The sequence below is a fragment of the Schistocerca americana genome, chromosome 9 (assembly GCF_021461395.2).
Source record: "Schistocerca americana isolate TAMUIC-IGC-003095 chromosome 9, iqSchAmer2.1, whole genome shotgun sequence".
Classification (NCBI taxonomy): Eukaryota; Metazoa; Arthropoda; class Insecta; order Orthoptera; family Acrididae; genus Schistocerca; species Schistocerca americana.
Genome location: NC_060127.1, coordinates 222747693 through 222891871, shown reverse-complemented (window position 1 = coordinate 222891871; position 144179 = coordinate 222747693).

Below are 144179 nucleotides of genomic sequence, written 5' to 3'. Positions count from 1 at the left end.
ATACAAAAGGCACAATGCCGACATAAGTAGAAGAGGACAAACACTCTAACTTTCTATGATTTGAACCTCTCCTGTGAGTCTAGTTTTAGATTCTGATGCTTCACTTCTGGTTTACTGTATCCCTTGGACCTTCTTATCGACGATGAAACACAGTAATTGCATCCGAATTTAATACAAAAGGCACAATGCCGACTTAAGTACAAGAGGACTGACACTCTAATTTTCTATGATTTGAACCTCTCCCGTGAGTCCAGTTTTAGATTCCGATGCTTCACTTCAGGTTTACTGTATCCCTTGGACCTTTTTATTGACGATGAAACACAGAAAATGCATCCGAATTTAATACAAAAGGCACAATGCCGACTTAAGTACAAGAGTAATGACACTCTAACTTTCTATGATTTGAACCCCTCCTGTGAGTCCAGTTTTAGATTCCGATGCTTCACTTCAGGTTTACTGTATCCCTTGGACCTTCTTATTGACGATGAGACACAGAAATTGGATCCGAATTTAATACAAAAGGCACAATGGCGACTTAAGTACAAGAGGACTGACACTCTCACTTTCAATGATTTGATCCTCTCCTGTGAGTCCAGTTTCAGATTCCGATGCTTCACTTCAGGTTTACTGTATACCTTGCACCTTGTTATTGACGATGAAACACAGAAATTGCATCAGAATTAAATTCAAAAGGCACAATGCCAACTTAAGTACAAGAGGACTCACACTCTCACTTTCTATGATTTGAACCTCTCCTGGGAGTCCAGTTTCAGATTCCGATGCTTCACTTCAGGTTTACTGTATCCCTTGGACCTTCTTATTGACGATGAAACACAGAAATTGCATCGGAATTAATTTCGAAACTCACAATGACGACTTAAGTAAAAGAGGACTGACACTCGCACTTTCTATGATTTGAACCTCTCCTGTGAGTCCAGTTTTAGATTCCGATGCTTCACTTAAGGTTTGCTGTATCCCTTGGACCTTCTTATTGACGATGAAACAATGAAATTGCATCGGAATTAAATTCTAAACTCACAATGCCGACTTAAGTACAAGAGGACTGACACTATAACTTTCTATGATTTGAACTTCTCCTGTGAGTCCAGTTTTAGATTCCGATGCTTCACTTCAGGTTTACTGTATCCCTTGGACCTTCTTATTGACGATGAAACACAGAGTTTGCATCCGAATTTAATACAAAAGGCACAATGCCGACTTAACTACAAGAGGACTGACACTCTAACTTGCTATGATTTGAACCTCTCCTGTGAGTCCAGTTTTAGATTCCGATGCTTCACTTCAGGTTTACTGTATACCCTGCACCTTCTTATCGACGATGAAAGACAGAAATAGCATCGGAATTAAATTCAAAAGGCACAATGCCGACTTAAGTACAAGAGGACTGACTCTCTCACTTTCTATGATTTGAACCTCTCCTGTGAATCCAGTTTTAGATTCCGATGCTTCACTTTAGGTTTACTGTATACCTTGGACCTTCTTATTGGCGATGAAACACAGAGTTTGCATCCGAATTTAATACAAAAGGTACAATGCCGACTTAGTACAAGAGGACTGACACACTAACTTTCTATGATTTGAACCTCTCCTGTGAGTCCAGTTTAAGAATCCGATGCCTCACTTCAGGTTTACTGTATCCCTTGGACCTTCTTATTGACGATGAAACACAGAAATTGCTTCCGAATTTAATACAAAAATCACAATGACGACTTAAGTACAAGAGGACTGACACTCTCACTTTCTATGATTTGATTCTCTCCTGTGAGTCCAGTTTTAGATTCTGATGCTTCACTTCAGGTTTACTGTATCCCTTGGACCTTCTTATTGACGATGAGACACAGAAAATGCATCCGAATTTAATACAAAAGGCACAATGCCGACTTAAGTACAAGAGTAATGACACTCTAACTTTCTATGATTTGATACCCTCCTGTGAGTCCAGTTTTAGATTCCGATGCTTCACTTCAGGTTTACTGTATCCCTTGGACCTTCTTATTGACGATGAGACACAGAAATTGGATCCGAATTAAATTCAAAAGGCACAATGCCGACTTAAGTACAAGAGGACTGACACTCTCACTTTCTATGATTTGAACCTCTCCTGGGAGTCCAGTTTCAGATTCCGATGATTCACTTCAGGTTTACTGTATCCCTTGGACCTTCTTATTGACGATGAAACACAGAAATTGCATCGAAATTAATTTCGAAACTCACAATGCCGACTTAAGTATTAGAGGACTGACACTCGCACTTTCTATGATTTGAACCTCTCCTGTGAGTCCAGTTTTAGATTGCGATGCTTCACTTAAGGTTTGCTGTATCCCTTGGACCTTCTTATTGACGATGAAACAATGAAATTGCATCGGAATTAAATTCTAAACTCACAATGCCGACTTAAGCAAAAGAGGACTGACACTCTCACTTTCTATGATTTGAACCACTCCTGTGAGCCCAGTTTTAGATTCCGATGCTTAACTTCAGGTTTACAGTATCACTTAGACCTACTTATTGACAATAAACACAGAAATTGCATCGGAATTAAATCAAAAATCACAATGCCGACTTAAGTACAAGAGGACTGACACTATAACTTTCTATGATCTGAACCTCTCCTGTGAGTCCAGTTTTAGATTCCGATGCTTCACTTCAGGTTTACTGTATCTCTTGGACCTTCTTATTGACGATGAAACACAGAAATTGCATCTGAATTAATTTCGAAACTCACAATGCCGACTTAAGTATTAGAGGACTGACACTCGCACTTTCTATGATTTGAACCTCTCCTGTGAGTCCAGTTTAAGAATCCGATGCCTCACTTCAGGTTTACTGTATCCCTTGGACCTTCTTATTGACGATGAAACACAGAAATTGCTTCCGAATTTAATACAAAAATCACAATGACGACTTCAGTACAAGAGGACTGACACTCTCACTTTCTATGATTTGAACATCTCCTGTGAATCCAGTTTTAGATTCCGATGCTCCACTTCAGGTTTACTGTAACACTTGGACCTTCTTATTGACGATGAAACACAGAGTTTGCATCCGAATTTAATACAAAAGGCACAATGCCGACTTAAGTACAAGAGTAATGACACTCTAACTTTCTATGATTTGAACCCCTCCTGTGAGTCCAGTTTTAGATTCCGATGCTTCACTTCAGGTTTACTGTATCCCTTGGACCTTCTTATTGACGATGAGACACAGACATTGGATCCGAATTTAATACAAAAGGCACAATGGCGACTTAATTAGAAGAGGACTGTCACTCTCACTTTCAATGATTTGATCCTCTCCTGTGAGTCCAGTTTTAGATTCCGATGCTACACTTCAGGTTTACTGCATCCCTTGGACCTTCTTATTGACGATGAAACACAGAAATTGCATCGGAATTAAATTCGAAACTCACAATGCCGACTTAAGTAAAAGAGGACTGACACCCGCACCTTCTATGATTTGAACCTCTCCTGTGAGTCCAGTTTTAGATTCCGATGCTTCACTTCAGGTTTGCTGTATCCCTTGGACCTTCTTATTGACGATCAAACAAAGAAATTGCATCGGAATTAAATTCGAAACTCACAATGCCGACTTAAGCAAAAGAGGACTGACACTCTCGCTTTCTATGATTTGAACCACTCCTGTGAGCCCAGTTTTAGATTCCGATGCTTAACTTCAGGTTTACTGTATCACTTAGAACTACTTATTGACAATGAAACACAGAAATTGCATCGGAATTAAATTCAAAAATCACAATGCCGACTTAAGTACAAGAGGACTGACACTATAACTTTCTATGATTTGAACCTCTCCTGTGAGTCCAGTTTTAGAATCCGATGCTTCACTTCAGGTTTACTGTATCCCTTGGTCCTTCTTACTGACGATGAAACACAGAGTTTGCATCCGAATATAGTACAAAAGGCACATTGCCGACTTAAGTACAAGAGGACTGACTCTCTAACTTTCTATGATTTGAACCTCTCCTGTGAGTCCAGTTTTAGATTCCGATGCTTCACTTCAGGTTTACTGTATACCCTGCACCTTCTTATTGACGATGAAAGACAGATATTGCATCGGAATTAAATTCAAAAGGCACAATGCCGACTTAAGTACAAGAGGACTGACACTCTCACTTTCTATGATTTGAACCTCTCCTGTGAATCCAGTTTTAGATTCCGATGCTTCACTTTAGGTTTACTGTATCCCTTGGACCTTCTTATTGGCGATGAAACACAGAGTTTGCATCCGAATTTAATACAAAAGGTACAATGCCGACTTAAGTACAAGAGGACTGACACACTAACTTTCTATGATTTGAACCTTTCCTGTGACTCCAGTTTAAGAATCCGATGCCTCACTTCAGGTTTACTGTATCCCTTTTACCTTCTTATTGACGATGAAACACAGAAATTCCTTCCGAATTTATTACAAAAATCACAATGACGACTTAAGTACAAGAGGACTGACACTCTCACTTTCTATGATTTGAACCTCTCCTGTGAGTCCAGTTTTAGATTCCGATGCTTCACTTCAGGTTTACTGTATACCTTGCACCTTCTTATTGACGATGAAAGACAGAAATTGCATCCAAATTTAATACAAATGCCACAATGCCGACTTAAGTACAAGAGGACTGACACCCCCACTTTCTATGATGTGAACATTTCCTGTGAGTCCAGTTTTAGATTCCGATGCTTCACTTCAGGTTTACTGTATACCCTGCACCTTCTTATCGACGATGAAAGACAGAAATAGCATCGGAATTAAATTCAAAAGGCACAATGCCGACTTAAGTACAAGAGGACTGACACTCTCACTTTCTATGATTTGAACCTCTCTTGTGAATCCAGTTTTAGATTCCGATGCTTCACTTTAGGTTTACTGTATACCTTGGACCTTCTTATTGGCGATGAAACACAGAGTTTGCATCCGAATTTAATACAAAAGGTACAATGCCGACTTAGTACAAGAGGACTGACACACTAACTTTCTATGATTTGAACCTCTGCTGTGAGTCCAGTTTAAGAATCCGATGCCTCACTTCAGGTTTACTGTATCCCTTGGACCTTCTTATTGACGATGAAACACAGAAATTGCTTCCGAATTTAATACAAAAATCACAATGACGACTTAAGTACAAGAGGACTGACACTCTCACTTTCTATGATTTGATTCTCTCCTGTGAGTCCAGTTTTAGATTCTGATGCTTCACTTCAGGTTTACTGTATCCCTTGGACCTTCTTATTGACGATGAAACACAGAGTTTGCATCCGAATTTAATACAAAAGGTACAATGCCGACTTAAGTACAAGAGGACTGACACACTAACCTTCTATGATTTGAACCTCTCCTGGAGTCCAGTTTAAGAATCCGATGCTTCACTTCAAGTTTACTGTATCCCTTGGACCTTCTTATTGACGATGAAACACAGAAAATGCATCCGAATTTAATACAAAAGGCACAATGCCGACTTAAGTAAAAGAGTAATGACACTCTAACTTTCTATGATTTGAACCCCTCCTGTGAGTCCAGATTTAGATTCCGATGCTTCACTTCAGGTTTACTGTATCCCTTGGACCTTCTTATTGACGATGAGACACAGAAATTGGATCCGAATTTAATACAAAAGGCACAATGGCGACTTAAGTACAAGAGGACTGACACTCTCACTTTCAATGATTTGATCCTCTCCTGTGAGTAAAGTTTCAGATTCCGATGCTTCACTTCAGGTTTACTGTATACCTTGCACCTTGTTATTGACGATGAACCACAAAAATTGCATCGGAATTAAATTCAAAAGGCACAATGCCGACTTAAGTACAAGAGGACTGACACTCTCACTTTCTATGATTTGAACCTCTCCTGGGAGTCCAGTTTCAGATTCCGATGCTTCACTTCAGGTTTACTGTATCCCTTGGACCTTCTTATTGACGATGAAACACAGAAATTGCATCGGAATTAATTTCGAAACTCACAATGCCGACTTAAGTATTAGAGGACTGACACTCGCACTTTCTATGATTTGAACCTCTCCTGTGAGTCCAGTTTTAGATTGCGATGCTTCACTTAAGGTTTGCTGTATCCCTTGGACCTTCTTATTGACGATGAAACAATGAAATTGCATCGGAATTAAATTCTAAACTCACAATGCCGACTTAAGCAAAAGAGGACTGACACTCTCACTTTCTATGATTTGAACCACTCCTGTGAGCCCAGTTTTAGATTCCGATGCTTAACTTCAGGTTTACAGTATCACTTAGACCTACTTATTGACAATGAAACACAGAAATTGCATCGGAATTAAATTCAAAAATCACAATGCCGACTTAAGTACAAGAGGACTGACACTATAACTTTCTATGATCTGAACCTCTCCTGTGAGTCCAGTTTTAGATTCCGATGCTTCACTTCAGGTTTACTGTATCCCTTGGACCTTCTTATTGACGATGAAACACAGAAATTGCATCGGAATTAATTTCGAAACTCACAATGCCGACTTAAGTATTAGAGGACTGACACTCGCACTTTCTATGATTTGAACCTCTCCTGTGAGTCCAGTTTAAGAATCCGATGCCTCACTTCAGGTTTACTGTATCCCTTGGACCTTCTTATTGACGATGAAACACAGAAATTACTTCCGAATTTAATACAAAAATCACAATGACGACTTAAGTACAAGAGGACTGACACTCTCACTTTCTATGATTTGAACCTCTCCTGTGAATCCAGTTTTAGATTCCGATGCTCCACTTCAGGTTTACTGTAACACTTGGACCTTATTATTGACGATGAAACACAGAGTTTGCATCCGAATTTAATACAAAAGGCACAATGCCGACTTAAGTACAAGAGTAATGACACTCTAACTTTCTATGATTTGAACCCCTCCTGTGAGTCCAGTTTTAGATTCCGATGCTTCACTTCAGGTTTACTGTATCCCTTGGACCTTCTTATTGACGATGAGACACAGAAATTGGATCCGAATTTAATACAAAAGGCACAATGGCGACTTAATTAGAAGAGGACTGACACTCTCACTTTCAATGATTTGATCCTCTCCTGTGAGTCCAGTTTCAGATTCCGATGCTTCACTTCAGGTTTACTGTATACCTTGCACCTTGTTATTGACGATGAAACACAGAAATTGCATCGGAATTAAATTCAAAAGGCACAATGCCGACTTAAGTTCAAGAGGACTGACACTCTCACTTTCTATTATTTGAACCTCTCCTGGGAGTCCAGTTTTAGATTCCGATGTTACACTTCAGGTTTACTGCATCCCTTGGACCTTCTTATTGACGATGAAACACAGAAATTGCATCGGAATTAAATTCGAAACTCACAATGCCGACTTAAGTAAAAGAGGACTGACACCCGCACTTTCTATGATTTGAACCTCTCCTGTGAGTCCAGTTTTAGATTCCGATGCTTCACTTCAGGTTTGCTGTATCCCTTGTACCTTTTTATTGACGATCAAACAAAGAAATTGCATCGGAATTAAATTCGAAACTCACAATGCCGACTTAAGCAAAAGAGGACTGACACTCTCGCTTTCTATGATGTGAACCACTCCTGTGAGCCCAGTTTTAGATTCCGATGCTTAACTTCAGGTTTACTGTATCACTTAGAACTACTTATTGACAATGAAACACAGAAATTGCATCGGAATTAAATTCAAAAATCACAATGCCGACTTAAGTACAAGAGGACTGACACTATAACTTTCTATGATTTGAACCTCTCCTGTGAGTCCAGTTTTAGATTCCGATGCTTCACTTCAGGTTTACTGTATCCCTTGGACCTTCTTACTGACGATGAAACACAGAGTTTGCATCCGAATATAGTACAAAAGGCACAATGCCGACTTAAGTACAAGAGGACTGACTCTCTAACTTTCTATGATTTGAAACTCTCCTGTGAGTCCAGTTTTAGATTCCGATGCTTCACTCTAGGTTTACTGTATACCCTGCACCTTCTTATTGACGATGAAAGACAAAAATTGCATCGGAATTAAATTCAAAAGGCACAATGCCGACTTAAGTACAAGAGGACTGACACTCTCACTTTCTATGATTTGAACCTCTCCTGTGAATCCAGTTTTAGATTCCGATGCTTCACTTTAGGTTTACTGTATCCCTTGGACCTTCTTATTGGCGATGAAACACAGAGTTTGCATCCGAATTTAATACAAAAGGTACAATGCCGACTTAAGTACAAGAGGACTGACACACTAACTTTCTATGATTTGAACCTCTCCTGTGACTCCAGTTTAAGAATCCGATGCCTCACTTCAGGTTTACTGTATCCCTTGGACCTTCTTATTGACGATGAAACACAGAAATTCCTTCCGAATTTAATACAAAAATCACAATGACGACTTAAGTACAAGAGGACTGACACTCTCACTTTCTATGATTTGAACCTCTCCTGTGAGTCCAGTTTTAGATTCCGATGCTTCACTTCAGGTTTACTGTATACCTTGCACCTTCTTATTGACGATGAAACACAGAAATTGCATCCAAATTTAATACAAATGCCACAATGCCGACTTAAGTACAAGAGGACTGACACCCCCACTTTCTATGATGTGAACATTTCCTGTGAGTCCAGTTTTAGAATCCGATGCTTCAGTTTAGGTTTACTGTATCCCTTGGACCTTCTTATTGACGATGAAACACTAACATTGCACCTGAATTTAATACAAATGGCACAATGCCAACTTAAGTACAAGAGGACTGACACTTTCCCTTTCTATGATTTGAGCCTCTCCTGTGAGTCCAGTTTTAGATTCCGATGCTCCACTTCAGGTCTAGTGTATCCCTTGGACCTTCGTATTGACGATGAAACACAGAAATTGCATCGGAATTAAATTCGAAACTCACAATGCCGACTTAAGTAAAAGAGGACTGACACTCTCACTTTCTATGATTTGAACCTCTCCTGTGAGTCTAGTTTTAGATTCCGATGCTTCACTACAGGTTTACTGTATCCCTTGGACCTTCTTATTGACGATGAGACACAGAAATTGGATCCGAATTTAATACAAAAGGCACAATGGCGACTTAAGTACAAGAGGACTGACACTCTCACTTTCAATGATTAGATCCTCTCCTGTGAGTCCAGTTTCAGATTCCGATGCTTGGCTTCAGGTTTACTGTATACCTTGCACCTTGTTATTGACGATGAAACACAGAAATTGCATCGGAATTAAATTCAAAAGGCACAATGCCGACTTAAGTACAAGAGGGCTGACACTCTCACTTTCTATGATTTGAACCTCTCCTGGGAGTCCAGTTTTAGATTCCGATGCTTCACTTCAGGTTCACTGTATCCCTGGGACCTTCTTATTGACAATGAAACACAGAAATTGCATCGGAATTAAATTCAAAAATCACAATGCCGACTTAAGTACAAGAGGACTGACACTATAACTTTCTATGATTTGAACCTCTCCTGTGAGTCCAGTTTTAGATTCCGATGCTTCACTTCAGGTTTACTGTATCAGTTGGACCTTCTTATTGACGATGAAACACAGAGTTTGCATCCGAATTTAATACAAAAGGCACAATGCCGACTTAACTACAAGAGGACTGACACTCTAACTTTCTATGATTTGAACCCTTCCTGTGAGTCCAGTTTTAGATTCCGATGCTTCACTTCAGGTTTACTGTATTCCCTGCACCTTCTTATCGACGATGAAAGACAGAAATTGCATCGGAATTAAATTCAAAAGGCACAATGCCGTCTTAAGTACAAGAGGACTGACACTCTCACTTTCTATGATTTGAACCTCTTCTGTGAATCCAGTTTTAGATTCCGATGCTTCACTTTAGGTTTACTGTATCCCTTGGACCTTCTTATTGGCTATGAAACACAGAGTTTGCATCCGAATTTAATACAAAAGGTACAATGCCGACTTAAGTACAAGAGGACTGACACTCTCACTTTCTATGATTTGAACTACTCCTGTGAGTCCAGTTTTAGATTCTGATGCTTCACTTCAGGTTTACTGTATCCCTTGGACCTTCTTATTGACGATGAAACTCAGAGTTTGCATCCGAATTTAATACAAAAGGTACAATGCCTACTCAAGTACAAGAGGACTGACACACTAACTTTCTATGATTTGAACCTCTCCTGTGAGTCCAGTTTAGGAATCCGATGCTTCACTTCAGGTTTACTGTATCCCTTGGACCTTCTTAATGACGATGAAACACAGAAATTGCATCCGAATTTAATACAAAAGGCACAATACCGACATAAGTACAAGAGGAGTGACACTCTAACTTTCAATGATTTGAATCTCTCCTGTGAGTCCAGTTTTAGATTCCGATGTTTCACTTCAGGTTTACTGTATCCCTTGGACCTTCTTATTGACTAGGAAACACAGGAATTGCATCCGAAATTAATACAAATAGCACAATGCCGACTTAAGTACAAGAGGACTGACACTCTCTCTTTCTATGATTTGAACCACCCTGTGAGTCCGGTTTTGAAATTCCGATGCTTCAATCCAGGTTTACTGTATACCTTGCACCTTCTTATTGACGATGAAACACAGAAATTGCATCGGAATTAAATTCAAAAATCACAATGCCGACTTAAGTACAAGAGGACTGACACTATAACTTTCTATGATTTGAACCTCTCCTGTGAGTCCAGTTTTAGATTCCGATGCTTCACTTCAGGTTTACTGTATCCCTTGGACCTTCTTATTGACGATGAAACACAGAGTTTGCATCCGAATTTAATACAAAAGGCACAATGCCGACTTAACTACAAGAGGACTGACACTCTAACTTTCTATGATTTGAACCTCTCCTGTGAGTCCAGTTTAAGAATCCGATGCCTCACTTCAGGTTTACTGTATCCCTTGGACCTTCTTATTGACGATGAAACACAGAAATTGCTTCCGAATTTAATACAAAAATCACAATGACGACTTAAGTACAAGAGGACTGACACTCTCACTTTCTATGATTTGAACCTCTCCTGTGGGTCCAGTTTTAGATTCTGATGCTTCACTTCAGGTTTACTGTATCCCTTGGACCTTCTTATTGACGATGAAACTCGGAGTTTGCATCCGAATTTAATACAAAAGGTACAATGCCTACTTAAGTACAAGAGGACTGACACACTAACTTTCTATGATTTGAACCTCTCCTGTGAGTCCAGTTTAGGAATCCGATGCTTCACTTCAGGTTTACTGTATCCCTTGGACCTTCTTAATGACGATGAAACACAGAAATTGCATCCGAATTTAATACAAAAGGCACAATACCGACATAAGTACAAGAGGAGTGACACTCTAACTTTCAATGATTTGAATCTCTCCTGTGAGTCCAGTTTTAGATTCCGATGTTTTACTTCAGGTTTACTGTATCCCTTGGACCTTCTTATTGACTAGGAAACACAGGAATTGCATCCGAATTTAATACAAATAGCACAATGCCGACTTAAGTACAAGAGGACTGACACTCTCTCTTTCTATGATTTGAACCACCCTGTGAGTCCGGTTTTGAAATTCCGATGCTTCAATCCAGGTTTACTGTATACTTTGCACCTTCTTATTGACGATGAAACATAGAAATTGCATCGGAATTTAATACAAAAGGCACAATGCCGACTTAAGTAGAAGAGGACAAACACTCTAACTTTCTATGATTTGAACCTCTCCTGTGAGTCTAGTTTTAGATTCTGATGCTTCGCTTCTGGTTTACTGTATCCCTTGGACCTTCTTATCGACGATGAAACACAGTAATTGCATCCGAATTTAATACAAAAGGCACAATGCCGACTTAAGTACAAGAGGACTGACACTCTAACTTTCTATGATTTGAACCTCTCCCGTGAGTCCAGTTTTAGTTTCCGATGCTTCACTTCAGGTTTACTGTATCCCTTGGACCTTCTTATTGACGATGAAACACAGAAAATGCATCCGAATTTAATACAAAAGGCACAATGCCGCCTTAAGTACAAGAGGACTCACACTCTCACTTTCTATGATTTGAACCTCTCCTGGGAGTCCAGTTTCAGATTCCGATGCTTCACTTCAGGTTTACTGTATCCCTTGGACCTTCTTATTGACGATGAAACAATGAAATTGCATCGGAATTAAATTCTAAACTCACAATGCCGACTTAAGCAAAAGAGGACTGACACTCTCACTTACTATGATTTGAACCACTCCTGTGAGCCCAGTTTTAGATTCCGATGCTTAACTTCAGGTTTACAGTATCACTTAGACCTAATTATTGACAATGAAACACAGAAATTGCATCGGAATTAAATTCAAAAATCACAATGCCGACTTAAGTACAAGAGGACTGACACTATAACTTTCTATGATTTGAACCTCTCATGTGAGTCCAGTTTTAGATTCCGATGCTTCACTTCAGGTTTACTGTATCCCTTGGACCTTCTTATTGACGATGAAACACAGAGTTTGCATCCGAATTTAATACAAAAGGCACAATGCCGACTTAACTACAAGAGGACTGACACTCTAACTTGCTATGATTAAGAACCTCTCCTGTGAGTCCAGTTTTAGATTCCGATGCTTCACTTCAGGTTTACTGCATACCCTGCACCTTCTTATCGACGATGAAAGACAGAAATAGCATCGGAATTAAATTCAAAAGGCACAATGCCGACTTAAGTACAATGGGACTGACACTCTCACTTTCTATGATTTGAACCTCTCCTGTGAATCCAGTTTTAGATTCCGATGCTTCACTTTAGGTTTACTGTATACCTTGGACCTTCTTATTGGCGATGAAACACAGAGTTTGCATCCGAATTTAATACAAAAGGTACAATGCCGACTTAGTACAAGAGGACTGACACACTAAATTTCTATGATTTGAACCTCTCCTGTGAGTCCAGTTTAAGAATCCGATGCTTCACTTCAGGTTTACTGTATCCCTTGGACCTTCTTATTGACGATGAAACACAGAAATTGCTTCCGAATTTAATACAAAAATCACAATGACGACTTAAGTACAAGAGGACTGACACTCTCACTATCTATGATTTGAACCTCTCCTGTGAGCCCAGTTTTAGATTCTGATGCTTCACTTCAGGTTTACTGTATCCCTTGGACCTTCTTATTGACGATGAAACACAGAGTTTGCATCCGAATTTAATACAAAAGGTACAATGCCGACTTAAGTACAAGAGGACTGACACACTTACTTTCTATGATTTGAACCTCTCCTGTGAGTCCAGTTTAAGAATCCGATGCTTCACTTCAGGTTTACTGTATCCCTTGGACCTTCTTAATGACGATGAAACACAGAAATTGCATCCGAATTTAATACAAAAGGCACAATGGCGACTTAAGTACAAGAGGACTGACACTCTCTCTTTCTATGATTTGAACCTCTCCTGTGAGTCCAGTTTTAGATTCTGATTCTTCACTTCAGGTTTACTGTATCCCTTGGACCTTCTTATTGACGATAAAACACAGAAATTGGATCCGAATTTAATACAAAAGGCACAATGGCGACTTAAGTACAAGAGGACTGACACTCTCACTTTCAATGATTTGATCCTCTCCTGTGAGTCCAGTTTCAGATTCCGATGCTTCGCTTCAGGTTTACTGTATACCTTGCACCTTGTTATTGACGATGAAACACAGAAATTGCATCGGAATTAAATTCAAAAGGCACAATGCCGACTTAAGTACAAGAGGACTGACACTCTCACTTTCTATGATATGAACGTCTCCTGGGAGTCCAGTTTTAGATTCTGATGCTTCACTTCAGGTTCACTGTATCCCTTGGACCTTCTTATTGACGATGAAACACAGATATTGCATCGGAATGAATTTCGAAACTCACAATGCCGACTTAAGTAAAAGAGGACTGACACTCGCACTTTCTATGATTTGAACCTCTCCTGTGAGTCCAGTTTTAGATTCCGATGCTTCACTTCAGGTTTGCTGTATCCCTTGGACCTTCTTATTGACGATGAAACAAAGAAATTGCATCGGAATTAAATTCTAAACTCACAATGCCGACTTAAGCAAAAGAAGACTGACACTCTCACTGTCTATGATTTGAACCACTCCTGTGAGCCCAGTTTTAGATTCTGATGCTTAACTTTAGGTTTACAGGATCACTTAGACCTACTTATTGACAATGAAACACAGAAATTGCATCGGAATTAAATTCAAAAATCACAATGCCGACTTAAGTACAAGAGGACTGACATTATAACTTTCTATTATTTGAACCTCTCCTGTGAGTCCAGTTTTAGATTCCGATGCTTCACTTCAGGTTTACTGTATCCCTTGGACCTTCTTATTGACGATGAAACACAGAGTTTGCATCCGAATTTAATACAAAAGGCACAATGCCGACTTAACTACAAGAGGACTGACACTCTAACTTTCTATGATTTGACCCTCTCCTGTGAGTCCAGTTTTAGATTCCGATTTTTCACTTCAGGTTTACTGTATACCCTGCACCTACTTGTCGACGATGAAAGACAGAAATTGCATCGGAATTAAATTCAAAAGGCACAATGCCGACTTAAGTACAAGAGGACTGACACTCTCACTTTCTATGATTTGAACCTCTTCTGTGAATCCAGTTTTAGATTCCGATGCTTCACTTTAGGTTTACTGTATCCCTTGGACCTTCTTATTGGCGATGAAACACAGAGTTTGCATCCGAATTTAATACAAAAGGTACAATGCCGACTTAAGTACAAGAGGACTGACACACTAACTTTCTATGATTTGAACCTCTCCTGTGAGTCCAGTTTAAGAATCCGATGCCTCACTTCAGGTTTACTGTATCCCTTGGACCTTCTTATTGACGATGAAACACAGAAATTGCTTCCGAATTTAATACAAAAATCACAATGACGACTTAAGTACAAGAGGACTGACACTCTCACTTTCTATGATTTGAAACTCTCCTGTGAGTCCAGTTTTAGATTCTGATGCTTCACTTCAGGTTTACTGTATCCCTTGGACCTTCTTATTGACAATGAAACACAGAGTTTGCATCCGAATTTAATACAAAAGGTACAATGCCGACATAAGTACAAGAGGACTGACACACTAACTTTCTATGATTTGAACCTCTCCTGTGATTCCAGTTTAAGAATCCGATGCTTCACTTCAGGTTTACTGAACCCCTTGGACCTTCTTAATGACGATGAAACACAGGAATTGCATCCGAATTTAATACAAAAGGCACAATGGCGACTTAAGTACAAGAGGACTGACACTCTCTCTTTCTATGATTTGAACCTCTCCTGTGAGTCCAGTTTTAGATTCCGATGCTTCACTTCAGGTTTACTGTATGCCTTGGACCTTCTTATTGACGATGAAACACAGAAATTTCATCCGAATTTAATACAAAAGTCACAATGCCGACTTAAGTAAAAGAGGACTGACACTCTAACTTTCTATGATTTGAACCTCTCCTACAAGTCCAGATTTAGATTCCGATGCTTCACTTCAGGTTTACTGTATACCTTGGACCTTCTTATTGACGATAAAACACAGAAATTGCATCCGAATTTAATACAAAAGGCACAATACCGACATAAGTACAAGAGGAGTGACACTCTAACTTTCTATGATATGAATCTCTCCTGTGAGTCCAGTTTTAGATTCCGATGTTTCACTTCAGGTTTACTGTATCCCTTGGACCTTCTTATTGACGATGAGACACAGAAATTGGATCCGAATTTAATACAAAAGGCACAATGTCGACTTAAGTACAAGAGGACTGACACTCTCACTTTCAATGATTTGATCCTCTCCTGTGAGTACAGTTTCAGATTCCGATGCTTCACTTCAGGTTTACTGTATACCTTGCACCTTGTTATTGACGATGAAACACAGAAATTGCATCGGAATTAAATTCAAAAGGCACAATGCCGACTTAAGTACAAGAGGACTGACACTCTCACTTTCTATGATTTGAACCTCTCCTGGGAGTCCAGTTTCAGATTCCGATGCTTCACTTCAGGTTTACTGTATCCCTTGGACCTTCTTATTGACGATGAAACACAGAAATTGCTTCCGAATTAATTTCGAAACTCACAATGCCGACTTAAGTAAAAGGGGACTGACACTATAACTTTCTATGATTTGAACCTCTCCTGTGAGTCCAGTTTTAGATTCCGATTCTTCACTTCAGGTTTACTGTATCCCTTGGACCTTCTTATTAACGATGAAACACAGAGTTTGCATCCGAATTTAATACAAAAGGCACAATGCCGACTTAACTACAAGAGGACTGACACTCTAACTTTCTATGATTTGAACCTCTCCTGTGAGTCCAGTTTTAGATTCCGATGCTTCACTTCAGGTTTACTGTATCCCTTGGACCTTCTTATTGACGATGAAACACAGAGTTTGCATCCGAATTTAATACAAAAGGTACAATGCCGACTTAAGTACAAGAGGACTGACACACTTACTTTCTATGATTTGAACCTCTCCTGTGAGTCCAGTTTAAGAATCCGATGCTTCACTTCAGGTTTACTGTATCCCTTGGACCTTCTTAATGACGATGAAACACAGAAATTGCATCCGAATTTAATACAAAAGGCACAATGGCGACTTAAGTACAAGAGGACTGACACTCTCTCTTTCTATGATTTGAACCTCTCCTGTGAGTCCAGTTTTAGATTCTGATTCTTCACTTCAGGTTTACTGTATCCCTTGGACCTTCTTATTGACGATGAAACACAGAAATTGGATCCGAATTTAATACAAAAGGCACAATGGCGACTTAAGTACAAGAGGACTGACACTCTCACTTTCAATGATTTGATCCTCTCCTGTGAGTCCAGTTTCAGATTCCGATGCTTCGCTTCAGGTTTACTGTATACCTTGCACCTTGTTATTGACGATGAAACACAGAAATTGCATCGGAATTAAATTCAAAAGGCACAATGCCGACTTAAGTACAAGAGGACTGACACTCTCACTTTCTATGATATGAACGTCTCCTGGGAGTCCAGTTTTAGATTCTAATGCTTCACTTCAGGTTCACTGTATCCCTTGGACCTTCGTATTGACGATGAAACACAGATATTGCATCGGAATGAATTTCGAAACTCACAATGCCGACTTAAGTAAAAGAGGACTGACACTCGCACTTTCTATGATTTGAACCTCTCCTGTGAGTCCAGTTTTAGATTCCGATGCTTCACTTCAGGTTTGCTGTATCCCTTGGACCTTCTTATTGACGATGAAACAAAGAAATTGCATCGGAATTAAATTCTAAACTCACAATGCCGACTTAAGCAAAAGAAGACTGACACTCTCACTTTCTATGATTTGAACCACTCCTGTGAGCCCAGTTTTAGATTCTGATGCTTAACTTTAGGTTTACAGGATCACTTAGACCTACTTATTGACAATGAAACACAGAAATTGCATCGGAATTAAATTCAAAAATCACAATGCCGACTTAAGTACAAGAGGACTGACATTATAACTTTCTATTATTTGAACCTCTCCTGTGAGTCCAGTTTTAGATTCCGATGCTTCACTTCAGGTTTACTGTATCCCTTGGACCTTCTTATTGACGATGAAACACAGAGTTTGCATCCGAATTTAATACAAAAGGCACAATGCCGACTTAACTACAAGAGGACTGACACTCTAACTTTCTATGATTTGACCCTCTCCTGTGAGTCCAGTTTTAGATTCCGATTTTTCACTTCAGGTTTACTGTATACCCTGCACCTACTTGTCGACGATGAAAGACAGAAATTGCATCGGAATTAAATTCAAAAGGCACAATGCCGACTTAAGTACAAGAGGACTGACACTCTCACTTTCTATGATTTGAACCTCTTCTGTGAATCCAGTTTTAGATTCCGATGCTTCACTTTAGGTTTACTGTATCCCTTGGACCTTCTTATTGGCGATGAAACACAGAGTTTGCATCCGAATTTAATACAAAAGGTACAATGCCGACTTAAGTACAAGAGGACTGACACACTAACTTTCTATGATTTGAACCTCTCCTGTGAGTCCAGTTTAAGAATCCGATGCCTCACTTCAGGTTTACTGTATCCCTTGGACCTTCTTATTGACGATGAAACACAGAAATTGCTTCCGAATTTAATACAAAAATCACAATGACGACTTAAGTACAAGAGGACTGACACTCTCACTTTCTATGATTTGAAACTCTCCTGTGAGTCCAGTTTTAGATTCTGATGCTTCACTTCAGGTTTACTGTATCCCTTGGACCTTCTTATTGACAATGAAACACAGAGTTTGCATCCGAATTTAATACAAAAGGTACAATGCCGACATAAGTACAAGAGGACTGACACACTAACTTTCTATGATTTGAACCTCTCCTGTGATTCCAGTTTAAGAATCCGATGCTTCACTTCAGGTTTACTGAACCCCTTGGACCTTCTTAATGACGATGAAACACAGGAATTGCATCCGAATTTAATACAAAAGGCACAATGGCGACTTAAGTACAAGAGGACTGACACTCTCTCTTTCTATGATTTGAACCTCTCCTGTGAGTCCAGTTTTAGATTCTGATGCTTCACTTCAGGTTTACTGTATGCCTTGGACCTTCTTATTGACGATGAAACACAGAAATTTCATCCGAATTTAATACAAAAGTCACAATGCCGACTTAAGTAAAAGAGGACTGACACTCTAACTTTCTATGATTTGAACCTCTCCTACAAGTCCAGATTTAGATTCCGATGCTTCACTTCAGGTTTACTGTATACCTTGGACCTTCTTATTGACGATAAAACGCAGAAATTGCATCCGAATTTAATACAAAAGGCACAATACCGACATAAGTACAAGAGGAGTGACACTCTAACTTTCTATGATATGAATCTCTCCTGTGAGTCCAGTTTTAGATTCCGATGTTTCACTTCAGGTTTACTGTATCCCTTGGACCTTCTTATTGACGATGAGACACAGAAATTGGATCCGAATTTAATACAAAAGGCACAATGTCGACTTAAGTACAAGAGGACTGACACTCTCACTTTCAATGATTTGATCCTCTCCTGTGAGTACAGTTTCAGATTCCGATGCTTCACTTCAGGTTTACTGTATACCTTGCACCTTGTTATTGACGATGAAACACAGAAATTGCATCGGAATTAAATTCAAAAGGCACAATGCCGACTTAAGTACAAGAGGACTGACACTCTCACTTTCTATGATTTGAACCTCTCCTGGGAGTCCAGTTTCAGATTCCGATGCTTCACTTCAGGTTTACTGTATCCCTTGGACCTTCTTATTGACGATGAAACACAGAAATTGCTTCCGAATTAATTTCGAAACTCACAATGCCGACTTAAGTAAAAGAGGACTGACACTATAACTTTCTATGATTTGAACCTCTCCTGTGAGTCCAGTTTTAGATTCCGATTCTTCACTTCAGGTTTACTGTATCCCTTGGACCTTCTTATTAACGATGAAACACAGAGTTTGCATCCGAATTTAATACAAAAGGCACAATGCCGACATAACTACAAGAGGACTGACACTCTAACTTTCTATGATTTGAACCTCTCCTGTGAGTCCAGTTTTAGATTCCGATGCTTCACTTCAGGTTTACTGTATACCCTGCACCTTCTTATCGACGATGAAGACAGAAATAGCATCGGAATTAATTTCAAAAGGCACATTGCCGACTTAAGTACAAGAGGACTGACACTCTCACTTTCTATGATTTGAACCTCTCCTGTGAATCCAGTTTTAGATTCCGATGCTTCACTTTAGGTTTACTGTATCCCTTGGACCTTCTTATTGGCGATGAAACACAGAGTTTGCATCCGAATTTAATACAAAAGGTACAATGCCGACTTAGTACAAGGGTACTGACACACTAACTTTCTATGATTTGAACCTCTCCTGTGAGTCCAGTTTAAGAATCCGATGCCTCACTTCAGGTTTACTGTATCCCTTGGACCTTCTTATTGACGATGAAACACAGAAATTGCTTCCGAATTTAATACAAAAATCACAATGCCGACTTAAGTACAAGAGGACTGACACACTAACTTTCTATGATTTGAACCTCTCCCGTGAGTCCAGTTTAAGAATCCGATGCTTCACTTCAGGTTTACTGTATCCCTTGGACCTTCTTAATGACGATGAAACACAGAAATTGCATCCGAATTTAATACAAAAGGCACAATGGCGACTTAAGTACAAGAGGACTGACACTATCTCTTTCTATGATTTGAACCTCTCCTGTGAGTCCAGTTTTAGATTCTGATGCTTCACTTTAGGTTTACTGTATCCCTTGGACCTTCTTATTGGCGATGAAACACACAGTTTGCATCGGAATTAAATTCAAAAGGCACAATGCCGACTTAAGTACAAGAGGACTGACACTCTCACTTTCTAAGATATGAACGTCTCCTGGGAGTCCAGTTTTAGATTCCGATGCTTCACTTCAGGTTCACTGTATCCCTTGGACCTTCTTATTGACGATGAAACACAGATATTGCATCGGAATGAATTTCGAAACTCACAATGCCGACTTAAGTAAAAGAGGACTGACACTCGCACTTTCTATGATTTGAACCTCTCCTGTGAGTCCAGTTTTAGATTCCGATGCTTCACTTCAGGTTTGCTGTATCCCTTGGACCTTCTTATTGACGATGAAACAAAGAAATTGCATCGGAATTAAATTCTAAACTCACAATGCCGACTTAAGCAAAAGAGGACTGACACTCTCACTTTCTATGATTTGAACCACTCCTGTGAGCCCAGTTTTAGATTCTGATGCTTACCTTCAGGTTTACAGGATCACTTAGACCTACTTATTGACAATGAAACACAGAAATTGCATCGGAATTAAATTCAAAAATCACAATGCCGAGTTAAGTACAAGAGGACTGACACTATAACTTTCTATTATTTGAACCTCTCCTGTGAGTCCTGTTTTAGATTCCGATGCTTCACTTCAGGTTTACTGTATCCCTTGGACCTTCTTATTGACGATGAAACACAGAGCTTGCATCCGAATTTAATACAAAAGGCACAATGCCGACTTAACTACAAGAGGACTGACACTCTAACTTTCTATGATTTGACCCTCTCCTGTGAGTCCAGTTTTAGATTCCGATTTTTCACTTCAGGTTTACTGTATACCCTGCACCTTCTTGTCGACGATGAAAGACAGAAATTGCATCGGAATTAAATTCAAAAGGCACAATGCCGACTTAAGTACAAGAGGACTGACACTCTCACTTTCTATGATTTGAACCTCTCCTGTGAATCCAGTTTTAGATTCCGATGCTTCACTTTAGGTTTACTGTATCCCTTGGACCTTCTTATTGGCGATGAAACACAGAGTTTGCATCCGAATTTAATACAAAAGGTACAATGCCGACTTAAGGGGATACGGAATCGGATTTTGGGTTAAAAAATCGAATTTTTTTTTATTGGCGTATTATATTCTGCCATGTTTCCTCTTTAAAATGACGTATCATACATAGCTCTACTACAATTATAACTATTTTATTTTTATATATTTGTGAGATCGGGTATTGCGCTTTAGTTATACACGTCTCTCGTGGCTGACCATGAACTTTTTGGCAGTACCTTTAAAGTGACATGAATTCAAATATCCCGGTTTCCAGCGACTATTTATACACTAGTTGCCCGAAAATGTTTCTCTCTGGTTTCCTCAAGTTACTCTTTGACTTTGTGGTGGGACTGTTTTGTAAACAGTGTGATATAAGAAAGTAGTTGTTGTTGAGTTATTTCGTATTTAGTGCTTCATTTTTCGCAGTGAAAATGCCTAGAGCTAAAGCAAAAGTATTTAAAAAGCGTGTGAACTGGCAAAAGAAAAGAAATAATGATTCATTAGCAAAGCAAAGCAGTTCATCATCATCACTGTTGGAAAATGTGAATCCGCTTATTACTGATTTGCCGAACGAACTTACACCAAATGAAAACAGTGCTTCTCATAAAAAACTAAGAGATTTGGAAGAGAAATATAATTTACTTGATAGAGGGAATGAAGTTTTTGAACTCATTGATACGAATATATTGTGTGAAGCTCTTGAAAACAGTTTGTGCTGCAAAAAATGTCATGGAAACGTTTCTCTGAAAGTAGAATCCCATGTTGGCCTGGCTGCCCAGTTTAATTTAATATGCAGTGTTTGTAAATACAGCTGTAAGTTTCCAAGTTCGGTTTCAGTAACTGTAAATAATGGATACAAGAAAACTGAACTTTATAGTGTAAATATTAGGTTAGTTTATGGATTGCGAGCAATTGGTAAGGGCAAAGCAGCTGGTGATATGCTATGTGGTGTTCTAAATCTTCCAAGTGCACCTTCAAAGTTTGAAGCTTACAATTATGTACTAGGATCTGCAGTTGAAGATGTAGCACAGAAGTCAATGCAGGTTGCTGTGGAAGAAGCAGTGGAAGAAAATGACGGCAGTCGTGACCTCACAGTGGCGTTTGATGGCACGTGGCAGAAAAGGGGCCACACCTCCAACAATGGTGTTGTAACAGCAACTAGTGTTGATACTGGCAAGGTTATTGATGTTGCAATAATGTCTAAATACTGTAGGTGCACAGGCAGACTGAAAAATGAACACAGTGATGACTGTATTGCTAATTATTATGGTGGTAGTGGTGGCATGGAGGTTGCTGGGGTGAAGAAAATTTTTCATCGTTCTTCACAGTGGTATAATGTTCGCTATGTCAAATATCTGGGAGATGGTGACTCTAAAGCATTCAAAGAAGTTTTGGAAAGCAAACCATATGGGAACAGTGTAAATATAAGCAAACTTGAATGTATAGGACATGTGCAGAAGAGAATGGGTGCCAGGCTGAGAAGGTTAAAATCAGTTATGAAAGGGAAAAAAGTAGATGATGGGAAAACCTTGGATGGCAGAGGAAGATTGACTGATTCCATAATAGACCACATTCAGAACTGCTATGGCCTTGCAATCAGGCAAAATACAGGCAATCTTGAAGAAATGAGGAGAGCTATATGGGCTTTATATTTCCACACCGCATCCACGGATGAGCATCCACAACATGGTTTGTGCCCCAAAGGTGAAAACAGCTGGTGTAAATACAATAGGGGACTAACAACAGGAGAGAAATACATTCACCACCACAGTCTACCATCAGCAATCATGGCAGAAATAAAGCCCATTTTCAGAGATCTGGCTGACAGAAGTCTTCTGATGAAATGTCTTCACGGAAAAACGCAGAACCCCAACGAGTGCTTGAATAGTGTGATATGGCATCGTCTCCCAAAAACAGTGTTTGTCGGAATTAATACACTACATTTTGGTGTGTATGATGCTGTGGCAACCTTCAATCTTGGAAATATAACTAAATGCCAGGTCCTTCAAAAGTTGGGTATGTGTGTTGGTTCCCGTACGGTACGTGCTATGTTCTTTTTAGATCAGCACAGACTAAGGCATGCTGATAATATAATCAAGACATTAGTGAAAAAAGCAAGACAGGTGCAGAGGGGTGCCAAAAGAAGACTTGAAGATGATTATGAAGACTGAAGGGGGTATTAGCTACGGATCAGGAATGTTTTAATCTTCTTTCTCCGTTTCCCGTAAGTTTACTTTTTACTTCATCTAGGAACATTATCTCAGGTACTGGTCAACCTAGAAGTCTGAAATTTTTATGACGTATTGACATAGGTCCCTATTACATACTGAAACAACGATTTTTTAATTACTTGATTTACAAAAGACTTAGGGGTGATAGTCTAGTAAAAAGCGATGGAAAAAATTTACTTAAAAATAAATGTACAATATCTCTGTAAGAAAATACTTTGACTATAAACTGTTGTTTCAGTATTGTTGTAACATATGAATGCACATACAGTAAAATTTTTACCTCTCTGTCTCCAGTAGTTTGTGAGAAAATGTTCCCTATAGTAGGCATATATTAACATTGCGGGGATAGGTGATTCCGTATCCCCTTAAGTACAAGAGGACTGACACACTAACTTTCTATGATTTGAACCTCTCCTGTGAGTCCAGTTTAAGAATCCGATGCCTCACTTCAGGTTTACTGTATCCCTTGGACCTTCTTATTGACGATGAAACACAGAAATTGCTTCCGAATTTAATACAAAAATCACAATGACGACTTAAGTACAAGAGGACTGACACTCTCACTTTCTATGATTTGAAACTCTCCTGTGAGTCCAGTTTTAGATTCTGATGCTTCACTTCAGGTTTACTGTATCCCTTGGACCTTCTTATTGACGATGAAACACAGAGTTTGCATCCGAATTTAATACAAAAGGTACAATGCCGACTTAAGTACAAGAGGACTGACACACTAACTTTCTATGATTTGAACCTCTCCTGTGATTCCAGTTTAAGAATCCGATGCTTCACTTCAGGTTTACTGAACCCCTTGGACCTTCTTAATGACGATGAAACACAGGAATTGCATCCGAATTTAATACAAAAGGCACAATGGCGACTTAAGTACAAGAGGACTGACACTCTCTCTTTCTATGATTTGAACCTCTCCTGTGAGTCCAGTTTTAGATTCTGATGCTTCACTTCAGGTTTACTGTATCCCTTGGACCTTCTTATTGACGATGAAACACAGAAATTTCATCCGAATTTAATACAAAAGTCACAATGCCGACTTAAGTAAAAGAGGACTGACACTCTAACTTTCTATGATTTGAACCTCTCCTACAAGTCCAGATTTAGATTCCGATGCTTCACTTCAGGTTTACTGTATACCTTGGACCTTCTTATTGACAATAAAACACAGAAATTGCATCCGAATTTAATGCAAAAGGCACAATACCGACATCAGTACAAGAGGAGTGACACTCCAACTTTCTATGATATGAATCTCTCCTGTGAGTCCAGTTTTAGATTCCGATGTTTCACTTCAGGTTTACTGTATCCCTTGGACCTTCTTATTGACTAGGAAACACAGGAATTGCATCCGAATTTAACACAAATAGCACAATGCCGACTTAAGTACAAGAGGACTGACACTCTCTCTTTCTAAGATTTGAACCTCCCCTGTGAGTCCAGTTTTAAATTCCGATGCTTCACTCTAGGTTTACTGTATACCTTGCACCTTCTTATTGACGATGAAACATAGAAATTGCGTCGGAATTTAATACAAAAGGCACAATGCCGACTTAAGTAAAAGAGGACAAACACTCTAACTTTCTATGATTTGAACCTCTCCTGTGAGTCTAGTTTTAGATTCTGATGCTTCACTTCAGGTTTACTGTATCCCTTGGACCTTCTTATCGATGATCAAACACAGTAATTGCATCCGAATTAAATACAAAAGCACAATGTCGACTTAAGTACAAGAGGACTGACACACTAACTTTCTATGATTTGAACCTCTCCCGTGAGTCCAGTTTTAGATTCCGATGCTTCACTTCAGGTTTACTGTATCCCTTGGACCTTCTTATTGACGATGAAACACAGAAAATGCATCCGAATTTAATACAAAAGGCACAATGCCGACTAAAGTACAAGAGTAATGACACTCTAACTTTCTATGATTTGAACCCCTCCTGTGAGTCCAGTTTTAGATTCCGATGCTTCACTTCAGGTTTACTGTATCCCTTGGACCTTCTTATTGACGATGAGACACAGAAATTGGATCCGAATTTAATACAAAAGGCACAATGGCGACTTAAGTACAAGAGGACTGACACTCTCACTTTCAATGATTTGATCCTCTCCTGTGAGTACAGTTTCAGATTCCGATGCTTCACTTCAGGTTTACTGTATACCTTGCACCTTGTTATTGACGATGAAACACAGAAATTGCATCGGAATTAAATTCAAAAGGCACAATGCCGACTTAAGTACAAGAGGACTGACACTCTCACTTTCTATGATTTGAACCTCTCCTGGGAGTCCAGTTTCAGATTCCGATGCTTCACTTCAGGTTTACTGTATCCCTTGGACCTTCTTATTGACGAAGAAACACAGAAATTGCATCCGAATTAATTTCGAAACTCACAATGCCGACTTAAGTAAAAGAGGACTGACACTATAACTTTCTATGATTTGAACCTCTCCTGTGAGTCCAGTTTTAGATTCGGATTCTTCACTTCAGGTTTACTGTATCCCTTGGACCTTCTTATTAACGATGAAACACACAGTTTGCATCGAATTTAATACAAAAGGCACAATGCCGACTTAACTACAAGAGGACTGACACTCTAACTTTCTATGATTTGAACCTCTCCTGTGAGTCCAGTTTTAGATTCCGATGCTTCACTTCAGGTTTACTGTATACCCTGCACCTTCTTATCGACGATGAAAGACAAAAATAGCATCGGATTTAAATTCAAAAGGCACATTCCCGACTTAAGTACAAGAGGACTGACACTCTCACTTTCTATGATTTGAACCTCTCCTGTGAATCCAGTTTTAGATTCCGATGCTTCACTTTAGGTTTACTGTATCCCTTGGACCTTCTTATTGGCGATGAAACACAGAGTTTGCATCCGAATTTAATACAAAAGGTACAATGCCGACTTAGTACAAGGGGACTGACACACTAACTTTCTATGATTTGAACCTCTCCTGTGAGTCCAGTTTAAGAATCCGATGCCTCACTTCAGGTTTACTGTATCCCTTGGACCTTCTTATTGACGATGAAACACAGAAATTGCTTCCGAATTTAATACAAAAATCACAATGCCGACTTAAGTACAAGAGGACTGACACACTAACTTTCTATGATTTGAACCTCTCCCGTGAGTCCAGTTTAAGAATCCGATGCTTCACTTCAGGTTTACTGTATCCCTTGGACCTTCTTAATGACGATGAAACACAGAAATTGCATCCGAATTTAATACAAAAGGCACAATGGCGACTTAAGTACAAGAGGACTGACACTATCTCTTTCTATGATTTGAACCTCTCCTGTGAGTCCAGTTTTAGATTCTGATGCTTCACTTTAGGTTTACTGTATCCCTTGGACCTTCTTATTGACGATGAAACACAGAAATTTCATCCGAATTTAATACAAAAGGCACAATGCCGACTTAAGTAAAAGAGGACAAACACTCTAACTTTCTATGATTTGAACCTCTCCTGTGAGTCTAGTTTTAGATTCTGATGCTTCACTTCAGGTTTACTGTATCCCTTGGACCTTCTTATCGACGATGAAACACAGAAATTGCATCCGAAATTAATACAAAAGGCACAATGCCGACTTAAGTACAAGAGGACTGACACTCTAACTTTCTATGATTTGAACCTCTCCCGTGAGTCCAGTTTTAGATTCCGATGCTTCATTTCTGGTTTACTATATCCATTGGACCTTCTTATTGACGATGAAACACAGAAATTGCATCCGAATTTAATACAAATGCCACATTGCCGACTTAAGTACAAGAGGACTGACACTGTCACTTTCTACGATTTGAACCTTTCCTGTGAGTCCAGTTTTAGATTCTGATGCTTCACTTCAGGTTTACTGTATCCCTTGGACCTTCTTATTGACGATGAAACACAGAAAATGCACCCGAATTTAATACAAATGGCACAATACCGACATAACTACAAGAGGACTGACACTCTCACTATCTATGAATTGAACCCCTCCTTTGCGTCCAGTTTAAGATTCCGATGCTTCACTTCAGGTTTACTGTATCCCTTGGACCTTCTTATTGACGATGAAACACAGAAATTGGATCCGAATTTAATACAAAAGGCACAATGGCGACTTAAGTACAAGAGGACTGACACTCTCACTTTCAATGATTTGAACCTTTCCTGTGAATCTAGTTTCAGATTCCGATGCTTCACTTCAGGTTTACTGTATACTTTGCACCTTCTTATTGACGATGAAACACAGAAATTCCATCGGAATTAAATTCAAAAGCCACAATGCCGACTTAAGTACAAGAGGACTGACACTCTCACTTTCTATGATTTGAACCTCTCCTGTTAGTCCAGTTTTAGATTCCGAAGCTTCACTTCAGGTTTACTGTATCCCTTGGACCTTCTCATTGACGATGAAACACAGAAATTGCATCCGAATTTAATACAAAAATCACAATGGCGACTTAAGTACAAGAGGACTGACACTCTCACTTTCTATGATTTGAACCTCTCCTGTGAGTCCAGTTTTAGATTCTGATGCTTCACTTCAGGTTTACTGTATCCCTTGGACCTTCTTATTGACGATGGAACGCAGAGTTTGCATCCGAATTTAATACAAAAGGTACAATGCCGACTTAAGTACAAGAGGACTGACACATTAACTTTCTATGATTTGAACCTCTCCTGTGAGTCCAGTATTAGATTCTGATGCTTCACTTCAGGTTTACTGTATCCCTTGGACCTTCTTATAAACGATGAAACACAGAAATTTCATCCGAATTTAATACAAAAGCCACAATGCCGACTTAAGTAAAAGAGGACTGACTTTCTAACTTTCTATGATTTGAACCTCTCCTGTTAGTCCAGTTTTAGATTCCGAAGCTTCACTTCAGGTTTACTGTATCCCTTGGACCTTCTCATTGACGATGAAACACAGAAATTGCATCCGAATTTAATACAAAAATCACAATGGCGACTTAAGTACAAGAGGACTGACACTCTCTCTTTCTATGATTTGAACCTCTCCTGTGAGTCCGGTTTTAAATTCCGATGCTTCACTCCAGGTTTACTGTATACCTTGCACTTTCTTATTGACGACGAAACATAGGAATTGCATCGGAATTTAATACAAAAGGCACAATGCCGACATAAGTACAAGAGGACTGACACTCTCACTTTCAATGATTTAAACCTTTCCTGTGAGTCCAGTTTCAGATTCCGATGCTTCACTTCAGGTTTACTGTATACCTTGCACCTTCTTATTGACGATGAAACACAGAAATTGCATCGGAATTAAATTCAAAAGGCACAATGCCGACATAAGTACAAGGGGACTGACACTCTCATTTTCTATGATTTGAACCTCTCCTGTGAGTCCAGTTTAAGATTCCAAAGCTTCACTTCAGGTTTACTGTATCCCTTGGACCTTCTTATTGACGATGAAACACAGTGTTTGCATTCGAATTTAATACAAAAGGTTCAATGCCGACTTAAGTACAAGAGGGCTGACACTCCAACATGCTATGATTTGAAACTCTCCTGTGATTCCAGTTTTAGATTCCGATGCTTCACTTCAGGTTTACTGTATCCCTTGGACCTTCTTATTGACGATGAAACACACAAATTGCATCCGAATTTAATACAAAAATCACAATGGCGACTTAAGTACAAGAGGACTGACACTCTCACTTTCTATGATTTGAAACTCTTCTAGAAGTCCAGTGTTAGATTCCGATGCATCACTTCAGGTTTATTGTATCCCTTGGACCTTCTTATTGACGATGAAACACAGAAATTGCATCCGAATTTAATACAAATGCCACAATGCCGACTTAAGTACAAGAGGACTGACACTCTCACTTTCTATGATTTGAACCTCTCCTGTGAGTCCAGTTTTAGATTCAGATGCTTCACTTTAGGATTACTGTATACCTTGCACCTTCTTATTGACGATGAAACACAGAAATTGCATCCGAATGTAATACAAAGGGCACAATGCCAACTTAAGTACAAGAGGACTGACATTCTAACTTTCTATGATTTGCTCCTATCCTGTGAGTCCAGTTTTAGATTCCGATGCTTCACTTCAGGTTTACTGTATCCCTTGGACATTCTTATTGACGATGAAACACAGAAATTGCATCCGAATGTAATACAAATGGCACAATACCGACTTATGTACAAGAGGAGTGACACTCTAACTTTCTATGATTTGAACCTATCCTGTGAGTCCAGTTTTAGATTCCGATGCTTCACTTCAGGTTTACTGTATCCCTTGGAATTTCTTGTGGACGATGAAACACAGAAATTGCATCCGAATGTAATACAAATGGCACAATACCGACTTAAGTACAAGAGGACTGACACTCTCACTTTCTATGATTTGAACCTCTCCTGTGAGTCTAGTTTTAGATTCCGATGCTTCACTTCAGGTTTCCTGTATCCCTTGGACCTTCTTATTGACGATGAAACAAAGAAATTGCATCGGAATTAAATTCGAAACTCACAATGCCGACTTAAGTAAAAGAGGACTGACACTCTCACTTTCTATGATTTGAACCACTCCTGTGAGCCCAGTTTTAGATTCTGATTCTTAACTTCAGGTTTACTGTATCACTTAGACCTACATATTGACAATGAAACACAGAAATTGCATCGGAATTAAATTCAAAAATCACAATGCCGACTTAAGTACAAGAGGACTGACACTATAACTTACTATGATTTGAACCTCTCCTGTGAGTCCAGTTTTAGATTCCGATGCTTCACTTCAGGTTTACTGTATCCCTTGGACCTTCTTATTGACGATGAAACACAGAGTTTGCATCCGAATTTAATACAAAAGGCACAATGCCGACTTAAGTACAAGAGGACTGACACTCTAACTTTCTATGATTCGAACCTCTCCTGTGAGTCCAGTTTAAGAATCCGATGCCTCACTTCAGGTTTACTGTATCCCTTGGACCTTCTTATTGACGATGAAACACAGAGTTTGAATCCGAATTTAATACAAAAGGTACAATGCCGACTTAAGTACAAGAGGACTGACACACTAACCTTCTATGTTTTGAACCTCTGCTGTGAGTCCAGTTTAAGAATCCGATGCTTCACTTCAGGTTTACTGTATCCCTTGGACCTTCTTAATGACGATGAAACACAGAAATTGCATCCGAATTTAATACAAAAGGCACAATGGCGACTTAAGTACAAGAGGACTGACACTCTCTCTTTCTATGATTTGAACCTCTCCTGTGAGTCCAGTTTTAGATTCTGATGCTTCACTTCAGGTTTACTGTATCCCTTGGACCTCCTTATTGACGATGAAACACAGAAATTTCATCCGAATTTAATACAAAAAGCACAATGCCGACTTAAGTAAAAGAGGACTGACACTCTAACTTTCTATGATTTGAACCTCTCCTACAAGTCCAGTTTTAGATTCCGATGCTTCACTTCAGGTTTACTGTATACTTTGGACCTTCTTATTGACGATGAAACACAGAAAATGCACCCGAATTTAGTACAAATGGCACAATACCGACTTCAGTACAAGAGGACTGACACTCTCACTATCTATGATTTGAACCCCTTCTGTGCGTCCAGTTATAGATTCCGATGCTTCACTTCACGTTTACTGTATGCCTTGGACCTTCTTATTGACGATGAAACACAGATATTGGATCCGAATTTAATACAAAAGGCACAATGTCGACTTAAGTACAAGAGGACTGACTTTCTAACTTTCTATGATTTGAACCTCTCCTGCAAGTCCAGTTTTAGATTCCGATGCTTCACTTCAGGTTTACTGTATAACTTGGACCTTCTTATTGACGATAAAACACAGAAATTGCATCCGAACTTAATACAAAAGGCACAATACCGACTTAAGTACAAGAGGAGTGACACTCTAACTTTCTATGATTTGAATCTCTCCTGTGAGTCCAGTTTTAGATTCCGATGTTTCACTTCAGGTTTACAGTATCCCTTGGACCTTCTTATTGACTATGAAACACAGGAATTGCATACGAATTTAATACAAATAGCACAATGCCGACTTAAGTACAAGAGGACTGACACTCTAACTTTCAATGATTTGAACCTTTCCTGTGAGTCCAGTTTCAGATTCCGATGCTTCACTTCAGGTTTCCTGTATACCTTGCACCTTCTTATTGACGATGAAACACAGAAATTGCATCGGAATTAAATTCAAGACGCACAATGCCGACTTAAGTACAAGGGGACTGACACTCTCACTTTCTATGATTTGAACCTCTCCTGTGAGTCCAGTTTTAGTTTCCGAAGCTTCACTTCAGGTTTACAGTATCCCTTGGACCTTCTTATTGACGATGAAACACAGTGTTTGCATCCGAATTTAATACAAAAGGTTCATTGCCGACTTAAGTACAAGAGGGCTGACACTCCAACATTCTATGATTTGAAACTCTCCTGTGAGTCCAGTTTTAGATTCCGATGCTTCACTACAGGTTTACTGTATCCCTTGGACCTTCTTATTGACGATGAAACACAGAAATTGCATCCGAATTTAATGCAAAAATCACAATGGCGACTTAAGTACAAGAGGACTGACACTCTCACTTTCTATGATTTGAAGCTCTTCTGTGAGTCCAGTGTTAGATTCCGATGCATCACTTCAGGTTTACTGTATCCCTTGGACTTTCTTATTGACGATGAAACACAGAAATTGCATCCGAATGTAATACAAATGACACAATACCGACTTAAGTACAAGAGGACTGACACTCTCTCTTTCTATGATTTGAACCTCCCCTGTGAGTCCGGTTTTAAATTCCGATGCTTCACTCCAGGTTTACTGTATACCTTGCACCTTCTTATTGACGATGAAACATAGAAATTGCATCGGAATTTAATACAAAAGGCACAATGCCGACTTAAGTACAAGGGGACTGACACTCTCACTTTCTATGATTTGAACCTCTCCTGTGAGTCCAGTTTTAGTTTCCGAAGCTTCACTTCAGGTTTACAGTACCCCTTGGACCTTCTTATTGACGATGAAACACAGTGTTTGCATCCGAATTTAATACAAAAGGTTCATTGCCGACTTAAGTACAAGAGGGCTGACACTCCAACATTCTATGATTTGAAACTCTCCTGTGAGTCCAGTTTTAGATTCCGATGCTTCACTACAGGTTTACTGTATCCCTTGGACCTTCTTATTGACGATGAAACACAGAAATTGCATCCGAATTTAATGCAAAAATCACAATGGCGACTTAAGTACAAGAGGACTGACACTCTCACTTTCTATGATTTGAAGCTCTTCTGTGAGTCCAGTGTTAGATTCCGATGCATCACTTCAGGTTTACTGTATCCCTTGGACTTTCTTATTGACGATGAAACACAGAAATTGCATCCGAATGTAATACAAATGACACAATACCGACTTAAGTACAAGAGGACTGACACTCTCTCTTTCTATGATTTGAACCTCCCCTGTGAGTCCGGTTTTAAATTCCGATGCTTCACTCCAGGTTTACTGTATACCTTGCACCTTCTTATTGACGATGAAACATAGAAATTGCATCGGAATTTAATACAAAAGGCACAATGCCGACTTAAGTAAAAGAGGACAAACACTATAACTTTCTATGATTCGAACCTCTCCTGTGAGTCTAGTTTTAGATTCTGATGCTTCACTACAGGTTTACTGTATCCCTTGGACCTTCTTATTGACGATGAAACACAGAAATTGCATCCGAATTTAATACAAAAGGCACAATGCCAACTTAAGTACAAGAGGACTGACACTCTAACTTTCAATGATTTGAACCTCTCCCGTGAGTCCAGTTTTAGATTCCGATGCTTCACTTCAGGTTTACTATATCCATTGGATCTTCTTATTGACGATGAAACACAGAAATTGCATCCGATTTTAATACAAATGCCACATTGCCGACTTAAGTACAAGAGGACTGACACTGTCACTTTCTATGATTTGAACCTTTCCTGTGAGTCCAGTTTTAGATTCTGATGCTTCACTTCAGGTTTACTGTATCCCTTGGACCTTCTTATTGACGATGAAACACAGAAAATGCACCCGAATTTAATACAAATGGCACAATACCGACTTAAGTACAAGAGGACTGACACTCTTACTATCTATGATTTGAACCCCTCCTGTGCGTCCAGTTTCAGATTCCGATGCCTCACTTCAGGTTTACTGTATCCCTTGGACCTTCTTATTGACGATGAAACACAGAAATTGGATCCGAATTTAATACAAAAGGCTCAATGGCGACTTAAGTACAAGAGGACTGACACTCTCACTTTCTATGATTTGAACCTTTCATGTGAGTCTAGTTTCAGATTCCGATGCTTCACTTCAGGTTTACTGTATACCTTGCTCCTTCTTATTAACGATGAAACACATAAATTGCATCGGAATTAAATTCAAAAGGCACAATGCCGAATTAAGTACAAGAGGACTGACACTCTCACTTTCTAAGATTTGAACCTCTTCTGTGAGTCCAGTTTTAGATTCCGATGCTTCACTTCAGGTTTACTGTATCCCTTGGACCTTGTTATTGACGATGAAACACAGTGTTTGCATCCGAATTTAACACAAAAGGTTCAATGCCGACTTAAGTACAAGAGGACTGACACTCTAACTTTCTATGATTTGAACCTCTCCTGTGAGTCCAGTTTTAGATTCCGATGCTTCACTACAGGTTTACTGTATCCCTTGGACCTTCTTATTGACGATGAAACACAGAGTTTGCATCCGAATTTAATACAAAAGGCACAATGCCGACTTAAGTACAAGAGGACTGACACTCTAACTTTCTATGATTCGAACCTCTCCTGTGAGTCCAGTTTAAGAATCCGATGCCTCACTTCAGGTTTACTGTATCCCTTGGACCTTCTTATTGACGATGAAACACAGAGTTTGAATCCGAATTTAATACAAAAGGTACAATGCCGACTTAAGTACAAGAGGACTGACACACTAACTTTCTATGTTTTGAACCTCTGCTGTGAGTCCAGTTTAAGAATCCGATGCTTCACTTCAGGTTTACTGTATCCCTTGGACCTTCTTAATGACGATGAAACACAGAAATTGCATCCGAATTTAATACAAAAGGCACAATGGCGACTTAAGTACAAGAGGACTGACACTCTCTCTTTCTATGATTTGAACCTCTCCTGTGAGTCCAGTTTTAGATTCTGATGCTTCACTTCAGGTTTACTGTATCCCTTGGACCTCCTTATTGACGATGAAACACAGAAATTTCATCCGAATTTAATACAAAAAACACAATGCCGACTTAAGTAAAAGAGGACTGACACTCTAACTTTCTATGATTTGAACCTCACCTACAAGTCCAGTTTTAGATTCCGATGCTTCACTTCAGGTTTACTGTATACTTTGGACCTTCTTATTGACGATGAAACACAGAAAATGCACCCGAATTTAGTACAAATGGCACAATACCGACTTCAGTACAAGAGGACTGACACTCTCACTATCTATGATTTGAACCCCTTCTGTGCGTCCAGTTATAGATTCCGATGCTTCACTTCACGTTTACTGTATGCCTTGGACCTTCTTATTGACGATGAAACACAGATATTGGATCCGAATTTAATACAAAAGGCACAATGTCGACTTAAGTACAAGAGGACTGACTTTCTAACTTTCTATGATTTGAACCTCTCCTGCAAGTCCAGTTTTAGATTCTGATGCTTCACTTCAGGTTTACTGTATAACTTGGACCTTCTTATTGACGATAAAACACAGAAATTGCATCCGAACTTAATACAAAAGGCACAATACCGACTTAAGTACAAGAGGAGTGACACTCTAACTTTTTATGATTTGAATCTCTCCTGTGAGTCCAGTTTTAGATTCCGATGTTTCACTTCAGGTTTACAGTATCCCTTGGACCTTCTTATTGACTATGAAACACAGGAATTGCATACGAATTTAATACAAATAGCACAATGCCGACTTAAGTACAAGAGGACTGACACTCTAACTTTCAATGATTTGAACCTTTCCTGTGAGTCCAGTTTCAGATTCCGATGCTTCACTTCAGGTTTCCTGTATACCTTGCACCTTCTTATTGACGATGAAACACAGAAATTGCATCGGAATTAAATTCAAGACGCACAATGCCGACTTAAGTACAAGGGGACTGACACTCTCACTTTCTATGATTTGAACCTCTCCTGTGAGTCCAGTTTTAGTTTCCGAAGCTTCACTTCAGGTTTACAGTATCCCTTGGACCTTCTTATTGACGATGAAACACAGTGTTTGCATCCGAAATTAATACAAAAGGTTCATTGCCGACTTAAGTACAAGAGGGCTGACACTCCAACATTCTATGATTTGAAACTCTCCTGTGAGTCCAGTTTTAGATTCCGATGCTTCACTACAGGTTTACTGTATCCCTTGGACCTTCTTATTGACGATGAAACACAGAAATTGCATCCGAATTTAATGCAAAAATCACAATGGCGACTTAAGTACAAGAGGACTGACACTCTCACTTTCTATGAATTGAAGCTCTTCTGTGAGTCCAGTGTTAGATTCCGATGCATCACTTCAGGTTTACTGTATCCCTTGGACTTTCTTATTGACGATGAAACACAGAAATTGCATCCGAATGTAATACAAGTGACACAATACCGACTTAAGTACAAGAGGACTGACACTCTCTCTTTCTATGATTTGAACCTCCCCTGTGAGTCCGGTTTTAAATTCCGATGCTTCACTCCAGGTTTACTGTATACCTTGCACCTTCTTATTGACGATGAAACATAGAAATTGCATCGGAATTTAATACAAAAGGCGCAATGCCGACTTAAGTAAAAGAGGACAAACACTATAACTTTCTATGATTTGAACCTCTCCTGTGAGTCTAGTTTTAGATTCTGATGCTTCACTACAGGTTTACTGTATCCCTTGGACCTTCTTATTGACGATGAAACACAGAAATTGCATCCGAATTTAATACAAAAGGCACAATGCCAACTTAAGTACAAGAGGACTGACACTCTAACTTTCAATGATTTGAACCTCTCCCGTGAGTCCAGTTTTAGATTCCGATGCTTCACTTCAGGTTTACTATATCCATTGGATCTTCTTATTGACGATGAAACACAGAAATTGCATCCGATTTTAATACAAATGCCACATTGCCGACTTAAGTACAAGAGGACTGACACTGTCACTTTCTATGATTTGAACCTTTCCTGTGAGTCCAGTTTTAGATTCTGATGCTTCACTTCAGGTTTACTGTATCCCTTGGACCTTCTTATTGACGATGAAACACAGAAAATGCACCCGAATTTAATACAAATGGCACAATACCGACTTAAGTACAAGAGGACTGACACTCTTACTATCTATGATTTGAACCCCTCCTGTGCGTCCAGTTTCAGATTCCGATGCCTCACTTCAGGTTTACTGTATCCCTTGGACCTTCTTATTGACGATGAAACACAGAAATTGGATCCGAATTTAATACAAAAGGCTCAATGGCGACTTAAGTACAAGAGGACTGACACTCTCACTTTCTATGATTTGAACCTTTCATGTGAGTCTAGTTTCAGATTCCGATGCTTCACTTCAGGTTTACTGTATACCTTGCTCCTTCTTATTAACGATGAAACACATAAATTGCATCGGAATTAAATTCAAAAGGCACAATGCCGAATTAAGTACAAGAGGACTGACACTCTCACTTTCTAAGATTTGAACCTCTTCTGTGAGTCCAGTTTTAGATTCCGATGCTTCACTTCAGGTTTACTGTATCCCTTGGACCTTGTTATTGACGATGAAACACAGTGTTTGCATCCGAATTTAACACAAAAGGTTCAATGCCGACTTAAGTACAAGAGGACTGACACTCTAACTTTCTATGATTTGAACCTCTCCTGTGAGTCCAGTTTTAGATTCCGATGCTTCACTACAGGTTTACTGTATCCCTTGGACCTTCTTATTGACGATGAAACACAGAAATTGCATCCGAATTTAATACAAAAATCACAATGGCGACTTAAGTACAAGAGGAGTGACACTCTAACTTTCTATGATTTGAATCTCTCCTGTGAGTCCAGTTTTAGATTCCGATGCTTCACTTCAAGTTTACTGTATCGCTTGGACCTTCTTATTGACTATGAAACACAGGAATTGCATCCGAATTTGATACAAATAGCACAATGCCGACTTAAGTACAAGAGGACTGACACTCTCTCTTTCTATTATTTGAACCTCTCCTGTGAGTCCGGTTTTAAATTCCGATGCTTCACTCCAGGTTTACTGTATACCTTGCACCTTCTTATTGACGATGAAACAGAGGAATTGCATCGGAATTTAATACAAAAGGCACAATGCCAACATAAGTACAAGAGGACTGACACTATCACTTTCAATGATTTGAAACTTTCCTGTGAGTCCAGTTTCAGATTCCGATGCTTCACTTCAGGTTTACTGTATACCTTGCTCCTTCTTATTGACGATGAAACACAGAAATTGCATCGGAATTAAATTCAAAAATCACAATGCCGACTTAAGTACAAGAGGACTGACACTATAACTTTCTATGATTTGAACCTCTCCTGTGAGTCCAGTTTTAGATTCCGATGCTTCACTTCAGGTTTACTGTATCTCTTGGACCTTCTTATTGACGATGAAACACAGAGTTTGCATCCGAATTTAATACAAAAGGCACAATGCCGACATAAGTACAAGAGAACTGACACTCTAACTTTCTATGATTTGAACCTCTCCTGTGAGTCCAGTTTTAGATTCCGATGCTTCACTTCAGGTTTACTGTACACCCTGCACCTTCTTATTGACGATGAAAGACAGAAATTGCATCGGAATTAAATTCAAAAGGCAAAATGCCGACTTAAGTACAAGAGGACTGACACACTAACTGTCTATGATTTGAACCTCTCCTGTGAGTCCAGTTTAAGAATCCGATGCCTCACTTCAGGTTTACTGTATCCCTTGGACCTTCTTATTGACGATGAAACACAGAGTTTGAATCGGAATTTAATACAAAAGGTACAATGCCGACTTAAGTACAAGAGGACTGACACACTAACTTTCTATGTTTTGAACCTCTGCTGTGAGTCCTGTTTAAGAATCCGATGCTTCACTTCAGGTTTACTGTATCCCTTGGACCTTCTTAATGACGATGAAACACAGAAATTGCATCCGAATTTAATACAAAAGGCACAATGGCGACTTAAGTACAAGAGGACTGACACTCTCTCTTTCTATGATTTGAACCTCTCCTGTGAGTCCAGTTTTAGATTCTGATGCTTCACTTCAGGTTAACTGTATCCCTTGGACCTCCTTATTGACGATGAAACACAGAAATTTCATCCGAATTTAATACAAAAAGCACAATGCCGACTTAAGTAAAAGAGGACTGACACTCTAACTTTCTATGATTTGAACCTCTCCTACAAGTCCAGTTTTAGATTCCGATGCTTCACTTCAGGTTTACTGTATACCTTGGACCTTCTTATTGACGATGAAACACAGAAAATGCACCCGAATTTAATACAAATGGCACAATACCGACTTAAGTACAAGCGGACTGACACTCTCACTATCTATGATTTGAACCCCTCCTGTGCGTCCAGTTATAGATTCCGATGCTTCACTTCACGTTTACTGTATGCCTTGGACCTTCTTATTGACGATGAAACACAGATATTGGATCCGAATTTAATACAAAAGACACAATGTCGACTTAAGTACAAGAGGACTGACTTTCTAACTTTCTATGATTTGAACCTCTCCTGCAAGTCCAGTTTTATATACCGATGCTTCACTTCAGGTTTACTGTATACCTTGGACCTTCTTATTGACGATAAAACACAGTAATTGCATCCGAACTTAATACAAAAGGCACAATACCGACTTAAGTACAAGAGGAGTGACACTCTAACTTTCTATGATTTGAATCTCTCCTGTGAGTCCAGTTTTAGATTCCGATGTTTCACTTCAGGTTTACAGTATCCCTTGGACCTTCTTATTGACTATGAAACACAGGAATTGCATACGAATTTAATACAAATAGCACAATGCCGACTTAAGTACAAGAGGACTGACACTCTCACTTTCTATGATTTGAACCTCTCCTGTGAGTCCGGTTTTAAGTTCCGATGCTTCACTCCAGGTTTACTGTATACCTTGCACCTTCTTATTGACGATGAAACATTGGAATTGCATCGGAATTTAATACAAAAGGCACAATGCCGACGTAAGTACAACAGGACTGACACTCTCACTTTCAATGATGTGAAAATTTCCCGTGAGTCCAGTTTCAGATTCCGATGCTTCACTTCAGGTTTCCTGTATACCTTGCACCTTCTTATTTACGATGAAACACAGAAATTGCATCGGAATTAAATTCAAAACGCACAATGCCGACTTAAGTACAAGGGGACTGACACTCTCACTTTCTATGATTTGAACCTCTCCTGTGAGTCCAGTTTTAGTTTCCGAAGCTTCACTTCAGGTTTACTGTATCCCTTGGACCTTCTTATTGACGATGAAACACAGTGTTTGCATCCGAATTTAATACAAAAGGTTCAATGCCGACTTAAGTACAAGAGGGCCGACACTCCAACATTCTATGATTTGAAACTCTCCTGTGAGTCCAGTTTTAGATTCCGATGCTTCACTACAGGTTTACTGTATCCCTTGGACCTTCTTATTGACGATGAAACACAGAAATTGCATCCGAATTTAATACAAAAATCACAATGGCGACTTAAGTACAAGAGGACTGACACTCTCACTATCTATGATTTGAAGCTCTTCTGTGAGTCCAGTGTTAGATTCCGATGCATCACTTCAGGTTTACTGTATCCCTTGGACCTTCTTATTGACGATGAAACACAGGAATTGCATCCGAATGTAATACAAATGACACAATACCGACTTAAGTACAAGAGGACTGACACTCTCTCTTTCTATGATTTGAACCTCCCCTGTGAGTCCGGTTTTAAATTCCGATGCTTCACTCCAGGTTTACTGTATACCTTGCACCTTCTTATTGACGATGAAACATAGAAATTGCACCGGAATTTAATACAAAAGGCACAATGCCGACTTAAGTAAAAGAGGACAAACACTCTAACTTTCTATGATTTGAACCTCTCCTGTGAGTCTAGTTTTAGATTCTGATGCTTCACTACAGGTTTACTGTATCCCTTGGACCTTCTTATTGACGATGAAACACAGAAATTGCATCCGAATTTAATACAAAAGGCACAATGCCAACTTAAGTACAAGAGGACTGACACTCTAACTTTCTATGATTTGAACCTCTCCCGTGAGTCCAGTTTTAGATTCCGATGCTTCACTTCAGGTTTACTATATCCATTGGATCTTCTTATTGACGATGAAACACAGAAATTGCATCCGAATTTAATACAAATGCCACATTGCCGACTTAAGTACAAGAGGACTGACACTGTCACTTTCTATGATTTGAACCTTTCCTGTGAGTCCAGTTTTAGATTCTGATGCTTCACTTCAGGTTTACTGTATCCCTTGGACCTTCTTATTGACGATGAAACACAGAAAATGCACCCGAATTTAATACAAATGGCACAATACCGACTTAAGTACAAGAGGACTGACACTCTCACTATCTATGATTTGAACCCCTCCTGTGCGTCCAGTTTTAGATTCCGATGCTTCACTTCAGGTTTACTGTATCCCTTGGACCTTCTTATTGACGATGAAACACAGAAATTGGATCCGAATTTAATACAAAAGGCACAATGGCGACTTAAATACAAGAGGACTGACACTCTCACTTTCTATGATTTGAACCTTTCATGTGAGCCTAGTTTCAGATTCCGATGCTTCACTTCAGGTTTACTGTATACCTTGCTCCTTCTTATTAACGATGAAACACAGAAATTGCATCGGAATTAAATTCAAAAGGCACAATGCCGAATTAAGTACAAGAGGACTGACACTCTCACTTTCTATGATTTGAACCTCTCCTGTGAGTCCAGTTTTAGATTCCGATGCTTCACTTCAGGTTTACTGTATCCCTTGGACATTCTTATTGACGATGAAACACAGAAATTGCATCCGAATTTAATACAAAAATCACAATGGCGACTTAAGTACAAGAGGAGTGACACTCTCTCTTTCTATTATTTGAACCTCTCCTGTGAGTCCGGTTTTAAATTCCGATGCTTCACTCCAGGTTTACTGTATACCTTGCAGCTTCTTATTGACGATGAAACAGAGGAATTGCATCGGAATTTAATTCCAAAGGCACAATGCCAACATAAGTACAAGAGGACTGACACTCTCACTTTCAATGATTTGAACCTTTCCTGTGAGTCCAGTTTCAGATTCCGATGCTTCACTGCAGGTTTACTGTATACCTTGGACCTTCTTATTGACTATGAAACACAGGATTTGCATCCGAATTTAATACAAATAGCACAATGCCGACTTAAGTACAAGAGGACTGACACTCTCTCTTTCTATGATTTGAACCTCTCCTGTGAGTCCGGTTTTAAATTCCGATGCTTCACTCCAGGTTTACTGTATACCTTGCAGCTTCTTATTGACGATGAAACAGAGGAATTGCATCGGAATTTAATACAAAAGGCACAATGCCAACATAAGTACAAGAGGACTGACACTCTCACTTTCAATGATTTGAACCTTTCCTGTGAGTCAAGTTTCAGATTCCGATGCTTCACTTCAGGTTTACTGTATACCTTGCTCCTTCTTATTGACGATGAAACACAGAAATTGCATCGGAATTAAATTCAAAAATCACAATGCCGACTTAAGTACAAGAGGACTGACACTCTAACTTTGTATGATTTGAACCTCTCCTGTGAGTCCAGTTTTAGATTCCGATGCTTCACTTCAGGTTTACTGTATACCCTGCACCTTCTTATTGACGATGAAAGACAGAAATTGCATCGGAATTAAATTCAAAAGGCACAATGCCGACTTAAGTACAAGAGGACTGACACACTAACTGTCTATGATTTGAACCTCTCCTGTGAGTCCAGTTTAAGAATCCGATGCCTCACTTCAGGTTTACTGTATCCCTTGGACCTTCTTATTGACGATGAAACACAGAGTTTGAATCCGAATTTAATACAAAAGGTACAATGCCGACTTAAGTACAAGAAAACTGACACACTAACTTTCTATGCTTTGAACCTCTGCTGTGAGTCCAGTTTAAGAATCCGATGCTTCACTTCAGGTTTACTGTATCCCTTGGACCTTCTTAATGACGATGAAACACAGAAATTGCATCCGAATTTAATACAAAAGGCACAATGGCGAATTAAGTACAAGAGGACTGACACTGTCACTTTCTATGATTTGAACCTTTCCTGTGAGTCCAGTTTTAGATTCTGATGCTTCACTTCAGGTTTACTGTATCCCTTGGACCTTCTTATTGACGATGAAACACAGTAAATGCACCCGAATTTAATACAAATGGCACAATACCGACTTAAGTACAAGAGGACTGACACTCTCACTATCTATGATTTGAACCCCTCCTGTGCGTCCAGTTTTAGATTCCGATGCTTCACTTCAGGTTTACTGTATCCCTTGGACCTTCTTATTGACGATGAAACACAGAAATTGGATCCGAATTTAATACAAAAGGCACAATGGCGACTTAAGTACAAGAGGACTGACACTCTCACTTTCTATGATTTGAACCTTTCATGTGAGTCTAGTTTCAGATTCCGATGCTTCACTTCAGGTTTACTGTATACCTTGCTCCTTCTTATTAACGATGAAACACAGAAATGGCATCGCAATTAAATTCAAAAGGCACAATGCCGAATTAAGTACAAGAGGACTGACACTCTCACTTTCTATGATTTGAACCTATCCTGTGAGTCCAGTTTTAGATTCCGATGCTTCACTTCAGGTTTACTGTATCCCTTGGACCTTCTTATTGACGATGAAACACAGTGTCTGCATCCGAATTTAACACAAAAGGTTCAATGCCGACTTAAGTACAAGAGGACTGACACTCTAACTTTCTATGATTTGAACCTCTCCTGTGAGTCCAGTTTTAGATTCCGATGCTTCACTACAGGTTTACTGTATCCCTTCGACCTTCTTATTGACGATGAAACACAGAAATTGCATCCGAATTTAATACAAAAATCACAATGGCGACTTAAGTACAAGAGGAGTGCCACTCTAACTTTCTATAATTTGAATCTCTCCTGTGAGTCCAGTTTTAGATTCCGATGTTTCACTTCAGGTTTACTGTTTCCCTTGGACCTTCTTATTGACTATGAAACACAGGATTTGCATCAGAATTTAAGACAAATAGCACAATGCCGACTTAAGTACAAGAGGACTGACACTCTCTCTTTCTATGATTTGAACCTCTCCTGTGAGTCCGGTTTTAAATTCCGATGCTTCACTCCAGGTTTACTGTATACCTTGCACCTTCTTATTGACGATGAAACATAGGAATTGCATCGGAATTTAATACAAAAGGCACAATGCCGACATAAGTACAAGAGGACTGACACTCTCACTTTCAATGATTTGAACCTTTCCTGTGAGTCCAGTTTCAGATTCCGATGCTTCACTTCAGGTTTACTGCATACCTTGCACCTTCTTATTGACGATGAAACACAGAAATTGCATCTGAATTAAATTCAAAAGGCACAATGCCGACTTAAGTACAAGGGGACTGACACTCTCACTTTCTATGATTTGAACCTCTCCTGTGAGTCCAGTTTTAGATTCCGAAGCTTCACTTCAGGTTTACTGTTTCCCTTGGACCTTCTTATTGACGATGAAACACAGTGTTTGCATCCGAATTTAATACAAAAGTTTCAACGCCGACTTAAGTACAAGAGGGCTGACACTCCAACATTCTATGATTTGAAACTCTCCTGAGAGTCCAGTTTTAGATTCCGATCCTTCACTACAGGTTTACTGTATCCCTTGGACCTTCTTATTGACGATGAAACACAGAAATTGCATCCGAATTTAATACAAAAATCACAATGGCGACTTAAGTAAAAGAGGACTGACACTCTCACTTTCTATGATTTGAAACTCTTCTCTGAGTCCAGTGTTAGATTCCGATGCATCACTTCAGGTTTACTGTATCCCTTGGTCCTTCTTATTGACGATGAAACACAGAAATTGCATCCGAAATTAATACAAATGTCACAATGCCGACTTAAGTACAAGTGGACTGACACTCTCACTTTCTAGGATTTGAACCTCTCCTGTGAGTCCAGTTTTAGATTCCGATGCTTCACTTTAGGTTTACTGTATACCTTGCACCTTCGTATTGACGATGAAACACAGAAATTGCATCCGAATTTAATACAAAAGGCACAATGCCGACTTACGTACAAGAGGACTGAGATTCTAACTTTCTATGATTTGAACCTATCCTGTGAGTCCAGTTTTAGATTCCGATGCTTCACTTCTGGTTCACTGTATCCCTTGGACTTTCTTATTGACGATAAAACACAGAAATTGCATCCGAATGTAATACAAACGGCACAATACCGACTTAAGTACAAGAGGAGTGACACTCTAACTTTCTATGATTTGAACCTATCCTGTGAGTCCAGTTTTAGATTCAGATGCTTCACTTCAGGTTTACTGTATCCCTTGGACTTTCTTATTGACGATGAAACACAGATATTGCATCCGAATGTAATACAAATGGCACAATACCGACTTAAGTACAAGAGGACTGACACTCTCACTTTCTATGATTTGAACCTCTCCTGTGAGTCCAGTTTTAGATTCCGATGCTTCACTTCAGGTTTACTGTATCCCTTGGACCTTCTTATTGACGATGAAACACAGAAATTGCATCCGAATTTAATACAAAAGGCACAATACCGACTTATGTACAAGAGGAGTGACACTTTAACATTCTATGATTTGAATCTCTCCTGTGAGTCCAGTTTTAGATTCCGATGCTTCACTTCATGTTTACTGTATCTCTTGGACCTACTTATTGACGATGAAACACAGAAATTGCATCGGAATTTAATTCAAAAGGCACAATGCCGACCTAAGTAGAAGAGGACTGACACTCTCACTTTCTATTATTTGAACCTCTCCTGTGAGTCCAGTTTTAGATTCCGATGCTTCACTTCAGGTTTACTGTATACCTTGCACCTTCTTATTGACGATGAAACACAGAAATTACATCGGAATTAAATTCAAAAGGCACAATGCCGACTTAAGTACAAGAGGACTGACACTCTCACTTTCTATGATTTAAACCTCTCCTGTGAGTCCAGTTTTAGATTCCGATGCTTCACTTCAGGTTTGCTGTATCCCTTGGACCTGCTTACTGACGATGAAACACAGAGTTTACATACGAATTAAATACAAAAGGTACAATGCCGACTTAAGTACAAGTGGACTGACACACTAACTTTCTATGATTTGAACCTCTCCTGTGAGTCCAGTTTAAGAATCCGATGCTTCACGTCAAGTTCACTGTATCCTTGGACCTTCTTATTGACGATGAAGCACAGTAATTGCATCCGAATTTAATACAAAAGGCAAAATGGCGACTTAAGTACAAGAGGACTGACACTCTAACTTTCTATGATTTGAACCTCTCCTGTGAGTCCACTTTTAGATTCCGATGCTTCACTTCAGGTTTACTGTATACCCTGCACCTTCGTATTGACGATGAAAGACAGAAATTGCATCGGAATTAAATTCAAAGGCACAATGCCGACTTAAGTACAAGAGGACTGACACACTAACTGTCTATGTTTTGAACCTCTCCTGTGAGTCCAGTTTAAGAATCCGATGCCTCACTTCAGGTTTACTGTATCCCTTGGACCTTCTTATTGACGATGAAACACAGAGTTTGAATCCGAATTTAATACAAAAGGTACAATGCCGACTTAAGTACAAGAGGACTGACACACTAACTTTCTATGTTTTGAACCTCTGCTGTGAGTCCAGTTTAAGAATCCGATGCTTCACTTCAGGTTTACTGTATCCCTTGGACCTTCTTAATGACGATGAAACACAGACATTGCATCCGAATTTAATACAAAAGGCACAATGGCGACTTAAGTACAAGAGGACTGACACTCTCTCTTTCTATGATTTGAACCTCTCCTGTGAGTCCAGTTTTAGATTCTGATGCTTCACTTCAGGTTTACTGTATCCCTTGGACCTCCTTATTGACGATGAAACACAGAAATTTCATCCGAATTTAATACAAAAAGCACAATGCCGACTTAAGTAAACGAGGACTGACACTCTAACTTTCTATGATTTTAACCTCTCCTACAAGTCCAGTTTTAGATTCCGATGCTTCACTTCAGGTTTACTGTATACCTTGGACCTTCTTATTGACGATGAAACACAGAAAATGCACCCGAATTTAATACAAATGGCACAATACCGACTTCAGTACAAGAGGACTGACACTCTCACTATCTATGATTTGAACCCCTCCTGTGCGTCCAGTTATAGATTCCGATGCTTCACTTCACGTTTACTGTATGCCTTGGACGTTCTTATTGACGATGAAACACAGATATTGGATCCGAATTTAATACAAAAGGCACAATGTCGACTTAAGTACAAGAGGACTGACTTTCTAACTTTCTATGATTTGAACCTCTCCTGCAAGTCCAGTTTTAGATTCCGATGCTTCACTTCAGGTTTACTGTATACCTTGGACCTTCTTATTCACGATAAAACACAGAAATTGCATCCGAACTTAATACAAAAGGCACAATACCGACTTAAGTACAAGAGGAGTGACACTTTAACTTTCTATGATTTGAATCTCTCCTGTGAGTCCAGTTTTAGATTCCGATGTTTCACTTCAGGTTTACAGTATCCCTTGGACCTTCTTATTGACTATGAAACACAGGACTTGCATACGAATTTAGTACAAATAGCACAATGCCGACTTAAGTACAAGAGGACTGACACTCTAACTTTCTATGATTTGAACCTCTCCTGTGAGTCCGGTTTTAAGTTCCGATGCTTCACTCCAGGTTTACTGTATACCTTGCACCTTCTTATTGACGATGAAACATTGGAATTGCATCGGAATTTAATACAAAAGGCACAATGCCGACGTAAGTACAACAGGACTGACACTCTCACTTTCAATGATTTGAACCTTTCCTGTGAGTCCAGTTTCAGATTCCGATGCTTCACGTCAGGTTTCCTGTATACCTTGCACCTTCTTATTGACGATGAAACACAGAAATTGCATCGGAATTAAATTCAAAACGCACAATGCCGACTTAAGTACAAGGGGACTGACACTCTCACTTTCTATGATTTGAACCTCTCCTGTGAGTCCAGTTTTAGTTTCCAAAGCTTCACTTCAGGTTTACAGTATCCCTTGGACCTTCTTATTGACGATGAAACACAGTGTTTGCATCCGAATTTAATACAAAAGGTTCAATGCCGACTTAAGTACAAGAGGGCTGACACTCCAACATTCTATGATTTGAAACTCTCCTGTGAGTCCAGTTTTAGATTCCGATGCTTCACTACAGGTTTACTGTATCCCTTGGACCTTCTTATTGACGATGAAACACAGAAATTGCATCCGAATTTAATACAAAAATCACAATGGCGACTTAAGTACAAGAGGACTGACACTCTCACTTTCTATGATTTGAAGCTCTTCTGTGAGTCCAGTGTTAGATTCCGATGCATCACTTCAGGTTTACTGTATCCCTTGGACCTTCTTATTGACGATGAAACACAGAAATTGCATCCGAATTTAATACAAAAATCACAATGCCGACTTAAGTACAAGAGGACTGACACTCTCACTTTCTATGATTTGAACATATCCTGTGAGTCCAGTTTTAGATTCCGATGCTTCACTTCAGGTTTACTGTATCCCTTGGACTTTCTTATTGACGATGAAACACAGAAATTGCATCCGAATGTAATAGAAATGACACTATACCGACTTAAGTACAAGAGGACCGACACTCTCTCTTTCTATGATTTGAACCTCCCCTGTGAGTCCGGTTTTAAATTCCGATGCTTCACTCCAGGTTTACTGTATACCTTGCACCTTCTTATTGACGATGAAACATAGAAATTGCATCGGAATTTAATACAAAAGGCACAACGCCAACTTAAGTAAAAGAGGACAAACACTCTAACTTTCTATGATTTGAACCTCTCCTGTGAGTCTAGTTTTAGATTCTGATGCTTCACTACAGGTTTAATGTATCCCTTGGACCTTCTTATTGACGATGAAACACAGAAATTGCATCCGAATTTAATACAAAAGGCACAATGCCAACTTAAGTACAAGAGGACTGACACTCTAACTTTCTATGATTTGAACCTCTCCCGTGAGTCCAGTTTTAGATTCCGATGCTTCACTTCAGGTTTACTATATCCATTGGATCTTCTTATTGACGATGAAACACAGAAATTGCATCCGAATTTAATACAAATGCCACATTGCAGACTTAAGTACAAGAGGACTGACACTGTCACTTTCTATGATTTGAACCTTTCCTGTGAGTCCAGTTTTAGATTCTGATGCTTCACTTCAGGTTTACTGTATCCCTTGGACCTTCTTATTGACGATGAAACACAGAAAATGCACCCGAATTTAATACAAATGGCACAATACCGACTTAAGTACAAGAGGAGTGACACTCTAACTTTCTATGATTTGAATCTCTCCTGTGAGTCCAGTTTTAGATTCCGATGTTTCACTTCAGGTTTACTGTATCGCTTGGACCTTCTTATTGACTATGAAACACAGGAATTGCATCCGAATTTAACACAAATAGCACAATGCCGACTTAAGTACAACAGGACTGACACTCTCTCTTTCTATTATTTGAACCTCTCCTGTGAGTCCGGTTTTAAATTCCGATGCTTCACTCCAGGTTTACTGTATACCTTGCACCTTCTTATTGACGATGAAACAGAGGAATTGCATCGGAATTTAATACAAAAGGCACAATGCCAACATAAGTACAAGAGGACTGACACTCTCACTTTCAATGATTTGAAACTTTCCTGTGAGTCCAGTTTCAGATTCCGATGCTTCACTTCAGGTTTACTGTATACCTTGCTCCTTCTTATTGACGATGAAACACAGAAATTGCATCGGAATTAAATTCAAAAATCACAATGCCGACTTAAGTACAAGCGGACTGACACTATAACTTTCTATGATTTGAACCTCTCCTGTGAGTCCAGTTTTAGATTCCGATGCTTCACTTCAGGTTTACTGTATCCCTTGGACCTTCTTATTGACGATGAAACACAGAGTTTGCATCCGAATTTAATACAAAAGGCACAATGCCGACTTAAGTACAAGAGAACTGACACTCTAACTTTCTATGATTTGAACCTCTCCTGTGAGTCCAGTTTTAGATTCCGATGCTTCACTTCAGGTTTACTGTATACAATGCACCTTCTTATTGACGATGAAACACAGAAATTGCATCGGAATTAAATTCAAAAGGCACAATGCCGACTTAAGTACAAGAGGACTGTTACACTAACTGTCTATGATTTGAACCTCTCCTGTGAGTCCAGTTTAAGGATCCGATGCCTCACCTCAGGTTTACTGTATCCCTTGGACCTACTTATTGACGATGAAACACAGAGTTTGAATCCGAATTTAATACAAAAGGTACAATGCCGACTTAAGTACAAGAGGACTGACACACTAACTTTCTATGTTTTGAACCTCTGCTGTGAGTCCAGTTTAAGAATCCGATGCTTCACTTCAGGTTTACTGTATCCCTTGGACCTTCTTAATGACGATGAAACACAGAAATTGCATCCGAATGTAATACAAAAGGCACAATGGCGACTTAAGTACAAGAGGACTGACACTCTCTCTTTCTATGATTTGAACCTCTCCTGTGAGTCCAGTTTTAGATTCTGATGCTTCACTTCAGGTTAACTGTATCCCTTGGACCTCCTTATTGACGATGAAACACAGAAATTTCATCCGAATTTAATACAAAAAGCACAATGCCAACTTAAGTAAAAGAGGACTGACACTCTAACTTTCTATGATTTGAACCTCTCCTACAAGTCCAGTTTTAGATTCCGATGCTTCACTTCAGGTTTACTGTATACCTTGGACCTTCTTATTGACGATGAAACACAGATATTGGATCCGAATTTAATACAAAAGACACAATGTCGACTTAACTACAAGAGGACTGACTTTCTAACTTTCTATGATTTGAACCTCTCCTGCAAGTCCAGTTTTAGATACCGATGCTTAACTTCAGGTTTACTGTATACCTTGGACCTTCTTATTGACGATAAAACACAGAAATTGCATCCGAACTTAATACAAAAGGCACAATACCGACTTAAGTACAAGAGGAGTGACACTCTAACTTTCTATGATTTGAATCTCTCCTGTGAGTCCAGTTTTAGATTCCGATGTTTCACTTTAGGTTTACTGTATCCCTTGGACCTTCTTATTGACTATGAAACACAGGAATTGCATCCGAATTTAGTACAAATAGCACAGTGCCGACTTAAGTACAAGAGGACTGACACTCTCTCTTTCTATTATTTGAACCTCTCCTGTGAGTCCGGTTTTAAATTCCGATGCTTCACTCCAGGTTTACTGTATACCTTGCACCTTCTTATTGACGATGAAACAGAGGAATTGCATCGGAATTTAATACAAAAGGCACAATGCCAACATAAGTACAAGAGGACTGACACTCTCACTTTCAATGATTTGAACCTTTCCTGTGAGTCCAGTTTCAGATTCCGATGCTTCACTTCAGGTTTACTGTATACCTTGCTCCTTCTTATTGACGATGAAACACAGAAATTGCATCGGAATTAAATTCAAAAGGCACAACGCCGACTTAAGTACAAGAGGAGTGCCACTCTAACTTTCTATGATTTGAATCTCTCCTGTGAGTCCAGTTTTAGATTCCGATGTTTCACTTCAGGTTTACTGTTTCCCTTGGACCTTCTTATTGACTATGAAACACAGGATTTGCATCCGAATTTAATACAAATAGCACAATGCCGACTTAAGTACAAGAGGACTGACACTCTCTCTTTCTATGATTTGAACCTCTCCTGTGAGTCCGGTTTTAAATTCCGATGCTTCACTCCATGTTTACTGTATACCTTGCACCTTCTTATTGACGATGAAACATAGGAATTGCATCGGAATTTAATACAAAAGGCACAATGCCGACTTAAGTACAAGAGGACTGACACACTAACTGTCTATGATTTGAACCTCTCCTGTGAGTCCAGTTTAAGAATCCGATGCCTCACTTCAGGTTTACTGTATCCCTTGGACCTTCTTATTGACGATGAAACACAGAGTTTGAATCCGAATTTAATACAAAAGGTACAATGCCGACTTAAGTACAAGAGGACTGACACACTAACTTTCTATGATTTGAACCTCTGCTGTGAGTCCAGTTTAAGAATCCGATGCTTCACTTCAGGTTTACTGTATACCTTGCTCCTTCTTATTGACGATGAAACACAGAAATTGCATCGGAATTAAATTCAAAAATCACAATGCCGACTTAAGTACAAGAGGACTGACACTATAACTTTCTATGATTTGAACCTCTCCTGTGAGTCCAGTTTTTGATTCCGATGCTTCACTTCAGGTTTACTGTATCCCTTGGACCTTCTTATTGACGATGAAACACAGAGTTTGCATCCGAATTTAATACAAAAGGCACAATGCCGACTTAAGTACAAGAGAACTGACACTCTAACTTTCCATGATTTGAACCTCTCCTGTGAGTCCAGTTTTAGATTCCGATGCTTCACTTCAGGTTTACTGTATACCCTGCACCTTCTTATTGACGATGAAAGACAGAAATTGCATCGGAATTAAATTCAAAAGGCACAATGCCGACTTAAGTACAAGAGGACTGACACACTAACTGTCTATGATTTGAACCTCTCCTGTGAGTCCAGTTTAAGAATCCGATGCCTCACTTCAGGTTTACTGTATCCCTTGGACCTTCTTATTGACGATGAAACACAGAGTTTGAATCCGAATTTAATACAAAAGGTAGAATGCCGACTTAAGTACAAGAGGACTGACACACTAACTTTCTATGTTTTGAACCTCTGCTGTGGGTCCAGTTTAAGAATCCGATGCTTCACTTCAGGTTTACTGTATCCCTTGGACCTTCTTAATGACGATGAAACACAGAAATTGCATCCGAATTTAATACAAAAGGAACAATGGCGAATTAAGTACAAGAGGACTGACACTGTCACTTTCTATGATTTGAACCTTTCCTGTGAGTCCAGTTTTAGATTCTGATGCTTCACTTCAGGTTTACTGTATCCCTTGGACTTTCTTATTGACGATGAAACACAGAAAATGCACCCGAATTTAATACAAATGGCACAATACCGACTTAAGTACAAGAGGACTGACACTCTCACTATCTATGATTTGAACCCCTCCTGTGCGTCCAGTTTTAGATTCCGATGCTTCACTTCAGGTTTACTGTATCCCTTGGACCTTCTTATTGACGATGAAACACAGAAATTGGATCCGAATTTAATACAAAAGACACAATGGCGACTTAAGTACAAGAGGACTGACACTCTCACTTTCTATGATTTGAACCTTTCATGTGAGTCTAGTTTCAGATTCCGATGCTTCACTTCAGGTTTACTGTATACCTTGGACCTTCTTATTGACGATAAAACACAGAAATTGCATCCGAACTTAATACAAAAGGCACAATACCGACTTAAGTACAAGAGGACTGACACTCTAACTTTCTATGATTTGAACCTCTCCTGTGAGTCCGGTTTTAAGTTCCGATGCTTCACTCCAGGTTTACTGTATACCTTGCACCTTCTTATTGACGATGAAACATTGGAATTGCATCGGAATTTAATACAAAAGGCACAATGCCGACGTAAGTACAACAGGACTGACACTCTCACTTTCAATGATTTGAACCTTTCCTGTGAGTCCAGTTTCAGATTCCGATGCTTCACTTCAGGTTTCCTGTATACCTTGCACCTTCTTATTGACGATGAAACACAGAAATTGCATCGGAATTAAATTCAAAACGCACAATGCCGACTTAAGTACAAGGGGACTGACACTCTCACTTTCTATGATTTGAACCTCTCCTGTGAGTCCAGTTTTAGTTTCCGAAGCTTCACTTCAGGTTTACTGTATCCCTTGGACCTTCTTATTGACGATGAAACACAGTGTTTGCATCCGAATTTAATACAAAAGGTTCAATGCCGACTTAAGTACAAGAGGGCTGACACTCCAACATTCTATGATTTGAAACTCTCCTGTGAGTCCAGTTTTAGATTCCGATGCTTCACTACAGGTTTACTGTATCCCTTGGACCTTCTTATTGACGATGAAACACAGAAATTGCATCCGAATTTAATACAAAAATCACAATGGCGACTTAAGTACAAGAGGACTGACACTCTCACTTTCTATGATTTGAAGCTCTTCTGTGAGTCCAGTGTTAGATTCCGATGCATCACTTCAGGTTTACTGTATCCCTTGGACCTTCTTATTGACGATGAAACACAGAAATTGCATCCGAATTTAATACAAAAATCACAATGCCGACTTAAGTACAAGAGGACTGACACTCCCACTTTCTATGATTTGAACATATCCTGTGAGTCCAGTTTTAGATTCCGATGCTTCACTTCAGGTTTACTGTATCCCTAGGACTTTCTTATTGACGATGAAACACAGAAATTGCATCCGAATGTAATACAAATGACACAATACCGACTTAAGTACAAGAGGAATGACACTCTCTCTTTCTATGATTTGAACCTCCCCTGTGAGTCCGGTTTTAAATTCCGATGCTTCACTCCAGGTTTACTGTATACCTTGCACCTTCTTATTGACGATGAAACATAGAAATTGCATCGGAATTTAATACAAAAGGCACAATGCCGACTTAAGTAAAAGAGGACAAACACTCTAACTTTCTATGATTTGAACCTCTCCTGTGAGTCTAGTTTTAGATTCTGATGTTTCACTACAGGTTTACTGTATCCCTTGGACCTTCTTATTGACGATGAAACACAGAAATTGCATCCGAATTTAATACAAAAGGCACAATGCCAACTTAAGTACAAGAGGACTGACACTCAAACTTTCTATGATTTGAACCTCTCCCGTGAGTCCAGTTTTAGATTCCGATGCTTCACTTCAGGTTTACTATATCCATTGGATCTTCTTATTGACGATGAAACACAGAAATTGCATCCGAATTTAATACAAATGCCACATTGCCGACTTAAGTACAAGAGGACTGACACTGTCACTTTCTATGATTTGAACCTTTCCTGTGAGTCCAGTTTTAGATTCTGATGCTTCACTTCAGGTTTACTGTATCCCTTGGACCTTCTTATTGACGATGAAACACAGAAAATGCACCCGAATTTAATACAAATGGCACAATACCGACTTAAGTACAAGAGGACTGACACTCTCACTATCTATGATTTGAACCCCTCCTGTGCGTCCAGTTTTAGATTCCGATGCTTCACTTCAGGTTAACTGTATCCCTTGGACCTTCTTATTGACGATGAAACACAGAAATTGGATCCGAATTTAATACAAAAGGCACAATGGCGACTTAAGTACAAGAGGACTGACACTCTCACTTTCTATGATTTGAACCTTTCATGTGAGTCTAGTTTCAGATTCCGATGCTTCACTTCAGGTTTACTGTATACCTTGCTCCTTCTTATTAACGATGAAACACAGAATTTGCATCGGAATTAAATTCAAAAGGCACAATGCCGAATTAAGTACAAGAGGACTGACACTCTCACTTTCTATGATTTGAACCTTTCCTGTGAGTCCAGTTTCAGATTCCGATGCTTCACTTCAGGTTAACTGTATACCTTGGACCTTCTTATTGACGATAAAACACAGAAATTGCATCCGAATTTAATACAAAAGGCACAATACCGACTTAAGTACAAGAAGAGTGCCACTCTAACTTTCTATGATTTGAATCTCTCCTGTGAGTCCAGTTTTAGATTCCGATGTTTCACTTCAGGTTTACTGTTTCCCTTGGACCTTCTTATTGACTATGAAACACAGGATCTGCATCCGAATTTAATACAAATAGCACAATGCCGACTTAAGTACAAGAGGACTGACACTCTCTCTTTCTATTATTTGAACCTCTCCTGTGAGTCCGGTTTTAAATTCCGATGCTTCACTCCAGGTTTACTGTATACCTTGCACCTTCTTATTGACGATGAAACATAGGAATTGCATCGGAATTTAATACAAAAGGCACAATGCCGACTTAAGTACAAGAGGACTGACACACTAACTGTCTATGTTTTGAACCTCTGCTGTGAGTCCAGTTTAAGAATCCGATGCTTCACTTCAGGTTTACTGTATACCTTGCTCCTTCTTATTGACGATGAAACACAGAAATTGCATCGGAATTAAATTCAAAAATCACAATGCCGACTTAAGTACAAGAGGACTGACACTCTAACTTTCTATGATTTGAACCTCTCCTGTGAGTCCAGTTTTAGATTCCGATGCTTCACTTCAGGTTTACTGTATACCCTGCACCTTCTTATTGACGATGAAAGACAGAAATTGCATCGGAATTAAATTCAAAAGGCACAATGCCGACATAAGTACAAGAGGACTGACACACTAACTGTCTATGATTTGCATCTCTCCTGTGAGTCCAGTTTAAGAATCCGATGCCTCACTTCAGGTTTACTGTATCCCTTGGACCTTCTTATTGACGATGAAACACAGAGTTTGAATCCGAATTTAATACGAAAGGTACAATGCCGACTTAAGTACAAGAAAACTGACACACTAACTTTCTATGTTTTGAACCTCTGCTGTGAGTCCAGTTTAAGAGTCCGATGCTTCACTTCAGGTTTACTGTATCCCTTGGACCTTCTTAATGACGATGAAACACAGAAATTGCATCCGAATTTAATACAAAAGGCACAATGGCGAATTAAGTACAAGAGGACTGACACTGTCACTTTCTATGATTTGAACCTTTCCTGTGAGTCCAGTTTTAGATTCTGATGCTTCACTTCAGGTTTACTGTATCCCTTGGACCTTCTTATTGACGATGAAACACAGAAAATGCACCCGAATTTAATACAAATGGCACAATACCGACTTAAGTACAAGAGGACTGACACTCTCACTATCTATGATTTGAACCCCTCCTGTGCGTCCAGTTTTAGATTCCGATGCTTCACTTCAGGTTTACTGTATCTCTTGGACCTTCTTATTGACGATGAAACACAGAAATTGCATCGGAATTAAATTCAAAAGGCACAATGCCGACTTAAGTAAAAGAGGACTGACTTTCTAACTTTCTATGATTTGAACCTCTCCTGCAAGTCCAGTTTTAGATTCCGATGCTTCACTTCAGGTTTACTGTATACCGTGGACCATCTTATTGACGATAAAACACAGAAATTGCATCCGAATTTAATACAAAAGGCACAATACCGACTTAAGTACAAGAGGAGTGCCACTCTAACTTTCTATGATTTGAATCTCTCCTGTGAGTCCAGCTTTAGATTCCGATGTTTCACTTCAGGTTTACTGTTTCCCTTGGACCTTCTTATTGACTATGAAACACAGGATTTGCATCCGAATTTAATACAAATAGCACAATGCCGACTTAAGTACAAGAGGACTGACACTCTCTCTTTCTATGATTTGAACCTCTCCTGTGAGTCCGGTTTTAAATTCCGATGCTTCACTCCAGGTTTACTGTATACCTTGCACCTTCTTATTGACGATGAAACATAGGAATTGCATCGGAATTTAATACAAAAGGCACAATGCCGACATAAGTACAAGAGGACTGACACTCTCACTTTCAATGATTTGAACCTTTCCTGTGAGTCCAGTTTCAGATTCCGATGCTTCACTTCAGGTTTACTGTTTACCTTGCACCTTCTTATTGACGATGATACACAGAAATTGCATCTGAATTAAATTCAAAAGGCACAATGCCGACTTAAGTACAAGGGGACTGACACTCTCACTTTCTATGATTTGAACCTCTCCTGTGAGTCCAGTTTTAGATTCCGAAGCTTCACTTCAGGTTTACTGTTTCCCTTGGACCTTCTTATTGACGATGAAACACAGTGTTTGCATCCGAATTTAATACAAAAGTTTCAATGCCGACTTAAGTACAAGAGGGCTGACACTCCAACATTCTATGATTTGAAACTCTCCTGAGAGTCCAGTTTTAGATTCCGATGCTTCACTACAGGTTTACTGTATCCCTTGGACCTTCTTATTGACGATGAAACACAGAAATTGCATCCGAATTTAATACAAAAATCACAATGGCGACTTAAGTAAAAGAGGACTGACACTCTCACTTTCTATGATTTGAAACTCTTCTCTGAGTCCAGTGTTAGATTCCGATGCATCACTTCAGGTTTACTGTATCCCTTGGTCCTTCTTATTGACGATGAAACACAGAAATTGCATCCGAATTTAATACAAATGTCACAATGCCGACTTAAGTACAAGAGGACTGACACTCTCACTTTCTAGGATTTGAACCTCTCCTGTGAGTCCAGTTTTAGATTCCGATGCTTCACTTTAGGTTTACTGTATACCTTGCACCTTCGTATTGACGATAAAACACAGAAATTGCATCCGAATGTAATACAAATGGCACAATACCGACTTAAGTACAAGAGGAGTGACACTCTAACTTTCTATGATTTGAACCTATCCTGTGAGTCCAGTTTTAGATTCAGATGCTTCACTTCAGGTTTACTGTATCCTTTGGACTTTCTTATTGACGATGAAACACAGATATTGCATCCGAATGTAATACAAATGGCACAATACCGACTTAAGTACAAGAGGACTGATACTCTCACTTTCTATGATTTGAACCTCTCCTGTGAGTCCAGTTTTAGATTCCGATGCTTCACTTCAGGTTTACTGTATCCCTTGGACTTTCTTATTGACGATGAAACACAGAAATTGCATCCGAATTTAATACAAAAGGCACAATACCGACTTATGTACAAGAGGAGTGACACTTTAACATTCTATGATTTGAATCTCTCCTGTGAGTCCAGTTTTAGATTCCGATGCTTCACTTCATGTTTACTGTATCTCTTGGACCTACTTATTGACGATGAAACACAGAAATTGCATCGGAATTTAATTCAAAAGGCACAATGCCGACCTAAGTAGAAGAGGACTGACACTCTCACTTTCTATTATTTGAACCTCTCCTGTGAGTCCAGTTTTAGATTCCGATGCTTCACTTCAGGTTTACTGTATACCTTGCACCTTCTTATTGACGATGAAACACAGAAATTACATCGGAATTAAATTCAAAAGGCACAATGCCGACTTAAGTACAAGAGGACTGACACTCTCACTTTCTATGATTTAAACCTCTCCTGTGAGTCCAGTTTTAGATTCCGATGCTTCACTTCAGGTTTGCTGTATCCCTTGGACCTGCTTACTGACGATGAAACACAGAGTTTACATACGAATTAAATACAAAAGGTACAATGCCGACTTAAGTACAAGTGGACTGACACACTAACTTTCTATGATTTGAACCTCTCCTGTGAGTCCAGTTTAAGAATCCGATGCTTCACGTCAAGTTTACTGTATCCTTGGACCTTCTTATTGACGATGAAGCACAGTAATTGCATCCGAATTTAATACAAAAGGCACAATGGCGACTTAAGTACAAGAGGACTGACACTCTAACTTTCTATGATTTGAACCTCTCCTGTGAGTCCAGTTTTAGATTCCGATGCTTCACTTCAGGTTTACTGTATACCCTGCACCTTCGTATTGACGATGAAAGACAGAAATTGCATCGGAATTAAATTCAAAAGGCACAATGCCGACTTAAGTACAAGAGGACTGACACACTAACTGTCTATGATTTGAACCTCTCCTGTGAGTCCAGTTTAAGAATCCGATGCCTCACTTCAGGTTTACTGTATCCCTTGGACCTTCTTATTGACGATGAAACACAGAGTTTGAATCCGAATTTAATACAAAAGGTACAATGCCGACTTAAGTACAAGAGGACTGACACACTAACTTTCTATGTTTTGAACCTCTGCTGTGAGTCCAGTTTAAGAATCCGATGCTTCACTTCAGGTTTACTGTATCCCTTGGACCTTCTTAATGACGATGAAACACAGAAATTGCATCCGAATTTAATACAAAAGGCACAATGGCGACTTAAGTACAAGAGGACTGACACTCTCTTTTTCTATGATTTGAACCTCTCCTGTGAGTCCAGTTTTAGATTCTGATGCTTCACTTCAGGTTTACTGTATCCCTTGGACCTCCTTATTGACGATGAAACACAGAAATTTCATCCGAATTTAATACAAAAAGCACAATGCCGACTTAAGTAAAAGAGGACTGACACTCTAACTTTCTATGATTTGAACCTCTCCTACAAGTCCAGTTTTATATTCCGATGCTTCACTTCAGGTTTACTCTATACCTTGGACCTTCTTATTGACGATGAAACACAGAAAATGCACCCGAATTTAATACAAATGGGACAATACCGACTTCAGTACAAGAGGACTGACACTCTCACTATCTATGATTTGAACCCCTCCTGTGCGCCCAGTTATAGATTCCGATGCTTCACTTCACGTTTACTGTATGCCTTGGACGTTCTTATTGACGATGAAACACAGATATTGGATCCGAATTTAATACAAAAGGCACAATGTCGACTTAAGTACAAGAGGACTGACTTTCTAACTTTCTATGATTTGAACCTCTCCTGCAGGTCCAGTTTTAGATTCCGATGCTTCACTTCAGGTTTACTGTATACCTTGGACCTTCTTATTGACGATAAAACACAGAAATTGCATCCGAACTTAATACAAAAGGCACAATACCGACTTAAGTACAAGAGGAGTGACACTCTAACTTTCTATGATTTGAATCTCTCCTGTGAGTCCAGTTTTAGATTCCGATGTTTCACTTCAGGTTTACAGTATCCCTTGGACCTTCTTATTGAAATAGCACAATGCCGACTTAAGTACAAGAGGACTGACACTCTAACTTTCTATGATTTGAACCTCTCCTGTGAGTCCGGTTTTAAGTTCCGATGCTTCACTCCAGGTTTACTGTATACCTTGCACCTTCTTATTGACGATGAAACATTGGAATTGCATCGGAATTTAATACAAAAGGCACAATGCCGACGTAAGTACAACAGGACTGACACTCTCACTTTCAATGATTTGAACCTTTCCTGTGAGTCCAGTTTCAGATTCCGATGCTTCACGTCAGGTTTCCTGTATACCTTGCACCTTCTTATTGACGATGAAACACAGAAATTGCATCGGAATTAAATTCAAATCGCACAATGCCGACTTAAGTACAAGGGGACTGACTCTCTCACTTTCTATGATTTGAACCTCTCCTGTGAGTCCAGTTTTAGTTTCCGAAGCTTCACTTCAGGTTTACAGTATCCCTTGGACCTTCTTATTGACGAGGAAACACAGTGTTTGCATCCGAATTTAATACAAAAGGTTCAATGCCGACTTAAGTACAAGAGGGCTGACACTCCAACATTCTATGATTTGAAACTCTCCTGTGAGTCCAGTTTTAGATTCCAATGCATCACTTCAGGTTTACTGTATCCCTTGGACCTTCTTATTGACGATGAAACACAGAAATTGCATCCGAATTTAATACAAAAGGCACAATGCCAACTTAAGTACAAGAGGACTGACACTCTAACTTTCTATGATTTGAACCTCTCCCGTGAGTCCAGTTTTAGATTCCGATGCTTCACTTCAGGTTTACTATATCCATTGGATCTTCTTATTGACGATGAAACACAGAAATTGCATCCGAATTTAATACAAATGCCACATTGCAGACTTAAGTACAAGAGGACTGACACTGTCACTTTCTATGATTTGAATCTCTCCTGTGAGTCCAGTTTTAGATTCCGATGTTTCACTTCAGGTTTACAGTATCCCTTGGACCTTCTTATTGAAATAGCACAATGCCGACTTAAGTACAAGAGGACTGACACTCTAACTTTCTATGATTTGAACCTCTCCTGTGAGTCCGGTTTTAAGTTCCGATGCTTCACTCCAGGTTTACTGTATACCTTGCACCTTCTTATTGACGATGAAACAGAGGAATTGCATCGGAATTTAATACAAAAGGCACAATGCCAACATAAGTACAAGAGGACTGACACTCTCACTTTCAATGATTTGAAACTTTCCTGTGAGTCCAGTTTCAGATTCCGATGCTTCACTTCAGGTTTACTGTATACCTTGCTCCTTCTTATTGACGATGAAACACAGAAATTGCATCGGAATTAAATTCAAAAATCACAATGCCGACTTAAGTACAAGCGGACTGACACTATAACTTTCTATGATTTGAACCTCTCCTGTGAGTCCAGTTTAAGATTCCGATGCTTCACTTCAGGTTTACTGTATCCCTTGGACCTTCTTATTGACGATGAAACACAGAGTTTGCATCCGAATTTAATACAAAAGGCACAATGCCGACTTAAGTACAAGAGAACTGACACTCTAACTTTCTATGATTTGAACCTCTCCTGTGAGTCCAGTTTTAGATTTCGATGCTTCACTTCAGGTTTACTGTATACCCTGCACCTTCTTATTGACGATGAAAGACAGAAATTGCATCGGAATTAAATTCAATAGGCACAATGCCGACTTAAGTACAAGAGGACTGACACACTAACTGTCTATGATTTGAACCTCTCCTGTGAGTCCAGTTTAAGAATCCGAGGCCTCACTTCAGGTTTACTGTATCCCTTGGACCTACTTATTGACGATGAAACACAGAGTTTGAATCCGAATTTAATACAAAAGGTACAATGCGGACTTAAGTACAAGAGGACTGACACACTAACTTTCTATGTTTTGAACCTCTGCTGTGAGTCCAGTTTAAGAATCCGATGCTTCACTTCAGGTTTACTGTATCCCTTGGACCTTCTTAATGACGATGAAACACAGAAATTGCATCCGAATTTAATACAAAAGGCACAATGGCGACTTAAGTACAAGAGGACTGACACTCTCTCTTTCTATGATTTGAACCTCTCCTGTGAGTCCAGTTTTAGATTCTGATGCTTCACTTCAGGTTAACTGTATCCCTTGGACCTCCTTATTGACGATGAAACACAGAAATTTCATCCGAATTTAATACAAAAAGCACAATGCCAACTTAAGTAAAAGAGGACTGACACTCTAACTTTCTATGATTTGAACCTCTCCTACAAGTCCAGTTTTAGATTCCGATGCTTCACTTCAGGTTTACTGTATACCTTGGACCTTCTTATTGACGATGAAACACAGAAAATGCACCCGAATTTAATACAAATGGCACAATACCGACTTAAGTACAAGAGGACTGACACTCTCACTATCTATGATTTGACCCCCCCTGTGCGTCCAGTTATAGATTCCGATGCTTCACTTCACGTTTACTGTATGCCTTGGACCTTCTTATTGACGATGAAACACAGATATTGGATCCGAATTTAATACAAAAGACACAATGTCGACTTAAGTACAAGAGGACTGACTTTCTAACTTTCTATGATTTGAACCTCTCCTGCAAGTCCAGTTTTAGATACCGATGCTTCACTTCAGGTTTACTGTATACCTTGGACCTTCTTATTGACGATAAAACACAGAAATTGCATCCGAACTTAATACAAAAGGCACAATACCGACTTAAGTACAAGAGGAGTGACACTCTAACTTTCTATGATTTGAATCTCTCCTGTGAGTCCAGTTTTAGATTCCGATGTTTCACTTCAGGTTTACAGTATCCCTGGGACCTTCTTATTGACTATGAAACACAGGATTTGCATACGAATTTAATACAAATAGCACAATGCCGACTTAAGTACAAGAGGACTGACACTCTAACTTTCTATGATTTGAACCTCTCCTGTGAGTCCGGTTTTAAGTTCCGATGCTTCACTCCAGGTTTACTGTATACCTTGCACCTTCTTATTGACGATGAAACATTGGAATTGCATCGGAATTTAATACAAAAGGCACAATGCCGACGTAAGTACAACAGGACTGACACTCTCACTTTCAATGATTTGAACCTTTCCTGTGAGTCCAGTTTCAGATTCCGATGCTTCACTTCAGGTTTCCTGTATACCTTGCACCTTCTTATTGACGATGAAACACAGAAATTGCATCGGAATTAAATTCAAAACGCACAATGCCGACTTAAGTACAAGGGGACTGACACTCTCACTTTCTATGATTTGAACCTCTCCTGTGAGTCCAGTTTTAGTTTCCGAAGCTTCACTTCAGGTTTACTGTATCCCTTGGATCTTCTTATTGACGATGAAACACAGTGTTTGCATCCGAATTTAATACAAAAGGTTCAATGCCGACTTAAGTACAAGAGGGCTGACACTCCAACATTCTATGATTTGAAACTCTCCTGTGAGTCCAGTTTTAGATTCCGATGCTTCACTACAGGTTTACTGTATCCCTTGGACCTTCTTATTGACGATGAAACACAGAAATTGCATCCGAATTTAATACAAAAATCACAATGGCGATTTAAGTACAAGAGGACTGACACTCTCACTTTCTATGATTTGAAGCTCTTCTGTGAGTCCAGTGTTAGATTCCGATGCATCACTTCAGGTTTACTGTATCCCTTGGACCTTCTTATTGACGATGAAACACAGAAATTGCATCCGAATTTAATACAAAAATCACAATGCCGACTTAAGTACAAGAGGACTGACACTCTCACTTTCTATGATTTGAACATATCCTGTGAGTCCAGTTTTAGATTCCGATGCTTCACTTCAGGTTTACTGTATCCCTTGGACTTTCTTATTGACGATGAAACACAGAAATTGCATCCGAATGTAATACAAATGACTCAATACCGACTTAAGTACAAGAGGACCGACACTCTCTCTTTCTATGATTTGAACCTCCCCTGTGAGTCCGGTTTTAAATTCCGATGCTTCACTCCAGGTTTACTGTATACCTTGCACCTTCTTATTGACGATGAAACATAGAAATTGCATCGGAATTTAATACAAAAGGCACAATGCCGACTTAAGTAAAAGAGGACAAACACTCTAACTTTCTGTGATTTGAACCTCTCCTGTGAGTCTAGTTTTAGATTCTGATGCTTCACTACAGGTTTACTGTATCCCTTGGACCTTCTTATTGACGATGAAACACAGAAATTGCATCCGAATTTAATACAAAAGGCACAATGCCAACTTAAGTACAAGAGGACTGACACTCTAACTTTCTATGATTTGAACCTCTCCCGTGAGTCCAGTTTTAGATTCCGATGCTTCACTTCAGGTTTACTATATCCATTGGATCTTCTTATTGACGATGAAACACAGAAATTGCATCCGAATTTAATACAAATGCCACATTGCAGACTTAAGTACAAGAGGACTGACACTGTCACTTTCTATGATTTGAACCTTTCCTGTGAGTCCAGTTTTAGATTCTGATGCTTCACTTCAGGTTTACTGTATCCCTTGGACCTTCTTATTGACGATGAAACACAGAAAATGCACCCGAATTTAATACAAATGGCACAATACCGACTTAAGTACAAGAGGACTGACACTCTCACTATCTATGATTTGAACCCCTCCTGTGCGTCCAGTTTTAGATTCCGATGCTTCACTTCAGGTTTACTGTATCCCTTGGACTTTCTTAATGACGATGAAACTCAGAAATTGCATCCGAATTTAATACAAAAGGCACAATGGCGAATTAAGTACAAGAGGACTGACACTGTCACTTTCTATGATTTGAACCTTTCCTGTGAGTCCAGTTTTAGATTCTGATGCTTCACTTCAGGTTTACTGTATCCCTTGGACCTTCTTATTGACGATGAAACACAGAAAATGCACCCGAATTTAATACAAATGGCACAATACCGACTTAAGTACAAGAGGACTGACACTCTCACTATCTATGATTTGAACCCCTCCTGTGCGTCCAGTTTTAGATTCCGATGCTTCACTTCAGGTTTACTGTATCCCTTGGACCTTCTTATTGACGATGAAACACAGAAATTGGATCCGAATTTAATACAAAGACACAATGGCGACTTAAGTACAAGAGGACTGACACTCTCACTTTCTATGATTTGAACCTTTCATGTGAGTCTAGTTTCAGATTCCGATGCTTCACTTCAGGTTTACTGTATACCTTGCTCCTTCTTATTAACGATGAAACACAGAAATTGCATCGGAATTAAACTCAAAAGGCACAATGCCGAATTAAGTACAAGAGGACTGACACTCTCACTTTCTATGATTTGAACCTCTCCTGTGAGTCCAGTTTTAGATTCCGATGCTTCACTTCAGGTTTACTGTATCCCTTGGACCTTCTTATTGACGATGAAACACAGTGTTTGCATCCGAATTTAACACAAAAGGTTCAATGCCGACTTAAGTACAAGAGGACTGACACTCTAACTTTCTATGATTTGAACCTCTCCTGTGAGTCCAGTTTCAGATTCCGATGCTTCACTACAGGTTTACTGTATCCCTTGGACCTTCTTATTGACGATGAAACACAGAAATTGCATCCGAATTTAATACAAAAATCACAATGGCGACTTAAGTACAAGAGGAGCGACACTCTAACTTTCTATGATTTGAATCTCTCCTGTGAGTCCAGTTTTAGATTCCGATGTTTCACTTCAGGTTTACTGTATCCCTTGGACCTTCTTATTGACTATGAAACACAGGAATTGCATCCGAATTTAATACAAATAGCACAATGCCGACTTAAGTACAAGAGGACTGACACTCTCTCTTTCTATTATTTGAACCTCTCCTGTGCGTCCGGTTTTAAATTCCGATGCTTCACTCCAGGTTTACTGTATACCTTGCACCTTCTTATTGACGATGAAACATAGGAATTGCATCGGAATTTAATACAAAAGGCACAATGCCGACATAAGTACAAGGGGACTGACACTCTCAATGATTTGAACCTTTCCTGTGAGTCCAGTTTCAGATTCCGATGCTTCACTTCAGGTTTACTGTATACCTTGCACCTTCTAATTGACGATGAAACACAGAAATTGCATCTGAATTAAATTCAAAAGGCACAATGCCGACCTAAGTACAAGGGGACTGACACTCTCACTTTCTATGATTTGAACCTCTCCTGTGAGTCCAGTTTTAGATTCCGAAGCTTCACTTCAGGTTTACTGTATCCCTTGGACCTTCTTATTGACGATGAAACACAGTGTTTGCATCCGAATTTAATACAAAAGTTTCAATGCCGACTTAAGTACAAGAGGGCTGACACTCCAACATTCTGTGATTTGAAACTCTCCTGAGAGTCCAGTTTTAGATTCCGATGCTTCACTACAGGTTTACTGTATCCCTTGGACCTTCTTATTGACGATGAAACACAGAAATTGCATCCGAATTTAATACAAAAATCACAATGGCGACTTAAGTACAAGAGGACTGACACTCTCACTTTCTATGATTTGAAACTCTTCTCTGAGTCCAGTGTTAGATTCCGATGCATCACTTCAGGTTTACTGTATCCCTTGGTCCTTCTTATTGACGATGAAACACAGAAATTGCATCAGAATTTAATACAAATGACACAATGCCGACTTAAGTACAAGAGGACTGACACTCTCACTTTCTAGGATTTGAACCTCTCCTGTGAGTCCAGTTTAAGATTCCGATGCTTCACTTTAGGTTTACTGTATACCTTGCACCTTCGTATTGACGATGAAACACAGAAATTGCATCCGAATTTAATACAAAAGGCACAATGCCGACTTAAGTACAAGAGGACTGAGATTCTAACTTTCTATGATTTGAACCTATCCTGTGAGTCCAGTTTTAGATTCCGATGCTTCACTTCAGGTTCACTGTATCCCTTGGACTTTCTTATTGACGATAAAACACAGAAATTGCATCCGAATGTAATACAAATGGCACAATACCGACTTAAGTACAAGAGGAGTGACACTCTAACTTTCTATGATTTGAACCTATCCTGTGAGTCCAGTTTTAGATTCAGATGCTTCACTTCAGGTTTACTGTATCCCTTGGACTTTCTTATTGACGATGAAACACAGATATTGCATCCGAATGTAATACAAATGGCACAATACCGACTTAAGTACAAGAGGACTGACACTCTCACTTTCTATGATTTGAACCTCTCCTGTGAGTCCAGTTTTAGATTCCGATGCTTCACTTCAAGTTTACTGTATCCCTTGGACCTTCTTATTGACGATGAAACACAGAAATTGCATCCGAATTTAATACAAAAGGCACAATACCGACTTATGTACAAGAGGAGTGACACTTTGACATTCTATGATTTGAATCTCTCCTGTGAGTCCAGTTTTAGATTCCGATGCTTCACTTCATGTTTACTGTATCTCTTGGACCTACTTATTGACGATGAAACACAGAGATTGCATCGGAATTTAATTCAAAAGGCACAATGTTGACCTAAGTAGAAGAGGACAGACACTCTCACTTTCTACTATTTGAACCTCTCCTGTGAGTCCAGTTTTAGATTCCGAAGCTTCACTTCAGGTTTACTGTATACCTTGCACCTTCTTATTGACGATGAAACACAGAAATTACATCGGAATTAAATTCAAAAGGCACAATGCCGACTTAAGTACAAGAGGACTGACACTCTCACTTTCTATGATTTAAACCTCTACTGTGAATCCAGTTTTAGATTCCGATGCTTCACTTCAGGTTTGCTTTATCCCTTGGACCTGCTCACTGACGATGAAACACAGAGTTTACATACGAATTAAATACAAAAGGTACAATGCCGACTTAAGTACAAGTGGACTGACACACTAACTTTCTACGATTTGAACCTCTCCTGTGAGTCCAGTTTAAGAATCCGATGCTTCACGTCAAGTTTACTGTATCCTTGGACCTTCTTATTGACGATGAAGCACAGTAATTGCATCCGAATTTAATACAAAAGGCACAATGGCGACTTAAGTACAAGAGGACTGACACACTCTCTTTCTATGATTTGAACCTCTTCTGTGAGTCCAGTTTCAGATTCCGATGTTTCACTTCAGGTTTCCTGTATCCCTTGGACATTCTTATTGACTATGAAACACAGGAATTGCATCCGAATTTAATAAAAATGGCACAATGCCGACTTAAGTACAAGAGGACTGACACTCTCTCTTTCTATGATTTGAACCTCTCCTGTGAGTCCGGTTTTAATTTCCGATGCTTCACTCCAGGTTTACTGTATACCTTGCACCTTCTTATTGACGATGAAACATAGAAATTGCATCGGAATTTAATACAAAAGGCACAATGCCGACTTAAGTAAAAGAGGTCTGACACTCTAACATTCTATGATTTGACCACTCCCGTGGGTCCAGTTTAGGATTCCGATGCTTCACTTCAGGTTTACTATATCCCTTGGACCTTCTTATTGACGATGAAACACAGAGTTTGCATCCGAATTTAATACAAAAGGCACAATGCCGACTTAAGTACAAGAGTAATGACACTATAACTTTCTATGATTTATACCCCTCCTGTGAGTCCAGTTTTAGATTCCGATGTTTCACTTCAGGTTTACTGTATCCCTTGGACCTTCTTATTGACGATGAAACACAGAAATTGGATCCGAATTTAATACAAAAGGCACAATGGCGACTTAAGTACAGGAGGACTGACACTCTAACTTTCAATGATTTGAACCTCTCCTGTGAGTCCAGTTTCAGATTCCGATGCTTCACTTCAGGTTTACTGTATACCTTGCACCTTCTTATTGACGATGAAACACAGAAATTGCATAGGAATTAAATTCAAAAGGCACAATGCCGACTTAAGTACAAGAGGACTGACACTCTCACTTTCTATGATTTGAACCTCTCCTGTGAGTCCAGTTTTAGATTCCGATGCTTCACTTTAGGTTTACTGTATACCTTGCACCTTCGTATTGACGATGAAACACAGAAATTGCATCCGAATTTAATACAAAAGGCACAATGCCGACTTAAGTACAAGAGGACTGAGATTCTAACTTTCTATGATTTGAACCTATCCTGTGAGTCCAGTTTTAGATTCCGATGCTTCACTTCAGGTTCACTGTATCCCTTGGACTTTCTTATTGACGATAAAACACAGAAATTGCTTCCGAATGTAATACAAATGGCACAATACCGACTTAAGTACAAGAGGACTGACACTCTCACTTTCTATGATTTGAACCTCTCCTGTGAGTCCAGTTTTAGATTCCGATGCTTCACTTCAAGTTTACTGTATCTCTTGGACCTACTTATTGACGATGAAACACAGAAATTGCATCGGAATTTAATTCAAAAGGCACAATGCCGACCTAAGTAGAAGAGGACTGACACTCTCACTTTCTACTATTTGAACCTCTCCTGTGAGTCCAGTTTTAGATTCCGAAGCTTCACTTCAGGTTTACTGTATACCTTGCACCTTCTTATTGACGATGAAACACAGAAATTACATCGGAATTAAATTCAAAAGGCACAATGCCGACTTAAGTACAAGAGGACTGACACTCTCACTTTCTATGATTTAAACCTCTCCTGTGAATCCAGTTTTAGATTCCGATGCTTCACTTCAGGTTTGCTTTATCCCTTGGACCTGCTCACTGACGATGAAACACAGAGTTTACATACGAATTAAATACAAAAGGTACAATGCCGACTTAAGTACAAGTGGACTGACACACTAACTTTCTACGATTTGAACCTCTCCTGTGAGTCCAGTTTAAGAATCCGATGCTTCACGTCAAGTTTACTGTATCCTTGGACCTTCTTATTGACGATGAAGCACAGTAATTGCATCCGAATTTAATACAAAAGGCACAATGGCGACTTAAGTACAAGAGGACTGACACACTCTCTTTCTATGATTTGAACCTCTTCTGTGAGTCCAGTTTCAGATTCCGATGTTTCACTTCAGGTTTCCTGTATCCCTTGGACATTCTTATTGACTATGAAACACAGGAATTGCATCCGAATTTAATACAAATGGCACAATGCCGACTTAAGTACAAGAGGACTGACACTCTCTCTTTCTATGATTTGAACCTCTCCTGTGAGTCCGGTTTTAATTTCCGATGCTTCACTCCAGGTTTACTGTATACCTTGCACCTTCTTATTGGCGATGAAACATAGAAATTGCATCGGAATTTAATACAAAAGGCACAATGCCGACTTAAGTAAAAGAGGACTGACACTCTAACATTCTATGATTTGACCACTCCCGTGGGTCCAGTTTAGGATTCCGATGCTTCACTTCAGGTTTACTATATCCCTTGGACCTTCTTATTGACGATGAAACACAGAGTTTGCATCCGAATTTAATACAAAAGGCACAATGCCGACTTAAGTACAAGAGTAATGACACTATAACTTTCTATGATTTCAACCGCTCCTGTGAGTCCAGTTTTAGATTCCGATGTTTCACTTCAGGTTTACTGTATCCCTTGGACCTTCTTATTGACGATGAAACACAGAAATTGGATCCGAATTTAATACAAAAGGCACAATGGGGACTTAAGTACAAGAGGACTGACACTCTCACTTTCAATGATTTGAACCTCTCCTGTGAGTCCAGTTTCAGATTCCGATGCTTCACTTCAGGTTTACTGTATACCATGTAAATTCTTATTGACGATGAAACACAGAAATTGCATCGGAATTAAATTCAAAAGGCACAATGCCGACTTAAGTACCAGAGGACTGACACTCTCACTTTCTATGATTTGAACCTCTCCTGTAAGTCCAGTTTTAGATTCCGAAGCTTCACTTCAGGTTTACTGTATCCCTTGGACCTTCTTATTGACGATGAAACACAGAGTTTGCATCCGAATTTAATACAAAAGGCACAATGCCGACTTAAGTACAAGAGAACTGACACTCTAACTTTCTATGATTTGAACCTCTCCTGTGCGTCCAGTTTTAGATTCCGATGCTTCACTTCAGGTTTACTGTATACCCTGCACCTTCGTATTGACGATGAAAGACAGAAATTGCATCGGAATTAAATTCAAAAGGCACAATGCCGACTTAAGTACAAGAGGACTGACACACTAACTGTCTATGATTTGAACCTCTCCTGTGAGTCCAGTTTAAGAATCCGATGCCTCACTTCAGGTTTACTGTATCCCTTGGACCTTCTTATTGACGATGAAACACAGAGTTTGAATCCGAATTTATTACAAAAGGTACAATGCCGACTTAAGTACAAGAGGACTGACACACTAACTTTCTATGTTTTGAACCTCTGCTGTGGGTCCAGTTTAAGAATCCGATGCTTCACTTCAGGTTTACTGTATCCCTTGGACCTTCTTAATGACGATGAAACACAGAAATTGCATCCGAATTTAATACAAAAGGCACAATGGCGAATTAAGTACAAGAGGACTGACACTGTCACTTTCTATGATTTGAACCTTTCCTGTGAGTCCAGTTTTAGATTCTGATGCTTCACTTCAGGTTTACTGTATCCCTTGGACCTTCTTATTGACGATGAAACACAGAAAATGCACCCGAATTTAATACAAATGGCACAATACCGACTTAAGTACAAGAGGACTGACACTCTCACTATCTATGATTTGAACCCCTCCTGTGCGTCCAGTTTTAGATTCCGATGCTTCACTTCAGGTTTACTGTATCCCTTGGACCTTCTTATTGACGATGAAACACAGAAATTGGATCCGAATTTAATACAAAGACACAATGGCGACTTAAGTACAAGAGGACTGACACTCTCACTTTCTATGATTTGAACCTTTCATGTGAGTCTAGTTTCAGATTCCGATGCTTCACTTCAGGTTTACTGTATACCTTGCTCCTTCTTATTAACGATGAAACACAGAAATTGCATCGGAATTAAATTCAAAAGGCACAATGCCGAATTAAGTACAAGAGGACTGACACTCTCACTTTCTATGATTTGAACCTCTCCTGTGAGTCCAGTTTTAGATTCCGATGCTTCACTTCAGGTTTACTGTATCCCTTGGACCTTCTTATTGACGATGAAACACAGTGTTTGCATCCGAATTTAACACAAAAGGTTCAATGCCGACTTAAGTACAAGAGGACTGACACTCTAACTTTCTATGATTTGAACCTCTCCTGTGAGTCCAGTTTCAGATTCCGATGCTTCACTACAGGTTTACTGTATCCCTTGGACCTTCTTATTGACGATGAAACACAGAAATTGCATCCGAATTTAATACAAAAATCACAATGGCGACTTAAGTACAAGAGGAGCGACACTCTAACTTTCTATGATTTGAATCTCTCCTGTGAGTCCAGTTTTAGATTCCGATGTTTCACTTCAGGTTTACTTTATCCCTTGGACCTTCTTATTGACTATGAAACACAGGAATTGCATCCGAATTTAATACAAATAGCACAATGCCGACTTAAGTACAAGAGGACTGACACTCTCTCTTTCTATTATTTGAACCTCTCCTGTGAGTCCGGTTTTAAATTCCGATGCTTCACTCCAGGTTTACTGTATACCTTGCACCTTCTTACTGACGATGAAACATAGGAATTGCATCGGAATTTAATACAAAAGGCACAATGCCGACATAAGTACAAGGGGACTGACACTCTCAATGATTTGAACCTTTCCTGTGAGTCCAGTTTCAGATTCCGATGCTTCACTTCAGGTTTACTGTATACCTTGCACCTTCTTATTGACGATGAAACACAGAAATTGCATCTGAATTAAATTCAAAAGGCACAATGCCGACCTAAGTACAAGGGGACTGACACTCTCACTTTCTATGATTTGAACCTCTCCTGTGAGTCCAGTTTTAGATTCCGAAGCTTCACTTCAGGTTTACTGTATCCCTTGGACCTTCTTATTGACGATGAAACACAGTGTTTGCATCCGAATTTAATACAAAAGTTTCAATGCCGACTTAAGTACAAGAGGGCTGACACTCCAACATTCTATGATTTGAAACTCTCCTGAGAGTCCAGTTTTAGATTCCGATGCTTCACTACAGGTTTACTGTATCCCTTGGACCTTCTTATTGACTATGAAACACAGAAATTGCATCCGAATTTAATACAAAAATCACAATGGCGACTTAAGTACAAGAGGACTGACACTCTCACTTTCTATGATTTGAAACTCTTCTCTGAGTCCAGTGTTAGATTCCGATGCATCACTTCAGGTTTACTGTATCCCTTGGTCCTTCTTATTGACGATGAAACACAGAAATTGCATCCGAATTTAATACAAATGTCACAATGCCGACTTAAGTACAAGAGGACTGACACTCTCACTTTCTAGGATTTGAACCTCTCCTGTGAGTCCAGTTTTAGATTCCGATGCTTCACTTTAGGTTTACTGTATACCTTGCACCTTCGTATTGACGATGAAACACAGAAATTGCATCCGAATTTAATACAAAAGGCACAATGCCGACTTAATTACAAGAGGACTGAGATTCTAACTTTCTATGATTTGAACCTATCCTGTGAGTCCAGTTTTAGATTCCGATGCTTCACTTCAGGTTCACTGTATCCCTTGGACTTTCTTATTGACGATAAAACACAGAAATTGCATCCGAATGTAGTACAAATGGCACAATACCGACTTAATTACAAGAGGAGTGACACTCTAACTTTCTATGATTTGAACCTATCCTGTGAGTCCAGTTTTAGATTCAGATGCTTCACTTCAGGTTTACTGTATCCCTTGGACTTTCTTATTGACGATGAAACACAGATATTGCATCCGAATGTAATACAAATGGCACAATACCGACTTAAGTACAAGAGGACTGACACTCTCACTTTCTATGATTTGAACCTCTCCTGTGAGTCCAGTTTTAGATTCCGATGCTTCACTTCAAGTTTACTGTATCCCTTGGACCTTCTTATTGACGATGAAACACAGAAATTGCATCCGAATTTAATACAAAAGGCACAATACCGACTTATGTACAAGAGGAGTGACACTTTAACATTCTATGATTTGAATCTCTCCTGTGAGTCCAGTTTTAGATTCCGATGCTTCACTTCATGTTTACTGTATCTCTTGGACCTACTTATTGACGATGAAACACAGAAATTGCATCGGAATTTAATTCAAAAGGCACAATGCCGACCTAAGTAGAAGAGGACTGACACTCTCACTTTCTACTATTTGAACCTCTCCTGTGAGTCCAGTTTTAGATTCCGAAGCTTCACTTCAGGTTTACTGTATACCTTGCACCTTCTTATTGACAATGAAACACAGAAATTACATCGGAATTAAATTCAAAAGGCACAATGCCGACTTAAGTACAAGAGGACTGACACTCTCACTTTCTATGATTTAAACCTCTCCTGTGAGTCCAGATTTAGATTCCGATGCTTCACTTCAGGTTTGCTGTATCCCTTGGACCTGCTTACTGACGATGAAACACAGAGTTTACATACGAATTAAATACAAAAGGTACAATGCCGACTTAAGTACAAGTGGACTGACACACTAACTTTCTACGATTTGAACCTCACCTGTGAGTCCAGTTTAAGAATCCGATGCTTCACGTGAAGTTTACTGTATCCTTGGACCTTCTTATTGACGATGAAGCACAGTAATTGCATCCGAATTTAATACAAAAGGCACAATGGCGACTTAAGTACAAGATTACTGACACACACTCTTTCTATGATTTGAACCTCTTCTGTGAGTCCAGTTTCAGATTCCGATGTTTCACTTCAGGTTTCCTGTATCCCTTGGACATTCTTATTGACTATGAAACACAGGAATTGCATCCGAATTTAATACAAATGGCACAATGCCGACTTAAGTACAAGAGGACTGACACTCTCTCTTTCTATGATTTGAACCTCTCCTGTGAGTCCGGTTTTAATTTCCGATGCTTCACTCCAGGTTTACTGTATACCTTGCACCTTCTTATTGACGATGAAACATAGAAATTGCATCGGAATTTAATACAAAAGGCACAATGCCGACTTAAGTAAAAGAGGACTGACACTCTAACATTCTATGATTTGACCACTCCCGTGGGTCCAGTTTAGGATTCCGATGCTTCACTTCAGGTTTACTATATCCCTTGGACCTTCTTATTGACGATGAAACACAGAGTTTGCATCCGAATTTAATACAAAAGGCACAATGCCGACTTAAGTACAAGAGTAATGACACTATAACTTTCTATGATTTATACCCCTCCTGTGAGTCCAGTTTTAGATTCCGATGTTTCACTTCAGGTTTACTGTATCCCTTGGACCTTCTTATTGACGATGAAACACAGAAATTGGATCCGAATTTAATACAAAAGGCACAATGGGGACTTAAGTACAAGAGGACTGACACTCTCACTTTCAATGATTTGAACCTCTCCTGTGAGTCCAGTTTCAGATTCCGATGCTTCACTTCAGGTTTACTGTATACCATGTAAATTCTTATTGACGATGAAACACAGAAATTGCATCGGAATTAAATTCAAAAGGCACAATGCCGACTTAAGTACCAGAGGACTGACACTCTCACTTTCTATGATTTGAACCTCTCCTGTAAGTCCAGTTTTAGATTCCGAAGCATCACTTCAGGTTTACTGTATCCCTTGGACCTTCTTATTGACGATGAAACACAGAGTTTGCATCCGAATTTAATACAAAAGGCACAATGCCGACTTAAGTACAAGAGAACTGACACTCTAACTTTCTATGATTTGAACCTCTCCTGTGAGTCCAGTTTAAGAATCCGATGCCTCACTTCAGGTTTACTGTATCCCTTGGACCTTCTTATTGACGATGAAACACAGAGTTTGAATCCGAATTTAATACAAAAGGTACAATGCCGACTTAAGTACAAGAGGACTGACACACTAACTTTCTATGTTTTGAACCTCTGCTGTGGGTCCAGTTTAAGAATCCGATGCTTCACTTCAGGTTTACTGTATCCCTTGGACCTTCTTAATGACGATGAAACACAGAAATTGCATCCGAATTTAATACAAAAGGCACAATGGCGAATTAAGTACAAGAGGACTGACACTGTCACTTTCTATGATTTGAACCTTTCCTGTGAGTCCAGTTTTAGATTCTGATGCTTCACTTCAGGTTTACTGTATCCCTTGGACCTTCTTATTGACGATGAAACACAGAAAATGCACCCGAATTTAATACAAATGCCACAATACCGACTTAAGTACAAGAGGACTGACACTCTCACTATCTATGATTTGAACCCCTCCTGTGCGTCCAGTTTTAGATTCCGATGCTTCACTTCAGGTTTACTGTATCCCTTGGACCTTCTTATTGACGATGAAACACAGAAATTGGATCCGAATTTAATACAAAGACACAATGGCGACTTAAGTACAAGAGGACTGACACTCTCACTTTCTATGATTTGAACCTTTCGTGTGAGTCTAGTTTCAGATTCCGATGCTTCACTTCAGGTTTACTGTATACCTTGCTCCTTCTTATTAACGATGAAACACAGAAATTGCATCGGAATTAAATTCAAAAGGCACAATGCCGAATTAAGTACAAGAGGACTGACACTCTCACTTTCTATGATTTGAACCTCTCCTGTGAGTCCAGTTTTAGATTCCGATGCTTCACTTCAGGTTTACTGTATCCCTTGGACCTTCTTATTGACGATGAAACACAGTGTTTGCATCCGAATTTAACACAAAAGGTTCAATGCCGACTTAAGTACAAGAGGACTGACACTCTAACTTTCTATGATTTGAACCTCTCCTGTGAGTCCAGTTTCAGATTCCGATGCTTCACTACAGGTTTACTGTATCCCTTTGACCTTCTTATTGACGATGAAACACAGAAATTGCATCCGAATTTAATACAAAAATCACAATGGCGACTTAAGTACAAGAGGAGCGACACTCTAACTTTCTATGATTTGAATCTCTCCTGTGAGTCCAGTTTTAGATTCCGATGTTTCACTTCAGGTTTACTGTATCCCTTGGACCTTCTTATTGACTATGAAACACAGGAATTGCATCCGAATTTAATACAAATAGCACAATGCCGACTTAAGGACAAGAGGACTGACACTCTCTCTTTCTATTATTTGAACCTCTCCTGTGAGTCCGGTTTTAAATTCCGATGCTTCACTCCAGGTTTACTGTATACCTTGCACCTTCTTATTGACGATGAAACATAGGAATTGCATCGGAATTTAATACAAAAGGCACAATGCCGACATAAGTACAAGGGGACTGACACTCTCAATGATTTGAACCTTTCCTGTGAGTCCAGTTTCAGATTCCGATGCTTCACTTCAGGTTTACTGTATACCTTGCACCTTCTTATTGACGATGAAACACAGAAATTGCATCTGAATTAAATTCAAAAGGCACAATGCCGACCTAAGTACAAGGGGACTGACACTCTCACTTTCTATGATTTGAACCTCTCCTGTGAGTCCAGTTTTAGATTCCGAAGCTTCACTTAGGGTTTACTGTATCCCTTGGACCTTCTTATTGACGATGAAACACAGTGTTTGCATCCGAATTTAATACAAAAGTTTCAATGCCGACTTAAGTACAAGAGGGCTGACACTCCAACATTCTATGATTTGAAACTCTCCTGAGAGTCCAGTTTTAGATTCCGATGCTTCACTACAGGTTTACTGTATCCCTTGGATCTTCTTATTGACGATGAAACACAGAAATTGCATCCGAATTTAATACAAAAATCACAATGGCGACTTAAGTACAAGAGGACTGACACTCTCACTTTCTATGATTTGAAACTCTTCTCTGAGTCCAGTGTTAGATTCCGATGCATCACTTCAGGTTTACTGTATCCCTTGGTCCTTCTTATTGACGATGAAACACAGAAATTGCCTCCGAATTTAATACAAATGTCACAATGCCGACTTAAGTACAAGAGGACTGACACTCTCACTTTCTAGGATTTGAACCTCTCCTGTGAGTCCAGTTTTAGATTCCGATGCTTCACTTTAGGTTTACTGTATACCTTGCACCTTCGTATTGACGATGAAACACAGAAATTGCATCCGAATTTAATACAAAAGGCACAATGCCGACTTAATTACAAGAGGACTGAGATTCTAACTTTCTGTGATTTGAACCTATCCTGTGAGTCCAGTTTTAGATTCCGATGCTTCACTTCAGGTTCACTGTATCCCTTGGACTTTCTTATTGACGATAAAACACAGAAATTGCATCCGAATGTAATACAAATGGCACAATACCGACTTAAGTACAAGAGGAGTGACACTCTAACTTTCTATGATTTGAACCTATCCTGTGAGTCCAGTTTTAGATTCAGATGCTTCACTTCAGGTTTACTGTATCCCTTGGACTTTCTTATTGACGATGAAACACAGATATTGCATCCGAATGTAATACAAATGGCACAATACCGACTTAAGTACAAGAGGACTGACACTCTCACTTTCTATGATTTGAACCTCTCCTGTGAGTCCAGTTTTAGATTCCGATGCTTCACTTCAAGTTTACTGTATCCCTTGGACCTTCTTATTGACGATGAAACACAGAAATTGCATCCGAATTTAATACAAAAGGCACAATACCGACTTATGTACAAGAGGAGTGACACTTTAACATTCTATGATTTGAATCTCTCCTGTGAGTCCAGTTTTAGATTCCGATGCTTCACTTCATGTTTACTGTATCTCTTGGACCTACTTATTGACGATGAAACACAGAAATTGCATCGGAATTTAATTCAAAAGGCACAATGCCGACCTAAGTAGAAGAGGACTGACACTCTCACTTTCTACTATTTGAACCTCTCCTGTGAGTCCAGTTTTAGATTCCGAAGCTTCACTTCAGGTTTACTGTATCCCTTGGACCTTCTTATTGACGATGAAACACAGAAATTACATCGGAATTAAATTCAAAAGGCACAATGCCGACTTAAGTACAAGAGGACTGACACTCTCACTTTCTATGATTTAAACCTCTCCTGTGAGTCCAGTTTTAGATTCCGATGCTTCACTTCAGGTTTGCTGTATCCCTTGGACCTGCTTACTGACGATGAAACATAGAGTTTACATACGAATTAAATACAAAAGGTACAATGCCGACTTAAGTACAAGTGGACTGACACACTAACTTTCTACGATTTCAACCTCTCCTGTGAGTCCAGTTTAAGAATCCGATGCTTCACGTCAAGTTTACTGTATCCTTGGTCCTTCTTATTGACGATGAAGCACAGTAATTGCATCCGAATTTAATACAAAAGGCACAATGGCGACTTAAGTACAAGAGGACTGACACACTCTCTTTCTATGATTTGAACCTCTTCTTTGAGTCCAGTTTCAGATTCCGATGTTTCACTTCAGGTTTCCTGTATCCCTTGGACATTCTTATTGACTATGAAACACAGGAATTGCATCCGAATTTAATACAAATGGCACAATGCCGACTTAAGTAAAAGAGGACTGACACTCTCTCTTTCTATGATTTGAACCTCTCCTGTGAGTCCGGTTTTAATTTCCGATGCTTCACTCCAGGTTTACTGTATACCTTGCACCTTCTTATTGACGATGAAACATAGAAATTGCATCGGAATTTAATACAAAAGGCACAATGCCGACTTAAGTAAAAGAGGACTGACACTCTAACATTCTATGATTTGACCACTCCCGTGGGTCCAGTTTAGGATTCCGATGCTTCACTTCAGGTTTACTATATCCCTTGGACCTTCTTATTGACGATGAAACACAGAGTTTGCATCCGAATTTAATACAAAAGGCACAATGCCGACTTAAGTACAAGAGTAATGACACTATAACTTTCTATGATTTATACCCCTCCAGTGGGTCCAGTTTTAGATTCCGATGTTTCACTTCAGGTTTACTGTATCCCTTGGACCATCTTATTGACGATGAAACACAGAAATTGGATCCGAATTTAATACAAAAGGCACAATGGCGACTTAAGTACAAGAGGACTGACACTCTCACTTTCAATGATTTGAACCTCTCCTGTGAGTCCAGTTTCAGATTCCGATGCTTCACTTCAGGTTTACTGTATACCTTGCACCTTCTTATTGACGATGAAACACAGAAATTGCATAGGAATGAAATTCAAAAGGCACAATGCCGACTTAAGTACAAGAGGACTGACACTCTCACTTTCTATGATTTGAACCTCTCCTGTGAGTCCAGTTTTTGATTCCGAAGCTTCACTTCAGGTTTACTGTATCCCTTGGACCTTCTTATTGACGATGAAACACAGTAATTGCATCCGAATTTAATACAAAAAGTTCAAAGCCGACTTAAGTACAAGAGGACTGACACTCTAACTTCCTATGATTTGAACCTCTCCTGTGAGTCCAGTTTTAGATTCCGATGCTTCACTACAGGTTTACTGTATCCCTTGGACCTTCTTATTGACGATGAAACACAGAAATTGCATCCGAATTTAATACAAAAATCACAATAGCGACTTAAGTACAAGAGGACTGACATTCTAACTTTCTATGATTTGAACCTCTCCTGTGAGTCTAGTTTTAGATTCCGATGCGTCACTTCAGGTTTACTGTATCCCTTGGACCTTCTTATTGACGATGAAACACAGTAATTGCATCCGAATTTAATACAAAAGGCGCAATGGCGACTTAAGTACAAGAGGACTGACACACTCTCTTTCTATGATTTGAACCTCTCCTGTGAGTCCAGTTTTAGATTCTGATGCTTCACTTCAGGTTTACTGTATCCCTTGGACCTTCTTATTGACGATGAAACACAGAAATTTCATCCGAATTTAATACAAAAGGCACAATGCCGACTTAAGTAAAAGAGGACTGACACTCTAACTTTCTATGATATGAACCTCTCCTGCAAGTCCAGTTTTAGATTACGATGCTTCACTTCAGGTTTACTGTATACCTTGGACCGTCTTATTGACAATAAAACACAGAAATTGCATCCGAATTTAATACAAAAGGCACAATATCGACTTAAGTACAAGAGGAGTGACACTCTAACTTTCTATGATTTGAATCTCTCCCGTGAGTCCAGTTTTAGATTCCGATGTTTCACTTCAGGTTTCCTGTATCCCTTGGACCTTCTTATTGACTATGAAACACAGGAATTGCATCCGAATTTAATACAAATGGCACAATGCCGACATAAGTACAAGAGGACTGACACTCTCTCTTTCTATGATTTGAACCTCTCCTGTGAGTCCGGTTTTAATTTCCGATGCTTCACTCCAGGTTTACTGTATACCTTGCACCTTCTTATTGACGATGAAACATAGAAATTGCATCCGAATTTAATACAAAAGGCACAATGCCGACTTATGTAAAAGAGGACAAACACTCTAAATTTCTATGATTTGAGCCTCTCCCGTGAGTCCAGTTTTAGATTCCGATGCTTCACTTCAGGTTTACTATATCCCTTGGACCTTCTTATTGACGATGAAACACAGAAATTGCATCCGAATTTAGTACAAATGCCACAATGCCGACTTAAGTACAAGAGGACTGACACTGTCACTTTCTATGATTTGAACCTTTCCTGTGAGTCCAGTTTTAGATTCCGATGCTTCACTTCAGGTTTACTGTATCCCTTGGACCTTCTTACTGACGATGAAATACAGAAATTGCACCCGAATTTAATACAAATGGCACAATACCGACTTAAGTACAAGAGGACTGACACTCTCACTATCTATGATTTTGACCTCTATGTGAGACCAGTTTTAGATTCCGATGCTTCACTTCAGGTTTACTGTATCACTTGGACCTTCTTATTGACGATGAAACACAGAGTTTGCATCCGAATTTAATACAAAAGGCACAATGCCGACTTAAGTACAAGAGTAATGACACTATAACTTTCTATGATTTGAACCGCTCCTGTGAGTCCAGTTTTAGATTCCGATGTTTCACTTCAGGTTTACTCTATCCCTTGGACCTTCTTATTGACGATGAAACACAGAAATTGGATCCGAATTTAATACAAAAGGCACAATGGGGACTTAAGTACAAGAGGACTGACACTCTCACTTTCAACGATTTGAACCTCTCCTGTGAGTCCAGTTTCAGATTCCGATGCTTCACTTCAGGTTTACTGTATACCATGTAAATTCTTATTGACGATGAAACACAGAAATTGCATCGGAATTAAATTCAAAAGGCACAATGCCGACTTAAGTACCAGAGGACTGACACTCTCACTTTCTATGATTTGAACCTCTCCTGTAAGTCCAGTTTTAGATTCCGAAGCTTCACTTCAGGTTTACTGTATCCCTTGGACCTTCTTATTGACGATGAAACACAGTGTTTGCATCCGAATTTAATACAAATGGTTCAATGCCGACTTAAGTACAAGAGGACTCACACTCTCACTTTCTATGATTTGAACCTCTCCTGTGAGTCCAGTTTTAGATTCCGATGCTTCACTACAGGTTTACTGTATCCCTTGGACCTTCTTATTTACGATGAAACACAGAAATTGCATCCGAATTTAATACAAAATTCACAATGGCGACTTAAGTACAAGAGGACTGACATTCTAATTTTCTATGATTTGAACCTCTCCTGTGAGTCTAGTTTTAGATTCCGATGCTTCACTTCAGGTTTACTGTATCCCTTGGACCTTCATATTGACGATGAAACACAGTAATTGCATCTGAATTTAATGCAAAAGGCACAATGACGACTTAAGTACAAGAGGACTGACACACTCTCTTTTTTATGATTTGAACCTCTCCTGTGAGTCCAGTTTTAGATTCTGATGCTTCACTTCAGGTTTACTGTATCCCTTGGACCTTCTTATTGACGATGAAACACAGAAATTTCATCCGAATTTAATACAAACGGCACAATGCCGACTTAAGTAAAAGAGGACTGACACTCTAACTTTCTATGATTTGAACCTCCCCTTTGAGTCCAGTTTTAGATTCCGATGCTTCACTTCAGGTTTACTGTATACCTTGGACCTTCTTATTGACGATAAAACACAGAAATTGCATCCGAATTTAATACAAAAGGCACAATACCGACTTAAGTACAAGAGGAGTGACACTCTAATTTTCAATGATTTGAATCTCTCCTGTGAATCCAGTTTTAGATTCCGATGTTTCACTTCAGGTTTCCTGTATCCCTTGGACCTTCTTATTGACTATGAAACACAGGAATTGCATCCGAATTTAATACAAATGGCACAATGCCGACCTAAGTACAAGAGGACTGACACTCTCTCTTTCTATGATTTGAACCTCTCCTGTGAGTCCGGTTTTAATTTCCGATGCTTCACTCCAGGTTTACTGTATACCATGCACCTTCTTATTGACGATGAAACGTAGAAATTGCATCGGAATTTAATACAAAAGGCACAATGCCGACTTAAGTAAAAGAGGACAAACACTCTAACTTTCTATGATTTGAACCTCTCGTGTGAGTCTAGTTTTGGATTCCGATGCTTCACTTCAGGTTTACTGTATCCCCTGGACCTTCTTATTGACAATGAAACACAGAAATTGCATCCGAATTTAATACAAAAGGCACAATGCCGACTTAAGTACAAGAGGACTGACACTCTAACTTTCTATGATTTGAACCTCTCCCGTTTGTCCAGTTTTAGATTCCGATGCTTCACTTCAGGTTTACTATATCCCTTGGACCTTCTTATTGACGATGAAACACGGAAATTGCATCCGAATTTAATACAAATGCCACAATGCCGACTTAAGTACAAGAGGACTGACACTGTCACTTTCTATGATTTGAACCTTTCCTGTGAGTCCAGTTTTAGATTCCGATGCTTCACTTCAGGTTTACTGTATCCCTTGGACCTTCTTACTGACGATGAAACACAGAAATTGCACCCGAATTTAATACAAATGGCACAATACCGACTTAAGTACAAGAGGACTGACACTCTCACTATCTATGATTTTAACCTCTAATGTGAGACCAGTTTCAGATTCCGATGCTTCACTTCAGGTTTACTGTATCACTTGGACTTTCTTATTGACGATGAAACACAGAGTTTGCATCCGAATTTAATACAAAAGGCACAATGCCGACTTAAGAACAAGAGTAATGACACAATAACTTTCTATGATTTGAACCTCTCCTGTGAGTCCAGTTTTAGATTCCGATGTTTCACTTCAGGTTTACTGTATCCCTTGGACCTATTTTTTAACGATGAAACACAGTAATTGGATCCGAATTTAATACAAAAGGCACAATGGCGACTTAAGTACAAGAGGACTGACACTCTACTTTCAATGATTTGAACCTCTCCTGTGAGTCCAGTTTTAGATTCCGATGCTTCACTACAGGTTTACTGTATCCCTTGGACCTTCTTATTTACGATGAAACACAGAAATTGCATCCGAATTTAATACAAAATTCACAATGGCGACTTAAGTACAAGAGGACTGACATTCTAATTTTCTATGATTTGAACCTCTCCTGTGAGTCTAGTTTTAGATTCCGATGCTTCACTTCAGGTTTACTGTATCCCTTGGACCTTCATATTGACGATGAAACACAGTAATTGCATCCGAATTTAATACAAAAGGCACAATGGCGACTTAAGTACAAGAGGACTGACACACTCTCTTTTTTATGATTTGAACCTCTCCTGTGAGTCCAGTTTTAGATTCTGATGCTTCACTTCAGGTTTACTGTATCCCTTGGACCTTCTTATTGACGATGAAACACAGAAATTTCATCCGAATGTAATACAAACGGCACAATGCCGACTTAAGTAAAAGAGGACTGACACTCTAACTTTCTATGATTTGAACCTCTCGTGCGAGTCTAGTTTTGGATTCCGATGCTTCACTTCAGGTTTACTGTATCCCTTGGACCTTCTTATTGACAATGAAACAGAGAAATTACATCCGAATTTAATACAAAAGGCACAATGCCGACTTAAGTACAAGAGTAATGACACTCTAACTTTCTATGATTTGAACCTCTCCTGTGAGTCCAGTTTTAGATTCCGATGTTTCACTTCAGGTTTACTGTATCTCTTGGACCTTCTTATTGACGATGAAACACAGAAATTGGATCCGAATTTAGTACAAAAGGCACAATGGCGACTTAAGTACAAGAGGACTGACACTCTCACTTTCAATGCTTTGAACCTATCCTGTTAGTCCAGTTTCAGATTCCGATGCTTCACTTCAGGTTTACTGTATACCTTGCAAATTCTTATTGACGATGAAACACAGAAATTGCATCGGAATGAAATTCAAAAGGCACAATGTCGACTTAAGTACAAGAGGACTGACACTCTCACTTTCTATGATTTGAACCTCTCCTGTGAGTCCAGTTTTAGATTCCGAAGCTTCACTTCAGGTTTACTGTATCCCTTGGACCTTCTTATTGACGATGAAACACAGTGTTTGCATCCGAATTTAATACAAATGGTTCAATGACGAATTAAGTACAAGTGGACTGACACTCTCACTATCTATGATTTTAACCTCTAATGTGAGACCAGTTTTAGATTCCAATGCTTCACTTCAGGTTTACTGTATACCTTGCACCTTCTTATTGACGATGAAACACAGAAATTGCATCGGAATTAAATTCAAAAGGCACAATGCCGACTTAAGTACAAGAGGACTGACACTATAATTTTCTATGATTTGAACCTCTCCTGTGAGTCCAGTTTTAGATTCCGAAGCTTCACTTCAGGTTTACTGTATCCCTTGGACCTTCTTATTGACGATGAAACACAGTGTTTGCATCCGAATTTAATACAAAAGGTTCAATGCCGACTTAAGTACAAGAGGACTGACACTCTAACTTTCTATGATTTGAACCTCTCCTGTGAGTCCAGTTTTAGATTCCGATGCTTCACTACAGGTTTACTGTATCCCTTGTACCTTCTTACTGACGATGAAACACAGAAATTGCATCCGAATTTAATACAAAAATCACAATGGTGACTTAAGTACAAGAGGACTGACATTCTAACTTTCTATGATTTGAAGCTCTCCTGTGAGTCCAGTTTTAGATTCCGATGTTCACGTCAGGTTTACTGTATCCCTTGGACTTTCTTATTGACGATGAAACACAGAAATTGCATCCGAATGTAATACAAATGGCACAATACCGACTTAAGTACAAGAGGAGTGGCACTCTAACTTACTATGATTTGAACCTCTCCTGTGAGTCCAGTTTTAGATTTCGATGCTTCACTTCAGGTTTACTGTATACCTTTGACCATCTGATTGACGATGAAACACAGAAATTTTATCCAAATTTAATACAAATATCACAATGCCGTCTTAAGTACAAGAGGACTGACACTCTCACTTTCTATGATTTGAACCTCTCCTTTGAGTGCAGTTTTAGATTCCGATGCTTCACTTCAGGTTTACTGTATACCTTGCACCTTCTGATTGACGATGAAACACAGAAATTGCATCGGAATTTAATACAAAAGGCACAATGCCGACCTAAGTAAAAGAGGACTGACACTCTAACTTTCTATGATTTGAACCTGTCCAGTGAGTCCAGTTTTAGATTCCGATGCTTCACTTAAGGTTTACTGTATCCCTTGGACCTTCATATTGACGATGAATCACAGAAATTGCATCCGAATTTAATGCAAAAGGTACAATGCCGACTTAAGTACAAGAGGACTGACACTCTAACTTTCTATGTTTTGAACCTGTCCTGTGAGTGCAGTTTACGATTCCGATGCATCACTTCAGGTTTACTGTATCCCTTGGACCTTCTTATTGACGATGAAACACAGAAATTGCATCCGAATTTAATCCAAAAATCACAATGGCGACTTAAGTACAAGAGGACCGACACTCTCACTTTCTACGATTTGAACCTATCCTGTGAGTCCAGTTTCACATTCCGGTGCTTCACTTTAGGTTTACTGTATACCTTGCTCCTTCTGATTGACGTTGAAACACAGAAATTGCATCGGAATTTAATACAAAAGGCACAATGCCGACTTAAGTAAAAGAGGACTGACACTCCAACTTTCTATGATTTGAACCTCTCCTGTGAGTCCAGTTTTAGATTCTGATGCTTCACTTCAGGTTTACTGTATCCCTTGGACCTTCTTATAGACGATGAAACACAGAAATTGCATCCGAATTTAATACAAAAGGCACAATGCCGACTTAAGTAAAAGAGGACTGACACTCTAACATTCTATGATTTAAACCTCTCCTGCAAGTCAAGTTTTAGATTCCGATGCTTCAGTTAAGGTTTACTGTATCCCTTGGACCTTCTTATTGACGATGAAACACAGAAATTGCATCCGAATTTAATAGAAAAGGCACAATACCGATTTAAGTACAAGAGGAGTGACACTCTAACTTTCTATGATTTGAATCTCTCCTGTGAGTACAGTTTTAGATTCCGATGCTTCACTTCAGGTTTACTGTATCCCTTGGACCTTCTTATTGACGTTGAAACACAGAAATTGCATCGGAATTAAATTCAAAATGCACAATGCCGACCTAAGTGGTAGACGACTGACACTCTCACTTTCTATGATTTGAACCTCTCCTGTTTGTCCGGTTTTAGATTCCGATGCTTCACTTCAGGTTTACTGTATACCTTGCACCTTCTTATTGACGATGAAACACAGAAATTGCATCGGAATTAAATTCAAAAGGCACAATGCCGATTTAAGTAAAGAGGACTGACACTCTCACTTTCTATGATTTGAACCTCTCCTGTGAGTCCAGTTTTAGATTCCGATGTTTCACTTCAGGTTTGCTGTATCCCTTGGACCTTCTTATTGTCGATGAAACACAGAGTTTGCAACCGAATTTAATACAAAAGCTACAATGCCGACTTAAGTTCAAGAGGACAGACACTCTACCTTTCTATGATTTAAACCTCTCCTGTGAGTCTAGTTTAAGATTCCGATGCTTCACTTCAGGTTTACAGTATCCCTTGGACCTTCTTATTGACGATGAAACACAGAAATTGCATCCGAATTTAATACAAAAATCACAAAGGCGACTTAAGTAAAAGAGGACTGACACTCTCACTTTCAATGATTTGAACCTCTCCTGTGAGTAAAGTTTCAGATTCCGATGCTTCACTTCAGGTTTACTGTATCCCTACGACCTGCTTATTGACGATGAAACACAGAAATTGCATCCGAATTTAATACAAATGCCACAATGCCGACTTAAGTACAAGAGGACTGACACTCTCACTTTCTATGATTTGAACCTCTCCTGCGAGTCCAGTTTTATGTTCCGATGCTTCACTTCAGGTTTACTGTATCCCTTGGAGCTTCTTATTGACGATGAAACACAGAAATTGCGTCCGAATATAATACAAGAGGCACAATGGCGACTTAAGTACAAGAGGACTGACACTCTCTCCTTCTATGATTTGAACCTCTCTTGTGAGTCCAGTTTCAGATTCCGGTACTTGACTTTAGGTTTACTGTATACCTTGCACCTTCTGATTGACGATGAAACACAGAAATTGCATCGGAATTTAATACAAAAGGCACAATGCCGACCTAAGTAAAAGAGGACTGACACTCTAACTTTCTATGATTTGAACCTCTCCTGTGAGTCCAGTTTTAGATTCTGATGCTTCACTTCAGGTTTACTGTATCCCTTGGACCTTCTTATAGACGATGAAACACAGGAATTGCATCCGAATTTAATACAAAAGGCACAATGCCGACTTAAGTAAAAGAGGACTGACACTCTAACATTCTATGATTTGAACCTCTCCTGCAAGTCAAGTTTTAGATTCCGATGCTTCACTTCAGGTTTACTGTATCCCTTGGATATTCTTAATGACGATGAAACACAGAAATTGCATCCGAATTTAATACAAAAATCACAATGGCGGCTTAAGTACAAGAGGACTGACACTCTCACTTTCTATGATTTGAACCTCTCCTGTGAGTCCAGTTTTAGATTCCGATGCTTCACTTCAGGTTTACTGTATCCCTACGACCTGCTTATTGACGATGAAACACAGAAATTGCATCCGAATTTAATACAAATGCCACAATGCCGACTTAAGTACAAGAGGACTGACACTCTCATTTTCTATGATTTGAACCTCTCCTGTTAGTCCAGATTTAGATTCCGATGTTTCACTTCAGGTTTACTGTATACCTTGCACCTTCTTATTGACGATGAAACACAGAAATTGCATCCGAATTTAACACAAAAAGCACAATGCCGACTAAAGTACAAGAGGACAGACACTCTAACTTTCTATGATTTAAACCTCTCCTGTGAGTCCAGGTTTAGATTCCGATGCTTCACTTCAGGTTTACTGTAGCCCTTGGAGCTTCGTATTGACGATGAAACACAGAAATTGCACCCGAATTCAATACAACAGGCACAATACCAACTCAAGTACAAGAGGAGTGACACTCTAACTTTCTATGATTTGAACCTCTCCTGCGAGTCCAGTTTTGGATTCCGATGCTTCACTTCAGGTTTACTGTATCCCTTGGATATTCTTATTGACGATGAAACACAGAAATTGCATCTGAATTTAATACAAATGCCACAATGCCGACTTAAGTACAAGAGGAGTGACATTCTCACTTTCTATGATTTGAACCTTTCCTGTGAGTCCAGGTTTAGATTCCGATGCTTCACTTCAGGTTTACTGTATCCCTTGGACCTTCTTATTGACGATAAAACACTGAAATTGCACCCGAAGTTAATACAAATGGCACAATGCCGACATTAGTTCAAGAGGACTGACACTTTCACTTTCTATGATTTAAACCCCTCCTGTGAGTCCAGTTTTAGTTTCCGATGCTTCACTTCAAGTTTACTGTATCCCTTGGACCTTCTTATTGACGATGAAACACACAAATTGCATCGGAATTAAATTCAAAAGGCACAATGCCGACTTAAGTAAAAGAGGACTGACACTCTCACTTTCTATGATTCGAACCTCTCCTGTGAGTCCAGTTTTAGATTCCGATGCTTCACTTCAGGTTTACTGTATCCCTTGGACCTTCTTATTGACGATGAAACACACAAATTGCATCGGAATTAAATTCAAAAGGCACAATGCCGACTTAAGTAAAAGAGGACTGACACTCTCACTTTCTATAATTCGAACCTCTCCTGTGAGTCCAGTTTTAGATTCCGATGCTTCACTTCAGGATTACTGTATCCCTTGGACCTTCTTATTGACGATGAAACACTGAAATTGCATCCGAATTTAATACAAATGTCACAATGCCGACTTAAGTACAAGAGGCCTGACACCCTCACTTCCTATGAATTGAACCTCTCCTGTGAGTCCAGTTTTAGTTTCCGATGCTTCACTTCAGGTTTACTGTATCCCTTGCACCTTCTTATTGACGATGAAACACAGAAATTGCATCTGAATTAAATTCAAAAATCACTATGCCGACTTAAGTACAAGAGGACTGACGCTCTAACATTCTATGATTTGATCCTCGCCTGTGAGTCCAGTTTTAGATTCCGATGCTTCACTTCAGGTTTACTGTATCCCTTGGACCTTCTTATTGAAGATGAAACACAGAGTATGCATCCGAATTTAATACAAAAGGCACAATGCCGACTTAAGTACAAGAGGACTGACACTCTAACTTTCTATGATTTGAACCTCTCCTGTGAGTCCAGTTTTAGACTCCGATGCTTCACTTCAGGTTTACTGTATCCCTTGGACCCTCTTATTGACGATGAAACACAGATACTGCATCCGAATTTAATACAAAAGGCACAATGGCGACTTAAGTACAAGAGGACTGACAGTCTCACTTTCTATGATTTGAACCTTTCCCGTGAGTCCAGTTTCAGATTCCGATGCTTCACTTCAGGTTAACTGTATACCTTGTACCTTCTTATTGACGATGAAACACAGAAATTGCATCGGAATTAATTTCAAAAGGCACAATGCCGACTTAAGTACAAGAGGACTGACACTCTAACTTACTATGATTTGAACTCTCCTGTGAGTCCAGTTTTAGATTAAGATGCTCCACTTTAGGTTCAGTGTATCAAATGGACCTTCTTATTGACGATGAAACACAGAAATTGAACGCGAATTTAATACAAAAGGCACAATACCGACTCAAGTACAAGAGGAGTGACACTCTACCTTTCTATGATTTGAATCTCTCTTGTGAGTCCAGTTTTTCATTCCGATGCTTCACTTCAGGTTTACTGTATCCCTTGGACCTTCTTATTGATGATGAAACACAGAAATTGCACCCGAATTTAATACAAATGGCACAATGCCGACTTAAGTACAAGAGGAGTGACACTCTACCTTTCTATGATTTGAATCTCTCTTGTGAGTCCACTTTTTGATTCCGATGCTTCACTTCAGGTTTACTGTATCCCTTGGACCTTCTTATTGATGATGAAACACAGAAATTGAATCCGAATTTAATACAAATGGCACAATGCCGACTTAAGTAAGAGAGGACTGACATTCCAACTTTCTATGATTTGAACTCTCCTGTGAGTCCAGTTTTAGATTAAGATGCTTCACTTTAGGTTCACTGTATCCCATGGACCTTCTTATTGACGATGAAACACAGAAATTGCACGCGAATTTAATACAAAAGGGACAATACCGACTCAAGTACAAGAGGAGTGACACTCTACCTTTCTATGATTTGAATCTCTCTTGTGAGTCCAGTTTTTGATTCCGATGCTTCACTTCAGGTTTACTGTATCCCTTGGACCTTCTTATTGTTGATGAAACACAGAAATTGCACCCGAATTTAATACAAATGGCACAATGCCGACTTAAGTACAAGAGGACTGACACTCTCACTTTATATGATTTGAACCTCTCCTGTGGGTCCAGTTTTAGATTCCGATGCTTCACTTCAGGTTTACTGTATCCCTTGGACCTTCTTATTGACGATGAAACACAGAAATTGCATCGGAATTAAATTCAAAACGCACAATGCCGACTTAAGTAAAAGAGGACTGACACTCTCACTTTCTATGATTCGAACCTCTCCTGTGTGTCCAGTTTTAGATTCCGATGCTTCACTTCAGGTTTACTGTATCCCTTGGACATTCTTATTGACGAGAAACACAGAAATTGCACCCGAATTTAATACAAATGGCACAATGCCGACTTAAGTACAAGAGGACTGACACTCTCACTTTCTATGATTTGAACCTCTCCTGTGAGTCCAGTTTTAGATTCCGATGCTTCACTTTAGGTTTCTGTATCCCTTGGACCTTCTTATTGACGATGAAACACTGAAATTGCATCCGAATTTAATACAAATGTCACAATGCCGACTTAAGTACAAGAGGCCTGACACCCTCACTTCCTATGATTTGAACCTCTCCTGTGAATCCAGTTTTAGTTTCCGATGCTTCACTTCAGGTTTACTGTATCCCTTGCACCTTCTTATTGACGATGAAACACAGAAATTGAATCCGAATTTAATACAAAAGGCACAATGCCGTCTTAAGTACAAGAGGACTGACATTCTAACTTTCTATTATTTGAACTCTCCTGTGAGTCCAGTTTTAGATTCCGATGCTTCACTTTAGGTTCACTGTATCCCTTGGACCACCTTATTGACGATGAAACACAGAAATTGCACCCGAATTTCAACAAAAGGCACAATACCGTCTCAAGTACAAGAGGAGTGGCACTCTAACTTTCTATGATTTGAATCTCTCCTGTGAGTCCAGTTTTTAATTCCGATGCTTCACATCAGGTTTACTGTATCCCTTGTACCTTCTTATTCATGATGAAACACACAAATTGCACCCGAATTTAATACAAATGGCACAATGCCGACATAAGTACAAGAGGACTGACACTCCAACTTTCTATGATTTGAACCTCTCCTGTGAGTCCAGTTTTAGATTCCGATGCTTAACTTCAGGTTTACTGTATCCCTTGGACCTTCTTATTGACGATGAAACACAGAAATTGCATCTGAATTAAATTCAAAAATCACTATGCCGACTTAAGTACAAGAGGACTGACGCTCTAACATTCTATGATTTGATCCTCGCCTGTGAGTCCAGTTTTAGATTCCGATGCTTCACTTCAGGTTTACTGTATCCCTTGGACCTTCTTATTGAAGATGAAACACAGAGTATGCATCCGAATTTAATACAAAAGGCGCAATGCCGACTTAAGTGCGAGAGGACTGACACTCTAACTTTCTATGTTTTGAACCTCTCCTGTGAGTCCAGTTTTAGATTCCGATGCTTCACTTCAGGTTTACTGTATCCCTTGGACCTTCTTATTGACGATGAAACACAGATACTGCATCCCAATTTAATACAAAAGGCACAATGGCGACTTAAGTACAAGAGGACTGACACTCTCACTTTCTATGATTTGAACCTTTCCCGTGAGTCCAGTTTCAGATTCCGATGCTTCACTTCAGGTTAACTGTATACCTTGTACCTTCTTATTGACGATGAAACACAGAAATTGCATCGGAATTAATTTCAAAAGGCACAATACAGACTTAAGTACAAGAGGACTGACACTCTAACTTACTATGATTTGAACCTCTCCTGTGAGTCCAGTTTTAGATTCCGATGCTTCTCTTCAGGTTTACTGTATCCCTTGGACCTTCTTATTGACGATGAAACACAGAAATTGCATCGGAATTAATTTCAAAAGGCACAATGCCGACTTAAGTACAAGAGGACTGACACTCTAACTTACTATGATTTGAACTCTCCTGTGAGTCCAGTTTTAGATTAAGATGCTCCACTTTAGGTTCACTGTATCAAATGGACCTTCTTATTGACGATGAAACACAGAAATTGAACGCGAATTTAATACAAAAGGCACAATACCGACTCAAGTACAAGAGGAGTGACACTCTACCTTTCTATGATTTGAATCTCTCTTGTGAGTCCAGTTTTTCATTCCGATGCTTCACTTCAGGTTTACTGTATCCCTTGGACCTTCTTATTGATGATGAAACAAAGAAATTGCACCCGAATTTAATACAAATGGCACAATGCCGACTTAAGTACAAGAGGAGTGACACTCTACCTTTCTATGATTTGAATCTCTCTTGTGAGTCCAGTTTTTGATTCCGATGCTTCACTTCAGGTTTACTGTATCCCTTGGACCTTCTTATTGATGATGAAACACAGAAATTGAATCCGAATTTAATACAAATGGCACAATGCCGACATAAGTAAAAGAGGACTGACATTCCAACTTTCTATGATTTGAACTCTCCTGTGAGTCCAGTTTTAGATTAAGATGCTTCACTTTAGGTTCACTGTATCCCATGGACCTTCTTATTGACGATGAAACACAGAAATTGCACGCGAATTTAATACAAAAGGGACAATACCGACTCAAGTACAAGAGGAGTGACACTCTACCTTTCTATGATTTGAATCTCTCTTGTGAGTCCAGTTTTTGATTCCGATGCTTCACTTCAGGTTTACTGTATCCCTTGGACCTTCTTATTGTTGATGAAACACAGAAATTGCACCCGAATTTAATACAAATGGCACAATGCCGACTTAAGTACAAGAGGACTGACACTCTCACTTTATATGATTTGAACCTCTCCTGTGGGTCCAGTTTTAGATTCCGATGCTTCACTTCAGGTTTACTGTATCCCTTGGACCTTCTTATTGACGATGAAACACAGAAATTGCATCGGAATTAAATTCAAAACGCACAATGCCGACTTAAGTAAAAGAGGACTGACACTCTCACTTTCTATGATTCGAACCTCTCCTGTGTGTCCAGTTTTAGATTCCGATGCTTCACTTCAGGTTTACTGTATCCCTTGGACATTCTTATTGACGAGAAACACAGAAATTGCACCCGAATTTAATACAAATGGCACAATGCCGACTTAAGTACAAGAGGACTGACACTCTCACTTTCTCTGATTTGAACCTCTCCTGTGAGTCCAGTTTTAGATTCCGATGCTTCACTTCAGGTTTCTGTATCCCTTGGACCTTCTTATTGACGATGAAACACTGAAATTGCATCCGAATTTAATACAAATGTCACAATGCCGACTTAAGTACAAGAGGCCTGACACCCTCACTTCCTATGATTTGAACCTCTCCTGTGAATCCAGTTTTAGTTTCCGATGCTTCACTTCAGGTTTACTGTATCCCTTGCACCTTCTTATTGACGATGAAACACAGAAATTGAATCCGAATTTAATACAAAAGGCACAATGCCGTCTTAAGTACAAGAGGACTGACATTCTAACTTTCTATTATTTGAACTCTCCTGTGAGTCCAGTTTTAGATTCCGATGCTTCACTTTAGGTTCACTGTATCCCTTGGACCACCTTATTGACGATGAAACACAGAAATTGCACCCGAATTTCAACAAAAGGCACAATACCGTCTCAAGTACAAGAGGAGTGGCACTCTAACTTTCTATGATTTGAATCTCTCCTGTGAGTCCAGTTTTTAATTCCGATGCTTCTCTTCAGGTTCACTGTATCCCTTGGACCTTCTTATTGACGATGAAACATAGAAATTGCATCCGAATTTAATACAAACGGCACAATACCAACTTGGTACAAGAGGAGTGACACTCTAACTCTCTATGATTTGAACTTCTCCTGTGAGTCCAGTTTTAGATTCTGATGCTTCACTTCAGGTTTACTGTATCCCTTAAACCCTCTTATTAACGAAGAATCACAGAAATTGAATCCGAAATTAATACAAAAGGGACAAAGCCGACATAAGTACAAGAGGACTGACACTCTCACTTTCTGTGATTGGAACCTCTCCTGTGAGTCCAGTTTTAGATTCCGATGCTTCACTTCAGGTTTACTGTATCCCTTGGACCTTCTTATTGAAGATGAAACACAGAAATTGCATCCGAATTTAAAACAAATGGCACAATGTCGACTTAAGTACAAGAGGACTGACACTCTCACATCCTCTGATTTGAACCTCTCCTGTGAGTCCAGTTTTAGATCCGATGCTTTAGTTCAGGTTTACTGTATCGCTTGGACCTTCTTATTGACGATGAATCACAGAAATTGCATCCGAATTTAATACAAATGCTACAATGCCGGCTCAAGTACAAGAGTACTGACACTCTCACTTTCTATGATTTGAACCTCTCCTGTAAGTCCAGTTTTAGTTTCCGATGCTTCACTTCAGGTTTACTGTATACCTTGCACCTTCTTATTGACGATGAAACACAGAAATTGAATCCGAATTTAATACAAATGGCACAATGCCGACTTAAGTAAAAGAGGACTGACATTCTAACTTTCTATGATTTGAACTCTCCTGTGAGTCCAGTTTTAGATTAAGATGCTTCACTTTAGGTTCACTGTATCCCATGGACCTTCTTATTGACAATGAAACACAGAAATTGCACGCGAATTTAATACAAAAGGCACAATACCGACTCAAGTACAAGAGGAGTGACACTCTACCTTTCTATGATTTGAATCTCTCTTGTGAGTCCAGTTTTTGATTCCGATGCTTCACTTCAGGTTTACTGTATCCCTTGGACCTTCTTATTGAAGATGAAACAAAGAGTATGCATCCGAATTTAATACAAAAGGCACAATGACGACTTAAGGACAAGAGGACTGACATTATAATTTTCTATGATTTGAACCTCTCCTGTGAGTCCAGTTTTAGATTCCGATGCTTCACTTCAGGTTTACTGTAACCCTTGGACCTTCTTATTGACGATGAAACACAGATACTGCATCCGAATTTAATACAAAAAGCACAATGGCGACTCAAGTACAAGAGGACTGACACTCTCACTTTCTATGATTTGAACCTCTCCTGTGAGTCCGGTTTTGGACTCCGATGCTTCACTTCAGGTTTACTGTATACCGTGCACCTTCTTATTTACGATGAAACATAGAAATTGCATCGGAATTTAATACAAAAGGCACAATGCTGACTTAAGTAAAAGAGGACTGACACTCTCACTTTCTATGATTTGAACCATTCCTGTGAGTCCAGTTTCAGATTCCGATGCTACACTTCAGGTTTACTGTATACTTTGCACCTTCTTATTGACGATGAAACACAGAAATTGCATCGGAGTTAATTTCAAAAGGCACAATGCCGACTTAAGTACAAGAGGACTGACACTCGAACTTTCTATGATTTTGAACCTCACCTGTAAGTCCAGTTTTAGATTCCGATGCTTCACTCAGGTTTACTGTATCACTTGGACCTTCTTAATGACGATGAAACATAGAAATTGCATCCGAATTTAATACAAATGGCACAATACCGACTTGGTACAAGAGGAGTGACACTCTAACTCTCTATGATTTGAACCTCTCCTGTGAGTCCAGTTTTAGATTCTGATGCTTCACTTCAGGTTTACTGTATCCCTTAAACCTTCTTATTAACGAAGAATCACAGAAATTGCTTCCGAATTTAATACAAAAGGCACAAAGCCGACTTAAGTACAACAGGACTGACACTCTCACTTTCTATGATCGGAACCTCTCCTGTGAGTCCAGTTTTAGATTCCGATGCTTCACTTCAGGTTTACTGTATCCCTTGGACCTTCTTATTGAAAATGAGACACAGAAATTGCATCCGAATTTAATACAAATGGCACAATGCCGACTTAAGTACAATAGGACTGACACTCTCACTTTCTATGATTTGAACCTCTCCTGTGAGTCCAGTTTTAGATTCCGATGCTTCACTTCAAGTTTACTGTATCCCTTGGACCTACTTATTGGCGATGAAACACAGAAATTGCATCCGAATTGAATACAAATGGCACAATGCCGACTTAAGTACAAGAGGACTGACACTCTCACTTTCTATGATTTGAACTTCTCCTGTGAGTCCAGTTTTAGATTCTGATGCTTCACTTCAGGTTTACTGTATCCCTTAAACCCTCTTATTAACGAAGAATCACAGAAATTGAATCCGAAATTAATACAAAAGGGACAAAGCCGACATAAGTACAAGAGGACTGACACTCTCACTTTCTGTGATTGGAACCTCTCCTGTGAGTCCAGTTTTAGATTCCGATGCTTCACTTCAGGTTTACTGTATCCCTTGGACCTTCTTATTGAAGATGAAACACAGAAATTGCATCCGAATTTAAAACAAATGGCACAATGTCGACTTAAGTACAAGAGGACTGACACTCTCACATCCTCTGATTTGAACCTCTCCTGTGAGTCCAGTTTTAGATCCGATGCTTTAGTTCAGGTTTACTGTATCGCTTGGACCTTCTTATTGACGATGAATCACAGAAATTGCATCCGAATTTAATACAAATGCTACAATGCCGGCTCAAGTACAAGAGTACTGACACTCTCACTTTCTATGATTTGAACCTCTCCTGTAAGTCCAGTTTTAGTTTCCGATGCTTCACTTCAGGTTTACTGTATACCTTGCACCTTCTTATTGACGATGAAACACAGAAATTGAATCCGAATTTAATACAAATGGCACAATGCCGACTTAAGTAAAAGAGGACTGACATTCTAACTTTCTATGATTTGAACTCTCCTGTGAGTCCAGTTTTAGATTAAGATGCTTCACTTTAGGTTCACTGTATCCCATGGACCTTCTTATTGACAATGAAACACAGAAATTGCACGCGAATTTAATACAAAAGGCACAATACCGACTCAAGTACAAGAGGAGTGACACTCTACCTTTCTATGATTTGAATCTCTCTTGTGAGTCCAGTTTTTGATTCCGATGCTTCACTTCAGGTTTACTGTATCCCTTGGACCTTCTTATTGAAGATGAAACAAAGAGTATGCATCCGAATTTAATACAAAAGGCACAATGACGACTTAAGGACAAGAGGACTGACATTATAATTTTCTATGATTTGAACCTCTCCTGTGAGTCCAGTTTTAGATTCCGATGCTTCACTTCAGGTTTACTGTAACCCTTGGACCTTCTTATTGACGATGAAACACAGATACTGCATCCGAATTTAATACAAAAAGCACAATGGCGACTCAAGTACAAGAGGACTGACACTCTCACTTTCTATGATTTGAACCTCTCCTGTGAGTCCGGTTTTGGACTCCGATGCTTCACTTCAGGTTTACTGTATACCGTGCACCTTCTTATTTACGATGAAACATAGAAATTGCATCGGAATTTAATACAAAAGGCACAATGCTGACTTAAGTAAAAGAGGACTGACACTCTCACTTTCTATGATTTGAACCATTCCTGTGAGTCCAGTTTCAGATTCCGATGCTACACTTCAGGTTTACTGTATACTTTGCACCTTCTTATTGACGATGAAACACAGAAATTGCATCGGAGTTAATTTCAAAAGGCACAATGCCGACTTAAGTACAAGAGGACTGACACTCGAACTTTCTATGATTTTGAACCTCACCTGTAAGTCCAGTTTTAGATTCCGATGCTTCACTCAGGTTTACTGTATCACTTGGACCTTCTTAATGACGATGAAACATAGAAATTGCATCCGAATTTAATACAAATGGCACAATACCGACTTGGTACAAGAGGAGTGACACTCTAACTCTCTATGATTTGAACCTCTCCTGTGAGTCCAGTTTTAGATTCTGATGCTTCACTTCAGGTTTACTGTATCCCTTAAACCTTCTTATTAACGAAGAATCACAGAAATTGCTTCCGAATTTAATACAAAAGGCACAAAGCCGACTTAAGTACAACAGGACTGACACTCTCACTTTCTATGATCGGAACCTCTCCTGTGAGTCCAGTTTTAGATTCCGATGCTTCACTTCAGGTTTACTGTATCCCTTGGACCTTCTTATTGAAAATGAGACACAGAAATTGCATCCGAATTTAATACAAATGGCACAATGCCGACTTAAGTACAATAGGACTGACACTCTCACTTTCTATGATTTGAACCTCTCCTGTGAGTCCAGTTTTAGATTCCGATGCTTCACTTCAAGTTTACTGTATCCCTTGGACCTACTTATTGGCGATGAAACACAGAAATTGCATCCGAATTGAATACAAATGGCACAATGCCGACTTAAGTACAAGAGGACTGACACTCTCACTTTCTATGATTTGAACCTCTCCTGTGAGTCCGGTTTTGGACTCCGATGCTTCACTTCAGGTTTACTGTATACCGTGCACCTTCTTATTTACGATGAAACATAGAAATTGCATCGGAATTTAATACAAAAGGCACAATGCTGACTTAAGTAAAAGAGGACTGACACTCTAACTTTCTATGATTTGAACCTCTCCTGTGAGTCCAGTTTTAGATTCCGATGCTTCACTTCAGGTTTACTGTATCCCTTGGACCTTCTTATTGACGATGAAACACATAAATTGCATCCGAATTTAATAAAAAAGGCACAATACCGACTTAAGTACAAGAGGAGTGACACTCTAACTATCTATGATTTGAATCTCTCCTGTGAGTCCAGTTTTAGATTCCGATGCTTCACTTCGGGTTTACTGTATCCCTTGGACGTTCTTATTGACGATGAAACACAGAAATTGCATCCGAATTTAATACAAATGGCACAATGCCGACTTAAGTACAAGAGGACCGACACTCTCACTTTCTATGATCTGAACCTCTCCTGTGAGTCCAGTTTTAGATTCCGATGCTTCACTTCAGGTTTACTGTATCCCTTGGCCCTTCTTATTGACGATGAATCACAGAAATTGCATCGGAATTAAATTGAAAAGGCACAATGCCGACTTAAGTAAAAGAGGACTGACACTCTCATTTTCAATGATTTGAACCTCTCCTGTGAGTCCAGTTTTAGATTCCGAAGCTTCGCTTCACGTTTACTGTATCCCTTGGACCATCTTATTGACGATGAAACACAGAAATTGCATCGGAATTAAATTCAAAAGGCACAATGCCGACTTAGGTACAACAGGACTGACACTCAAACTTTCTATGATTTGAACCTCTCCTGTGAGTCCGGTTTTAGATTCCGATGCTTCACTTCAGGTGTACTGTATCCCTTCGACCTTCTTATTGATGATGAAACACAGAAATTGCACCCGAATTTAATACAAATGGCACAATGCCGACTTAAGTACAAGAGGACTGACACTCTCACTTTCTATGATTTGAACCTCTCCTGTGAGTCCAGTTTTAGATTCCGATGCTTCACTTCAGGTTTCTGTTTCCCTTGGACCTTCTTATTGACGATGAAACACAGAAATTGCATCGGAATTAAATTCAAACGCACAATGCCGACTTAAGTAAAAGGGCACTGATACTCTCACTGTCTATGATTTGAACATTTCCTGTGAGTCCAGTTTTAGATTCCGATGCTTCACTTCAGGTTTACTCATTCCCTTGGACCTTCTTATTGACAATGAAACACAGAAATTGCATCCGAATTTAGTACAAATGCCACAATGCCGACTTAAGTACAAGAGGACTGACACTTTCACTTTCTGTGATTTGAACCTTTCCTGTGAGTCCAGTTTTACATTCTGATGCTTCACTTCAGGTTAACTGTATACCTTGTACCTTCTTATTGACGATGAAACACAGAAATTACATCGGAATTAATTTCAAAAGGCACAATGCCGACTTAAGTACAAGAGGACTGACACTCTAACTCTCTATGATTTGAACCCCTCCTGTGAGTCCAGTTTTAGATTCTGATGCTTGACTTCAGGTTTACTGTATCCCTTAAACCTTCTTATTAACGAAGAATCACAGAAATTGCATCCGAATTTAATACAAAAGGCACAAAGCCGACTTAAGTACAACAGGACTGACACTCTCACTTTCTATGATTGGAACCTCTCCTGTGAGTCCAGTTTCAGATTCCGATGCTTCACTTCAGGTTTACTGTATCCCTTGGACCTTCTTATTGAAGATGAAACACAGAAATTGCATCCGAATTTAATACAAATGGCACAATGCCGACTTAAGTACAAGAGGACTGACACTCTCACTTTCTATGATTTGAACCTCTCCTGTGAGACAAGTTTTAGATTCCGATGCTTCACTTCAGGTTTACTGTATCCCTTGGACCTACTTATTGACGATGAAACACAGAAATTACATCCGAATTTAATACAAATGGCACAATGCCGACTTAAGTACAAGAGGACTGACACTCTCACTTTCTATGATTTGAACCTCTCCTGTGAGTCCGGTTTTGGACTACGATGCTTCACTTCAGGTTTACTGTATACCTTGCACCTTCTTATTTACGATGAAACATAGAAATTGCATCGAAATTTAATACAAAACGCACAATGCTGACTTAACTAAAAGAGGACTGACACTCTCATTTTCTATGATTTGAACCACTCCTGTGAGACCAGCTTTAGATTCCGATGCTTCACTTCAGGTTTTTTGTATTCCTTGGACCTTCTTATTGACGATGAAACACATAAACTGCATCTGAATTTAATAAAAAAGGCACAATACCGACTTAAGTACAAGAGGAGTGACACTCTAACTATCTATGATTTGAATCTCTCCTGTGAGTCCAGTTTTAGATTCCGATGCTTCACTACAGGTTTACTTTATCCCTTGGACGTTCTTATTGACGATGAAACAAAGAAATTGCATCCGAATTTAATACAAATGGCACAATGCCGACTTAAGTACAAGAGGACCGACACTCTCACTTTCTATGATTTGAACCTCTCCTGTGAGTCCAGTTTTAGATTCCGATGATTCACTTCAGGTTTACTGTATCCCTTGGACCTTCTTATTGACGATGAATCACAGAAATTGCATCGGAATTAAATTGAAAAGGCACAATGCCGACTTAACTAAAAGAGGACTGACACTCTCATTTTCTATGATTTGATCCTCTCCTGTGAGTCCAGTTTGAGATTCCAAAGCTTCGCTTCAGGTTTACTGTATCCCTTGGACCATCTTATTGACGATGAAACACAGAAATTGCATCCGAATTTAATGCAAAAAGCACAATGGCGGCTTAAGTACAAGAGGACTTACACTCTCACTTTCAATGACTTGAACCTCTCGTGTGTGTCCAGTTTTAGATTCCGATGCTTCTCTTCAGGTTTCCTGTATACCTTGCACCTTCTTATTGACGATGAAACACAGAAGTTGCATCGGAATTAAATTCAAAAGGCACCACGCCGACTTAAGTACAAGAGGACTGACACTCTAACTTCCTATGATTTGAACCTCTACTGCGAGTCCAGTTTTAGATCCCGATGCTTCACTTCAGGTTTACTGTATCCCTTGGACCTTCTTATTGACGATGAAACACAGAAATTGCATCCGAATTTAATACAAATGGCACAATGCCGACTTAAGTACAAGAGGACTGACACTCTCACTTTCTCTGATTTGAACCTCTCCTGCGAGTCCAGTTTTAGATTCCGATGCTTCACTTCAGGTTTGCTGTATCCCTTGGACCTTCTTATTGACGATGAAACACAGAAATTGCATCGGAATTAAATTCAAAATGCACAATGCCGATTTAAGTAAAAGAGGACTGACACTCTCACTTTCTATGATTAAAATCTCTCCTGTGAGTCCAGTTTCAGATTCCGATGCTTCACTTCATGTTTACTGTATCCCTTGGACCTTCTTATTGACAATGAAGCACAGAAATTGCATCCGAATTTAATACAAATGCCACAATGCTGACTTAAGTACAAGAGGACTGACACTCTCACTTTCTATGATTTGAACCTTTCCTGTGAGTCCAGTTTTAGATTCCGATGCTTCACTTCAGGTTTACTGTATCCCTTGGATCTTCTTATTGACGATGACACACAGAAATTGCACCCGAATTAAATACAAATGGCACAATGCCGACTTAAGTACAAGAGGACTGACACCCCCACTTTCTATGATTTGAACCTCTCCTGTGAGTCCGGTTTTAGATTCCGATGCTTCACTTCAGGTTTACTGTATACCTTGCACCTTCTTATTGACGATGAAACATAGAAATTGCATCGGAATTTAATACAAAAGGCACAATGCCGACTTAAGTACAAGAGGACTGACACTTTCACTTTCTGTGATTTGAACCTTTCCTGTGAGTCCAGTTTTAGATTCTGATGCTTCACTTCAGGTTAACTGTATACCTTGTACCTTCTTATTGACGATGAAACACAGAAATTACATCGGAATTAATTTCAAAAGGCACAATGCCGACTTAAGTACAAGAGGACTGACACTCTAACTATCTATGATTTGAACCCCTCCTGTGAGTCCAGTTTTAGATTCTGATGCTTCACTTCAGGTTTACTGTATCCCTTAAACCTTCTTATTAACGAAGAATCACAGAAATTGCATCCGAATTTAATACAAAAGGCACAAAGCCGACTTAAGTACAACAGGACTGACACTCTCACTTTCTATGATTGGAACCTCTCCTGTGAGTCCAGGTTTAGATTCCGATGCTTCACTTCAGGTTTACTGTATCCCTTGGACCTTCTTATTGAAGATGAAACACAGAAATTGCATCCGAATTTAATACAAATGGCACAATGCCGACTTAAGTACAAGAGGACTGACACTCTCACTTTCTATGATTTGAACCACTCCTGTGAGTCCAGCTTTAGATTCCGATGCCTCACTTCAGGTTTTTTGTATTCCTTGGACCTTCTTATTGACGATGAAACACATAAATTGCATCTGAATTTAATAAAAAAGGCACAATACCGACTTAAGTACAAGAGGAGTGACACTCTAACTATCTATGATTTGAATCTCTCCTGTGAGTCCAGTTTTAGATTCCGATGCTTCACTACAGGTTTACTGTATCCCTTGGACGTTCTTATTGACGATGAAACACAGAAATTGCATCCGAATTTAATACAAAAGGCACAAAGCCGACTTAAGTACAACAGGACTGACACTCTCACTTTCTATGATCGGAACCTCTCCTGTGAGTCCAGTTTTAGATTCCGATGCTTCACTTCAGGTTTACTGTATCCCTTGGACCTTCTTATTGAAAATGAGACACAGAAATTGCATCCGAATTTAATACAAATGGCACAATGCCGACTTAAGTACAATAGGACTGACACTCTCACTTTCTATGATTTGAACCTCTCCTGTGAGTCCAGTTTTAGATTCCGATGCTTCACTTCAAGTTTACTGTATCCCTTGGACCTACTTATTGGCGATGAAACACAGAAATTGCATCCGAATTGAATACAAATGGCACAATGCCGACTTAAGTACAAGAGGACTGACACTCTCACTTTCTATGATTTGAACCTCTCCTGTGAGTCCGGTTTTGGACTCCGATGCTTCACTTCAGGTTTACTGTATACCGTGCACCTTCTTATTTACGATGAAACATAGAAATTGCATCGGAATTTAATACAAAAGGCACAATGCTGACTTAAGTAAAAGAGGACTGACACTCTAACTTTCTATGATTTGAACCTCTCCTGTGAGTCCAGTTTTAGATTCCGATGCTTCACTTCAGGTTTACTGTATCCCTTGGACCTTCTTATTGACGATGAAACACATAAATTGCATCCGAATTTAATAAAAAAGGCACAATACCGACTTAAGTACAAGAGGAGTGACACTCTAACTATCTATGATTTGAATCTCTCCTGTGAGTCCAGTTTTAGATTCCGATGCTTCACTTCGGGTTTACTGTATCCCTTGGACGTTCTTATTGACGATGAAACACAGAAATTGCATCCGAATTTAATACAAATGGCACAATGCCGACTTAAGTACAAGAGGACCGACACTCTCACTTTCTATGATCTGAACCTCTCCTGTGAGTCCAGTTTTAGATTCCGATGCTTCACTTCAGGTTTACTGTATCCCTTGGCCCTTCTTATTGACGATGAATCACAGAAATTGCATCGGAATTAAATTGAAAAGGCACAATGCCGACTTAAGTAAAAGAGGACTGACACTCTCATTTTCTATGATTTGAACCTCTCCTGTGAGTCCAGTTTTAGATTCCGAAGCTTCGCTTCACGTTTACTGTATCCCTTGGACCATCTTATTGACGATGAAACACAGAAATTGCATCGGAATTAAATTCAAAAGGCACAATGCCGACTTAAGTACAACAGGACTGACACTCAAACTTTCTATGATTTGAACCTCTCCTGTGAGTCCGGTTTTAGATTCCGATGCTTCACTTCAGGTGTACTGTATCCCTTCGACCTTCTTATTGATGATGAAACACAGAAATTGCACCCGAATTTAATACAAATGGCACAATGCCGACTTAAGTACAAGAGGACTGACACTCTCACTTTCTATGATTTGAACCTCTCCTGTGAGTCCAGTTTTAGATTCCGATGCTTCACTTCAGGTTTCTGTTTCCCTTGGACCTTCTTATTGACGATGAAACACAGAAATTGCATCGGAATTAAATTCAAACGCACAATGCCGACTTAAGTAAAAGGGCACTGATACTCTCACTGTCTATGATTTGAACATTTCCTGTGAGTCCAGTTTTAGATTCCGATGCTTCACTTCAGGTTTTCTCATTCCCTTGGACCTTCTTATTGACAATGAAACACAGAAATTGCATCCGAATTTAGTACAAATGCCACAATGCCGACTTAAGTACAAGAGGACTGACACTTTCACTTTCTGTGATTTGAACCTTTCCTGTGAGTCCAGTTTTACATTCTGATGCTTCACTTCAGGTTAACTGTATACCTTGTACCTTCTTATTGACGATGAAACACAGAAATTACATCGGAATTAATTTCAAAAGGCACAATGCCGACTTAAGTACAAGAGGACTGACACTCTAACTCTCTATGATTTGAACCCCTCCTGTGAGTCCAGTTTTAGATTCTGATGCTTGACTTCAGGTTTACTGTATCCCTTAAACCTTCTTATTAACGAAGAATCACAGAAATTGCATCCGAATTTAATACAAAAGGCACAAAGCCGACTTAAGTACAACAGGACTGACACTCTCACTTTCTATGATTGGAACCTCTCCTGTGAGTCCAGTTTCAGATTCCGATGCTTCACTTCAGGTTTACTGTATCCCTTGGACCTTCTTATTGAAGATGAAACACAGAAATTGCATCCGAATTTAATACAAATGGCACAATGCCGACTTAAGTACAAGAGGACTGACACTCTCACTTTCTATGATTTGAACCTCTCCTGTGAGACAAGTTTTAGATTCCGATGCTTCACTTCAGGTTTACTGTATCCCTTGGACCTACTTATTGACGATGAAACACAGAAATTACATCCGAATTTAATACAAATGGCACAATGCCGACTTAAGTACAAGAGGACTGACACTCTCACTTTCTATGATTTGAACCTTTCCTGTGAGTCCAGTTTTAGATTCCGATGCTTCACTTCAGGTTTACTGTATCCCTTGGACCTTCTTATTGACGATGACACACAGAAATTGCACCCGAATTAAATACAAATGGCACAATGCCGACTTAAGTACAAGAGGACTGACACCCCCACTTTCTATGATTTGAACCTCTCCTGTGAGTCCGGTTTTAGATTCCGATGCTTCACTTCAGGTTTACTGTATACCTTGCACCTTCTTATTGACGATGAAACATAGAAATTGCATCGGAATTTAATACAAAAGGCACAATGCCGACTTAAGTACAAGAGGACTGACACTTTCACTTTCTGTGATTTGAACCTTTCCTGTGAGTCCAGTTTTAGATTCTGATGCTTCACTTCAGGTTAACTGTATACCTTGTACCTTCTTATTGACGATGAAACACAGAAATTACATCGGAATTAATTTCAAAAGGCACAATGCCGACTTAAGTACAAGAGGACTGACACTCTAACTATCTATGATTTGAACCCCTCCTGTGAGTCCAGTTTTAGATTCTGATGCTTCACTTCAGGTTTACTGTATCCCTTAAACCTTCTTATTAACGAAGAATCACAGAAATTGCATCCGAATTTAATACAAAAGGCACAAAGCCGACTTAAGTACAACAGGACTGACACTCTCACTTTCTATGATTGGAACCTCTCCTGTGAGTCCAGGTTTAGATTCCGATGCTTCACTTCAGGTTTACTGTATCCCTTGGACCTTCTTATTGAAGATGAAACACAGAAATTGCATCCGAATTTAATACAAATGGCACAATGCCGACTTAAGTACAAGAGGACTGACACTCTCACTTTCTATGATTTGAACCACTCCTGTGAGTCCAGCTTTAGATTCCGATGCCTCACTTCAGGTTTTTTGTATTCCTTGGACCTTCTTATTGACGATGAAACACATAAATTGCATCTGAATTTAATAAAAAAGGCACAATACCGACTTAAGTACAAGAGGAGTGACACTCTAACTAGCTATGATTTGAATCTCTCCTGTGAGTCCAGTTTTAGATTCCGATGCTTCACTACAGGTTTACTGTATCCCTTGGACGTTCTTATTGACGATGAAACACAGAAATTGCATCCGAATTTAACACAAATGGCACAATGCCGACTTAAGTACAAGAGGACCGACACTCTCACTTTCTATGATTTGAACCTCTCCTGTGAGTCCAGTTTTAGATTCCGATGCTTCACTTCAGGTTTACTGTATCCCTTGGACCTTCTTATTGACGATGAATCACAGAAATTGCATCGGAATTAAATTGAAAAGGCACAATGCCGAGTTAACTAAAAGAGGACTGACACTCTCATTTTCTATGATTTGATCCTCTCCTGTGAGTCCAGTTTGAGATTCCAAAGCTTCGCTTCAGGTTTACTGTATCCCTTGGACCATCTTATTGACGATGAAACACAGAAATTGCATCCGAATTTAATGCAAAAAGCACAATGGCGGCTTAAGTACAAGAGAACTGACACTCTCACTTTCAATGACTTGAACCTCTCGTGTGTGTCCAGTTTTAGATTCCGATGCTTCTCTTCAAGTTTCCTGTATACCTTGCACCTTCTTATTGACGATGAAACACAGAAGTTGCATCGGAATTAAATTCAAAAGGCACCACGCCGACTTAAGTACACGAGGACTGACACTCTAACTTCCTATGATTTGAACCTCTACTGCGAGTCCAGTTTTAGATCCCGATGCTTCTCTTCAGGTTTACTTTATCCCTTGGACCTTCTTATTGACGATGAAACACAGAAATTGCATCCGAATTTAATACAAATGGCACAATGCCGACTTAAGTACAAGAGGACTGACACTCTCACTTTCTCTGATTTGAACCTCTCCTGCGAGTCCAGTTTTAGATTCCGATGCTTCACTTCAGGTTTACTGTATCCCTTGGACCTTCTTATTGACGATGACACACAGAAATTGCACCCGAATTAAATACAAATGGCACAATGCCGACTTAAGTACAAGAGGACTGACACCCCCACTTTCTATGATTTGAACCTCTCCTGTGAGTCCGGTTTTAGATTCCGATGCTTCACTTCAGGTTTACTGTATACCTTGCACCTTCTTATTGACGATGAAACATAGAAATTGCATCGGAATTTAATACAAAAGGCACAATGCCGACTTAAGTACAAGAGGACTGACACTTTCACTTTCTGTGATTTGAACCTTTCCTGTGAGTCCAGTTTTAGATTCTGATGCTTCACTTCAGGTTAACTGTATACCTTGTACCTTCTTATTGACGATGAAACACAGAAATTACATCGGAATTAATTTCAAAAGGCACAATGCCGACTTAAGTACAAGAGGACTGACACTCTAACTATCTATGATTTGAACCCCTCCTGTGAGTCCAGTTTTAGATTCTGATGCTTCACTTCAGGTTTACTGTATCCCTTAAACCTTCTTATTAACGAAGAATCACAGAAATTGCATCCGAATTTAATACAAAAGGCACAAAGCCGACTTAAGTACAACAGGACTGACACTCTCACTTTCTATGATTGGAACCTCTCCTGTGAGTCCAGGTTTAGATTCCGATGCTTCACTTCAGGTTTACTGTATCCCTTGGACCTTCTTATTGAAGATGAAACACAGAAATTGCATCCGAATTTAATACAAATGGCACAATGCCGACTTAAGTACAAGAGGACTGACACTCTCACTTTCTATGATTTGAACCACTCCTGTGAGTCCAGCTTTAGATTCCGATGCCTCACTTCAGGTTTTTTGTATTCCTTGGACCTTCTTATTGACGATGAAACACATAAATTGCATCTGAATTTAATAAAAAAGGCACAATACCGACTTAAGTACAAGAGGAGTGACACTCTAACTAGCTATGATTTGAATCTCTCCTGTGAGTCCAGTTTTAGATTCCGATGCTTCACTACAGGTTTACTGTATCCCTTGGACGTTCTTATTGACGATGAAACACAGAAATTGCATCCGAATTTAACACAAATGGCACAATGCCGACTTAAGTACAAGAGGACCGACACTCTCACTTTCTATGATTTGAACCTCTCCTGTGAGTCCAGTTTTAGATTCCGATGCTTCACTTCAGGTTTACTGTATCCCTTGGACCTTCTTATTGACGATGAATCACAGAAATTGCATCGGAATTAAATTGAAAAGGCACAATGCCGAGTTAACTAAAAGAGGACTGACACTCTCATTTTCTATGATTTGATCCTCTCCTGTGAGTCCAGTTTGAGATTCCAAAGCTTCGCTTCAGGTTTACTGTATCCCTTGGACCATCTTATTGACGATGAAACACAGAAATTGCATCCGAATTTAATGCAAAAAGCACAATGGCGGCTTAAGTACAAGAGAACTGACACTCTCACTTTCAATGACTTGAACCTCTCGTGTGTGTCCAGTTTTAGATTCCGATGCTTCTCTTCAAGTTTCCTGTATACCTTGCACCTTCTTATTGACGATGAAACACAGAAGTTGCATCGGAATTAAATTCAAAAGGCACCACGCCGACTTAAGTACACGAGGACTGACACTCTAACTTCCTATGATTTGAACCTCTACTGCGAGTCCAGTTTTAGATCCCGATGCTTCTCTTTAGGTTTACTTTATCCCTTGGACCTTCTTATTGACGATGAAACACAGAAATTGCATCCGAATTTAATACAAATGGCACAATGCCGACTTAAGTACAAGAGGACTGACACTCTCACTTTCTCTGATTTGAACCTCTCCTGCGAGTCCAGTTTTAGATTCCGATGCTTCACTTCAGGTTTGCTGTATCCCTTGGACCTTCTTATTGACGATGAAACACAGAAATTGCATCGGAACTAAATTCAAAATGCACAATGCCGACTTAAGTAAAAGAGGACTGACACTCTCACTTTCTATGATTAAAATCTCTCCTGTGAGTCCAGTTTCAGATTCCGATGCTTCACTTCAGGTTTACTGTATTCCTTGGACCTTCTTATTGACAATGAAGCACAGAAATTGCATCCGAATTTAATACAAATGCCACAATGCTGACTTAAGTACAAGAGGACTGACACTCTCACTTTCTATGATTTGAACCTTTCCTGTGAGTCCAGTTTTAGATTCCGATGCTTCACTTCAGGTTTACTGTATCCCTTGGCCCTACTTATTGACGATGAATCACAGAAATTGCATCGGAATTAAATTGAAAAGGCACAATGCCGACTTAAGTAAAAGAGGACTGACACTCTCATTTTCTATGATTTGAACCTCTCCTGAGAGTCCAGTTTTAGATTCCGAAGCTTCGCTTCAGGTTTACTGTATCCCTTGCACCATCTTATTGACGATGAAACACAGAAATTGCATCGGAATTAAATTCAAAAGGCACAATGCCGACTTAAGTACAACAGGACTGACACTCAAACTTTCTATGATTTGAACCTCTCCTGTGAGTCCGGTTTTAGATTCCGATGCTTCACATCAGGTATAGTGTATCCCTTCGACCTTCTTATTGACGATGAAACACAGAGTTTGCATCCGAATTTAATATAAAAGGCACAATGCCGACTTAAGTACAAGAGGACTGACACTCTAACTTTCCATGATTTGAATCTCTCCTGTGAGTGCAGTTTTTGATTCCGATGCTTCACTTCAGGTTTACTGTATCCCTTGGACCTTCTTATTGATGATGAAACACAGAAATTGCACCCGAATTTAATACAAATGGCACAATGCCGACTTAAGTACAAGAGGACTGACACTCTCACTTTCTATGATTTGAACCTCTCCTGTGAGTCCAGTTTTAGATTCCGATGCTTCACTTCAGGTTTCTGTTTCCCTTGGACCTTCTTATTGACGATGAAACACAGAAATTGCATCGGAATTAAATTCAAACGCACAATGCCGACTTAAGTAAAAGAGCACTGATACTCTCACTGTCTATGATTTGAACTTTTCCTGTGAGTCCAGTTTTAGATTCCGATGCTTCACTTCAGGTTTACTCATTCCCTTGGACCTTCTTATTGACAATGAAACACAGAAATTGCATCCGAATTTAATGCAAATGCCACAATGCCGACTTAAGTACAAGAGGACTGACACTTTCACTTTCTGTGATTTGAACCTTTCCTGTGAGTCCAGTTTTAGATTCTGATGCTTCACTTCAGGTTAACTGTATACCTTGTACCTTCTTATTGACGATGAAACACAGAAATTACATCGGAATTAATTTCAAAAGGCACAATGCCGACTTAAGTACAAGAGGACTGACACTCTAACTCTCTATGATTTGAACCCCTCCTGTGAGTCCAGTTTTAGATTCTGATGCTTCACTTCAGGTTTCCTGTATCCCTTAAACCTTCGTATTAACGAAGAATCACAGAAATTGCATCCGAATTTAATACAAAAGGCACAAAGCCGACTTAAGTACAACAGGACTGACACACTAACTTTCTATGATTTGAACCACTCCTGTGAGTCCAGCTTTAGATTCCGATGCTTCACTTCAGGTTTTTTGTATTCCTTGGACCTTCTTATTGACGATGAAACACATAAATTGCATCTGAATTTAATAAAAAAGGCACAATACCGACTTAAGTACAAGAGGAGTGACACTCTAACTATCTATGATTTGAATCTCTCCTGTGAGTCCAGTTTTAGATTCCGATGCTTCACTACAGGTTTACTGTATCCCTTTGACGTTCTTATTGACGATGAAACACAGAAATTGCATCCGAATTTAATACAAATGGCACAATGCCGACTTAAGTACAAGAGGACCGACACTCTCACTTTCTATGATTTGAACCTCTCCTGTGAGTCCAGTTTTAGATTCCGATGCTTCACTTCAGGTTTACTGTATCCCTTGGACCTTCTTATTGACGATGAATCACAGAAATTGCATCGGAATTAAATTGAAAAGGCACAATGCCGACTTAACTAAAAGAGGACTGACACTCTAATTTTCTATGATTTGATCCTCTCCTGTGAGTCCAGTTTGAGATTCCAAAGCTTCGCTTCAGGTTTACTGTATCCCTTGGACCATCTTATTGACGATGAAACACAGAAATTGCATCCGAATTTAATGCAAAAAGCACAATGGCGGCTTAAGTACAAGAGGACTGACACTCTCACTTTCAATGACTTGAACCTCTCGTGTGTGTCCAGTTTTAGATTCCGATGCTTCTCTTCAGGTTTCCTGTATACCTTGCACCTTCTTATTGACGATGAAACACAGAAGTTGCATCGGAATTAAATTCATAAGGCACCACGCCGACTTAAGTACAAGAGGACTGACACTCTAACTTCCTATGATTTGAACCTCTACTGCGAGTCCAGTTTTAGATCCCGATGCTTCACTTCAGGTTTACTGTATCCCTTGGAGCTTCTTACTGACGATGAAACACAGAAATTGCATCCGAATTTTATACAAATGGCACAATGCCGACTTAAGTACAAGAGGACTGACACTCTCACTTTCTCTGATTTGAACCTCTCCTGCGAGTCCAGTTTTAGATTCCGATGCTTCACTTCAGGTTTGCTGTATCCCTTGGACCTTCATATTGACGATGAAACACAGAAATTGCATCGGAATTAAATTCAAAATGCACAATGCCGACTTAAGTAAAAGAGGACTGACACTCTCACTTTCTATGATTTGAACCTTTCCTGTGAGTCCAGTTTTAGATTCCGATGCTTCACTTCAGGTTTCCTGTATCCCTTAAACCTTCGTATTAACGAAGAATCACAGAAATTGCATCCGAATTTAATACAAAAGGCACAAAGCCGACTTAAGTACAACAGGACTGACACTCTCACTTTCTATGATTGGAACCTCTCCTGTGAGTCCAGTTTCAGATTCCGATGCTTCACTTCAGGTTTACTGTATCCCTTGGACCTTCTTAATGAAGATGAAACACAGAAATTGCATCCGAATTTAATACAAATGGCACAATGCCGACTTAACTACAAGAGGACTGACACTCTCACTTTCTATGATTTGAACCTCTCCTGTGAGTCCAGTTTTAGATTCCGATGCTTCACTTCAGGTTTACTGTATCCCTTGGACCTTCTTATTGACGATGAAACACAGAAGTTGCATCGGAATTAAATTCAAAAGGCACCACGCCGACTTAAGTACAAGAGGACTGACACTCTAACTTCCTATGATTTGAACCTCTACTGCGAGTCCAGTTTTAGATCCCGATGCTTCACTTCAGGTTTACTGTATCCCTTGGAGCTTCTTACTGACGATGAAACACAGAAATTGCATCCGAATTTTATACAAATGGCACAATGCCGACTTAAGTACAAGAGGACTGACACTCTCACTTTCTATGATTTGAACCACTCCTGTGAGTCCAGCTTTAGATTCCGATGCTTCACTTCAGGTTTTTTGTATTCCTTGGACCTTCTTATTGACGATGAAACACATAAATTGCATCTGAATTTAATAAAAAAGGCACAATACCGACTTAAGTACAAGAGGAGTGACACTCTAACTATCTATGATTTGAATCTCTCCTGTGAGTCCAGTTTTAGATTCCGATGCTTCACTACAGGTTTACTGTATCCCTTGGACGTTCTTATTGACGATGAAACACAGAAATTGCATCCGAATTTAACACAAATGGCACAATGCCGACTTAAGTACAAGAGGACCGACACTCTCACTTTCTATGATTTGAACCTCTCCTGTGAGTCCAGTTTTAGATTCCGATGCTTCACTTCAGGTTTACTGTATCCCTTGGACCTTCTTATTGACGATGAATCACAGAAATTGCATCGGAATTAAATTGAAAAGGCACAATGCCGAGTTAACTAAAAGAGGACTGACACTCTCATTTTCTATGATTTGATCCTCTCCTGTGAGTCCAGTTTGAGATTCCAAAGCTTCGCTTCAGGTTTACTGTATCCCTTGGACCATCTTATTGACGATGAAACACAGAAATTGCATCCGAATTTAATGCAAAAAGCACAATGGCGGCTTAAGTACAAGAGGACTGACACTCTCACTTTCAATGACTTGAACCTCTCGTGTGTGTCCAGTTTTAGATTCCGATGCTTCTCTTCAAGTTTCCTGTATACCTTGCACCTTCTTATTGACGATGAAACACCGAAGTTGCATCGGAATTAAATTCAAAAGGCACCACGCCGACTTAAGTACACGAGGACTGACACTCTAACTTCCTATGATTTGAACCTCTACTGCGAGTCCAGTTTTAGATCCCGATGCTTCTCTTCAGGTTTACTGTATCCCTTGGACCTTCTTATTGACGATGAAACACAGAAATTGCATCCGAATTTAATACAAATGACACAATGCCGACTTAAGTACAAGAGGACTGACACTCTCACTTTCTCTGATTTGAACCTCTCCTGCGAGTCCAGTTTTAGATTCCGATGCTTCACTTCAGGTTTGCTGTATCCCTTGGACCTTCTTATTGACGATGAAACACAGAAATTGCATCGGAATTAAATTCAAAATGCACAATGCCGACTTAAATAAAAGAGGACTGACACTCTCACTTTCTATGATTAAAATCTCTCCTGTGAGTCCAGTTTCAGATTCCGATGCTTCACTTCAGGTTTACTGTATCCCTTGGACCTTCTTATTGACAATGAAGCACAGAAATTGCATCCGAATTTAATACAAATGCCACAATGCTGACTTAAGTACAAGAGGACTGACACTCTCACTTTCTATGATTTGAACCTTTCCTGTGAGTCCAGTTTTAGATTCCGATGCTTCACTTCAGGTTTACTGTATCCCTTGGCCCTACTTATTGACGATGAATCACAGAAATTGCATCGGAATTAAATTGAAAAGGCACAATGCCGACTTAAGTAAAAGAGGACTGACACTCTCATTTTCTATGATTTGAACCTCTCCTGTGAGTCCAGTTTTAGATTCCGATGCTTCACTTCAGGTTTACTGTATCCCTTGGCCCTTCTTATTGACGATGAATCACAGAAATTGCATCGGAATTAAATTGAAAAGGCACAATGCCGACTTAAGTAAAAGAGGACTGACACTCTCATTTTCTATGATTTGAACCTCTCCTGTGAGTCCAGTTTTAGATTCCGAAGCTTCGCTTCAGGTTTACTGTATCCCTTGCACCATCTTATTGACGATGAAACACAGAAATTGCATCGGAATTAAATCCAAAAGGCACAATGCCGACTTAAGTACAACAGGACTGACACTCAAACTTTCTATGATTTGAACCTCTCCTGTGAGTCCGGTTTTAGATTCCGATGCTTCACTTCAGGTTTACTGTATCCTTTCGACCTTCTTATTGACGATGAAACACAGAGTTTGCATCCGAATTTAATATAAAAGGCACAATGCCGACTTAAGTACAAGAGGACTGACACTCTAACTTTCTATGATTTGAATCTCTCCTGTGAGTACAGTTTTTGATTCCGATGCTTCACTTCAGGTTTACTGTATCCCTTGGACCTTCTTATTGATGATGAAACACAGAAATTGCACCCGAATTTAATACAAATGGCACAATGCCGACTTAAGTACAAGAGGACTGACACTCTCACTTTCTATGATTTGAACCTCTCCTGTGAGTCCAGTTTTAGATTCCGATGCTTCACTTCAGGTTTCTGTTTCCCTTGGACCTTCTTATTGTCGATGAAGCACAGAAATTGCATCGGAATTAAATTCAAACGCACAATGCCGACTTAAGTAAAAGAGCACTGATACTCTCACTGTCTATGATTTGAACTTTTCCTGTGAGTCCAGTTTTAGATTCCGATGCTTCACTTCAGGTTTACTCATTCCCTTGGACCTTCTTATTGACAATGAAACACAGAAATTGCATCCGAATTTAATGCAAATGCCACAATGCCGACTTAAGTACAAGAGGACTGACACTTTCACTTTCTGTGATTTGAACCTTTCCTGTGAGTCTAGTTTTAGATTCTGATGCTTCACTTCAGGTTAACTGTATACCTTGTACCTTCTTATTGTCGATGAAACACAGAAATTACATCGGAATTAATTTCAAAAGGCACAATGCCGACTTAAGTACAAGAGGACTGACACTCTAACTCTCTATGATTTGAACCCCTCCTGTGAGTCCAGTTTTAGTTTCTGATGCCTCACTTCAGGTTTCCTGCATCCCTTAAACCTTCGTATTAACGAAGAATCACAGAAATTGCATCCGAATTTAATACAAAAGGCACAAAGCCGACTTAAGTACAACAGGACTGACACTCTCACTTTCTATGATTGGAACCTCTCCTGTGAGTCCAGTTTCAGATTCCGATGCTTCACTTCAGGTTTACTGTATCCCTTGGACCTTCTTAATGAAGATGAAACACAGAAATTGCATCCGAATTTAATACAAATGGCACAATGCCGACTTAACTACAAGAGGACTGACACTCTCACTTTCTATGATTTGAACCTCTCCTGTGAGTCCAGTTTTAGATTCCGATGCTTCACTTCAGGTTTACTGTATCCCTTGGACCTTCTTATTGACGATGAAACACAGAAGTTGCATCGGAATTAAATTCAAAAGGCACCACGCCGACTTAAGTACAAGAGGACTGACACTCTAACTTCCTATGATTTGAACCTCTACTGCGAGTCCAGTTTTAGATCCCGATGCTTCACTTCAGGTTTACTGTATCCCTTGGAGCTTCTTACTGACGATGAAACACAGAAATTGCATCCGAATTTTATACAAATGGCACAATGCCGACTTAAGTACAAGAGGACTGACACTCTCACTTTCTATGATTTGAACCACTCCTGTGAGTCCAGCTTTAGATTCCGATGCTTCACTTCAGGTTTTTTGTATTCCTTGGACCTTCTTATTGACGATGAAACACATAAATTGCATCTGAATTTAATAAAAAAGGCACAATACCGACTTAAGTACAAGAGGAGTGACACTCTAACTATCTATGATTTGAATCTCTCCTGTGAGTCCAGTTTTAGATTCCGATGCTTCACTACAGGTTTACTGTATCCCTTGGACGTTCTTATTGACGATGAAACACAGAAATTGCATCCGAATTTAACACAAATGGCACAATGCCGACTTAAGTACAAGAGGACCGACACCCTCACTTTCTATGATTTGAACCTCTCCTGTGAGTCCAGTTTGAGATTCCAAAGCTTCGCTTCAGGTTTACTGTATCCCTTGGACCATCTTATTGACGATGAAACACAGAAATTGCATCCGAATTTAATGCAAAAAGCACAATGGCGGCTTAAGTACAAGAGGACTGACACTCTCACTTTCAATGACTTGAATCTCTCGTGTGTGTCCAGTTTTAGATTCCGATGCTTCTCTTCAAGTTTCCTGTATACCTTGCACCTTCTTATTGACGATGAAACACAGAAGTTGCATCGGAATTAAATTCAAAAGGCACCACGCCGACTTAAGTACACGAGGACTGACACTCTAACTTCCTATGATTTGAACCTCTACTGCGAGTCCAGTTGTAGATCCCGATGCTTCTCTTCAGGTTTACTGTATCCCTTGGACCTTCTTATTGACGATGAAACACAGAAATTGCATCCGAATTTAATACAAATGACACAATGCCGACTTAAGTACAAGAGGACTGACACTCTCACTTTCTCTGATTTGAACCTCTCCTGCGAGTCCAGTTTTAGATTCCGATGCTTCACTTCAGGTTTGCTGTATCCCTTGGACCTTCTTATTGACGATGAAACACAGAAATTGCATCGGAATTAAATTCAAAATGCACAATGCCGACTTAAGTAAAAGAGGACTGACACTCTCACTTTCTATGATTAAAATCTCTCCTGTGAGTCCAGTTTCAGATTCCGATGCTTCACTTCAGGTTTACTGTATCCCTTGGACCTTCTTATTGACAATGAAGCACAGAAATTGCATCCGAATTTAATACAAATGCCACAATGCTGACTTAAGTACAAGAGGACTGACACTCTCACTTTCTATGATTTGAACCTTTCCTGTGAGTCCAGTTTTAGATTCCGATGCTTCACTTCAGGTTTACTGTATCCCTTGGCCCTACTTATTGACGATGAATCACAGAAATTGCATCGGAATTAAATTGAAAAGGCACAATGCCGACTTAAGTAAAAGAGGACTGACACTCTCATTTTCTATGATTTGAACCTCTCCTGTGAGTCCAGTTTTAGATTCCGAAGCTTCGCTTCAGGTTTACTGTATCCCTTGCACCATCTTATTGACGATGAAACACAGAAATTGCATCGGAATTAAATTCAAAAGGCACAATGCCGACTTAAGTACAACAGGACTGACACTCAAACTTTCTATGATTTGAACCTCTCCTGTGAGTCCGGTTTTAGATTCCGATGCTTCACATCAGGTTTACTGTATCCCTTCGACCTTCTTATTGACGATGAAACACAGAGTTTGCATCCGAATTTAATATAAAAGGCACAATGCCGACTTAAGTACAAGAGGACTGACACTCTAACTTTCTATGATTTGAATCTCTCCTGTGAGTGCAGTTTTTGATTCCGATGCTTCACTTCAGGTTTACTGTATCCCTTGGACCTTCTTATTGATGATGAAACACAGAAATTGCACCCGAATTTAATACAAATGGCACAATGCCGACTTAAGTACAAGAGGACTGACACTCTCACTTTCTATGATTTGAACCTCTCCTGTGAGTCCAGTTTTAGATTCCGATGCTTCACTTCAGGTTTCTGTTTCCCTTGGACCTTCTTATTGACGATGAAACACAGAAATTGCATCGGAATTAAATTCAAACGCACAATGCCGACTTAAGTAAAAGAGCACTGATACTCTCACTGTCTATGATTTGAACTTTTCCTGTGAGTCCAGTTTTAGATTCCGATGCTTCACTTCAGGTTTACTCATTCCCTTGGACCTTCTTATTGACAATGAAACACAGAAATTGCATCCGAATTTAATGCAAATGCCACAATGCCGACTTAAGTACAAGAGGACTGACACTTTCACTTTCTGTGATTTGAACCTTTCCTGTGAGTCCAGTTTTAGATTCTGATGCTTCACTTCAGGTTAACTGTATACCTTGTACCTTCTTATTGACGATGAAACACAGAAATTACATCGGAATTAATTTCAAAAGGCACAATGCCGACTTAAGTACAAGAGGACTGACACTCTAACTCTCTATGATTTGAACCCCTCCTGTGAGTCCAGTTTTAGATTCTGATGCTTCACTTCAGGTTTCCTGTATCCCTTAAACCTTCGTATTAACGAAGAATCACAGAAATTGCATCCGAATTTAATACAAAAGGCACAAAGCCGACTTAAGTACAACAGGACTGACACTCTCACTTTCTATGATTGGAACCTCTCCTGTGAGTCCAGTTTTAGATTCCGATGCTTCACTTCAGGTTTACTGTATCCCTTGGACCTTCTTATTGAAGATGAAACACAGAAATTGCATCCGAATTTAATACAAATGGCACAATGCCGACTTAACTACAAGAGGACTGACACTCTCACTTTCTATGATTTGAACCTCTCCTGTGAGTCCAGTTTTAGATTCCGATGCTTCACTTCAGGTTTACTGTATCCCTTGGACCTACTAATTGACGATGATACACAGAAATTACATCCGAATTTAATACAAATGGCACAATGCCGACTTAAATACAAGAGGACTGACACTCTCACTTTCTATGATTTGAACCTCTCCTGTGAGTCCGGTTTTGGACTACGATGCTTCACTTCAGGTTTACTGTATACCTTGCACCTTCTTATTTACGATGAAACATAGAAATTGCATCGGAATTTAATACAAAAGGCACAATGCTGACTTAAGTAAAAGAGGACTGACACACTAACTTTCTATGATTTGAACCACTCCTGTGAGTCCAGCTTTAGATTCCGATGCTTCACTTCAGGTTTTTTGTATTTCTTGGACCTTCTTATTGACGATGAAACACGTAAATTGCATCTGAATTTAATAAAAAAGGCACAATACCGACTTAAGTACAAGAGGAGTGACACTCTAACTATCTGTGATTTGAATCTCTCCTGTGAGTCCAGTTTTAGATTCCGATGCTTCACTACAGGTTTACTGTATCCCTTTGACGTTCTTATTGACGATGAAACACAGAAATTGCATCCGAATTTAATACAAATGGCACAATGCCGACTTAAGTACAAGAGGACCGACACTCTCACTTTCTATGATTTGAACCTCTCCTGTGAGTCCAGTTTTAGATTCCGATGCTTCACTTCAGGTTTACTGTATCCCTTTCACCTTCTTATTGACGATGAATCACAGAAATTGCATCGGAATTAAATTGAAAAGGCACAATGCCGACTTAACTAAAAGAGGACTGACACTCTAATTTTCTATGATTTGATCCTCTCCTGTGAGTCCAGTTTGAGATTCCAAAGCTTCGCTTCAGGTTTACTGTATCCCTTGGACCATCTTATTGACGATGAAACACAGAAATTGCATCCGAATTTAATGCAAAAAGCACAATGGCGGCTTAAGTACAAGAGGACTGACACTCTCACTTTCAATGACTTGAACCTCTCGTGTGTGTCCAGTTTTAGATTCCGATGCTTCTCTTCAGGTTTCCTGTATACCTTGCACCTTCTTATTGACGATGAAACACAGAAGTTGCATCGGAATTAAATTCAAAAGGCACCACGCCGACTTAAGTACAAGAGGACTGACACTCTAACTTCCTATGATTTGAACCTCTACTGCGAGTCCAGTTTTAGATCCCGATGCTTCACTTCAGGTTTACTGTATCCCTTGGAGCTTCTTACTGACGATGAAACACAGAAATTGCATCCGAATTTTATACAAATGGCACAATGCCGACTTAAGTACAAGAGGACTGACACTCTCACTTTCTCTGATTTGAACCTCTCCTGCGAGTCCAGTTTTAGATTCCGATGCTTCACTTCAGGTTTGCTGTATCCCTTGGACCTTCTTATTGACGATGAAACACAGAAATTGCATCGGAATTAAATTCAAAATGAAGCATCGGAATCTAAAACTGGACTCACAGGAGAGGTTCAAATCATAGTAAGGTAGAGTGTCAGTTCTCTTGTACTTAAGTCGGCATTGTGCCATTTGAGTTAAATTCGCATGCAATTTCTGTGTTTCATCGTAAAGAAGAAGGTTCAAGGGGTACAGTAAACCTGAATTTAAGCAACGAAATCCAAAACTGGACTCACAGGAGAGGTTCAAATCATAGAAAGTGAGAGTGTCAGTCCTCTTGTACGTAAGTCGACATTGTGCCATTTGTATTAAATTCGGATGCAATTTCTGTGATTCATCGACAATAGGAAGGTCCAAGGGATACAGTAAACCTGAAGTGAAGCATCGGAATCTAAAACTGGACTCACAGGAGAGGTTCAAACCATAGAAAGTTAGAGTGTCACTCATCCTGTACTTAAGTCGGTATTGTGAACTTTGTATTAAATGCGGATGCAACTTCTGTGTTTCATCGTCAATAAGAATGTCCAAGGGATACAGTAGACCTGTAGTAGAGCATCGGAATCTAAAACTGGACTCACAAAAGAGGCTAAAATCATAGAGAGTGTTAATCCTCTTGTACTTAAGTCGGCATTGTGCCATTTGTATTAAATTCGAATGCAATTTCTGTGTTTCATCTTCAATAAGAAGGTCCAAGGGATACAGTAAACCTGAAGTTAAGCATCGGAATCTAAAACTGGACTCACAGGAGTGGTTCATAGTCATAGAAAGTTAGAGTTTCACTCCTCCTGTACTTAAGTCGTTATTGTGCCCTTTGTATTAAATTCGGATGCAAAATCTGTGTTTCATCGTCAATAAGAAGGTCCAAGGGATACAGTAAACCTGAAATGAAGCATCGGAATCTAAATCTGGACTCATAGCAGAGATTCAAATCATAGAATGTTAGAGTGTCACTCCTCTTTTACTTAAGTCGGTATTGTGCCTTTTGTATTAAATTCGGATGCAATTTCTGTGTTTCATCGGCAATAAGAAGGTCCAAGGGATACAGTAAACCTTAAGTGAAGCATCGGAATCTAAAACTGAACGCGCAGGAGAGGTTCAAATCATAGAATGTTAGAGTGTCGGTCCTCTTTTACTTAAGTCGGCATTGTGCCTTTTGTATTAAATTCGCATGCTATTTCTGTGTTTCATCGTCAATAAGAAGGTCCGAGGGATACAGTGAACCTGAAGTGAAGCATCGGAATCGAAAACTGGACTCACAGGAGTGGTTCAAATCATAGAAAGTGAGAGTGTCAATCCTTTTATACTTCAGTCGGCATTGTGCCTTCTGTATTAAATTCGGATACAATTTCTGTGTTTCATCGTCAATAAGAAGGTCCAAGGGATACAGTAAATCTGAAGTGAAGCATCGGAATCTAAAACTGGAGTCACAGGAGAGGTTCAAATCATAGAAAGTAGAGTGTCAGTCCTCTTGTACGTAAGTCGACATTGTGCAATTTGTATTAAATTCGGATGCAATTTCTGTGTTTCATCGTCAATAGGAAGGTCCAAGGGATACAGTAAGCCTGATGTGAAGCATCGGAATCTAAAACTGGACTCACAGGAGAGGTTCAAACCATAGAAAGTTAGAGTGTCATTCCTCCTGTACTTAAGTCGGTATTGTGAACTTTGTATTAAATGCGGATGCAATTTCTGTGTTTCATCGTCAATAAGAAGGTCCGAGGGATACAGTGAACCTGAAGTGAAGCATCGGAATCTAAAACTGGACTCACAGGAGAATTTCGAATCATAGAAAGTGAGAGTGTCAGTCCTTTTTTACTTCAGTCGGCATTGTGCCTTCTGTATTACATTCGGATGCAATTTCTGTCTTTCATCGTCAATAAGAAGGTCCAAGGGATACAGTAAATCTGAAGTGAAGCATCGGAATCTAAAACTGGACTCACAGGAGAGGTTCAAATCATAGAAAGTGAGAGTGTCAGTCCTTTTTTACTTCAGTCGGCATTGTGCCTTCTGTATTACATTCGGATGCAATTTCTGTGTTTCATCGTCAATAAGAACGTCCAAGGGATACAGTAAATCTGAAGTGAAGCATCGGAATCTAAAACTGGACTCACAGGAGAGGTTCAAATCATAGAAAGTGAGAGTGTCAGTCCTCTTGTACTAAAGTCGGCATTGTGCCTTTTGTATTAAATTCGGATGCAATTTCTGTGTTTCATCGTCAATAAGAAGGTCCAAGGGGTACAGCAAACCAGAAGTGAAGCATCGGAATCTAAAACTGGGCTCACAGGAGAGGTTCAAATCATAGAATGTTAGAGTGTCAGTTCTCTTGTACTTAAGTCGGCATTTTGCCTTTTGAATTTAATTCCGAAGCAATTTCTTTATTTATTCGTCAATAAGATGGTCCAAGGGGTACAGTAATCCTAAATTGAAGCATCGAAATCTAAAACTGGACTCACAGGAGAGGTTCAAATCATAGAAAGTGAGAGTGTCAGTTCTCTTGTACTTAAGTCGTCATTGTGCCTTTTGACTTTAATTCCGATGCAATTTCTGTGTTTAATCGTCAATAAGAAGGTGCAAGGTATGCAGTAACCCTGTAGTGAAGCATCGGAATCTGAAACTGGACTCACAGGAGAGGTTCAAATCATTGAAAGTTAGAGTGTCACTCCTCCTGCACTTAAATCGGTATTGTGCCATTTGTATTAAATTCGGATGCAATTTCTGTGTTTCATCGTCAATAAGAAGGTCCAAGGGATACAGCAAACCTGAAGTGAAGCATCGGAATCTAACACTTGACTCACTGGGAGGTTCGAATCATAGAAAGTTAGAGTGTCAGTCCTCTTGCACTTAAGTCGGCATTGTGCCATTTGAATTTAGTTCCGATGCAATTTCTGTGTTTCATCGTCAATAAGAAGGTGCAAGGTATGCAGTAACACTGATGTGAAGCATCGGAATCTGAAACTGGACTCACAGGAGAGGTTCAAATCATAGAAAGTGAGAGTGTGAGTCCTCTTGTACTTAAGTCGGCATTGTGAATTTTGTATTAAATTCGGATGCAATATCTGTGTTTCATCGTCAATAAGAAGGTCCAAGGGATACAGTAAACCAGAAGTGAAGCATCGGAATCTAAAACTGGACTCACAGGAGAGGTTCAAATCACAGAAAGTTAGAGTGTCAGTTCTCTTGTACTTAAGTCGGCATTGTGCCTTTTGAATTTAATTCCGATGCAATTTCTGTGTTTCATCGTAGTGACGAAGTTCCAAGGGGTAGAGTAAACCTGAATTGAAGCATCGAAATCTAAAACTGGACTCACAGGAGAGGTTCAAATCATAGAAAGTGAGAGTGTCAGTCCTCTTGTACGTAAGTCGACATTCTGCCATTTGTATTAAATTCGGATGCAATTTCTGTGTTTCATCGTCAATAGGAAGGTCCAAGGGATACAGTAAACCTGAAGTGAAGCATCGGAATCTAAAACTGGACTCACGGGAGAGGTTCAAACCATAGAAAGTTAGAGTGATACTCCTCCTGTACTTAAGTCGGTATTGCGAACTTTGTATTAAATGCGGATGCAATTTCTGTGTTTCATCGTCAATAAGAAGGTCCAAGGGATACAGTAGATCTGACGTAGAGCATCGGAATCTAAAACTGGACTCACAGGAGAGGCTCAAATCATAGAAAGTTACAGTGTCAATCCTCTTGTACTTAAGTCGGCATTGTGCCATTTGTATTAATTTCGGATGCAATTTCTGTGTTTAATCGTCTATAAGAAGATCCAAGGGATACAGTAAACCTGAAGTGAAGCATCGGAATGTAAAACTGGACTCCCAGGAGAGGTTCAAATCCTAGAAAGTTAGAGTGTCACTCCTCCAGCACTTAAATCGGTATTGTGCCCTTTGTATTTAATTCGGATGCAATTTCTGTGTTTCATCGTCAATAAGAAGATCCAAGGGATACAGCAAACCTGAAGTGAAGCATCGGAATCTAAAACTGGACTCACTGGGAGGTTCATATCATAGAAAGTTAGAGTGTCAGTCCTCTTGCACTTAAGTCGTCATTGTGGCTTTTGAATTTAATTCCGATGCAATTTCTGTGTTTCATCGTCAATAAGAAGGTGCAAGGTATGCAGTAACACTGAAGTGAAGCATCGGAATCTAAAACTGGACTCACAGGAGAGGTTCAAGTCATAGAAAGTGAGAGTTTTAGTCCTCTTGTACTTAAGTCGACATTGTGCCATTTGTATTAAATTCGGATGCAATTTCTGTGTTTCATCGTCAATAAGAAGGTCCAAGGGATACAGTAAACCTGAAGTTAAGCATCGTAATCTGAAACTGGACTCACAGGAGAGGTTCAAATCATAGAAATTTAGATTTTCACTCCTCCTGTACTTAAGTCGGTAATGTGCCCTTTGTATTAAATTCGGGTGCAAAATCTGTGTTTCATCGTCAATAAGAAGGTCCAAGGGATACAGTAAACCTGAAGTGAAGCATCGGATTGTAAAACTGGACTCATAGCAGAGATTCAAATCATAGAATGATAGAGTGTCACTCCTCTTGTACTTAAGTCGGTATTGTGCCTTTTGTATTAAATTCGGATGCAATTTCTGTGTTTCATCGGCAATAAGAAGGTACAAGGGATACAGTAAACCTGAAGTGAAGCATCGGAATCTAAAACTGAACGCGCAGGAGAGGTTCAAATCATAGAATGTTAGAGTGTCGGTCCTCTTTTACTTAAGTCGGCATTGTGCCTTTTGTATTAAAATCGCATGCTATTTCTGTGTTTCATCGTCAATAAGAAGGTCCGAGGGATACAGTGAACCTGAAGTGAAGCATCGGAATCGAAAACTGGACTCACAGGAGAGGTTCAAATCATAGAAAGTGAGAGTGTCAATCCTTTTATACTTCAGTCGGCATTGTGCCTTCTGTATTAAATTCGGATACAATTTCTGTGTTTCATCGTCAATAAGAAGGTCCAAGGGATACAGTAAATCTGAAGTGAAGCATCGGAATCTAAAACTGGACTCACAGGAGAGGTTCAAATCATAGAAAGTAGAGTGTCAGTCCTCTTGTACGTAAGTCGACATTGTGCAATTTGTATTAAATTCGGATGCAATTTCTGTGTTTATTCGTCTATAAGAAGATCCAAGGGATACAGTAAACCTGAAGTGAAGCATCGGAATGTAAAACTGGACTCACAGCAGAGGTTCAAACCAAAGAAAGTTAGAGTGTCACTCCTCCTGCACTTAAATCGGTATTGTGCCCTTTGTATTACATTCGGATGCAATTTCTGTGTTTCATCGTCAATAAGAAGGTCCAAGGGATACAGCAAACCTGAAGTGAAGCATCGGAATCTAAAACTGGACTCACTGGGAGGTTCGAATCATAGAAAGTTAGAGTGTCAGTCCTCTTGCACTTAAGTCGGCATTGTGCCTTTTGAATTTAATTCCGATGCAATTTCTGTGTTTCATCATCGATAAGAAGGTGCAAGGTATGCAGTAACACTGAAGTGAAGCATTGGAATCTAAAACTGGACTCACAGGAGGGGTTCAAGTGATAGAAAGTGAGAGTGTTAGTCCTCTTGTACTTAAGTCGATATTGTGCCATTTGTATAAAATTCGGATGCAATTTCTATGTTTAATCGTCAATAAGATGGTCCAAGGGATACAGTAAACCTGAAGTTAAGCATCGGAATCTATACCTGGACTCACAGGAGAGGTTCAAATCATAGAAAGTTAGAGTTTCACTCCTCCTGTACTTAAGTCGGTATTTTGCCCTTTGTATTAAATTCGGATGCAAAATCTGTGTTTCATCGTCAATAAGAAGGTCCAAGAGATACAGTAAACCAGAAGTGAAGCATCGGAATCTAAATCTGGACTCATAGGAGAGGTTCAAATCATACAATGTTAGAGTGTGAGTCCTCTTTTACTAAAGTCGGCATTGTGCCTTTTGTATTAAATTCGAATGCAATTTCTGTGTTTCATCGTCAATAAGAAGGTCCGAGGGATACAGTGAACCTGAACTGAAGCATCGGAATCTAAAACTGGACTCACAGGAGAAGTTCGAATCATAGAAAGTGAGAGTGTCAGTCCTTTTTTACTTCAGTCGGCATTGTGCCTTCTGTATTACATTCGGATGCAATTTCTGTCTTTCATCGTCAACAAGAAGGTCCAAGGGATACAGTAAATCTGAAGTGAAGCATCGGAATCTAAAACTGGACTCACAGGAGAGGTTCAAATCATAGAAAGTGAGAGTGTCAGTCCTTTTTTACTTCAGTCGGCATTGTGCCTTCTGTATTACATTCGGATGCAATTTCTGTGTTTCATCGTCAATAAGAAGGTCCAAGGGATACAGTAAATCTGAAGTGAAGCATCGGAATCTAAAACTGGACTCACAGGAGAGGTTCAAATCATAGAAAGTGAGAGTGTCAGTCCTCTTGTACTTAAGTCGGCATTGTGCCTTTTGTATTAAATTCGGATGCAATTTCTGTGTTTCATCGTCAATAAGAAGGTCCAAGGGGTACAGTAAACCAGAAGTGAAGCATCGGAATCTAAAACTGGGCTCACAGGAGAGGTTCAAATCATAGAATGTTAGAGTGTCAGTTCTCTTGTACTTAAGTCGGCATTTTGCCTTTTGAATTTAATTCCGAAGCAATTTCTTTATTTATTCGTCAATAAGATGGTCCAAGGGGTACAGTAATCCTAAATTGAAGCATCGAAATCTAAAACTGGACTCACAGGAGAGGTTCAAATCATAGAAAGTGAGAGTGTCAGTTCTCTTGTACTTAAGTCGTCATTGTGCCTTTTGATTTTAATTCCGATGCAATTTCTGTGTTTCATCGTCAATAAGAAGGTGCAAGGTATGCAGTAACCCTGTAGTGAAGCATCGGAATCTGAAACTGGACTCACAGGAGAGGTTCAAATCACTGAAAGTTAGAGTGTCACTCCTCCTGCACTTAAATCGGTATTGTGCCATTTGTATTAAATTCGGATGCAATTTCTGTGTTTCATCGTCAATAAGAAGGTCCAAGGGATACAGCAAACCTGAAGTGAAGCATCGGAATCTAAAACTTGACTCACTGGGAGGTTCGAATCATAGAAAGTTATAGTGTCAGTCCTCTTGCACTTAAGTCGGCATTGTGCCATTTGAATTTATTTCCGATGCAATTTCTGTGTTTCATCGTCAATAAGAAGGTGCAAGGTATGCAGTAACACTGAAGTGAAGCATCGGAATCTGAAACTGGACTCACAGGAGAGGTTCAAATCATAGAAAGTGAGAGTGTGAGTCCTCTTGTACTTAAGTCGGCATTGTGAATTTTGTATTATATTCGGATGCAATATCTGTGTTTCATCGTCAATAAGAAGGTCCAAGGGATACAGTAAACCAGAAGTGAAGCATCGGAATCTAAAACTGGACTCACAGGAGAGGTTCAAATCACAGAAAGTTAGAGTGTCAGTTCTCTTGTACTTAAGTCGGCATTATGCCTTTTGAATTTAATTCCGATGCAATTTCTGTGATTCATCGTAGAGAAGAAGGTCCAAGGGGTACAGTAATTCTGAATTGAAGCATCGAAATCTAAAACTGGACTCACAGGAGAGGTTCAAATCATAGAAAGTGAGAGTGTCAGTCCTCTTGTACGTAAGTCGAAATTGTGCCATTTGTATTAAATTCGGATGCAATTTCTGTGTTTCATCGTCAATAGGAAGGTCCAAGGGATACAGTAAACCTGAAGTGAAGCATCGGAATCTAAAACTGGACTCACAGGAGAGGTTCAAACCATAGAAAGTTAGAGTGTCACTCCTCCTGTACTTAAGTCGGTATTGTGAACTTTGTATTAAATGCGGATGCAATTTCTGTGTTTCATCGTCAATGAGAAGGTCCAAGGGATACAGTAGACCTGAAGTAGAGCATCGGAATCTAAAACTGGACTCACAGGAGAGGCTCAAATCATAGAAAGTGATAGTGTCAATCCTCTTGTACTTAAGTCGGCATTGTGCCATTTGTATTAATTTCGGATGCAATTTCTGTGTTTAATCGTCTATAAGAAGATCCAAGGGATACAGTAAACCTGAAGTGAAGCATCGGAATGTAAAACTGGACTCCCAGGAGAGGTTCAAATCCTAGAAAGTTAGAGTGTCACTCCTCCAGCACTTAAATCGGTATTGTGCCCTTTGTATTAAATTCGGATGCAATTTCTGTGTTTCATCGTCAATAAGAAGATCCAAGGGATACAGGAAACCTGAAGTGTAGCATCGGAATCTATAACTGGACTCACTGGGAGGTTCATATCATAGAAAGTTATAGTGTCAGTCCTCTTGCACTTAAGTCGGCATTGTGCCTTTTGAATTTAATTCCGATGCAATTTCTGTGTTTCATCGTCAATAAGAAGGTGCAAGGTATGCAGTAACATTGAAGTGAAGCATCGGAATCTAAAACTGGACTCACAGGAGAGGTTCAAGTCATAGAAAGTGAGAGTTTTAGTCCTCTTGTACTTAAGTCGACATTGTGACATTTGTATTAAATTCGGATGCAATTTCTGTGTTTCATCGTCAATAAGAAGGTCCAAGGGATACAGTAAACCTGAAGTTAAGCAACGGAATCTAGAGCTGGACTCACAGGAGAGGTTCAAATCATAGAAAGTGAGAGTGTCAGTCCTCTTGTTCTTAAGTCGGCATTGTGCCTTTTGTATTAAATTCGGATGCAATTTCTGTGTTTCATCGTCAATAAGAAGGTCCAAGGTGTACAGTAAACCAGAAGTGAAGCATCGGAATCTAAAACTGGGCTCACAGGGGAGGTTCAAATCATAGAATGTTAGAGTGTCAGTTCTCTTTTACTTAAGTCGGCTTTTTGCCTTTTGAATTTAATTCCGAAGCAATTTCTTTATTTATTCGTCAATAAGAAGGTCCAAGGGGTACAGTAAACCTAAATTGAAGCATCGAAATCTAAAACTGGACTAACAGGAGAGGTTCAAATCATAGAAAGTGAGAGTGTCAGTTCTCTTGTACTTAAGTCGTCATTGTGCATTTTGATTTTAATTCCGATGCAATTTCTGTGTTTCATCGTCAATAAGAAGGTGCAAGGTATGCAGTAACCCTGTAGTGAAGCATCGGAATCTGAAACTGGACTCACAGGAGAGGTTCAAATCATTGAAAGTTAGAGTGTCACTCCTCCTGCACTTAAATCGGTATTGTGCCCTTTGTATTAAATTCGGATGCAATTTCTGTGTTTCATCGTCAATAAGAAAGTCCAAGGGATACAGCAAACCTGAAGTAAAGCATCGGAATCTAAAACTTGACTCACTGGGAGGTTCGAATCATAGAAAGTTAGAGTGTCAGTCCTCTTGCACTTAAGTCGGCATTGTGCCATTTGAATTTAATTCCGATGCAATTTCTGTGTTTCATCGTGAATAAGAAGGTGCAAGGTATGCAGTAACCCTGAAGTGAAGCAGGGGAATCTGAAACTGGACTCACAGGAGAGGTTCAAATCATAGAAAGTGAGAGTGTGAGTCCTCTTGTACGTAAGTCGCCATTGTGCCATTTGTATTAAATTCGGATGCAATTTCTGTGTTTCATCATCAATAGGAAGGTCCAAGGGATACAGTAAACCTGAAGTGAAGCATCGGAATCTAAAACAGGACTCACAGGAGAGGTTCAAACCATAGAAAGTTAGAGTGTCACTCCACCTGTACTTAAGTCGGTATTGTGAACTTTGTATTAAATGCGGATGCAATTTCTGTGCTTCATCGTCAATAAGAAGGTCCAAGGGATACAGTAGACCTGAAGTAGAGCATCGGAATCTAAAACTGGACTCACAGGAGAGGTTCAAATCATAGAAAGTGAGAGTGTCAATTCTCTTGTACTTAAGTCGGCATTGTGCCATTTGTATTAAATTCGGATGCAATTTCTGTGTTTAATCGTCTATAAGAAGAACCAAGGGATACAGTAAACCTGAAGTGAAGCATCGGAATGTAAAACTGGACTCACAGGAGAGGTTCAAATCCTAGAAAGTTAGAGTGTCACTCCTCCAGCACTTAAATCGGTATTGTGCCCTTTGTATTAAATTCGGATGCAATTTCTGTGTTTCATCGTCAATAAGAAGGTCCAAGGGATACAGCAAACCTGAAGTGAAGCATCGGAATCTAAAACTGGACTCACTGGGAGGTTCATATCATAGAAACTTAGAGTGTCAGTCCTCTTGCACTTAAGTCGGCATTGTGCCTTTTGAATTTAATTCCGATGCAATTTCTGTGTTTCATCGTCAATAAGAAGGTGCAAGGGATACAGTAAACCTGAAGTGAAGCATCGGAATCTAAAACTGGTCTCACAGGAGAGGTTCAAACCATAGAAAGTTAGAGTTTCACTCCTCCTGTACTTAAGTCGGTATTGTGAACTTTGTATTAAATTCGGATGCAATTTCTGTGTTTGATCGTCAATAAGGAGGTGCAAGGTATGCAGTAACACTGAATTGAAGCATCGGAATCTAAAACTGGACTCACAGGAGAGGTTCAAGTTATAGAAAGTGAGAGTGTTAGTTCTCTTGTACTTAAGTCGACATTGTGCCATTTGTATTAAATTCGGATGCAATATCTGTGTTTCATCGTCAATAAGAAGGTCCAAGGGATACAGTAAACCTGAAGTGAAGCCTCGGGATCTAAAACTGGACTCACAGGAGAGGTTCAAATCATAGAAAGTTAGAGTGTCAGTCCTTTTGTACTTAAGTCGGCATTGTGACTTTTGTATTAAATTCGGATGCTAACTCTGTGTTTCATCGTCAATTAGAAGGTCCAAGGGATACAGTAAACCTGAAGTGATGCATCGGAATCTGAAACTGGACTCAGAGGAGAGGTTCAAGTTATAGAAAGTGAGAGTGTTAGTCCTCTTGTACTTAAGTCGACATTGTGCCAATTGTATTAAATTCGGATGCAATATCTGTGTTTCATCGTCAATAAGAAGGTCCAAGGGATACAGTAAACCTGAAGTGAAGCCTCGGGATCTAAAACTGGACTCACAGGAGAGGTTCAAATCATAGAAAGTTAGAGTGTCAGTCCTTTTGTACTTAAGTCGGCATTGTGACTTTTGTATTAATTTCGGATGCTAACTCTGTGTTTCATCGTCAATTAGAAGGTCCAAGGGATACAGTAAACCTGAAGTGATGCATCGGAATCTGAAACTGGACTCAGAGGACAGGTTCAAATCATAGAAAGTGAGAGTGTCAGTCCTCTTGTACTTAAGTCGGCATTGTGCCATTTGTAATAAATTTGGGTGCAATTTCTGTGTTTCATCGTCAATAAGAAGGTCCAAGGGATACAGTAAACCTGAAGTGAAGCATCGGAATCTAAAACTGGACTCACAGGAGAGGTTCAAATCATAGAAAGTGAGAGTGTCAGTCCTCTTCTACTTAGGTCGGCATTGTGCCTTTTGAATTTAATTCCGATGCAATTTCTGTGTTTCATCGTCAATAAGAAGGTCCAAAGGATACAGTAAACCTGAAGTGAAGCATCGGAATCTGAAACCGGACTCACAGGGGAGGTTTAAATCATAGAAAGTTAGAGTGTCAGTCCTCTTGTACTTATGTCGGCATAATTGCCTTTTGTATTTAATTCGGATGCAATTTCTGTGTTTCATCGTCAACAAGAAGGTCCAAGGGATACAGTAAACCTGAAGTGAAGCATCGGAATCTAAAACTGGTCTCACAGGAGAGGTTCAAATCATAGAAAGTTGGAGTGTCAGTCCTCTTATACTTAAGTCGGCATTGTGCCTTGTGTATTAAGTTTAGATGCAATTTCTTTGTTTGAAGCATCGGAAACTAAATCAGGACTCACAGGAGAGATTCAAATCATAGAAAGTTAGAGTGTCAGTCCTATTGTACTTATGTCGGCATAGTGCCTTTTGTATTTAATTCCGATGCAATTTCTGTGTTTCATCGTCAATAAGAAGGTCCAAGGAATACAGTAAACCTTAAGTGAAGCATCGGAAACCAAAACTGGACTCACAGAAGAGGTTCAAATCATAGAAAGTTAGAGTGTCAGTCGTTTTGTACTTATGTCGGCATTGTGCCTTTTGTATTAAATTCGGATGCAATTTCTGTGTTTCTTCGTCAATAAGAAGGTCCAAGGGATACAGTAAACCTGAAGTGAAGCATCGGAATCGAAAAATGGACTCACAGGAGAGGTTTAAATCATACAAAGTGAGAGTGTCAATCCTTTTATACTTCAGTCGGCATTGTGCTTTCTGTATTAAATTCGGATGCTATTTCTGTGTTTCATCGTCAATAAGAAGGTCCAAGGGATACAGTAAATCTGAAGTGAAGCATCGCAATCTAAAACTGGACTCGCAGGAGAGGTTCAAATCATAGAAAGTGAGAGCGTCAGTCCTCTTGTACTTAAGTCGGCATTGTGCCTTTTGTATTAAATTCGGATGCAATTTCTGTGTTTCATCGTCAGGAAGAAGGTCCAAGGGATACAGTAAACCTGAAATGAAGCATCGGAATCTAAAACTGGACTCACAGGAGAGGTTCAAATCATAGAAAGTTAGAGTGTCAGTCCTCTTGTACTTAAAACGGCATTGTGCCTTTTTAATTTAATTCCGATGCAATTTCTGTGTTCCTTCGTCAATAAGAAGGTGCAAGGTATGCAGTAAACCTGAAGTGAAGCATCGGAATCTAAAACTGGACTCACAGGAGAGGTTCAAATCATAGAAAGTGAGAGTATGAGTCCTCTTGTACCTAAGTCGGCATTATGCCATTTGTATTAAATTCGGATGCAATATCTGTGATTCATCGTCAATAAGAAGGTCCAAGGGATGCAGTAAACCTGAAGTTAAGCATCGGAATCTAAAACTGGACTCACAGGAGAGGTTCAAAGCATAGAAAGTTAGCGTTTCACTCCACCTGTACTTAAGTCGGTATTGTGCCCTTTGTATTAAATTCGGATGCAAAATCTGTGTTTAATCGTCAATAGGTAGGTCCAAGGGATACAGTAAACCTGAAGTGAAGCATCGGAATCTAAATCTGGAGTCATAGGAGAGATTCAAATCATATAATGTTAGAGTGTCACTCCTCTTGTACTTAAGTGTGTATTGTGCCTTTTGTATAAAATTCGGATGCAATTTCTGTGTTTCATCGTCAATAAGAAGGTCCAAGGGATACAGTAGCCCTGAAGTAGAGCATCGGAATCTAAAACTGGACTCACAGGAGAGGCTCAACTCATAGAAAGTGAGAGTGTCAATCCTCTAGTACTTAAGTCGGCATTGTGCCATTTGTAATAAAATCGGATGCAATTTCTCTGTTTAATCGTCTATAAGAAGATCCAAGGGATACAGTAAACCTGAAGTGAAGCATCGGAATGTAAAACTGGACTCACAGGAGAGGTTCAAATCCTAGAAAGTTAGAGTGTCACTCATCCTGCACTTAAATCGGTATTGTGCCCTTTGTATTAAATTCGGATGCAATTTCTGTGTTTCATCGTCAATAAGAAGGTCCAAGGGATACAGCAAACCTGAAGTGAAGCATCGGAATCTAAAACTGGACTCACTGGGCGGTTCGAATCATAGAATGTTATACTGTCAGTCCTCTTGCACTTAAGTCGGCATTGTGCCTTTTGAATTTAATTCCGATGCAATTTCTGTGTTCCATCGTAATTAAGAAGGTGCAAGGTATGCAGTAACACTGAAGTGAAGCATCGGAATCTAAAACTGGACTCACAGGAGAGGTTCAAGTAATAGAAAGTGAGAGTGTTAGTCCTCTTGTACTTAAGTCGACATTGTGCCATTTGTATTAAATTCGGATGCAATTTCTGTGTTTCATCGTCAATAAGAAGGTCCAAGGGATACAGTAAATCTGAAGTGAAGCATCGGAATCTAAAACTGGACTCACAGCGGAGGTTCAAATCATAGAAAGTTAGAGTGTTAGTCCTCTTTTATTTAAGTCGGCATTGTGGCTTTTGCATTAAATTCCGATGCAATTTCTATGTTTCATCGTCAATAAGAAGGTCCAAGGAATACAGTAAACCTGAAGTTAAACATCGGAATCTTAAGCTGGACTCACAGGAGAGGTTCAAATCATAGAAAGTAAGAGTGTATGTCCTCTTGTACTTAAGTCGGCATCGTACCTTTTGTATTAAATTTGGATGCAAACTCTGTGTTTCATCGTCAATAAAAAGGTCCAAGGGATACAGTAAACCTGAAGTGAAGCATCGGGATCTAAATCTGGACTCATAGGAGAGGTTCAAATCATAGAAAGTGAGAGTGTCAGTCCTCTTGTACTTAAGTCGGTATTGTGCATTTTGAATTTAGTTCCGATGCAATTTCTGTGTTTCATCGTCAATAAGAAGGTGCAAGGTATGCAGTAAACCTGAAGTGAAGCATCGGAATCTGAAACTGGACTCACAGGAGAGGTTCACATCATAGAAATTGAGAGTGTCAGTAGTCTTGTACTTATGTCCCAATTGTGCCGTTTGTATTAAAATCGGATGCAATTTCTGTGTTTCATCGTCAATAAGAAGGTCCAAGGGATACAGTAAACCTGAAGTGAAGCCTAGGGATCTAAAACTGGACTCACAGGAGAGGTTCAAATCATAGAAAGTTAGAGTGTCAGTCCTTTTGTACTTAAGTCGGCATTGTGACTTTTGTATTAAATTCGGATGCTAACTCTGTGTTTCATCGTCAATTACAAGGTCCAAGGGATACAGTAAACCTGAAGTGATGCATCGGAATCTGAAACTTGACTCAGAGGAGAGGTTCAAATCATAGAAAGTGAGACTGTCAGTCCTCTTGTACTTAAGTCAGCATTGTGCCATTTGTATTAAATTTGGGTGCAATTTCTGTGTTTCATCATCAATAAGAAGGTCCAAGGGATACAGTAAACCTGAAGTGAAGCATCGGAATCTAAAACTGGACTCACAGGAGAGGTTCAAATCATAGAAAGTGAGAGTGTCTGTCCTCTTCTACTTAGGTCGGCATTGTGCCTTTTGAATTTAATTCCGATGCAATTTCTGTGTTTCATCGTCAATAAGAAGGTCCAAAGGATACAGTAAACCTGAAGTGAAGCATCGGAATCTAAAACTGAACTCACAGGAGAGATTCAAATCATAGAAAGCAAGAGTGTCACTCCTCTTGTACTTAAGTCGGTATTGTGCCTTTTGTATTAAATTCGAATGCAATTTCAGTGTTTCATCGTCAATAAGAAGGTGCAAGGTATACTGTAAACCTGAAGTGAAGCATCGGAATCTAAAACTGGACTTACAGGAGAGTTTCAAATCATAGAAAGTTAGAGTGTCAGTCCTCTTGTACTTAAGTCGGCATTGTGCCTTTTGTATTAATTTCGGATGCAAACTCTGTGTTTCATCGTCAATAAGAAGGTCCGAGGGATACAGTAAACCTGAAGTGAAGCATCGGAATCTAAAACTGGACTCGCAGGGGAGGTTCAAATCATAGAATGTTAGAGTGTCAGTCCTCTTTTACCTAAGTCGGCATTGTGCCTTTTGTATTAAATTCGGTTGCAATTTCTGTGTTTCATCGTCAATAAGAAGGTCCGAGGGATACAGTAAACCTGAAGTGAAGCATCGGAATCTAAAACTGGACTCACAGGAGAGGTTCAAATCATAGAAAGTTAGAATGTCAGTCCTCTTGTACTTAAGTCGGCATTGTGCCTTTTGTATTAAATTCGAATGCAATTTCAGTGTTTCATCGTCAATAAGAAGGTGCAAGGTATACTGTAAACCTGAAGTGAAGCATCGGAATCTAAAACTGGACTCACAGGAGAGGTTCAAATCATAGAAACGTAGAGTGTTAGTCCTCTTTTATTTAAGTCGGCATTGTGGCTTTTGGATTAAATTCCGATGCAATTTCTATGTTTCATCGTCAATAAGAAGGTGCAAGGTATACAGTAAACCTGAAGTGAAGCATCGGAATTTAAAACCGGACTCACAGGAGAGGTTCAAATCATAGAAAGAGAGAGTGTCAGTCCTCTTGTACTTAAGTTGGCATTGTGCCATTTGTATTAAATTCGGATGCAATTCCTGTGTTTCATAGTCAATAAGAAGGTCCAAGGAAAAAGTAAACCTGAAGTGAAACATCGGAATCTAAAACTGGACTCACAGGAGAGGTTCAAATCATAGAAAGTAAGAGTGTCAGTCCTCTTGTACTTAAGTCGGCATTGTACCTTTTGTATTAAATTTGGATGCAAACTCTGTGTTTCATCGTCAATAAGAAGGCCCAAGGGATACAGTAAACCTGAAGTGAAGCAGCGGAATCTAAAACTGGACTCACAGGAGGGGTTCAAATCATAGAAAGTGAGAGTGTCGGTCCTCTTCTACTTAGGTCGGCATTGTGCCTTTTGAATTTAATTCCGATGCAATTTCAGTGTTTCATCGTCAATAAGAAGGTCCAAAGGATACAGTAAACCTGAAGTGAAGCATCGAAATTTAAAACTGAACCCACAGGAGAGATTCATATCATAGAAAACTAGAGTGTCACTCCTCTTGTACTTAAGTCGGTATTGTGCCTTTTGTATTAAATTCGGATGCAATTTCTGTGTTTCATCATCAATAAGAAGGTCCAAGGGATACAGTAAACCTTAAGTAAAGAATCGGAATCTAAAACTGGACTCACAGGTGAGGTTCAAAACATAGAAAGTTAGAGTGTCATTCCTCTTGTACTTAACTCTGCATTGTGATTTTTGAATTTAATTCCGATGAAATTTCTGTGTTTCATCGTCAATAAGACGGTCCAAGGGATACAGTAAACCTGGAATGAAGTATTGGAATCTAAGACTGGACTCACAGGAGAGGTTGAAATCATAGAAAATGAGAGTGTATGTCCTCTTTTACTTAAGTCGTCATTGTGCGTATTGATTTTAATTCCGATGCAAATTCTGTGTTTCATCGTCAATAAGAAGGTCCAAGGGATACAGTAAACCTGAAGTGAAGCATCAAAATCAAAAACTGGACTCACAGGAAAGGTTCAAATCATAGAAAGTGAGTCAGTCCTCTTGTACTTAAGTCGGCATTGTGGCATTTGTATTAAATTCGGATGCAATTTCTGTGTTTCATCGTCAACAAGAATGTCCAAGGGATACAATAAACCTGAAGTGAAGCATCGGAATCTAAAACTGGACTCACAGGAGAGGTTCAAATCATAGAAAGTTTGAGTGTCAGTCCTCTTTTACTTAAGTCTGCATTAAGCCATTTGCATTAAATTCCGATGCAATTACTATGTTTCATCGTCAATAAAAAGGTGCAAGGTATACAGTAAACCTGAAGTGAAGCATCGGAATCTAAAACTGGACTCACAGGAGAGGTTCAAATCATAGAAAGTGAGAGTGTCAGTCCTCTTCTACTTAGGTCGGCATTGTGCCTTTTGAATTTACTTCCGATGCAATTTCTGTGTTTCATGGTCAATAAGAAGGTCCAAAGGATACAGTAAACCTGAAGTGAAGCATCGGAATCAAAAACTGGACTCACAGGAGAGATTCAAATCATAGAAAGTTAGAGTGTCACTCCTCTTGTACTTAAATCGGTATTGTGCCTCTTGTATTAAATTCGGATGCAATTCCTGTGTTTCATCGTCAATAAGAAGGTCCAAGGGATACAGTAAACATTAAGTGAAGCATCGGAATCTAAAAATTGGACTCGCAGGAGAGGTTCAAATCATAGAATGTCAGAGTGTCAGTCCTCTTGTACTTAAGTCGACATTGTGCCATTTGTATTAAATTCCGATGCAATTTCTGTGTTTCATCGTCAATAAGAAGGTCCAAGGGATACAGTAAAGCTGAAGTGAAGCATCGGAATCTAAAACTGGACTCACAGGAGAGGTTCAAATCATAGAATGTTAGAGTGTCTGTCCTCTTTTACTTGAGTCGGCATTGTGCCTTTTGTATTAAATTCCGATACAATTACTATGTTTCATCGTCAATAAAAAGGTGCAAGGTATTCTGTAAACCTGAAGTGAAGCATCGGAATCTAAAACTGGACTCACAGGAGAGGTTCAAATCATAGAAAGTGAGAGTGTCAGTCCTCTTCTACTTAGGTCGGCATTGTGCCTTTTGAATTTAATTCCGATGCAATTTCTGTGTTTCATCGTCAATAAGAAGGTCCAAAGGATACAGTAAACCTGATGTGAAGCATCGGAATCAAAAACTGCACTCACTGGATAGATTCAATCATAGAAAGTTAGAGTGTCACTCCTCTTGTACTTAAGTCGGTATTGTGCCTTTTGTATTAAAGTCGAATGCAATTCCTGTGTTTCATCGTCAATAAGAAGGTCCAAGGGATACAGTAAACATTAAGTCAAGCATCGGAATCTAAAACTGGACTCACAGGAGAGGTGCAAATCATAGAAAGTTAGACTGTCAGTCCTCTTTTACTTAAGTCGGCATTGTGCCTTTTGTATTAAACTCCGATGCAATTTCTGTGTCATTGTCGATAAGAAAGTCCAAGGGATACAGTAAACCTGAAGTGAAGCATCGGAATCTAAAACTAGACTCACAGGAGAGGTTCAAATCATAGAAAGTTAGAGTGTCAGTCCTCTTGTACTTAAGTCGGCATTGTGATTTTTGAATTTTTTTCGGATGCAATTTCTGTGTTTCATCGTCGATAAGAAGGTCCCAGGGAAACAGTAAACCTGGAGTGAAGCATCGGAATCTAAGACTGGACTCACAGGAGAGGTTCAAATCATAGAAAGTGAGAGTGTCAGTCCTCTTGTACTTTAGTCGGCATTGTTGCATTTGTATTAAATTCGGATGAAATTTCTGTGTTTCATCGTCAATAAGAAGGTCCAAGGGATACAGTAAAACTGAAGTGAAGCATCGGAATCTAAAACTTGACTCACAGGAGAGGTTCAAATCATAGAAAGTAAGAGTGTCACTCCTCTTGTACTTGAGTCGGTATTGTGCCTTTTGTATTAAATTCGGATGCAATTTCTGTGTTTCATCGTAAATAACAAGGTCCAAGGGATACAGTAAACCGTAAGTGAAGCATCGGAATCTAAAACTGGACTCGCAGGAGAGGTTCAAATCATAGAATGTTAGAGTGTCAGTCCTCCTTTACTTAAGTAGGCATTGTGCCTTTTGTATTAAATTCGGTTGCATTTTCTGTGTTTCATCGTCAATAAGAAGGTTCGAGGGATACAGTAAACCTGAAGAGAAGCATCGGAATCTAAAACTGGACTCACAGGAGAGGTTCAAATCATAGAAAGTTAGAATGTCAGTCCTCTTGTACTTAAGTCGGCATTGTGCCTTTTGTATTAAATTCGAATGCAATTTCAGTGTTTCATCGTCAATAAGAAGGTGCAAGGTATACTGTAAACCTGAAGTGAAGCATCGGAATCTAAAACTGGACTCACAGGAGAGGTTCAAATCATAGAAACGTAGAGTGTTAGTCCTCTTTTATTTAAGTCGGCATTGTGGCTTTGCATTAAATTCCGATGCAATTTCTATGTTTCATCGTCAATAAGAAGGTGCAAGGTATACAGTAAACCTGAAGTGAAGCATCGGAATTTAAAACCGGACTCACAGGAGAGGTTCAAATCATAGAAAGAGAGAGTGTCAGTCCTCTTGTACTTAAGTTGGCATTGTGCCATTTGTATTAAATTCGGATGCAATTCCTGTGTTTCATAGTCAATAAGAAGGTCCAAGGAAAAAGTAAACCTGAAGTGAAACATCGGAATCTAAAACTGGACTCACAGGAGAGGTTCAAATCATAGAAAGTAAGAGTGTCAGTCCTCTTGTACTTAAGTCGGCATTGTACCTTTTGTATTAAATTTGGATGCAAACTCTGTGTTTCATCGTCAATAAGAAGGCCCAAGGGATACAGTAAACCTGAAGTGAAGCAGCGGAATCTAAAACTGGACTCACAGGAGAGGTTCAAATCATAGAAAGTGAGAGTGTCGGTCCTCTTCTACTTAGGTCGGCATCGTGCCTTTTGAATTTAATTCCGATGCAATTTCAGTGTTTCATCGTCAATAAGAAGGTCCAAAGGATACAGTAAACCTGAAGTGAAGCATCGAAATTTAAAACTGAACCCACAGGAGAGATTCAAATCATAGAAAACTAGAGTGTCACTCCTCTTGCACTTAAGTCGGTATTGTGCCTTTTGTATTAAATTCGGATGCAATTTCTGTGTTTCATCATCAATAAGAAGGTCCAAGGGATACAGTAAACCTTAAGTAAAGAATCGGAATCTAAAACTGGACTCACAGGAGAGGTTCAAAACATAGAAAGTTAGAGTGTCATTCCTCTTGTACTTAACTCTGCATTGTGATTTTTGAATTTAATTCCGATGCAATTTCTGTGTTTCATCGTCAATAAGACGGTCCAAGGGATACAGTAAACCTGGAATGAAGTATTGGAATCTAAGACTGGACTCACAGGAGAGGTTGAAATCATAGAAAATGAGAGTGTCAGTCCTCTTTTACTTAAGTCGTCATTGGGCGTATTGATTTTAATTCCGATGCAAATTCTGTGTGTCATCGTCAATAAGAAGGTCCAAGGGATACAGTAAACCTGAAGTGAAGCATCAAAATCAAAAACTGGACTCACAGGAAAGGTTCAAATCATAGAAAGTGAGTCAGTCCTCTTGTACTTAAGTCGGCATTGTGGCATTTGTATTAAATTCGGATGCAATTTCTGTGTTTCATCGTCAACAAGAATGTCCAAGGGATACAATAAACCTGAAGTGAAGCACCGGAATCTAAAACTGGACTCACAGGAGAGGTTCAAATCATAGAAAGTTTGAGTGTCAGTCCTCTTTTACTTAAGTCGGCATTAAGCCATTTGCATTAAATTCCGATGCAATTACTATGTTTCATCGTCAATAAAAAGGTGCAAGGTATACAGTAAACCTGAAGTGAAGCATCGGAATCTAAAACTGGACTCACAGGAGAGGTTCAAATCATAGAAAGTGAGAGTGTCAGTCCTCTTCTACTTAGGTCGGCATTGTGCCTTTTGAATTTACTTCCGATGCAATTTCTGTGTTTCATGGTCAATAAGAAGGTCCAAAGGATACAGTAAACCTGAAGTGAAGCATCGGAATCAAAAACTGGACTCACAGGAGAGATTCAGATCATAGAAAGTTAGAGTGTCACTCCTCTTGTACTTAAATCGGTATTGTGCCTCTTGTATTAAATTCGGATGCAATTCCTGTGTTTCATCGTCAATAAGAAGGTCCAAGGGATACAGTAAACATTAAGTGAAGCATCGGAATCTAAAAATTGGACTCGCAGGAGAGGTTCAAATCATAGAATGTCAGAGTGTCAGTCCTCTTTTACTTAAGTCGGCATTGTGCATTTGTATTAAATTCCGATGCAATTTCTGTGTTTCATCGTCAATAAGAAGTTCCAAGGGATACAGTAAACCTGAAGTGAAGCATCAGAATCTAAAACTGGACTCACAGGAGAGGTTCAAATCATAGAAAGTTA